Source organism: Pteropus medius, unplaced genomic scaffold, assembly GCF_902729225.1.
Source record: "Pteropus medius unplaced genomic scaffold, Ma_sr-lr_union100, whole genome shotgun sequence".
NCBI classification, from domain to species: domain Eukaryota; kingdom Metazoa; phylum Chordata; class Mammalia; order Chiroptera; family Pteropodidae; genus Pteropus; species Pteropus medius.
Genome location: NW_024344378.1, coordinates 46,630,090 through 46,774,268, shown reverse-complemented (window position 1 = coordinate 46,774,268; position 144,179 = coordinate 46,630,090). Strand labels below are relative to the sequence as shown.

The window sequence follows — 144,179 nt, the reverse complement described above, 5'->3', positions numbered from 1 at the left end:
TACTGTTGAATTTCCATGAAAGAAAAGTTAAATTAGTGTTTTTGGATCTTAGAGTATTCAGATGTGTTCCCTATTTCTATTTAAAGAAATTTATAGAAATATCTACTTTTTAAAGTAAAGTTTTCTTTTAATAAAAATACTGTATTACAATCATTTTTAAAAATCCAGAAAAGTATAAAGAAATAATAAAAATTACCAATGATTCTACCATTCAAAGATAATGATTGCTAATTTTATTATAGTTTGCTTGGTGCCATGCCAGCATTTTTTTTTAGAGCTTAAGGTAGATAATCCATCCTATATATATGTTACACTTGACAGTTTAGGTTATATCGTTGCCCTCTGTAATCTACCTTTTAGCAACAGCCAAAGGCATGGCTATAAAATATGAACCCGATCATGTTATCATGTTATCTGATTCTTTGCTTACACTCTACTTCATCTGAATTTATGCGCGCTTTTACATTCTGGTGTAAAAAAAGTTATACATTCTTTTAAAAATATGAGAAATATGTATTTTCACTTCAAGAATGAAAGTTAGCTTCTACCAAATAAAAAAAGGGCTTGCTAGGTAGATATGAAGGTTAACTGTAAAGACAACACAAATATATATTTTTAAATTTCTCATTATTTTCAAGCTCCTGGGATAGAGTGAAATGAGACTTTCCTAGTCTCAGTGAACTTTGTTATTCTTTCCTGTTAAATATTTATCTACTTACATTCTACTTACTTACATCAGCTTTCTTTTGCTGGTATTTGCCTGTTATAACTTTTCCCATCCCTTAATTTTCAACATTTGGATGTCTTTATGTTTTTGACATATTTCTTTAAATAGCATGTAGCTGGATTTTTAAAATCCAATTTTAGAGTCTCTATCTTGTATTAATATGTAAATTTTATCCACTTATAATTATTATAATGTGCAATATTTGGACTTATATTTACCAGTTATTTTGTTTTTATTTAACCTTTGTCTTCTCTTTTTATTCTCTTTTCCTTCTTTTACACTGAGTTTTCCTTATTCTCCCTATCAATTTGGAAGTCATTCATTATATTTATATTATTTTAGTAGTTATACTTAAAATCTTAGCATCCATAATCCCTTATTTTCATAAAAAAGTTTAAAGTTTTTCAATATTTCAGTCCTCCACTGAAACAGAGCAAGAACTCTGATCATTTTGTAATATATACATGTAGGAAATCATTATGTTGTATACCTGAAACTAATACAATGTTATATGTAAATTATATTTCTATTTAAAAAAAAAAAGAAAAGGAAAACAAAGATACAAGACACATTGTGAGGACAGAGTCCACAGAACTTGATTACTTATTAGATAAAAGAGGTGGCTGTGAATATAAATCCAAGCCTTCTATTCTGAGTGATAGAAAGGAAGATGCTAGTAATAATAAACATTTAGCAAATAAAATATTCTTAACCGAGATCTCAAAGGTCTTTTTACTTATTAACCAATTTCTATCATATCTTTTGTCGTTTAACTTGTTATTTTGACCCTAATTTTAGACTTAGTATCATATATCAATCATTAAAGCAGGAGAGGTAAACACTTAGGACTTCTCAGGAAACACTCTTACCAGTGTTTTTCAAACTTTAGGACCATGTGGATTATGAAATCAATTTAAAATGTTATGAAATAATGCCAAAAAAGTGAAATAAAGCAGAACAGAATGTAAAATATCATAGTGATCACTCATACAAAGGTTATTACTTTGTGGAAATTTGTCTTGTTTTATGTATGTACACTGGGTTGCACTGTCAACTACATGTCTTAGTGTGAGTGGCAGTTTAAAAAGTTTTAAAGCCACTGACCTAGATAGTGTCCAACAAGCCATATTTCTAGTCTAAACTCTCTCTTCTTCAGTTTATGGGATTAGAGTATTGATAGAAACAGGAAGGGAGATGTAGGGGTTTTAGGCCTTCTTAGTTGTCTTCCAATTCAGGAACATGGAATGCCTTGTATTTATTTATATTTCATTTTTCTCGGCAATGTTTTGAAATTATCCGCATACGAGTCTTGTTCTTCTTTTGCTAAATTTATCCCTAGAAAATTTTTTGTTCTATCGTAAATTGAATTTAGTTTTAATTTTCATTTTCAGATTGCTCATTGCTAATGTGTAGAAATACAATAGATTTTAAAACATATACAATTCACATACCATGAAATTCATTAAAATGTGCAGCTCAGTGGTTTTAAGTATATATTTCTAGTGGTATATAGTATATTCACAGTTGTGCAACAATCACCACCATCTAATTCCAGAACATTTCCATCACCCTATCTCTCTTAGCAATCACTCCATTCTTCTCTTCAACCAGCCCCTGGCCAACACTAGTCTGTTTTATGTCTCTATGGATTTGCTCTTCTGGACATTTTATATAAATGGAATCATATAATATGTGGCCTTTTATGTCTGGTTTCTTTCACTTAGCATGATTTCAAGGTTCGTCCATAGTGTAGCTCATATTAGTACTTCTTTTCTTTTTATGGCTGAATAATATTCCATTATATAAATATATCTCATTTACAACTGATTTTTGTAAATTGATCTGATACATTATGACTTTCCTGAACTCATTTCTTAGTTCTAGTAGATTTGGGAGAGGGGTAAGAGAAGTGTCAATTTTATAGGATTTTCTGCATCATGTCATCTGTGAACGAAGATAGTTTTAATTATTCCTTTCCAATGTGGATGCCTTTAATTTAATTTCATGCTATTGCAATGACTAGAACCTCCAGTGCAATGCAGAATAAAAGTGGCAAGAGTAGGCATCCTTACATTGTTCCTGATCTTAAGAGAAAAATATCCAGTCTTCCCATTACATACATCATTAGTTGAAAGTTTTTTTTTAGATACCCTTTGTCAAGTTGATGAAGTTACCCTTTATTTTCAGTTTTTTTCTGAGAGTTTTAATACATGGGTGTTGGATTTTGTCAAATGCTTTTTCTGTGTCTATTGAGATGATCATGTCATTTTGTCCTTTATTCCATTACTACGATGTATTAAATTAATTTTCTAACATTGAACCAGCTGTGCATTCACTAGGATAAATTTCACTTGGTCAGGGCAAATAATCCCTTTGGGTTGCTAGATTTGGTTTGCTAATGATTTAGTTTTGTGTCTAATTTCAGGAAGGATATTAACTTATAGTTTTCTCTTCTTGCAATATCTTCATCTGACTTCGGTATCAGGGTAATATTGGCCTCATAGAATGAGTTAGGAACTGTTCCCTATTTTCTGAAAAATTGGTATTGCGTCTTTAAAATATTTAAGTGTATATAGAAAGTTGATTTTTTTTTATATTTGCCTTCTTATGTCTTCGTAGTGAATTGTGTTATGTGTTATTGAATTGTATCATCCCCAAATTCATATGAATTCATATATTGAAGTTCTAATGCACAATGTGATTGTATTGGAGATAGAACCTTTATGGAGAAAATTATATTAAATGAGGTCATATGGGTGGGGCCCTAATCTGATAGGACTGCTGTTCTTTCTTATAAAAGGAAAGATGCCAGATCTCTCTCTACTTGAGCACGTGACCGGGGGAAAGGCCATATAAGAACACAGCCAGCCAGGAAGAAGGGCCTTACCAGAAGCTAAGCCTGACAGCTCCTAACTTAAAAAATCATGCAGAAGCTAACATTATCCTAGAACTCAGTTCTTTGAAAAAAATAGGTACTCTATATCTATATAGCAGCAACAACTAGATTAAAAATATAGTTTTTAACATTATACCATGCATGGTACCTAGGAATAAATCTTCAACAAATGTACATTACTTTTATGGATAAAATTAGAAAAAATTATTAAAAATATTAAAGAAATTGATATTAAATGGAAATATTTATATATCAAATCCATGAACAGAAGAACTCAACATCATAAAGATGGCAGTTCTCCCCAAATTGACCTAGGCGATTTAATAATTGAATTCTAACATATATGAAAAGGATTGGCCAAGTCAGTTATGAACAATACAATAAGACTTCCCTACCAGATATTATGGATTATTATTAAGCTATAATTGAATTGAAACCAGTTGTATTAGCATGATTTTAGGATAGAACAGTTTAGAGAGCCCAGGAACAGACTCTCTCATTTTTTAAAACAATCTAAAGCAGAGGGAGCATAGCAGATCAGTGGGGAAGGATGCAATAATTCTACTGGAAATTATAACACCTTCTATACCAGAAGCTGAAATGTGTGTGTGCATTTCTATAGTACCCCCTAGCCATCAAAATGGCTAGGGGGTACTATAGGTATTTAATAGGAAGGGATCATGAATACTAAACACCCTGCTACAATGAGACATTTCTGTACAATAGCCACACCCAAAATACCCAAAATGCCCCTGCTTGGAAATCCTGAACTAGTCAGTAAATAATGCTGAAACAATTCATTATCCATGTGGAAAATTAAAATTATGTTCCTGCTACATATTATGTACAAACAATAATTCCAGGTGGATTAAAGACTTAAATGTGAAATTGTGGAAGTATTAAAAGCCACATACCAAGAAAGATATTTGTGATGTATTTAACAAAGGGTGAGTGTATTAGAGATTAATTGTATTTGGTTACTACTAACAAAAACAATAACAGTGGCTTAAGTAGGATAAAAGTTTATTTTTCTCATAAAAATATTAGTCTAGGGGTAGGCATTAAAAAACTGATATGGTGGCTCCACTGATATCAAGGACTCAATATCTTCTATCTTTTCCATCCTCAGTGATGCTTGATGGTCCAAGATGGCTGCTGTACCTTTTGCTATAGTTCCATGTTCCAAGCAGTAATTAGGAGAAAAGGGTAAATGAAAAAAATGGCATTCGAGAAAGCCCCATCTCCTGACTTTTGTGTACAATTCTACCCTTACCTATAACAGAGGCTGGGAAATAAATTTTCAACTAGGTACAACATCCAAAATTCTATAGTTCTATAGGGAGAATGGATATAATGTAGGTATCTACAGTCTCTGTGTTAAGTATCTAGAACAGCAAACTGGCCAGTGAAACAAATCTGGCCCACAGCCTGTTTTGTAAATAAAGTTTTATTGAAATATGCCTATTTATTTACACATTGTCTATTGCTGTCTTCTCATTACAGTGACAGAGTTTTGAGGGTCCTGACAAAGCTGGCAAAGCCTAAAATGTTTACTATCTTGCCCTTTACAAAGACTGTATACCCACACCTAATCTAAAAGATAAAGAACTCCTACTAATTAATATGAGAACAATAAACAGATCAAAGAATAAATGAATATGAAATATAAACAGGCAATTTACAGACTATAAATATGTGTAACATCATGTATGAACTCTCTAAACATTGTTGAGCAAAAGAAACCAGATACAAAGATTACATACTATATGATTCTATTTATATGAAGAGCAAGAACAAGTGAAACTGATGATAGAGGTCAGAATAGCTTTTTTAAAAAAAAGTCTGGCAAAGATTAAAAACTTCAATAATTCACTGTTCTGGTCAAGAGTGTAGGAAAACAGCCCCTTCCATATGTTGTTGGTGAGACTGCAGATGGTAATAACTTCTACAGAGGTCAACTTGGTAACAGCTTTCAAAATTACAAAAGCACATATCTTTTGACCAGCAATTCCACCTCTAGAAATTTATCCTCTCATATATATTCATATTTATGTAGGATATTATATGTCCAGGGCATAAATGCAGCATTTTTTTGGTAATAGCAATGGCTGTGCAGCCAATTAAGAACAAAGAATTTTTTAATAATATGGATATTCTTCAAAATATATTTTTAAGTGAAAAAACAAATGGCACTGAACAGTATATAATGACAAACTATGTAAAAATAAAGATGATTAAAATGTACAAAGTTAGCAAAGAAATTAATTAAATTTGTTAAGGAATTTCTGTCTGGTTCCTTATTTTATTTTCAATTAAAATTTTATTTTCAATTAAAATAAGGAACCAGAGTTTTGCCATTTAAAGTGGTATTCACTATTTAACTGGCAAATAGTCATTATCAGGTTTTAGGGGTTTCTTTCTCCTATCTTACTGAGAATTTTTATAAGGAATGGCTTTTGAATTTTATCAAAAACTTTTTCAGCAGCTATTGGTTTGATCATATTTTTTTCCTTTGAATTACTGATGTTAAACATATTAAAATATTTGCAGATATTTATCCATCTTTGTTTTCCTAGAATAAACTTTACTTGATTTTTTTAAATCAAGCTAGAGCATATAAAACTAGAATAGAACAGAATTGGGTGAGCTATTTTTATGATCGTTGGCTATACAATTTTAAATAATAGACATAGAGTAAAAAAGTAGTCATCCTTCATATCATTATATTAATTCTGAATTTTAAAATACTATTTCAAAGGAATTAAACCTAAGAATACAAACACCAGAGTGATTATAAATAATAAATAAATTTAGCAAAGTAGTAGGCCATTAAGTTGGGATTAGAAAACCATATTCCTACAGACCAGTCATAGCTTAAAAACACTAAATTCAAAAGTAAATAAAATGTAGAATTCTATAGCAAATTCAACTTTAATATCACTTGTAAGTTATAAGAGATTTACTCAAAGTAAATAATAAAATGATAAACAGGACTAAAGGAAGATCTAAATAAAAGAATTATATTTCTGGCTAGGATACTAAGTTCAGTTAAGATGACAAATATAGTATAGAAAATCCTTAGCATAGTGCCTGGCATCTACTAATTGTAATATAGAGACAACTGATGGAAATACATAGTACACTAAAACCTCACAATAAGTCATTGAATTCATTCATTCATTCCCTTTGGATAAAATTTAAATTCTTTACCATGGCCTATACTGGCTATTATGATCTAGTTCTGCCAACCATTCCGACCTCATTTGTGCTTTGCTCCCTCTAGGACCCTATCCTCCAATAACCCTGACCTTTTTTAGTTCCAGTAATGTACCAAACACCTTCCTTGGAAACATAAGGCTCTTTTCTTCCTTAGGGCTTTTGCATCTGCTGCTGGTTACCTGTCTGGAAAGCTCTTTTCCTCACTCTTCACATGGTTAACTCTTGAATCTTCAAGTCCCAGATCTACCTGATAACTCTATCTAAAGTGAATCCCCTTTATAATGTTCTATTTCAGCACCTTTGTCATCTTCTTTGGAGCTCTTAAAACCTTACTTTGTTTATTTGTTTCTGTCATTCCTCCTTATTAGACTTTTGAATCATATCTCACTCACCCCATATTCCCCAAATACAGTGTCCGACAATAAATGTGCTCAATAATTTTTTGTTGAATGAATGAAGAAAAACTGAAAATCCAAGTATCGGATGATAAGGCAAAGCTCAATTATGATACATTAAAACAAGGAAATGTTATATAACTACATATAACTATTCAAACTGACAGGTATGGAAATAGTAAAAGATGTCTATATGAAATAACAGTGAATGAAAAATTGGACCACAAAACAGGAGGCACATATACCATACAACTATGTAAGGAAAGTATATATATATCCAAATTTAAATGACTGGAAAATAATTCATGACGTTGATAAGTTTTAACAATTAGCAGGGTTTTTGTAAAGAAAGCAGGTAGTTGCTAACAACAATATTGTATAAAGTCAGTGTTTTGGAAAAGTGCTTTCAAAATAATAAGTGGAAAAAAATAGAGCATAATACTGTATGTACACCACAACTATAGCTAGGCCAAATTAAATATATATTTAAAGAGGATACAGAAAAATATTTATTGCATCAAGATGATAGACATGCATAAAATTTGTCTTCTAAAATTTTCTTTTAAGGTTGTTGGTTTTTAAAAAATATTTTACAGTGGTGACAGGAAGAAATCTAACTATGGGCGGTGAACACACAATGCTATGTATATACATGCCTTACTGTTGAATTATACACCTGAAATGTACTGGATTTTGTTAACCAATGTCACCATAATAAAAAAATTTTTTTTTTTTACAATGGAAGATAGCCATAAACAAACAAATGAATGAAGAAATCAATCTATCTCAATATTCAATTAACAATGACTGAATAACATTTTGGGTAAATACTTTAGTCCCTTTTTCTAATATATATAAGCAAAAATATATGTAAAATAAAATTATAACCACACTATACATATTCTTTTTAGCTTGCTTATTTCCATTTAACAATACATTATAAACATTTTACCAGTGATAATGGCTTAATAAACTTTCAAAACATTTTAAACAAGGTAACATTAGTGTTACATTGGTAGAGAGATACTTCAGTGGACTGAGCACAGCAAAAGAAGTAAATCCAGGGCCCAGATCCAACCTAACCTGCAACTGTTAAAGTCAAACACTAAGTATCTCTAAAATAATCAACTACTATATCTATAAAACAAAGCAAATACAAAAAGAATGAAGATGGATGCTTCTTTATAACTGTTATAATATATGGTAAATTTAAGTATTAAAATGTCAAGAAATGATGTAGAAGAGAGAAAGAATGAAAAATATTGTCAAAATGGACAAATCCTAACTCCTAGAATAGTCTCCCAAGTGCTCCATCAGACCAATATCATACAACTCACACCATATCCCCAGGAGAAGTCCGAGCTGCCTTCAGTAGAGATCCCTGTGCCTGTATAACTTGGAAAAGCAGACCTTGAATTCCCAGTGTCAGCTGATGTAAAAGGTGATTCTTGTGTGATGTCAGACTCACTAAATGCACAATTTGGAAGGAGAGAAAAACAGAAAAATTCTTATGTTTCCTCAAGTTTCTATAGCATTAACTACTCAATAATTTAGTAGATGATAAGCATGTGTATAAATATATCTGCAGAAGCAAAAATAAATGAAGAACTTGAAATTTAAGCATCATGGAAAAGTCTTACCTTATTCCTATAGAATTGATGGCAGTCATTGTACATAATTCTAGTCGCAGTTTATAATGAATACTTTAACATTCCACCTATAATATATACCCTTGACAACTAAAGACATTTCAGAAATATTGGTAGTATCTGAACTTGTATGGCATTTGCACAGTTTACCAAGCACTTTTACAAATATTAATCCCACTTTATCCTCACAACAACCTAGTGATACAGAACTTAATTAACCCCGTTTAAAGACAAAGAATCTAAGATTTAGTTCTAGGTTTTGAAACTAAGTTTTCTGGCTCTAATTTTTCCTAGGATACCACATTGTTTCTCAGAACCCTCTTTGAAATTATAGTCGCCTGTGTTCTATTTCTTAAAATAATATATGCAATTAATATTTATTCAGCATTTATTATATGCCAAGCATCGTGCCAAATTTTGCATATTTTATCTCATTTATAGTCACAACACCCTCTAAGAGATACTATTCTCAGGTAAATAACTTGTGTAATTTTACTCTGCTAATAAATGGCAGAACCAGGATTAAAAATCAGATCTGTTGGATTCTTTCCAAGTATGCTTTTAACTACTTTATAATACTACTTTTCAAAGGTTATAAAAATAAGTATGATGTTATTTCCATTAGTTGTTCTAGACTAAAGCTGAATGGTACCGAAAATGATAAAAATTTTTGTTTCATTAGTACAAGGCTTGATACAAATCCTAAGCCAAAAAACAAAACTTTTGCCATTATCAGGTATAATAAGCAAACAAGTACATTTTGTGTTATTACCTTTGGGAACTTGTGTCTTTTTCATGGCTGTCATTGGTAGAGGAAATTTCATCCAGCTGCTCTGGAAGGGGATGATGATTAAGAGCATCTTTTGTTATTCCTTTCCTGTGGAAAATAAAAAAGAAAGTTAACAAAAAGATGTATACTTTTCAGAAACTTTGTCTCAGAGTTAGTCACCTACTTTTTGCTGCTCTGGAAATGCACTGTCCAGTACCCTAGCCACTAGCAGTTAAAATGTGGTTACTCAGAAATGAGATGCACAAATGCACTTTGGGTAAAACACACAAGATTTTGAAATCTTAGTAGAATAAAAATGTACAGGTATCTCATTAATTATTTTATCTTGATTATATATTACAGTGATATTTTAGACATATTGACTTAAAAATATTCTTAAAATTAATTTCACTGCAAATTGAAAATATAATGAGGTATAACCATATACTTATTAGAAGAGCTTAAATAAAATACAGTGATAACACAAAATACAGGCGAAGATATGGAGAAACTGAATGTCTCAGATGTTGCTGGTGGGAATATAAAATGGTACAGTGACTGGAGTAGTATCAGTTTCTTATAAAACTAAACACATGCATTTACCATAAGACATAGCCATTGCATCTTGGGCATTGATCCTAGAGAAATAAAAACACATGTTCACATTAAAAATCAAATGTGTACAGCATCTTTATCTATAATTAAAAAAAAAAAAAACTGGAAACAACTGAAACGTCCTTTGACAGGTGAATGGTTAAAGTCTGGTATAGCCGCACAATGGAATATGATCCAGCAATAAAAAGGAGTGAACTATTGATATATGCAACAAGTTAGATGGATTTCAAGGATATCATGCTTTGTTTAAAAGAAACAATTTCAAAAGGTTACCTAATATATGATTCCATTTATATAGCCTTTACAAATGACAAAACTTTTTTTTTGGAAATGGCTATCAGGAGATGGAGAAAGTCACGGATGTGACTGGAAAGGGGTATACAAGAACGTTTCTTGATGGTGATGAAACAGCTCTTTATATTGATTGTAGTGGTGTTTATGCAAATCTGCAAATGCGACCAAATTGTATAGAACTGTGTACACACACACACACACACACACACACAAGAAGTGGATATAAAAACTGAATAAGGTCTATGGTCTAGTTAACAGTATTGTACCAATGTCACTTTCCTGGCTTTGAAATGATACTACAGTTACATAAGATATCTTTGGGGGAAGCTATGTAAAGGGTTCATGGGTCTCTATGTTCTATTTTTGTAACTTCCTGTTAGTCTATAATTATTTCAAAATAAAAAGGTAAAAAATTTAATTTCACCTGTTTTAATTTTTTAAATGTGACTAAAATTTAAAATTACATGTGGCTTGTATTACATTTTTGTTGCACAGTGCTGCTGTAGAGAGTTCAACATGTTCATGAGAACAAACTATGGGGTCCATTATTAAATGTTCCAGTCCTAATCACCTACAGATTTTCCTTCTCCACAAAATTCTGTAGTCAAATAAATTTAGAAAATGTGATAGGTTAAACAAAGTTACAAAGGTTTCTTTATAAGAGGCCTTCCCAGGGCCTTTAATATGCAAATGTGTATTATAAATCTTTAATCCTCTTATTTCACAGGAAAGGAAACTGAGGCACAGAGGCATTAAGTTCATATGGCTAGTAATTAATGGAGCCAAGATTCAAACCTAAGTAGTCTGGTTCTCAGGCCTCTTGGAGCAAATGGATAGTTTGAGATTTTAGTGAACTGTACCATTTTTGTATGTAATACAAAGCTAGGGGCCCAGTCAGTGGAATTTGTACTTTAAACTATTTCTCAAATGGTGGGGATGGGCTTGTGTGGAGCTACCTGTATTTCCCTCATTTAGTGATCCTACAAACAAAAGCTTGTCTTTGAGACAGTGTAGGGTCAGAAATGTGGATTCCAGCTACAAAATAGAAACTTAATTAAGGCACTTTTTAGTCTGTCAAAGAAATAGGATTATGAAGTGACAATTAGATAATACCAAAGAAATATTAAATTTGATAACAGCACACTGAAGTATATAGGGGTAAAATGACAGCGTCTGTGGTTTTGCTTCCCTATTTCACAGATGAACAGAGAGGCTGAAAAAAAGATAGATGAAGCAAATATATTAAAATTTCATAAACAATTGAATGTGGGTGATTCATTAGATTACTATATATTTATATTTGAAATTTATCATTAAAAATGTTAAGCTGTATGTTGAAAATCCAAAAACTTCAACATGTATAATTTGGAAGTGTTAGGAAGAAAACTAAAGTTACTGCTTCAAAGCAAATTATTATAACACTTAAAGAAAAATTGCTTTTAATTTATGGTCATTTAGATGCATGACTATATGGTTTTCATTATCTTCATTATTCAGATCACCCTGACTCCTCTAGAGAATTATCTTTTGGGAGAGTTATCTTTAGGGAGTATCAAATTAACATTAACATCAAGTTTTTTCCATTAAAGATTAATTTTTACTCTTAGAATGATCATAATTTATTATAAAAGCAGATTTTTAGCTAAGCTTTGTTTGCTTTTTAGGAAATGACTTTCCTGTTCTTAGTTTCTAAAAAGCTTATCTGAATTGCTATTGTGTAGATATCCTATTACTTAGTAGATAATAAGCTTCTGAAAGGCAAGACGAGATCACAGACCTATCTTTATATGGCTATTGTACCAAGTAAAGGTAGGAAGGAACAAGGAAATTACTATTTTCTGAGGACCAACTATGTGTCAAACTCTGCCATCATTATAAATATGCTTATAAATAAATTCTTATTCCTATATTACAGAACTGAAGGATCAAAAATTTAGTAATTTGCCTAAAAGTCACATAAATAAAAAAGACCCTAGCCAAAAACCAAGATGTGACTGAAAAATAACAAGCTTGCTATTATCATGTATAGTTAATGCTAACAAACATATGGTTTCTAAAATTACATAGCTCAGTGGAGAAAATAAGGGAGGCTGTGGGAGACTCAGAGTTAAAAGCCCAATATTGGTTATATTGGTTATATAATCTTAAGATGTGTAACTTTTTCTGATATTTCATCTTCTGAAAAGCTGAAGATAATTATACCCATCTTACTGAGTTGTTACAAGGATCACGATGTGAAAGTCTTTTTGAAAATGTAAAGCATTAATAAATGTGAGATATTATCATTACCTGCTAAATTATCATTACTGCACTAGGGTTGGAAGGTGCGTCTTTTAGCTAGAAAAATTTGCTCTCTAAAGTCTCAAAATTGATCCTTAAGGATGATGCTTAATTGCAGAGAAGGAGAGGCAGTTTGTGTAATGGTTATGATTACAGGCTTCAGAATCAGATTGACACCAGGTTTGTACCTCAGCTCCACCACTTTGTGTGTTAATCTTTGGCATGCTAAAATCTTTAAAACTGGGATCTTTATCTGTAGAATGTGCAAAATAGTCCCCATCTACTATCCTTGTTGATAGGATAAAATGAGTTAATTAATACACGTAAGCAGCTTTGCACGGTGCCTGGCACTACATATATTCAACTTCATTGTAGCACTCAGCTATTAATAACTTCTTGAGTCGTCAATGACCATTGACAGTGGGGCCTAAAGCACTGCGGAAACTACAAATGACTCTGGAGAGCCAGTCCCTCAGTTCGGTAAATGCAGCCTAAAAGGACCAAGTCCTGGGATAGCACTGGTCACACACCCTGGAGATGCAAGTAGAAGGGGCAGCGTCCGGCAAGGCTGGGAGGAGAAAATTCCGAAGAAAATTTTCTTCCTCCTGCCCTGGAAAAGGAAAGGAGCGAGGGACTGGTCATGGAGGGTCCCCAGAGCACCCGCGCCCCACCTCGGCCTCCCCTGTACGCGGCCGGGATGGTTGAGCAGTGCACTCACAGCTCCAAGCTCTGTGGCACCGCCTTCCGAGTGTATCTGGAAATCATCCTCCTCTTTCTCCTCAATTGCGGCCGGGGAGGGCACGCCAGGGTGGGGGCCTCCAGGCCTGGCCCTACCGCCGGCTCCTGCCCGGCTCCCTCACTCCCGGTCGCCTAGACTCCGGACCGCCACCTCCCCAGGTCCCCCACCTCTCCAGGTCTCCACCCTCCCTGCTTCCCCGCGGGGCCGGAAGTGACGAAGGCATCGGAGCACCAGCCTAATGCTCCCGCCGACGCACAGCAGTGAAGACGTTGCGGGTTTCTGGAGCAGAATGGGCTTCTGCCTTTCTCTCAGAGGTTCGGCTGGCCTCAGGTTCTAGGCACGCGTCTGGACGGAGTCTGGGACAGACTTTGGCGACTGCTGGCAATTCCCGACAAGCTCGCGCGGTGGGAAGGGGCGGCCGAGGAAAGGTGCAGCAGCGGAGACGGGTCGGTGATGCCCTAGAACCGTAGAGGAATTGGCTTGATTTTGTCAGATGGAAGGAGGGAGCCTATCTTGAGTGAAGAACACTAGACACCCAAATTAGGCCTCTGGGCCTACGTCGATTCTTTCCGTGCCCCTGGTTTTCTCATCTGTACAGTGAAGAGTAAGCTTGAGTGACCTCAAAGTCACTAAATTTAGTTCTGACGCTAGATTCTTCATAACATGTGCTTGGCATTATGGGATGGGTAGATCGGTAGAATTATTGTCTGTCTATATTGAAAGGCCAAATCGTGATTCGGACAACCTGTGGTGAATGGGTGTCTGGATAGAAGATGCAGATTCCTCTCGACTTTCTCTTAGTCCGTTAGAAGGCCGAGTAAACATAAAAATCGAACCGCTGCCTTAGAGTGGGCTATCCAGTGCAGTGCCTTTCTTTACCGCGCATCACCTGGCAGCAATAATAAACTAGTACTTTTGTTTGTAAGAGAAACCATTGGAAAATAAAGAGGTATCTGCCACCTCTTAGTATATCAGAGCTGTGTCCCCCTGAGATCTGTAAAAGGGTTAGGTTTAGGACAAATAGCTGTAGGATCGAGAACCATGAGCAAATTGTTTTGGGATGAGATGATAAGACATGAAATTTTTTTCAGTATTAAATTCCTTTATGTCATATACTGTTTATAAAAGTGAGAGACTAAAATTCTACATAGTAAGGGAGATTGCTCTAAAGAGTGTTTAAATAATAAAAATTTAAACCAGGGAAGGATTCTAGAGACGGTAGAATAACATTCTAATTCTTCAATTAAAGAAAAAGCCCCAGAAAGAGAAAATGAAGTGTCCCAAATGGCACAACTAATTAGTGACAGAACTAGGACTTCTGATAGTATTTAAACAGAATATGTTGGTGCAGTGTTCTCAAAGTGTGTTACACACACCAATGCAACTACAAGGGCAATTCTTTATTTTTTTTTAACATAATTATTAGTTAATTTGGGAATGCGATGCTAGATTTCCATTTGTTGAATTAAATCAAAAGTTTCTTTAACATAATTTTAAAGTATAAAGAACATAATTTAAAGTACAAAAATGTCATTGAAAGAACATTAAATATTACTATAGTTGGTACGTGATCAAAGTAAAAATCATATGTGCATAAATGAATTTTGAAAAACAATGTTAATGGAATCACCTAGAATAGTTCAGGGAATGGGATATATGTCTACATTGTTCTATATAGTTTATGTTATTGAAACTTTAAATGTAGTTTTCAAAGAAGAATGGAGGAAAATATGAAGCTTGCTACAGTGGAAGACACTGTGGAATACCACCTGTACCTGATACCAAATGAACCAAGGGACTCAGAAAAACACAAAGAGATTCTTCAAAAATATATTGAGAGAATAATGACCCACTTTGCACCTATGCTAGTCCCTTATATCTGGCAGAATCAGCCTTTCAATCTCAAATATAAACCTGGAAAAGGTAAGGAAGACTCTTTTACTTATTTTAATTTGATATATGTGGCTTTTAATGTCATTCTGACAACAGTGATGTATAACAAATAGTCCATAGCTTATTCAATGTTGTCAGGTTTATATTCTGAACTTTTAAATGATGTTTGCCTATATTCAGTTAAGCCCTTAAATTTTTTTTCATTCACATTGATGAAAACTTTCTAATAGTCATTACCTTAGGAGCTAACGTATATCAACATTATGAAACTCATGACTATTCTTTTGAATTTTACTTTTCTATGCTGTAATGTTTCTAGGTTCCTGTATTAAACAGGTTCAGGCATCTGTAGCTATTACTCCTCATTTCTCTCTGTTGATAATGTGTACAGTAGGCTGCCTTGTTTTACGTAGTTGATTTGGTGGGGATCTAAGAGAGGATCTCCCTGGTTCATAACAAGAAATAATTGGGCTTTATGACCATTATTTGCCATTCAGAATCATTTTGAGGTTCCTTTACTGTCTTACCTGTATCATTGGTTGTTGAGATCTGACCAAATATGTCACTTTGTCCTATGATTTCTTTAGCTTTACTAAAGAAATAAACATGGATAGGTGACCAAGGCTCTACTCATGTAGTGACTTATGTGAGGTCTTATTTTGGATAAGGAGCCTGGCATCTTGTGATACCATCCGTCTGGCTTTCAATCTAGTGCTTATCTGTTATCTTTTGGCTAACAGTTGCCAAATGTCTTCTCTACTGTTAATTTTATTGAACACCTGTACACTGAAATACATGTGATAGTTATTGGCAAGAACACTGTCACATTAGTGCAGGATATCCAAAACCAACTCTTATCTTTTTCCTAGAAAATAATTTTTACTCCTTGTTTTCTCATCTTGCTAAATGTCATTGCCATCTACCCAGTTATGTCCAAGCCAGTAATTCAGAATCATGCTCAACTTCTCACTTTACCATGTTCATTCAGGCACTAAATCCTGGTGTGATATACTTCTAAAATGTGACTCCTTCTCTACATCTGTTTGGCTGCAATTTAGGCCCTCTATATTTCTTTATCTGGAAGATTATAATAGTCACATAACTAACCTCTCTGGTGTTAATGTCTCCAGTTCCTCACACTATTAAATTTACCTTTGAAAAACACAAATTTGATCATAGCACTCTCTTGCCTAACATCCTTGAACAGTTCCCCATTACTTCTGGATGAAGTTCAAATTGAAGTTTAATATATAAGGTAGATAGAAATAGATACTCTAATGGGAGCTTCTCTAGTTTCAGAAACTTGGGAGATCTGGGATGGGAAGAAGAGTTGATTGGGCTCTTCCCCTTCACCCCTGTTTTTTGTTTGTTTGGTTGGTTGGTTGGTTTTTGCCATGGCACCTCTTGAGACGCTCCATAATGCATTTATTTGCCTTTCATTCTGTTAATGTGATATATTGCATTGATTGATTTTCATATGTTGTCCTATCCTTGCATTTCAGAAATAAATCCTACATGGTCATGGTGTACAATCCTTTTAATGTGTTATTGAATTCAGTTTGCTAGTTTTTTTTTTTTTACTAAATACGCAGGCTTTTATTTTTCTTCTTCAGAGTTTTTGCGTTTTAGTATATAAAGACAAGAAGTCAGTTTTGTAACCTAAAATATTTACTTCTTAAAACTATATTAATATTTTGATAAACTATGCAAAAAGATGAGACAAACATGTTCATTTATAGAACTGAATGTCAGTCTTGCCAGATCCCTGTGAGAGAATTCCCAGCATGACCTCATTTGTCTGTGAGGGCACAGAGCAGTCTTTGTTTAGATGTACACATTCATCTACTGGTCCAGTCTGGTCAGCCCTCCATCACTTGATGGTTTCCTTCTGCTATGAATGTACAAGTCCAGTCGTCTGCTTCTTTCATCAGACATTTACCTTCCTCATTTACTAGCCATTGGAGGAGGATTAGGACCACACAGATGATTAATTTGACCCATACTTCTAGGGGGTGGGTTCCTGGGGGCCTTCTTCCATTATCATATCTGGAATCAGATGAGTTTCTGTAGCCTCTTTTTCACATCTTGCTGAAACAGTTTTGAAAAACAAAACCATGAACTCAGCTATTCCCCAGAAGAAATCTGTTACTGAAGACAATCTCCATGGGGAGTGATGCCAGCTATCCAACACTTGTCCATTTAAGGTGTAAACCATCTTGCTGCTTATTCCCCACTTCTGGAGCCTCAATTTGCTAACATTGGATTTCTGCATCAATATTCATCAGGGATATTGGTCCTAGTTTTCTTGTATTGACTTTGTCTGGCTTTTGTATTAGGGTAATGCTGGCCTCATAAAATGAGTTTGGGAGTGTTCCTTCCTCTTCAGTTTTTTTTGTATGAGTTTGAGGAGTGTTAAGTTAGTTCTCTTTAAATGGTTGGTAGAATTCTCCAGTGGAATCATCTGGTTCTGGGCTTTTTTTTGTTGTTGAGAAATTTTGATTACTGATTGAATTTCCTTACTAGTTATAGGTTTGTTCAAATTTTCTATTCTCAGTCCAGTCTTGATAGGTTGTATGTTTCTAGGAATTTTCCCATTTCTTCTAGGTTATCCAATTTGTTGGTGTACAATTGTTCACAGTATGCTCTTATAGTTTTTTCTGTTTCTGTAGGCTAGAAATAATAGTCTAAAATCATTTCTGATTTTAGTTGAGTTTTCTCTCTTTTTTCTTAGTTATTCCAGTGTTTTTTCAATTTTATTGATCTTCTAAACAAACCAATTCAATTTAGTTAATTTTGTTCTGTTTTTCTGTTTTCTACTTCTTTTATCTCTGCTTAAATCTTCATTATTTTTTTCTTTCTGCTAGCTTTGCATTTAGTTTATTCTTTTTCTAGGTTCTTCAGATGTAAAGTTAGGTGGTTGGTAAGAGATCTTTTGTAACTATAAAGTTTCCTTTTAGCACTGCTTTCACTGTATCACATAAGTTTTGGTATGTTTTGTTTTTGTTTTTATTTTTCTCAAGATATTTTCTAATTTCTCTTGTGACTTCTTCTTTGATCTATTGGTTGTTTAAGAGTATATTGTTTAATTTCTACATATTTTTGGATAATGTACCTGTTTGAATTCTACTCCTTCCAGATTTCTCTTCTTGATATTCTTAGAAAACTCTATTGACTGTCATGTCTCTTTGCACATACTATTCTCTCTTTCTAGAAAGCCGATTTCTGGTCAATCCTCCAGATGAATATAGCTCAGCTATCACATCCTTGATGTTCACATAGTCCTCAGTGCATAGCTCTGTATATCATCTTGTTTTGAGATGGCCTAGTTGTCTATCTCCTGTTGTATAGATTCTCAGCTACTCAAGAGTAGGCTTCTTGTATCTTTTTTAGGATTGTAACCCCAGTTCCTAGTATAATACTTAGAACATAGTCACTGAATGTTTATTTAATTGAATTATTACTTGTATTTTTATTTACACTGACAAATTTATTTGTATATGTGATTGCCTTTCTCTTATTTTTAGATGATGTTCCTGCTCATATATTTGGCATGACAAAGTTTGGGGATAACATTGAGGATGAATGGTTTATTGTTTATGTAGTAAAGCAAATTACGAAAGAATTTCCAGAATTGGTAGCAAGGTATTATATTTATTTTAATAATTCTAAAGGAATTCTATTCTTGACATTTTTATCTATTAAATAATTTTTTTCTGCAGTCTGGTGGAAATTGTACAAATTTGGGACATAGACTTTAAGTGAATTCTGTGTTTTCTTTTTCTTGTGACTTCTTTTTCTTGAGGAAAAATGAAAGTATTGGAGAGTTCAATTTCCAAAAAATTTCAAACAAAAGCAGCTTGTTTTAGCTTTTCTTTTTTTAAATTCTCATTATGAAAAAACAAATACACATGGTAAACAAAATTCAGACAATACAGAGTGTACTGCCCTGACTTTGATTATGAAGTAATCATAATCAAATTTCTTGTGGAGTAAAAGGAAACTCCATACACACACATATTTCACAGATTTCTTTACTGTGTTTTACTCTATTTCACCACTGCTGTATTTGTTTTTGAAGAATAATATACAGAAGAAATTTAAAGTGAAATCAGTGAACAGTTATTTAGAAGCAAAATAAATTCTAATTCAGTTTTAAAAATGGGACTAATAGTTCTCTGTAATTACTAAATTTTGCCAGCAGAGGGCATTTCACCCATTTACCATATGTTGTCCTAGTTTCCCTAGTTAGCCCCCAAATTCTGATCTTTTTCTACACACCCAGCCTCTTCCCCAGCAGAAAAAAAAGAAAAACAACAGCTTTGAAAACTTATATCGGAATTTCAAACATATATAAAAGTAGAGAAAATGAAACCATGTATACCTATCACCCAGCTTCAACAATGATCAACTCATGGTCATTCTTATTTATCTATACCCACCCCCTACTTCCCCTTCACATAGCAAGATTATTTCAAAGTACATCTCCAATACTTTGCCATTTAATCTTTAAATACTTTAGGATGTAAATCTAAGTGGTAAGAACTCTTATTTTAAAGACTTTTGGTGTTACCACACCTAAAAATAATTAGCAATAATTTCTTAATAAATGATAGAATTTTAAATGAACAAACACAAAAATATTAGTTTGTGTCTTAACAAGTATAATAAGGAGAGGGCAATACCTTTTGTATGCTGATTCTGATGTTTATATAGTGATGGTTCATACCTACACACCAGCCCTATAAAAGCTCTTAAAAATAATAGGCATCTACTGTCTTGTAAATTTTAAAAAATTAGAAAAAGAAAGAAGGTCTTCCTCTTTGTCTCTGAGTTAATATTCCTAAGGTAGAGCTCTAACCGTTTAACTACCCTACTCTAAAACCTTTCATTCTTTTTGTGTATAAAACTAAGCTCATTCACATTGATTCTGCCAACATTTAAAGCTTGTCACAAAATTATATAACTGTGCTTCTCTAGTCTTGTTCTTTACTAGTTGTCATTCTCCAAATATCCACTTTAAGTTGCCACCTCCATGGTTTTGCTTGTTTTTCCCTCTCCCAAGAACATCTTTCCTTTTCTCCCTACATTTCTACCCATTGAAAGTGAAAAAAAGCAGTATATATAATATGTTACCTTTTGTGTGACAAGAGGAGAAAATAAGAATTTATATTCCCATTAGCCAGATGGGGTAGGAGCTGGGCACATAGGGACAAAAGTAGGAAGAACATTTTTCATTGTGTAACTTTTTATGTATTTAAATTTTTTTTTAACTATTTGACTTTATTATCTATTCAGAAATTTAAATTTAAGAAAAATAATGCAAAACGAAATTCTCCTTCAAGGCCCAAATAACTCCTCTTCCATAAAGACTTTACTAATTTTTGCTATATGTGATTTTTTTCTTTTGAAACTCTATAGTACTATGTATATTTTTCATGTTTTTGTTTACTGTTATTTGTGTACTTTTCTCTCTAACTCCTTCATACAATCTTATAGTCTCCTTAAGTACTTACGGTATCATAAACATTTGCTTTATTATAGCAATCTATACATGGTACATACGCAGGTATTTACTAAGATGAATGGAAGAAAATATTACAATAAATCTGTTTTTGCTATGTGCTATTTGAATGTAAAACTAGAACTTCTTTTGCATTAGGATTGAAGACAATGATGGGGAATTCTTGTTAATAGAAGCTGCTGATTTTCTCCCTAAATGGTTGGATCCTGATAATAGTGCCAATAGGGTAAGTATACCCAAGTTTGGAAAATTTACAGAGATTAAATCATATTGCAACATTTTTCATATGTACCTAGAATTTATCAGTGCCTAATATGAAAATTAAAACGTATCATTTTGACACACAATAGACTATACAGATGTCAAATTATAATGTACACCTGAAAATTATATAATTGTATTAACCAGTGTTACCCCAATAAAAGTAATAAAAAAAAACCTGTGGGGATTTTGATTGCATTGATTTTATGATGTTACCTATAGGTTGTAAATAAGTAAGTAAGTAAATAAATAAATAAAAGCTTCTGAAAGCCAAAAATAAAAAATAAATAAAATGTATCATTTTGTAGGTGTTTTTCTACCAGGGGAAGTTGTGCATTATTCCTGCACCAAGAAAATCTGAAGCAGTATCCTGGTTACCCACCATACCCCCAACAATCCCACAAGCATTGAATATAATCTCAACACACCCTGAAAAAATTTTTGCTTCAGAATCTATCCAAGCCGCTGTGAATAGGCGCATCAGAGGGTAAAAAACAAATACTACTTTCATTGCTAATTGAGGAGCCTTTTGCTTTAGTGCAGCTCAAGTCTTCCATTGAATGTAGAATTTCTTTCACCTATATTAATGCTAATTTTCATTCTGTCTTCATCCATCATGAAATTGACTAACAAATTATGTATTTTAAAATCAAAAAACAGATATGTCTTTTAATTCTCATTTAAAAGTGTTATAATCCAATCTCAATATTTTTGCATTTATTTACCTTAGATATTGTGGTTATTAGATATTATCTATATCCATAGATAAAAATTTTGAAACCTTTATAAATGAAAACTTAAGGGAGCACAATGTGCTCAGGTTTTTCCTATGGTCCTTGGGTTATATATGGGCTTCTTTGGCCTATGTGGAGCACTTTAGCATCTATTCAGAAGAGAAGGCCTTAGCCTGATAACATATTATTAGCTCAAGCATTCAAATTTGAGTACCTATTAAATATTTAGCACTATTCAGATCTTAACAATATTCAAAATCTTTTAGCTTTGTTTCAGTATACTTTGTACCGTTTTTTTAGAAGAATAAACTCAGACTTTATCCTATTCCAAAGTATAGTAAATTTTTGTTTTGTTTTTTGTTGAACCACCTTAATCCCTTTTTTAAATTTCCCATTTCTTCTCGCTTTTTCTTTTACTGTTTTCTTTCCTGCAGTCTTTTAGTACATACAGTACCTTTATCTTCACCTCTCTTGTCACTCTCTACATCTCTCCTTTAATGAACCAAGATAGGATAAAATGTTAAGGGGGAAGTAAATGATATAAGAATTCTAGGTTTTTACATATTATAAAGTAAAAGTAATTATTTTACCTGCCACAGATACCCAGAAAAAATTCAAGCCTCCCTTCATCGAGCACACTGCTTCCTTCCAGCTGGCATTGTAGCAGTGCTAAAGCAGCGCCCCAGATTGGTGGCTGCAGGAGTCCAGGCATTTTACCTACGGGACCCCATTGACCTGCGAGCCTGTCGTGTTTTCAAGACATTCTTGCCTGAAACACGAATAATGACATTGGTAAGATATCTCCCTTGGTCATTTAGTTTCCCTGACTGGAGAGTTGTAGGTTATTTTAATTGTCCACTAGAAAAAATTGGAAATATTCTGTTTCCTCATAGCAAGTTGATATACATTTTTCTCTTTTCTTCCAGTGAAGGAAGATTTCAAGAGACCTGACTCCCTATTTTATAACTCCATGTTTCCTAGCTATTTCTGGTCATATTCTTTCCTGTTTGAATAAAAAATTTCTTCTTAACATAAAACATTTCCCTTCTTTCAGAGAATTAAGAATTACTTTTTATCTTCATTCATCAAAATTATCATGATGTAACTAACGATAAGAATTCCATTAATGATAACTAAAAAGTAGATGATGCAGTTAAATTTTATGGTATGTGAATTATATTGCAATAAAGCTGGTACTAAGAAATATAGATAGTGAATTGTTTGGAACTTCTTTGCTTTTCACATGGATATGAAGATCATAAATGAAATTATTGTTATTAACTATGAAATGATAATCAGATTTTTATTTCAAGAAAAGACTCATGTCTTTTGTGTTCCAATGTCCAGATTACCTTCACTAAATGTCTGTATGCACAGTTGATGCAACAAAGGTTTATGCCAGATCGGCGAAGTGGATACAAGCTACCTCCTCCATCTCATCCTCAGTACCGAGCCCATGAATTGGGCATGAAGTTGGTAATGTTGAACCAGAAAATTTTATGTTCTTCTTTTACATAAAAGGGCTCTTAACAATAATGGCACAGCATAGAAAGTCTAGAAATACCCTCTATTTATGTGAAAATATAGTAAAATGTGAGATTTCAAATAAGGTAAAATGGATTATTCAAGAAATGGCGATAGAACAACTGTGAAGCCATCTGAAGATTAAAGTTAATCCCCTCACACTTATTCCAAAATAAATTCCAGTTGGACCAAATATTTAAGTGAAAAAATTAAAATCATAAAATTTGAAAGAAAACACAGAACTTTTGATAATCAGAGTAGGAAAGCCCTTTCTAAGCATGACTTAAAACCAGAAGCTCTAAAAGAAAAGATTGATAAATTTGATTATGTGAAAATTAAATATTTTTGTATAGGAAAGAAGAACCCCATAAATAAAGTCAAAAGAAAGTAAACATGCAGAAAGCATTGTATTTTCAATTTAAATGACAAAGAGCTGTTTTCTCTAGTATATAGAGTTCCTATAAATTAATATGAAAAAAAATACTAACGATTTAGTAACAAATGTTCATAAACCATGAAAAGTAGTCTACAGAAAAGAAAATACAGCTGATTTTTAATCTAAACATATGGAATATGTTGACCCTTGCTCATATAATAAAATAAATATAGTTTAAAGCTACAAAATAGTATTTTCAATTGTATTGGCAAGTATCAATTTAATAATGTATAGTGGTTTGGCAAAAATATGTAGAGAAAGAAATAGTAGTCTCAAACATTAGTGGAATATAAATTGATTCGGTCTCTTAGAACAATTGTCAACATCCATCAACATTTAAAATGCACAAACCTTTCTGCTCAGCATCTTTACTTCTAGAAACTTATCCTTTATATGTTTTACATGTATACAAAGACATACTAGGATACTCATGACAGCATTGTTTTTAGTAGTAAAAGATTGAAAACCACCTAAATGTCTATTTGTAGGGAAATAGATAAATTATAGTCTATATATGAAGCGAGATAGATAAACTTGTGTGTGCTTATATAAAATGATCTCCAAGGCATATGACTAAGTTAAAAAGGTTCAGAACATTGTGTATGTTGCTATTTAGTGACAAAAGGGATGGAGTAGATAGAATATACATTCACAGACACAAAGGTATCTGCTTGAGTGCATAGACTACTTCTGAAGAGATGTGCAAGAAATTGGTAACAGTAGTTTCCTCTGAAAAGATCAGGGAAGCTCTCTGTTTGAATTATTTTACCATGTGCATTTATTATATTTTTTAATCAAAGAACTCTTAGAATGAAGTGATTTCCTCTCTTTACTATGTCTGAGACCATGCTCAGTTCATTTGTAATTTCTGTTATACAAGAAACCTTCTGCAAGCCTTGTTTAAGCAATAAGAAGTAAGTATAAATTTGTTTGTATAATTAGCAAGAAAAGAAATCTCTTTGAATAGAACAGCAATCCTTGTTTTGTATTATTTGTTCTCCCTTTATAATTTTTAGTAATCTACAGAAATTAAGAAACTTAGAAATAAAGTCAGATTTTTCACAAAATTCTAAGTGTTATAAATGTCCACATGCCCATATGTCTGGTCACCTAACTCTGGAGTGTGGCTAAATAGAAAGAAAGTAACCTAATAATAAAAATTTTATCTATTTCATTTAGGCTCATGGATTTGAGATTCTATGCTCCAAATGTAGCCCACATTTTTCTGACTCCCAAAAATCCCCTGTGATTGCCTCACCACTTTGGGCTGGCTTCCTTGAAAGTCTGAAAAATAAAGATTACTTTAAGGTAAGACTTGCAATGCATGTTTTAAATTGTACTATCTAGGGAAAACAAGCTAGTGATTTAAAGTCCTATGGTCCATATTTAATGAGTAACATAATTATAGGAGCCAGAATTTAAAAGAACCATTCTAGTTCAGTGGTAATGAGGGGATGTCCAGTATTATGAACTGTTTCCAGTATTGGGAAAATTAATAACATTTACATAAAGTGATATAAAAGTTATTTGTATCAGATGAACAACTTTCATCAATCTATAAAGCAAACATGAAGATACCAAATAGCAAAATTAGAAAAGACAGGGATTTAGAAAATTATAAAAAGATAGTATTTCTCTTAAAATATTCACTCTCACAAGTAGTAAAGATATGCATATGAACACAATTATAGACTGTTTTTCATGTATGTAAAAAAAGGATGCAAATGATATTCAGTGCTGTTGAGAGTATAGTGAAATTAATACCCTATATATTGCTGATTACATTGTAAATTGGTAGAACCTTAACTGGAAAGCAATTTAGTAGTATGTCCCAAGAGCTATAGAAGTATTCAAACTTGGAACCTTCACTTTGAATAGTCTATTTTAAGGAAGTAGAAGAGTTCATAAGACTGTGATGATTATAACACTCTTACAATATGAAAAAGTACTAGTATATTTTTTATTTAAAGAGTGTAAAATATTAAGTATGAATGCCACTATAAACATGCATGTGAAAGACAGAAATGATAGTTACGTTGGGATTATGCTATTTCTTTTGTTCTATTTGTACTTTGCTTTATAAATTAATTACTAATCAATTATTCGTTAATTATTTAAACAATAGAAAATGGTAGAAAACATTTCAAATCAGAAATAAGCCCTTAATGGTGAAAAGGATTAGGAACCACTACATCTAACCTAGTCCCCTTGTTTGAAGAAACCAGAGCCCAAACAGGTACATTAATGACAAAACTGGGACTAGGACTCAGGCATCATGGTTCTAGAGCAGTATATCATATACTGTCTCTCTGAAAATTATTTGTGAGCAGGTTATTTTAATAACACTATGTAAATAATGTTCTGATAGGCCATTATTATTTTTTTAGGGACTGATAGAAGGTTCTGCACAGTACCAGGAAAGACTAGAAATGGCAAAGAACTACTTCCAACTCTCAGTAAACCGGCCAGAAAGGTGAGTTTATCACTGCTAAATTATAACAGCAGAGTGGTAACTTGCCAGACGTTAAGGAGTTATTTTTTCTTAAAGATAGTTGCAGAAATTGGAGTTTACATATTTAAACAGCTAATGGCAAGGACCATGACTACTAAAGGGGCTGGGATTGAAGGAGAGGTGTTGTGACAGAAGATCTCTGGCACTGGTAGCTATCCTTATCATCATATAATGGCTAACATTTATTGCGTACTTACAAAGTGTCGGCCACTTTAAACTTTTAATCCCCCTTACAGCCCTGTGAAATAAATACGATTGTTATTGTTCCATATTTACAGTTAAAAAGCTGAGGCCAAGAGATGTTAAGTAATTTGCCAGAGGTCACACAGCTCATAAATGACAGACCTAGGGTTCAAACTCAGGTAGTCTGGTATTGAGCCATGTGCTTAATTTCTATAGGAATTCTGAGCTGTGTTTAGCTATGTTATGTGGGTCTGAAACATAGAATGAAGCAGGCATTCAGCTTCCAAATCGAATCTCATTCTAACCTCCTATATATTTCCTGGTGGAAGAAAGAAATGGACACAGGGTTGGAATGAAATGGTACCCCTTAAAATTTAATAAAGTTGAGTTTCAGTTCCGATAATGGTGGAGTAACATATCCGATGAACCCCCTGCCAGTTACAATTATAAACCTGAACAGAATTTTAAAAACAATTATTTGAAGATGCTGGAGAACAACAACAGCAGGCAAAAATTGGAGAGAATTGTACCCTTGGAAGAAAATCACAGTTGGCGAGGTCCACATTTATCTGATTTGTCCACTGAGGTTACTTCCTATTCAGTGTGGCACAAGGAAAATACAGCTCAGACACAAAGTCTTATTGGGCTGAGGAATCAAAGGTCAGAATTTGAGTAGTGGCAAAAGTTTAACTTCTGTTTACAAAATTGAATTTGTGGTACTTAAAGCTATTAAATAACATGAAAGAAATAGCTTCGTGTGTGTTATGGTTAAGTCAAACTGATTGGTTTTGAACCCCAGGCATTTTGTCAGCATTTCAAACACAAAATATTTGTGTAATAGAATATTCTTTGAAGATAGCATGAAGCAAAGTTGATACTGAGAGAACTCTAATCTCAATTTTCTGTGAGATGGTAATGACTTTACAGCAGTCCTTCCTCTTCTGTAAATGTGTAGGGGCACCTTTGCCCCATTCGTATCAGTTTTAGGGCAATAATTGGTGGAAAAGAGAATGCCTTCTTAGGGTATCATTTAAGAAAACTTAGGAAATAGAGTAGGAGAGTAAAGGAGGTAGCCTTCATAGTTAGGGGACTCTCCCCCGGATGATTCCTCTCTGCCTCTAGGAGGCCACTCCTCTGCTGAGAGCTGTTACCTTACGGTCTTGAAGAGAAGTTAAGAAATTCTATTCACATTTGGAGAATTAGGGCTCCTCTCAGAAAACATAATAGATTAGTGGTTGGGTAGTTCTTTTTAAATAATAAAGTTTGTCATTATAAAATTAACATTCATTTATTATAGCAAATACAAAAAGATGTAAGGAAAAAATTTATGCCATAGAGTCAACTGCTATTATCATTTTGATCTGCTGCCTTCCAGGATTTTTTTTCCACCATACCCAGTTAATATTTTTTAAAATTTTATACTGTATAGAAATTTTGTGTCATGTACATAATTTTTATTCATTACAAACTTATATTTTCCCATGACATTAAAAAGTCTTTATAAACATAATTTTAAATAGCTGCATAACATTTCAGCAAATGGATGTACCATAATTTACTCAACATTTTTACTACTGGCAAAAAATCGCGAATAGCTTAAATGTCCAACATTTTAATTAGTGTTGCAGGAGAGACTTTCATTCCCCAAACTAGGATAATTTTTAAACAGTTTAAAACCAAACTCACATCTCCCTCCAGACCTATCCTTAAATTCCCAATTTTTTTGAATAGCCGAGTTAATATCACAGACTATTTTCCAATCTCTTTTAATAGTACCACTATCCTCCTTATCACCCAGACCTCCTGGCTCTCCTTGGCTCTAGTTCCTAGATCCTGTTAATTATTTTTTGTGTCTTGCATTCTTTTTTCTTACTACCCAGCTACTCTAATTACTTATTTAATTTCTTTTCTTTTTCTTTTTTTTTTTTTAGGTGAGGTGACCCTTGGTTGACCTCACAGATTGGAAGGATCTTGTCAGCTTACAATCCCTTATTTTTTATTTTTTACACCTACAGCATCTGGTCTTCCTAGGTGATCTCTTAGGAATCCAAATACTAATAAGGCCTGACCCTGCTTAGCTTCCAAGATCAGACGAGATTGGGCTTGTTCAGGGTGGCATGGCCGTAGATCTTATTTCTTGAACTATAGCAATACTTACTTGTTTCTCGACCTCTAGTGACTTTTCTCTCCCAATTCAACTGTTATAGCCAGGAGAATTTGCTTGAAATAAATATTTAATCAAATCACTCGTTTCTCCTAAAAATTATTTGAGATTATGATAGTGAAAAATTACACACAATCTAGGTATCCATCAGTAGTACGTATGTGAATTACAATGTATGTATATGACAGACTGCTATCCATTAGTTAACTAGAGGTTAGCTAAATATATATAAATTTAATTCAGGATTTACCAACCTCGGTGCTATTGACATTTTGGACCAGATAATTCTTTGTTGTGGGTGACTGTGCATTGAGGATGTTTAGCAACATCCCTGGCCTCTGTCCTGTAAATAACCAGTAGTACTCCCCCCATCCCCAGTTGTGACAACCAAAAGTGTCACCAGACATTGCCAAATGCCCTTGGGGGACAAAAATTGTTCCCAGTTGAGAAACATATATATTCATTCATTCAACAGATATTTATTGAATATCTCCTATGTGCCAGGCCCTATTCCAGATACTGGCATCCAAGTTAACCCAATATCTCCCTGTCCTTACAGTGCTTATGTAATAGTATAGGAAAAAGACAATAAACCATTATATGATGTTAGGTAGTGGTAAGTGCTTTGAAGAAAAAGCAGTCTGTAGGAGAGAGAGAGGTAGAGGTTGCTATTTTCACTAGGTTGGTCAGTGTGGCCTTTCCAATGAGAAGAGATCTGGATAAAGTGAGAGAATGAGGCATACAGGTGTTTGTGGGAATAACATTCTAAGTAAAGAGAACAAACAGCAATACAACATAGAAACACACACACATGTGTATGTGCACACTCGTGCCCAGCATTCACCTCTGAGCAGCAGGGCTGGTAGTGCTGGTCATCATGAGAAACATTAACTTTATCTATAATACATTTTAAAAGTACATGCACATGTTACTGGTTTTAATTTTTTATATATATTTTTCTGGCTTTATTGAAATGAAATAGACAGTTGCTTGTATTTACATTGTACAATTCAATGAGTTTTTTTCAGTTATTGTTGGCATACAATGAAATATTTGTTTTGGTTGTACAGCGTACTGATTAGAGATATATATAACTCACAAAGTAATCACCCCACTCAATCTACTACCCCTCTTCTACCTTACAGGTAGACTAATTTCCTTATGCTACATTTTATATCTCCATGTCTGTTTTGTAACTATTCATTTGTGCTTCTTAATCCCTTTTCCCTTTTTTGCCATCCTCCAACCCCCCTCCCATCTAGTAGCCCTCAAAATAGTCTCTATTTTTTTATTTCCATTTTTATTTCCATTTTTGTTGTTGTTTCTTTTGTTCTTTAAAATCAATATGTATGCGAAATCATGTGGTATTTGTCTTTTTTTATCTTACTTATTTCATTCAGCACAATACCCTGTAGGTCCATCAAGGCAATATTTTCCCATTCCCATCCTTTTAGTCTATGTCTTTCAATCTGAATTGAGTCTTTTTTAGGCAGCATATGTAGGGGTCTTGTTTTCTTATCTATTCAGCCACTCTATCTTTCGGTTAGAGCACTTCACTCTTTTTCATTTGAGGTACTTCTTGATAAATACATAGTTATTAACATTCTTTATTCTTGTTTTTGATAGGTATTTTTTCTTCTTAAAGAAGTCACTCCAACATTTCCTGTAATACTGGCTTGATGTTGATGAATTCCTTTAGCTTGTTTTTGTCTGGGAAGCTCTTTATCTGTCCTTCAACTCTAAATGATAGCTTTGCTGGATCAAGAATTCTGTAGATCCTGGGTTTTCATCACATTGAATATTTTGTGCCAAGCCTTTCTGTCCTGCATAGTTTCTTTTGAGAAATCAGCTGCCAGTCTTATGGGTGCTCCCTTGTAGGTAACTAACCGCTTTTCTCTTGCTGCTTTTAAGATTCTCTCTTTGTATTTAACTTTTGACATTTTAATTATAATGTGTCTTGGTGTGGGCTTCTTTGAGTTCATCTTTGGGATTCTGAGCTTCCTGGGGTTGTATGTCTATTTCCTTCACCAGGTTAGGGAAGTTTTCCATCATTATTTCTTCAAATAGCTCTTCGACATCATGTTTTCCTTCAGGTACCCCTATGACATGGATATTTTTACATTTAATTGTGTCCCATAAGCTCCTTAAATTATTATTATAGTCTTGGCTTCTTTTTTCTTGCCGTTCTGATTGAGTGTTCTTGGCTTCTTCATCCTCTATATTGGTGGTTTGATCCTCTTCTTTATCCACTGTTTATTCCCTCTAATATACTCTTAGTCTCAGATAATGTGTTCTTCATTTCTGCATGGTTTGCTTTTATAATTTCCATTTCTGTTTTCATGGCTTTTTTCTCTCTGTTAAAGTTCTCACTGAATTCATCTACATTTCTCCTAAGTTCATTGTGCATCTTTATTTTTTTAATTTTTATTAGCTAATTATTTTTTAATTGAAGAAATGATTTAAATGTTTTTCCCCCTTCCACCTTCCCCCTCTCCCCGCTGCCCTCTGGTAACCACTAGTCCATTGTCCATGTCCATGTCCATGAGTCTTCGTTTGTCCTGTTTATTTGTTGCTTTTAGGTTTATAGCCCACATATAAGTGATATCATGTGATTTTCAACTTTTTCTGTCTGCCTTATTTTGCTTAGTATGATTATTTCAAGGTCCATCCATGTTGTTGCAAATGGCAGTATTTCATCTCTTTTTATGGCTGAGTAATATTCTATTGTATATATGTACCACAGCTTCTTTACACAATCGTCTATCATAGAACATTTCGGATGCTTTCATGTCCTGGCCACTGTGAATAATGCTGCTATGAACATCAGTGTGCAAATATCTTTTCGGATATGAGTTTTCAGGTCTTTGGGGTAAATACCCAGTAGAGAGATTGCTGGATCATCTGGTAGATCAATTCTTAGTTTAAAAAAAATTTTTTTATTATGTTTATTGGGGTAACATTGGTTAATACAATTATATAATTTTCAGGTGTGTATTATAATTAGACATTTATATATTCTATGTGTGATTACCACCCAAAGTCTAGTTTCCTTCAGCTACCATATATTTGATCCCCTTTACCCACTTCACCCTCCCCTTACACCCTTATATTTGACTCCCTTTAACCCATCTACCTCTTCTATCCTCCTCCACCCCCTTTGGTAATCTCTAGTCCATTGTCCATGTCCCTGGGTCTCTGTTTGTTCTGTTCATTTGTTGCTCTTAGGTTTATATCCCACATATAAGTGATATAATGTGATTTTCAACTTTTTCTGTCTGCCTTATTTCGCTTAGCATGATTATCTCGAGGTTCAACCATGTTGTCGCAAATGGCAGTATTTCATCTCTTCTTATGGCTGAGTAATGTTCCATTGTATATATGTACCACAGCTTCTTTAGCCAATCATTTATCATAGGACACTTAGGTGGCTTCCATGTCCCGACTGTTGTGAATAATGCTGCTGTGAACATCGGTGTGCAGACATCTTTTCAGATAAGAGTTTTCAAGCCTTTGGGGTAAATACCCAGTAGAAAGAGTGCCGGATCATATGGTAGATCAATTCTTAGTTTTTTGAGGAACCTCCATACTGTTTTTCATAGTGGTTGTACCAATTTGCAGTCCCACCAGCAGCGTATGAGGGTTCCTTTTTCTCCGCATCCTCTCCAGCATTTGTTATTACTTGTCCTGTTGATCATAGCTATTTAACAGGTGTGAGATGGTATCTCATTGTGGTTTTGATTTGCATTTCTCTAATAGCTAGTGATGTTGAGCATCTTTTCATATATTTGTTGGCCATTTGTATATCCTCTAGGAAAAAGTATCTGTTCAGGTCCTCTGCCCATTTTTGATTGGGTTGTTTGTTTTTTTGTTGTTATTGAGTCGTATGAGTTCTTTGTTTATTTTGGATATTAGGTCCTTATCAGAGGCGTTGCTTGAAAATATATTTTCCCATTCGGATGGTTGTCTCTTTACCTTGGTGACGATTTCTTTTACTGAGCAGAAGCTTTTAGTTTGATGTAGTCCCATTTAATTATTTTAGCTTTTACTTCCCTTGCTTTGAGATCAAATTCATAAAATCCTCTTTAAGTCCAAGGTCCTTGAGTTTAGTTCCTATGTTTTCTTGTGTGCATTTTATTGTTTCAGGTCTTATATTCAGGTCCTTAATCCATTTTGAGTTAATTTTGGTATGTGGTGATAGACAACAGTCTAGTTTCATTCTTTTGCAGGTGGCCTTCCAGTTTTCTCAGCACCATTTATTGAAGAGGCTTTCCTTTCTCCACTGTATGTTTTTGGCTTTTTTTGTCAAAAATTATTTGCCCATATAAATATGGGTTAACTTCTGGACTCTTGATTCTGTTCCACTGGTCCACGTGTCTGTTTTTCTGCCAATACCATGCCATTTTGATTAGTATCACTTTGTAGTATAATTTGAAGTCTGGCAGAGTGAAGCCTCCAGCCTCACTCTTTTTTCTCAGGATGACTTTGGCAATTCAGGGTGTTTTGTGCTTCCATACAAATCTGATGGTTTTTTGTTCTATTTCTTTAAAAAAATGCCGATGAGATTTTTATGAGGAGTGCATTAAATCTGTATAATGCTTTAGGTAATATGGTCATTTTAACTATGTGGATTCTTCCAATCCATGAACATGGAATATCTTTCCATTTCTTTGTATCTTCTTCGATTTATTTTAATAGGGTCTTGTAGTTTTCATTATATAGGTTCTTCTCATGTTTTGTTAAATTTATTCCTAGGTATTTTATTCTTTTGTTGCAATTGCAGAAGGAATTATTTTTTCCACTACTTTTTCTGACACTTCGTTATTAGAGTATAGGAGCGCTATGGATTTTTGAACGTTGAATTTGTATCCAAAAACTTTACTGTATTTGCTTATTGTTTCTAGTAGTGTTCTCGTGGAGTCTTTAGGGTTTTCTATATAGAGAATCATGTCATCTGCAAATAGTGACAGTTTGACTTCTTCATTTCCTATTTGGATGCCTTTTATATCTTTCTCTTGCCTGATTGCACTTGCTAGGACCTCAAATGTTATATTGAATAACAGTGGTGATATTAGACAGCCTTGCCTTGTTCCTGATCTTAGAGAGAAGGTTTTTAGTTTTTCACCATTAAGTATAATGTTGGCCGAGAGTTTGTCATAGATGGCCTTTATTATGTTGAGGTACTTTCCTTCTATACCAATTTAGTTAAGTGCTTCGATCATAAATGGATGCTGTATCTGGTTCATTTCTTCTAAGTTATTAAATTTGTTATTATATACTTTTTCATATTATTCTTGTATGATCCTTTGTATTTCTAGTCAGTCATAATTTCCCCTTTCATCCCTGATTTTGTTTATTTGTGTCCTTTCTCTTTTTTCTTTAGTGAGCAATTAGTTTTTTGAGGAATCTCCATACTCTTTTCCAATTTGCTGTACCAATTTGCAGTCCTACCAGCAGTGTGTGCGGGGATCCTATTTTCATATTTATAACCAATGTTTTGAACTCTGTATGTTAGATTGCTTGACTCCATTATTCCTGGATCTCTGTTCTGTTCTCTCATGTGGTTTCTGCCTTTTTGTCTTCCCATTTTGGCTGCCTTTCTGTGTCTGTTTCTATGTACTAAGGAAAGCTCTAAGTCTCCCAGTCTTATTAGTGCAGCTTTGTGTGGTAGGTGTCTAGTGGCACAGTCCTGAGAGGGGTCACTTGCCAGCCAAATTTAGTACCCACCTGTGCCCCTCCGGGACCACCTGTTAAGATTCAGTAAGCAATCCACAGATGTTATGCTTATAGTTGCCTCAAGAAGCCACGCCAGAAACTGCAGACAGCTGCCACGAGGGTGGGTCTTGGAGTTAGCTCAGCAAGGAGCACGGAGGACACAACTGGATGTGGCTTGGGTGGGGCCACGAGTTGGGGAAGGCGGAGTTTCAGGGAATCCTCTGGGCAGAGGGACCTCTGTTATCCATTTATGATGACTCAGGTATGGCGGGCCTGAGTCCACATGCTGGGAATGGAGAGGGCTAAACAGAGGAACAGTGGATACCACTAGCACTTCTACTTCTGTACAGAGTGAATCTCCCCTCAGCCCTCACTCTGATAACTCAGTGTTCCCCTGTAAGTCCCTGGTGCCCGCTGCACAGCTGAACCGATGCTGGTGCTCAGAGTGAGCAGATCCGTTACTGTGAAAGTCCGCTCACAGTCACGGCCCCTTTAAGAGGCATCTGCAGCTGCCAGCTGCCAGCTGCCGCTGCTATGGCCTCTGTCCTACTCAGCCTCTGGCGACCGGGCAGCCTCAGATGTTCGCCCCTCCTACCTTCTACTGTTGCAGGGTGATTTCTTATTTCTCTCCCTAGTTGTAGTGCTTCTGTTCATCTAGATCCCAGGCAACTTTGTTCTCTATTTGCTCTGTGTTTCTGTCACAACTTTGAATTGGTCTCAAGAGGGATGAACAAAGCCTCTAACATCTCTGCCAAATCTTTCCCAATTCTAATTGTTTATATTAATGTATAAATGTTATATATTTAGACAATTCTAATTGTTTATATTAATGTATAAACGTTATATATTTAGACTAGAAGTAAATGTAACAATTTTATAATTCTGGTTGGTAGGGATATGGTGTTCTATTATCTTTTGGACTTGTCTGTATTGTTTAAATCTCAATACAGAGATTTAAACAAAAATTAAAAATAGAAAAGAAGTCATCAGTGATTACCCACTACTTATTTCATCGAGCCCAAACTTTCTAGCCATTTTAAGCCCACTGTGGTCTCATCCCAGTCCATCTGTTCAGCCTCATCTTCCATGCTTAAGCCACAATGAACGCTATTTGCTCTCTGCACATGGTCCTTGCTTCCCTGCCTCTATACAAATGCTCATTTTTCCCCTTGCCTAACATTTCTCTACCCTGTCTTACCTGTCGGAAATCTCCTTCTTATTCTTTAAGGCCTTACATAACTACTTCCATTGTCTCTCTTTCTTTTTTTTAACTACTCTACTCCAACCACATGAATGTAATTACCCTTTCCTATGATTCTCTGTAGCATTTTGGTATTCTTGTATGACTTTATATATATTTTGTAATTTATTATGATTATTTGTATATTTCTCTTCTTCCTCCTACTAATATTTATATAATATGAGTAGAGATCAATTTTTTTATCACCCACTTGATTTAGCAAGGTATGCAAATGTTTATTAAATGAATGCAAATGCATTATATAACTTTATTTGCTTCTTTCTAGTTTAGATAGGATTCCATTAATTTATATAACAAGTCACATCACCATCAAAATAACTCGCTTATCATATAAATGATCATTGTGCATATTTCCTCATCAGTTTATAATAGAAGGAACACAACGTAGTATCAGAAGACTTGATTTCAAACCTTTACACAGTCCAACCAAATGACCTTGCAAAAGTTAAAGAATTTTTTGGGCTCTGGGTTTCTCATCTTTAAAACAGGATTTTATACATACATACTTACACACACACACACACACACACACACACACACACACACACACACACACACCCCTCCTCATAATAATGATTAGAGAACTAAATAAGAAAATATATTAAAGTGCTAGCCCAGCATGTAATATGGTTTAGATTAATTTTTGTTTATACTTTCCTCTGGGTTTTTTTTCCCTCAAATATAATATATACAAATTGAAAGAGTTGTTGAACTAGATCAGCAGCCTCATAATGCTGTTCCATGGAGCCTACTACAGAGCTAAAGGAGAAGACAGAATGGGTAGGTCTCTGAGCCAATAGTCTCCATTTCAAGAAAAGCCAGTGGGTTTTTTTTTTGTTTTTTTTTTAGCCTTATTGAGATATAATTAGCAAATAAAATTGTAAGGTATTTAAAGTGTACATTGTGGTGATTTGAATGTATACATTGTGAAAAGATTCCTATTATTTAGTTAATTAACACATCTATCACCTCACATGTTTATCTTTTTGTTGTTGAGAACATGTAAGTTCTACTATCTTAGCAGATTTCAATTATATAATACAGTGTTATCAGCTATAGTCACCATGTTTTACATTAGATCCTCAGACTGTATTTATCTTATAGCTGGAAGTTTTTACCCCATTACCAATCTCTCCCTCACCCCTTACTCCCTGGCAACCACTTTTCCAATTTCAGTTTATATGAGTTTGACTTTTAAGATTCCATATATATATATATATATAATACCAGGCAGTAGTTTTCTTTCTCTGTCCGGCTTATTTCACTTAGCATAACGCCCTCAAGATCCATCATATTGTTGCAAATGGCAGGATTTCATTCTTTTTCGTGGCCGAATAATATTCCATCGTCTATCTATACCACATCTTTATTCATTCATCTATTTACGGACACTTATGTTGTTTCCATATCTTAGCAATTGTGAATAGTGCTGCAGTAAACATGGGAGTGCAGATATCTCTTCGATATCCTATTTCAGTTTTCTTTGGATATATACCCAGAAATGAGATTGCTGGGTCATATGGTAGCTCCATTTTTAATTTTTGAGGAACCTCTATACTGTTTTTCACAGTGGCTGCACCAGTTTATAGTTCTGCCAGCAATGCACAGGTGTTCCCTTTTCTCTACAACCTCACCAACACTTGTTCTCTCTCTTTGATAGTAGTCATTCTAACAGGTGTAATGTGATATCTCATTGTAGTTTTGATTTGCATTTCCCTGATGATTAGTGATGTCGAGCACCTTTTCATATACCTGTTGGCTATTTGTATCTCTTCTTTGGAAGAATGTCTGTTCAGTTCCTCTGCCTATTTTTTAATTGGATTGTTTGTTTTTTTGCTTTTGAGTGGTATGAGTTCTTTATACATTTTGGATATTAACTCCTGACCAGACATATGGTTTGCAAATATTTTCTCCCATTCAGTACATTGCTTTTTTATTTCGTTGATGGTTTTCTTTGCTGTGCAAAGCAGTTTTTCTTTGAGCTCTTTTATATTTCAGTGTTCCTGGTAAAATTTTATTTGAGGAAAAAGTTTCTGTATCCTAAAACAAATGTTAAAAAGAAATTAGATAATTTCTTTCAACTTTAAAATACTATGTTTTTGTGATTATTGTTATGAACACTCTTATAAAAAATACTTATGTCTTTTATTTTTTTATAGCTCTCTTGCGATGAGCTCAGGTGAAGAAATCTTAACCTTATTACAAACAGTACCATTTGATATTGAAGAGCTTAAGAAAGAAGCCGCTAATCTTCCCCCAGAAGATGGTAAGTGATGGACCAGGATAGAGCAGAAAAGAGTTAGAAAAAATTAAAACATTTCATTAAGTCTCACAGGGGCCATCCCCAAGGGTACCTGTCATGTGAGTATAGTATTGCAGTATCATGGTTTCTCCTTTTTCAGATGACCGGTGGTTAGATCTCTCACCAGAGCAGCTGGACCAGTTACTGCAGGAAGCTGCTGGCAAAAAAGAACCAGAACCCATTTCTAAAGAGGAAAATTATGACTTAACTCAAGTCTCAAAGAGCATGAAAGCTTTCATATCCAAAGTCTCAACCCACAAAGGAGCAGAGCTGCCTCGGTAATTTGTGATAAAGTGTAAATAACTAAATAGTTGTAACCCAGATGTTGAAGTCATCCATCGTTGTCAGTTCCATACTTTTTTTTAGTAAATGATTTGTACTGTTTTATTTGTACTACTTTGTTTCCCTCTTTTGGTGCCTAGTACCATGATAATTTATCTAGTATCAGATTTCTAGTGACCTTATCTTTTGCTATCCTTAAGTAAGCTACAGAGACCACTCAGCAGATCTAAAAGCCACCACCCTAGAGCTATGCAGGGCAACTCTACACTGTACTCTTCAGACTTTTACTCAGAGCCTTATGGGCTCTTAACACCTAGCTCTCAGCAAACTCAGACTTCTGATCTCCCATCCACAAGCAGATTGGAAGCGTCAAACTCAAAAGAGTGGGATAAAAAAGGGTTCGTCAGAGGAAGAAATAATAACAAGAAATGGGAAATTACATTTGGCAAGTAATGGGAAAAAAGGTTGATGGAATTGTTATTTGCACAGCAAATTTGCCTTTATTAGTATTGATGCTCTTGAGCTCCTAAGATTAAAATTTATGTTCATATTTTCTCTTTAAGAAAGCGGGGATAAGGGAAGTTTTGTTCTTAATTTTTAAAGATTTAATTCTTAAAGAGATAGACTTTATTTAAATTAACTTAGATAAATAACTTTTTTTTTGCTAATGTTAGCTACATCTGTGGGAGGTGGAGAGTGGGTAGATCTCTAAATCAGCAAAAGTTAAATAAGCATAAGCAAAGTACAATTTTTACTTTTATTTTATCAGTGTTTCCCATTTCTGTTGCCCTGCAAGACCAGTAAGTATAAGGATTTTTAAAATTTAAACTGCAGTTTTCGATGCTGCACTTCTTTTGAGATATTTCTGGTAGTGTTCCTAACAATGGCACCACTTCAGAAAAAGTTCGAAGAGTCTCGTGTTTGGGATGAATTGTCTTTTTCCTTTACTCTTGCAGAGAACCTTCTGAGGCTCCAATCACTTTTGATGCAGATTCTTTTCTTAATTATTTTGATAAGATTTTAGGTAAGTTACAGTGTGATATTTGTTTTCATTTTGAAGCAGTAAGGAGTATGGCTGTGGCTAGAGCATTGACACATTGGATCTCTCAGAAGACAAAAATTAGCTTTCAAGCTTGAATTATTTTCAACCTTGAATTATTGCTGTATTGAATGATTTTGCAAGACAATGGTTAGCTCAGTGCCTGACATAGTAGCTGCTCATTAAATATTTGTCGAATGAGTGAATGGTGTGTGTTCAAATAGGGTTTACCTTGGCTCCCGTGTTATTACTGTTTTAGACTTACTGTACTTATACAGTAATAATAAAAAAAACAAATAGCCCAATAAAAAAAATCAACAAAGGATATAAACAGGCAGTATCTCGAGGAACAAATATAGTCAATAAATATTTGAAAATAGTTGACTTTCTAGTAAGTAAATCACAATAAAAGTAAACTTCTTTTGCCCATCATATTGGCAAAAGTTTAAAAGACTGATAATCAGTTTTCTCAAGGGTTGGAGAAATTATTAGTGTTCAAACTGTAGGGGTAGACGTGTAAGTCATCTTTTCGCAGGACAGTTTGGTACTCTACAATGTTTATAACATTTGACTTAGCAATTTTACTTCCAGGAATTTACTCTCTGAAAAAGATATATATGCTAAGATGGGGATTGAAGCATTGTAGTAATGAAAAACTGGAATATCTTAAATGTCTACCAAGAGAGAAATGGTTAAATAAATCTTAGCACAATTGACCCTGTAACAACATAGGTTTGAACTGTATGGGTCCACTCATATATGGATTTTTTTCAGTAAATACTATCAATATATTTTCTCTTCCCTATGATTTTTTTAATAATTGTTCTTTTCTCTAGCTTACTTTATTATAAGAATACATATAATACATATACAAAATATGTATTAATCAACTATGTTATCAGTAAGGCTTCTAATCAACAGTAGGCTATTAGTAATGTTTTCGGGGAGTCAAGTTATAAGCAGATTTTTGACTGCAGGGGGTCACATCCCAGCCTCTGCATTATTCAAGGGTCAACTGTACATCCATATTATGAAATACTTAATAAATAATGCCTTAATAAAGAATGAGGTTCATTTACATGTTTTGACAGAGAAGGACTTCCAAGACATAAAATAAGCAGAAAAGCAACTATAGTTCAACATTTTTATCTATGTAAAAAATATATATCTAAACTATATGTTTATATATATGCAGAACTGCATAGATAAAGGTCTAGGTATCCACCAAACTGTTAAAAGATGTGTAACTCTGGGAAGAGAGTGAAATGCGAGACAATAATTCTGTATGACTTGAATGTTTGCATCGAAATATATTCATGTATTATGTAGTTTTTTAACTTTTTAAGTAAAATGTTCTAATTAATTGAATTCACATTTTTTTTAAAAAAGCCGAATCTTTCAGTTTGGCCTGTGTACTTTTCTACAAATATCTGCCAGCAGTACTGTTTTCTAGAAGTGATTTTTGTGAAGTAGTTTGCTATTAGATATTTGTCTTTTGCTGCTGATAATATTCTAATTCTTTCTAGAGATTTAATCACTCAAAAAAATTTATTAAGTTGCCTTTTGTGTGTTGGGGTGTAGGGCCAAGGCCTCATGAATCAGACTCTGATGACTTGGATGAGGAAGACTTTGATTCTTTAGATAGTGACGATAACTTGGATCTTGAAACACAGGAGCCTGGGGAAGCATCTGTAGAAGGAACTCTTGATGATCTCAAGTCTTACATGGCCCAGATGGACCAGGAACTGGCACATACCAGCATTGGCAAAAGTTTCACCACCCAAAAGCAAATGGTATGTGTGTATTTAATCTCTTTCCCTTTCTGAGTCTATTATGAGGGATGGCTAACACCATATTTTATCTTAGTTTTTTTTTTTTTTGATTTGTGATAATTTTTTTGTGATGAATTTGATTTTTTGATTTGAAATAAATAAGAATGTTAATTTTTCCTAACTCTGGTAAAATGAAGGATTATTAACTTTTCTTAAACATAAGCTTAGTTATATTATGTATTCTATGTCATCTACTAGAATTTAAAATAAAAAGTCACGTGATGTATTGAAATTAGTATGTAGTTGAATACTACTACTAACAGCTTATATCGATTTTTTTTAAAGAAAAAGGATCTTAAATATCTAAATAATTTTCAGGTTTTAATAGTGTTTGTTTTCTATGTTTCTCTAATTTAGAGCCAAATTTAGAATTCATCTTTCACTCATGTTTTCAATCCTAGTTTTTATACCAGCACTGTCTAATGCTAGACAAATTATGGAAGGAGAATGGACTCTGAAGTTTCATGGATTAGGGTTTGAAATCTCATCTCAGCCATCCACTGTGAATGTATCCATTAACCAGTAATCCTCATGTCATAGAAGTAACATGAGAACCAAGAGAGACAACAGTAAAACCCATAATGGGCCCTTAATTAATGTTATTTCCTTGCTTTGATTGTCTAAACCACATTTAAAACTGTAGTCACTTCCAGTATTACCAAAACCTAATCAAAACCATATAGTAGATGTTTCTAAAGCAGTGTTTCTTAAATTTTAATGTATGAACCACCTAAAGATCTTGTAAAAATATATATACTGGTTAAGTATATCTGGGGTGTGGCCTGAGATTTTATATTTCTAACGAGCCCCTAAGTGACTGACATGCTTCTGATCCACGGACCACACTTTTAGGAGCAAAAATATAAAGCTCTATAGATCAAGCTGTAATCTTTCAGATCCTTTCCCAAACCTATGAAATCAGAGGCTCAAGTAACAATTCAGAGTCTTTGTGACTCAACCCCCAAAAGCTTCAGGTTTTTACTTTAAGTCTTTTCAATAGGGGAGAAGAGGAGGAAATTTAGCTTCTTTCATTTAGAGAATAATTTAGATTATTTTTTTAAGTTCATTTTTATGTTTATTTCTTTAAAGTTTATTTCTGTATAAAGTTTATTTCTTTATAAGTTTACCTCCTTAACCCTCATTATCTCCCTTGGGCTATTATTTCACAATAGGGAAGAAATCCATTCAATTTGTAGAAATGTTGCCTAGAAAGAAGTATATTATAATCTTTGGAATTTTTATGTGTGTTAAAGAGTTTATTAGACTCCATTTTTACTTTCTGTCAAGGATAAATTTCCTTTTTAATTTGGAACTCAGTTTTACCTTGTTGCTTAGTTTTTTATTGTAACTACTATCCAACCTAATGGCATATTATCCCACGATTTTCTTTTTCCCTACATGAATAAGGAACCTCTATCCCAGACTACCAATAGCAATTCAGATGAGGAAGATTCTGGTGCAGGAGGATCTGTCATGACACCAGTAGATGTAGACCTGAACCTGGTTTCAAATATATTGGAATCATATAGTTCCCAAGCTGGACTGGCAGGACCTGCTTCCAATCTTTTACAAAGCATGGGAGTGCAGCTGCCTGACAACACCGATCACAGACCCGCAAGTAAGCCAGCTAAAGATTAATCAGCAAACCTGGCCTCCCTTTTCTCGTTCTTAAATAAATATTGAGTCTGATTGTGCTCATTTCTGATTTAGAGTACTCATTAGTAAAAATGTTTCTTCGTTACAAGTTTCACAGATTGCTTTCTCTATGACATGCAAATGCTGCCCTTTCTGCAAAAATCTTTGTGATCTCCAAGGGGTACATACAAGGATTTGAAGTCAGCAAGAGAGGATCAAGCTCCCAAAATGAGATTTACACACTCTATGTTTGGAGCATTAAGGTTTTTTTTTTTTTTTTTTTTAATTGAGGATTAAATGTTGGGTAGAGAAAAAGAAGGTAGTCAAAAATAAGGAATGAATGAGTTGTTTTTTTATTCCAGTTACCAGGAATGACCTTGAGCCAGGCTTACTCTAGTGACAAATATATTTGTTTTCACACTTTACCTGTTTTTACTATTCTACTTCATGGACCCAGTGGCTTCTTTTTATTTTTAGCACCTTCATAATTCATTGCCACATAAATATTCTGTAGCCAGGTAAGCCATGTACCAATGTTTCTTTTATTTATCTGCCATTTTCATTACCCCAATCCTGTCCTCTTTTGCCTCAACTTTCAGATAGCCTTGCAGTTCTAAAAAGCAAAGCCTTCTTCCCACTCACTGCTGGGAAACAAAGTTCAATGTTGTAGCTCCTCCTATTAGCCACTCTCATCTTTTCTTTTCCAAAACAACACATTAATCCAAAAGCAAACAGTTAGTCCATGGTAAATTGGAGAAACTCATAACCAGGTATCCCGCACACTCCCCTTTCTATCTGTATTTTCAGATTGGGGATGTGTACACATGTACTCACAAACACACCCACATAGAGATAGAAAAGATTGGGAGACGGTAATACACATGGACCCTGAACTGTTTTCTTCTAACTGCAAGATATGAAGAAATCTCAGGACTTCTCTTTTGAGAGTGCTTTTCCCTTCTACATGCTGGGTTCAGCTCAGGTCAGGGCAAACTGCCAGTGTAACATGACAATCAAGTCCCATCACATATCCCTCAACATTTCCTAATGAAGGCACTTTGACATCCCTCAAAGCAATGATGGTTTACTGGCAATAGTGAGAACAATGACCTTTTGGAATCAAAAGGAAATTCGGTGCTTCAACTTTTTTAGTTCTAGAATCTCTTTTTCTTAGTCTAATGGGACCATGATATGTGAGTAATCTTAGGGTCTCTGGCACTTGTGTCTTTAATCACAAGTTAGTTCCTAAAATCACCCGAGGATACAACTCTTTCCTCGGCCATTCCTCTTTTCAAACTGACCTCTAACAGTATTTCTTCTGCACATTGCTTCAGTTGTTCCACAGACTTGGAACCTAGACTTAAACATTTGTCACACTAATAGATTCTTTTTCTCCCCTCCCTCCTTCAAATTCTCACTTTCTGCAATTTCCTCACTTCATAAGACAGAAAAATACATCTGAACAAAGGTATACAAATTTTTTTTATTTCTTCCTTGTCTTCCTGTGACAAGGTATAGAATGGCATCTATGAATGATGAAAACTCCTAAATTTAGTTTATCAGCTAAAACTCAAGAAATGGTTCATCCTCACTAATCTCTTAGTTGAAGTTACAGCACTTACTGATGTGCAGATAGCAGCAACCATTTTACATCTAGGAAAACAGGAATGGCAAAGTGATAATCTTTTCTTTGGGTTACAAATTGAGTAAGTAACAGCAAAAAAAGACTTACCATCTTGGGCCCCACTGGGTTGCAATTACCTCAATAGAACACCATTGCATCTGATACAGAGTACTCTGAGGAAGACCTTAGCTCCCACTTTCCTCATCCCTTCAGATGACTTAAAGAAATATGACTTTTATTTACCTACCAGGTACAATTTAATTACCTGTACATGAATTCAAAAATGTTATGTCATGCTATTTTTCTTAATTCTGCGAGAATAAAAAGTAACTCAGTGAGTTGAGATTTGCTATATATATTTTCAATACTAAGATAAAAGTTTTAACCAAACTATACCAGGCACATTTTGGTAGTTTATTATAAACACACTATTAACAAGCCATATGCCAAAATATGTTTGCTTCCAAGGCCTAGAAGAAAATGGGTGAACAAGGGCCTACATCCAAATTAACAATTCAGCTTTTCTTCTGATTTTGACAGTTGTCATCTCATCAGTTTTTCTTCTCACACTGGCACTTTTGATTGTCTATGAGTAAGAACTTCTTTCCTTAACACTGCTTGTTGAGGTTTGCTGTAGGCTTATCTTCTGCCTTATTATGAGGTTAGCCTGGAGATGGCCTTTTGTCACTTCCCCGTTATCAACTGATTTCTGATATGCCTCTCCAGGATACTGAGAAGGGAATCTATATGGCCTGATCTGAGCTAAGCAGGCAGAGAAGAATAGGTCGATTTTTCCACCCACTCTTTAATCAGTTGGTTGGCGATGGCTAACTTGGGGGGCACCCAGAATGGGAAAGCCTCATTCTGTTGCTGAGTATATGGATCATTTCTCTTCAGGGCTGTGATCACCTCATCATGACTGAACCAGGCAGCTGCTTCTAGTTCTCTCACGTTCACCTGGATCTGAAAGAAAAGGAAAAACAGAATGGAAGGTTAGGAGCTACAAAATTTAGATACTATGGCCAAAGGTGAGAAAATGGCTCCAGAACTGAACAATTTTAGAAGATAATACCCAGGATCCACAGTATTGGGAGATAATCAGTTCTATATGTTGTCCAGAAACAAAAGAGGCATAATTAAGAGATGAGAGTTAAGTATATAAATTTTTAAAATAGTTTTAAACCCCATTTAAAAAATTCTGGAAGTACAAATACTATTTTATTAAGTATTACTTAACAAATACTACAAATATTAAGAGTGGTTAAAATTGAGGGGTAAATAATGAATAATTCTTGTTTTTCTTTGTGCCTCTATTGGTTGTATAACTTTCAATTTAAAAAGAACATACAAATGTTACTCCAAAGGATAAAAGTTAATGATAAAATTATAGTAACTGCTTTGTAAGAAGCAAAGTAATACAAACTGGGAAGCTGAGACAGATTAGATAGTCAGTAGAAACCAAAACACACAATAGACAGACTGGCAGATAGGGACCACATCATCTGTCAGGGATGCTACAGACGAGGAAGATAAGGTTAGATAATACAATATCCAAGTCCCTTTCAAGCAGAAGTTCCTGTAATTATTATATAATTCATAATTATTAAGCATAATTACTAATCCACAACATCCTAACTGACTTGAGCAATAAGTTTAATCCTGAAATCAATCATTAAATTTAATATATTTATTGTGTGCGTACTCTACACAAGATGCTCTGTTAAGTCCTGATGATGAAAGATAAATTCTCATGACTGAAATATATGAAGGATGAATGGTGATCATGTTGGCACTCCCAGTTTTTATGGTGATTGTTTGTTTCCTTTATGAGATTGCAAATTCCTTAAGGGTTTAAATCATAGTTTATACATCGTTTTATAATCTAGACAATGCTGTACCAGACAGGGGCTTAATAAGCACCTACTGACAAGCTTGGATGAGGCAAAGGAAATATCAAAGCATAAGAGAAGCATCAGAACTTACCTCTGTTTGCCCTGGTTTCACAGTTGCATGACAAGCAATCATGAGGGAGCTATTGGGAAAAGGCCAATGCTGGGATGCAGAGAATTTCAGTCTTTCTATCTCCAATCCCACCTCTTCTGCAACTTCTCGTCGGACAGCCTCTTCCAGACTTTCACCTACAAGCACTTAGATTAATTCAGGACAGCCCTGTAGTAGGAAGGGTGATACAGATGCCCATTTGTGAAAGAAGCACAGAACTGGCTCCAAAGTGTCAATGAAATACTTGGGGGAGCCTTAAATCTCTGAGTCTACAACAGTAGGAATCAAGTCTGGAGTTGGGTGCTGAACTATAGTTCTTAAACCTACAAAGTCAGTTATAATGCAAAATAAAGAGTGTCAGTAGAGAGGTTACTGCTGCTCTCAGCTTTAATAAAATTCTAATGCCACATTTCACCATTTGCAAATTTTAGCCCAATAAATAGGAAAAAACCCCTTTAAGTAAATATTAAATTCTAGTTAATATTATGCATGCTGAACTATTTAGGGAGAAATATACTAACTTCTGCAATCTGCGCATCAAAAAAGACTGAGGAATGGATAGATAGGTATGTGATAAAGTAAATGTAAAAAAATTACAGAATCTAGGTACTGAGTGTATAGGTTTTCACTGTATAGTTCTTTCAACTATGCCGTATGTTTGAAAGTTTACCTGTAAAATATTGGAAAATTATAATGCCATTTTCTTGTCGGAATGGAAGAATGTGCTTGAGACTCCAAGACAAATAACTACTGTTGATAAGCTTTTGTGTCTTCCAGTGTCATCTGTACATGCCTTAAACTCCTTACCTATATCACAAAAACCTGCCAAGGCAGAATACATTCCCTTGGGAAAGGAACTCTGGCGGGCAAGCAGGCATCGAGTCCCATCTGACACCAGAGTGATCACCACAGGAGCCATCTAGGAAAAGGGGATGGAAACTTAGACGCTAGGGCTTTGGGGGTCTGTTAATGGGATGAAGGAATGAATAATTAAGGAAAGCCTTTTAATTACAGGCTTCCATCCTTCTTGGATTACTGTCCTTTTAAAGCAATACTTACCTGTGGATAATAGATGATCTTATTGGAAGGGCACACACGCTTGCTGCCTGCCATGTTCTTCTTGGTGGGCTGCCCACTTCTGCTGCAGAACTGATGAGCATCGTGCCAACGGAGGAGCGCCTGAGCCTAGAAATACAAGGATGGGCATGGTTTCATTTGGAGAGAATGTAGGGCTCATCTATAAGAGTGCTGGACCTAGTATTTAGAGAAACTCAAAAGGAAATGCTAATTCCTTTCCAGCTCATCTACTTTAAATGGTTATTAATTGTTTAAACATCCAAATAAGGAAACTATCTGAACATATTCCTCCAGCACCTGACATATGAATAAAAGAAAGCATATTTTTAAATTTATTACAAATTATTTGAAATATATATATAATATGTAAAGTATTAACACCTATATACTTAAGACCCAGCTTAAAAAGAAAACATTTCCAATATAGTTGAACACCCCAACATGTATTCCTCCCCAATAAAGCTGGATATATTTTTTTTGCAAATAAAAAATGTTTAGAGATATTTCTTTAAGTAGACAATCGAAAGCAATTTAGCAAGTGAAATGTAAGGCTGTGAAGACGAGTCATTAAAGCAATAAAAAATAATTTTTCATAAGAAAAATACGATGCTGTATATGTCCTGCTATGGGTCATTAAAAATATTTATAAAGCTGATAGATCTCATTGCCATTTCCTTAGGAGAAAAAGGTCCTGACAGCGATCCAGTCAAAAACAAGGGCAAAAGAAAGAACAAGCAATCTCCCTACAGCACATTGTCGTTCTGCCAAGGTTTGTAGGAAGGACTTTAGTCTGCCAAAGAAGAAATCAGATGTAGCTCTACCCTTGTTATGCATGCATGTATTTGCCCTTATGTACTGCTTTACTAAATTTCCTACAAAACTGAGAAATCAGAATCTACCGTGGATAGCAAGGAGGCATCCTTCACATTCAGCCAAAAGAGAGCCTTTCTCAAGTCAATGAAAGATCCCTTGAGCTCCGTCTCCATTTCAGGTTTCTGTAAGGAAGCTAGAAAATTAGAAGAAAAAAAAAAAAGATATAAAACAAATGTCAAACTTTGCTCTGGGACCTCTCTCAAGTATATCCTGTTAGAACAGTGTTTCCCAAATCACCTAATAATACTCAACTAGGGAAAATAAAAAATACATAAGTTCCCAAGCCTCTACCTGGAGACTGTGAACAGCAGGTGGGTGAGGCCCAGAAATCATTTTTTAATAAGCACCAGGTGATTCTTCAGGCAAATTTGGGAAACATTACAGCATAGTACTGTATCACAAGATCCTCTTCAGGGCAATAAGAAAATTTGCACTAGCCATACACTATCCCTGGAAAAGGGATGAAATGGCACCTCTAAGCTATCCGAACCTCATTCCAGCATTAAGTTTGCACCCACGTCCTGAAAGAGAAGAAAAGCCTAATAGGAGCCATGAGGCTATAGCAAACTGGTTCTCAAATGCAGGTCTGAAGACCCAGAGCTACTCCAAGGTAAAATGTTTATTCACTTGTTTGATAAGAGAACTAAGAATGATGTCATGAATTTTAAAATGTTTCTTATGAAATAGTTAAGACAGATAAAATGTATAAGGGTACAGAGAATAATACAATAAGCATCTTTGTACCCACCACCTAGCTTAGAAAGAAAACTTTAAAATGTCCTTTATTTTCTTTTAAGTGATGATAATATTAGATGGTAGTATTTTTTTTTTATGTCCTAACTTTAAAAAAACTAGAAAGTTGATAACCTTTCTGTATTCATAAACTTTTCTTTGAAATTTTACCATCATGTGAAATCCTTAAGTCAGAACCACTGGAAAGTACTCATTAGGAATAATGCTATGTACCATTTATGGAAGAGGAGCTATTTAGACATAGATCCAGAGCAAACCATGCTTCATGCTGTTCAGAGCATCCAATCAGCACAGAATCTTCTACTCTTTGTGTGTCCTGTCCAAACTTACGCAGGAGCCTTTCCAACTCTAAGAACAGAAAATGAGAACAGAGAAAAACATGGGCTTTAATTAAACCACCAAATCTATATTAAACTTATAGGAAATCATCTACTTCAGCTTAAAGTAGGTATACCGGCTTCCAGTCATTGCCCTGCAGCTAATTAGCTACATAATCTTGGTCTAACCACTTAACCTTTCTAGGCCTCCATTTCCTCATCAGCAATCTGAGGAGTTTAAAGAAGCAATTCTATGTAAAACTGTATTACTCTATGATTGTATCACTAGTTCAAAAGATACATGATAGTTAACTTATTATGGCACTGGGGGGAAAAAGTGTCACAATTAAAACGGTAGAGACCAAATCAGTACTATAATTTAGTCTCCAGATTATGCTGTTTTGGGGGGCAAAGTAGAATATTCATCTGAGTGAGATCCCAATCTATATAAAACAAGTGCTATATAGAGTGAAAACCTATCCTCCTGTGCATGAAAGACTTACATTTATTTGCTCATAATACAACATAACATTGCTAAATCTCAAAATGTTTAGTGCCTACTGTGGGCATGCTTATATTCTGCACTGCCAGAAACCACTTATCCAATATCTGACTCACGGAAGAAATTCATTGTCAATGTATTTAGAAATCAGTGTATAGTGACATCACATAAAACTAAGGTTAGAATCTTGAAAGCCAAATCCCAATGGCTTAGGTATCTCTAGTTATTTACCCTAAAAGAGTTCTTGAGTCAAATTAGTTTTAATTCCCTTTTAATTTTGACCTTTCTAGAAGAAATGAAATCATGATGTACATCTTGGCCAGTTTAACAGTGTTCGACTCCACAGAGGCTGGAAATCACTGGACTAAGGCCAGGGTTGGCAAAATCTTTTAGGCTTTTGAGCCATATAGGCTCTGTCACAACTACTCTGCTCTGCCATTATAGTAAAAGCAGCTATAGACAATCTGTAAATGAATGAGTGTGGCTGTGTTCCAATAAAAATTTATTTACAGAACACAGCGAGTTCCAATTTGGACAGCAGTTTTGCCCACCCCTGGTTTAAGGCAGTAGTGGTTCATACCATCACCAAACAATGTTTAGATTTATACACTAAATAATCCGCAGAAGCAGTTTGAAAAATCTGGACTCTAAAGTTGAAGGATCCTTCTCAGAGATTCAATATGGACTGAATTCTGCTGAGTGGCCACAGGCTGGTCTACTCTACTGGTCCACTTTGGACTTACCTAATAGGCTATGCTGGGGGGGCAGATATTGATGTTCTGATTTCTGAAGCAAAGGAGCCAGGCTATGAAAGAGGTAAAATGCTCCTGTCTGCTGGGCTTTCTTACATGCATCATCATCTTCCTTCAGTTCAAATAAATATCTGTATTTTGGGAAATAAAACATTACAAAACCATATTTAGTTATTTGTATAACATTCATCTTTGAGAATTCTGTTCCTGCATCCCTCTCCTCTCACAGTTATTTCCTTTTATTTAATTATTTCCTAAATTGCTCTATAAAGGATTTGAGGTGGCTACAGGCAATCATTCTCTCCTTTGTCCTACAGTATACCTTGCCAATACTTCTGTGGGTGCACATGTACTATCTTCATTTGTCTGTCTCCTCTGAAAGACTATGATCTCCTTAAGGGCAGGGTCTGCCTTAGTTCTGTATCTCCAGTAATTGGCATATTGAATGGCTCAATTCCATAAATATTTATTGAATTGAACCTTAAGGGTAATAAATATTTACTCAATTGAACCTCAAGGTACTTTGCCAACATGACACTGTGAGGCAAGAATTTATGTGCAGTGGATTGAAAGGAAAACAAGTACAGTGATGAAACATCAACCACAGAATACCTAGAGATGGGAGCAGATTTCATTACTGCTGACAAAGAGCAAACTATATCTTCAGTAACTCTCATTCAATCTAGGGAATATAAAGAGCAAATTTTGTCTTCAATCTACCCTTGTTTCAAACATCTAGTCCCCCAGGTGGACACCATTTGCTCCTCATCCTTACCAAAGGGACCACTGATGAGAAAGTGAAGGCATTACTTGAAGCCATGATTTAATAAGTAATATTTTCAGTAGCCAAAATAAAAATGTAGAAAAGAGAACATTATATAATTAGCTTATCTAAAAGAAATAGTACTGGGGCAGATTATAGGCTTTCCTGGTACCTTCATTAAGGATGGCCCAAGTCTATCATTTCAAGAGCCTTGGGAATCAGGTCAGGGTCCACATGATTCAGTGGGGACTGGCTGTGGATTCTCCTTCTGGGGCCTTAGGGATAACCATTTTTGCCTGTTGAAAGCCTTGAAACACTCTTGGGTATATGGCATATTTTGTCACTTAGATAGGAAACACAGTTTACAGATATTTTCTGTAGGACTAGGGACCTTTTTTCGTAACACCAGTAGGTAGAACTAACAACATAATATTACAAAGCAAAATAATAAATACACCACAGCAGCATCTTTAGGAACCTATTTTTGACTGTGACAATGATCTCTCTATAAACACAAAAGAAACCTGACATATTCATACTTGTGATATTTTTAAACTTATGAGTGACTACAGCCTCCTGGGGCAAAGACTCAGTGTATGTCAAAGGAGAGACATGTGCCACTCAGAAGCTACCAAAAATAAACAATAGAACAAACACAGTTGCCTTCGTAAAAGAACAAAAAGAGTGGTACAACCTGTACTTTGCCCTAATGACCCTAAAAAGCAAAACACCCAGGTTAAGGTCTTAAACCTGGGGACTCTCTGGAACTGGAACTGAGATCCAAACAATTTCTTATATTCTTCTTGATCAGAAACACATTTTTAAAAAATTCACTTTCCCCTTTAGTTGTAATAGCATGGAAACCATAAAACTAAGATCAAACTTAAACTTTTTTTTTATTATTATAAAAGTAAAAAATAAGTCTATAAAAATCAAAAAATACAGCAATCAATTTTTCAAAAAAGGAAAACCAAGAATCTCACAGCTCAGAGATGATCACTGTTTACACCTTGGAATTCTCCAAACTATCAGTATTATGCATCTATACATTTATAGGTCTACTCAGAATCATATCTACTAATTTGTAGCCTTTTTTTCTTAAACGGATTAACATTTTTTCACACCATATTTCTTATTGATAGAATTTTATTCGTTTCTCATGATTTTGATTCATTTTTAAATATATTTAATCATTTCAACATACTCATCTTTTAGACTAATAATTCTGTTATTATTCTCAGAGTCTCAGCCCAAGAACTGCAAATAACCTAAATGCCCAACAATATCTAAAACAAGTACTGCAATTGTGTTGTGTTCTCACTCTTTCTCATATTAGATTATACACTTATGTGCCTTTAAAGTTTGAACTAGGCACTCATGTTTGGCAGAGCTTTCCACATGGGAAGCCCTAGTTGTGAATGTATCCCTCCAGAGGAATTTTACATTTGCTTCTCCAAGGGGCCCCAGGAGTATTATAAGTCTAGGACTACTACTTAAATTATTTTCTTAGGTAGGGGGTTTTGGGGCCATACCATATAGATAGTACAAATATAAACCCCAAAACTGCGTGATTTCAAATTCACATATTTCAAATATGCCCAGACTGAGACAAAGAAGTCCTTTATTAACAATACTTTGGCGCCTACTATGTCCAGGTACTGTTTTTTGCACTAAGAGTACCGTAGTGCAAAAAATAAAGTTCCTATCTTCATAGAAATTATATTTAAGTATGTCAGATATTTTAGATATTGGAGATTTAGTTTGTTTAGAATTTTTCCAATTATAATATTCAATGAATATCCTTATATGTAATCATACAACCTTAATCCTCAATATAGGATTTTGAGATTTTTATAATTTAATGGGCCAAAGATAGAATAATCAGAGTTCAGTTTGGTTAAAACTCACCGGGTCTTAGCGACGTAGGTTGACAGCAGCCTATAGCACCAAAAAGATTTTCTCCTGCAAGCAATTCCACAATACAGAGACATTCTCAGTTCCTTAGAAGAAAAAGGAGTTAAAATAAATTATAGTAGCCAATTTAAAGTAATGAATCACCAAGAGAGTTATCCTTTAAGCCAGAAAAAGATTACTTTTAAGGAAAGACAAATTGAATGGGAATCAGATGATCTGGCTTCTAAATTGTATTTCTTCCACTAACCAGCAGTGGGATTTTAACTTTTCTTTCCTAATCTACAAAATTAAAAGCTGTTCTGCCTACTTAATGTGTTTTGAGAATCAGCTAACGATCCCCAAGAAATATGTGTTTGTCCTTCCATTTTGTGGAATTGTTGCTGGGAGGTAGTTGCCAAGCCAAGACCTACATTTCTCTCTTCCTTTGTGTCTAAGTAGGGCCAAAACTAAATCTTAGCAATGGAATGTAAGTGGAGTGATGTGTACCTCTTCTAGGTTGAAGCAGTTAAGAAGTGGATAAACATTTTCCATCCTCTTTTCCCCTTCTGCTTGGAAGACTCTGGAATGGCAGAGCCGTTAGATGGAGAAGCCCGGATCCTTAAACCATTACATGTAGAAATGCTACCCGCCAACCAAAGATAATTTGTGAATGAGAAACTTCTACCATATGAAGCCACTGAAATTTCAAAGTTTGTTACAGCAGCTAGCATTACTCTAACAGACCAAGTAACCCTGGGAGTATCTCCAGAGTAATGCAGCCAAGTTTCTCAGAATACATGAAACCAAAGTCCTTCTGAATGTGAAGTAGGAGGAATCTTGTAGATAAGAAAAATATAAAATCATGGCTATTTGGAAAATATTTCAAAAGGTAGCTCTGTAAATCTACATGGATCTAAGATATTTTCTATTTTTTGCATCTCATTGTGAGAGGAAAAAATTGCTCTATCTTAAGAATACATTCTGCAGACAGATTCCTTTTAAATTATATATCAATATTTTATTTCCTATGAAAATTATATTTCATATTAATAAAAAAGTCAAGAGGTTCTACTGAAACAAAAAAAATCAATACAGTTAAATAACTAACCACCCTTTTAACTGAGCCCAAGGATAGCAAGCTTTGATACTAAAACACTGAGGAACATCTAAAGTTTAGGCCTACTTCTTGGTTGCATAATTTTGAAACACCAGTGACTAATCCTTGGACAGTTTTTGCTACCTTTGTCCTAGCCAAGGGTAAATTATATTTAGCAAATGACGTTCAACAAAGTATTTACTGAGTACTAACTTTATTCAAGGGCCCTTAAGGAATACAAAAATGTACAGGATGAAAATCCTGCCCACAAGGGACTCCAGCAGGAGAGAGAAAATAAATAAACAACTTTCACGGAAGGCGATATGTGATACGTGGGTTACAAAGCATTCCAGGAGGGTATTAAAAGTATAATCACTATTTTAATAACACAAAGACTTGTGTGATAGGCAGAAAGAAATGTATTTAAAGTCAATGTTTATGTCTCATATACAGCTCTGAGAACGTAAATCAGTACAATACTTTTGGACGGCAATTTGGGAACATCTATCAAAATGTTAAATAAACATTTCTTTTCACCTAGAAATTCCACTTCTGAGAATTTATCCTAAGAAGGAAAGGATATGTACAGGAATGTTAACTGAAAATTATGATAAAAGGGAATAATACATAGCTGTTAAAAATAAATATAAGTAACAGTAGAAAAATATATATGTAGTAAGAGGGAAAGATATTCAGAATATATTACATAAGAAAAGCAAGTAACATTTGGTTAGTTTAGCATGATCTAATTAATTTATAAAGAAAAGGAGATATACATATATATACATACACACGCGCACACACACACACACACACACACAGACACACACCAGAATATATAAATTAGATAGGTATTTATGTTTTTAAAGTGACTAGAAGTACACATGCCAAACTGTTAACAGGGACTATTTGGGAGAGTGGGATAGAGACAGTGGTTAAAAAAGGCACCTGTAATTTTTAGTTTATACATTTCTGCACTTTAAAAAAAATTTAACCATGTATACATACTCCTTTTACAATAAAATAAACTATAATAGTAGTTCCTGGGACTAATTGTACAATGAGGCTATTTCCAGGCCATTGTTCCCAGTAACACCTTGTTACCTTTCCTGGGAGCCAAAGGAATTGCTTTGGTGAGCTCCTTGAATCCTAAGAACTGTAAGGGCTATCTGGTTATAGGTATGACTACCAACTAACCTGTGTGGCCCACTGCACTTAGCTGCCCGATGTTTGGCCTGGTTTTTGCTACTAAATTAACCTCACCCATTGTGGAGTATCATGAGCTGCCAACCTATGGGATGGTCTCAGAGTTTGTAGAAAACATAGTAAATTTCTCAATGTAGCTTTGAAAAAATATCAGTAATTAAGAGGAAACTCAGACTTATTTTAACTGAGAATTGCACCTTTATTGGTACAGTCATAGCCTGGTAAATAATGAGTAAGTCTAATTCCTTTTCTAAGTAGTCCCTTATATATTTTTATATACCTCTTATATAAAAACAATATAGAGACTTTTTTAAAGTCGAAGAAGAGAAAATGATTTCCTTAAAATTCAGCTTTAACTGTATTTTTCCTCAAATAGATCATTTAAATTATAAAATTAACTACATTACAGGACATTTGGAAAACAGAATTGTGAGGATACTCATAATATCACCATATAAATATATCTTATAATTTAGTATGTATTTCCTAGTCTTTTTACAGATACAACTTTTACATAATTATAATCAGAGGACACAATTTTTCAGCTTGCTTTTATGAAAAATATTATAAGCAATTTTCTGTTTTTATAGAATCTTTGTAATTTTGGGGGGTACATAATATTACATTCAAGCAGACTCATCCTGATTTTGCTAAACATTCTCTTGATTTTAGACATTTAGTTTGCTCTGATTTTACCAGAAATAAAATACCACCTAAATACCTGTGCTGATATTTTCAAGTTACTTCTTTAAGATGAGTTACCCAAAGTAGAATTGTCAGGACAAAATTTATTTTAAAATCATATGGCTCTTTCCACACATTACTGCACTTACAAGATTATAAACCAAAACCATAGTATTTAGTTTAAAAAAAAACTTTTATATTTCTTTGATCACTATAGAGATTGAAAGCATTTTCAGATTTAATAGTCCTTGTTCTTTTTGTAAAATGTCTGCTGTCCCGTGCTGACTTATTGTAATTTTACTCTACTTTTGACCATTCTAATTTTTAAAATATTATAGTACATTTACAGTATTCTCCACAATGTGATCACCACAACACATTATACAAACCAACTGCTATATTTATTGCTTTTCTCTTTAAAGCAGTCATTCAGATTGAACCTCAGTACAAAAAAGAGGTTCTTTTAAGTCATTAGGATGTGTGGGATTACTTTTAGAATGAAAATATAATTTCTTACTTATACTATTTAGAAATTTGTGCAGGAAAAATCTGCTACTTTTTTTCTGAAATGGTTTGTGATTTTTCAGTCTTTGGGGGGTCTTCAGTATGATGCATTATTCAAAATGTATTGGCCCAAAGGTTCAGATTTCATAAACATGCTGGTAAACAACTAGTAAAACATGCTACTATACTCACATTCAGCTAGCCACTCAAATGCCACATTACAAACAGAATAGTTTTTTTTGTTTGAATTGGCAACTATTATTGTATTTTATGCCTGATAGCACACTGAGGATAAAAGTTCGCTATTCATAAAGTAAATCTGGCAGAAAATACTAGCACCATTATTTTACTTTATATGACAAGCTCAGGCAGGCCTTTTATTTTGTTTACAGTGCAAGGAAGGGTCAGAGAAGTAAGCATTGGAGAGACTCAGGTACTTTTATTCTCGTCTCTCCCACTGACTGAATTTGATCTGGGGCTGTCACCTAACTTGTCAGAACTTGGTTTCTGTCTCACTTCTCATAAGGAAAGGAAAGAGAGAATATGGATCTAAAGAGTATTACAACTATGTCAGGATCTAACTACCTAATTCTCAGATCTGTTAGACTGTAAAATCCTTAAAGGTTAGGATAGCATCTTTCCTATCTACAGCGTCTAGCACAGTCCCTATCACAGTGTAAAACACAATATGCATGCATGAATGAATGAATGAATTTATCCCATTTTACAGAACGATAAAGCTTTGAGAAGTTAATCAATCTGAGGTCACAATATAGGGAGCAACAGAGTCAAACCCAGGGATATCTGGCTCCAAAGCTTATGTTTTGATAAGAAATACATGGGAAAGTATTTTGCAACATTCATTTATTATTTATGTTTTTAAAAAGTACAATGACTGATAGAGATTAAAGGTAATGTTATTTTTACTGAAAACTATTAAATGATGAGGCAAGTCCTTTATGATTAACAATTTCTCTCAACCCCCCGTAATGAATGATTCACACATTTCTCATCCTGTTCATCTTAATAGAAGAAAGATTAATTTATAAAGCACTACAGCATGGCAAAAAGGCCCATCTTGAATCCCTGTGGTTACTTTCACCAAGAGGCCAGCTTCGATAGTGTTTGAGAGAGCCCTTTTCAGAGTCTTTTCATTACTGTGGACCAGAATGGGATGGGAAATACGCAAAACTGAGGGACCATTGGGATATAGGTTTGAAGGTCTCACTGACCAGCTTTATGGTTTACTTTCTAAAAACTAATTTTTCCTCTCTAATTAAAAAATAATTCAGACACAATGCCGAGAAGTTAGCAAATTCCGTTTTTAAATGACTCTTCAAAAAGTATCAGAAAATTATTAGCTGTAGTTAATAAGATAGTTCCACAAGTTATGATGCAAAACTGGCCATTCTTTGGTTTCTGCAAGAAGGAAGGGGGACAAAGCTAAAATCGCAAAATGCTGTAACAGAGTTGGGTTTTTTTTAAGTTCTGATTATGCGTCCCTGCAAAACACTCCTGCACTTAGAACCTGAACAGGTTTCTGTCCTGCTGTACTCACTCTGAATTCTGTTGGGAGTGCTGTCACAAGCCTCAATAATCAGCAGAAACCAGAAAACTTCAAACTTCCCTGGGAAGTTGGGCCTTCCTTCCTCCGAGGGACCATTGCTGCTAATGCCACACTTCCCAGAATCTTCCCAGAGATGCACTCTGGGAAATGTAGTTTAAACTTTATGTCATCTACCAGGCCCTTTAAAGTTAACCACAATTGTCAAAAGCATGCTTCTGCCACACTTCCCAGAATCCTCTTAGAGAAGTACTCTGGGAATTATAGTTCAATCTCTAGGCATGCTGCTATGTCCTCCAACTGCAAAATTAACCATGATTGTCAGAAGCATGATCTTCAAAGATCTTCTGAATCCATTACCAGAAGAACTATTGTGTCTTTGGAGAAGGCAGAGTAGCTTTAGATACATTTTTTTTTTTTTTTTTTATGGTGACATTGGTTAAAGAAATCCCAGTAAGTTTCATCTGTACACTTTAACAGTAAGGCATATATATATTTACACTGTGTGTTTCACCTCCCATAGTTAAATTTCTTTCTGTCACCACATATTTGACCCCTTTTACCCCGTCTACCTCCCCCATCCTCCCCCACCTCCTGCTGTCTGGTAGGACATATAGTCCATGTCCATGAGTTTCTGTTTGTTTTTCTGTTCATTTGTTGCTTTTAGGTTTGTATCCCACATATGAGTGATCTCATGTGATTTTCAACTTTTTCTGTCTCCCTTATTTTGCTTAGCATGATTATCTTGAGGTCCATCCATGTTGTCGCAAACGGCAGTATTTCATCTCTTCTTATGACTGAGTAATATTTCATTGTATGTATGGACCACAGCTTCTTTAGCCAATCATCTATCGTAGGATACATTGGTTGCTTCCATGTCCTGGCTTCCGTGAGTACTGCTGCTATGAACATTGGAGTGCAAATATCTTTTCAGATATGAGTTTTCAAGTCTTTGGGGTAAATACCCAGTAGAGGGATTGTTGGATCATATGGTAGATCAATTCTTAGTTTTTTGAAGAACCTCCATACTGTTTTCTATAGTGGCTGTACCAATTTGCAGTCCCACCAGCAGTGTATGAGGGTTCCTTTTTCTCCACATCCTCTCCAACATTTGTTATTACTTGCTTTAGATTCATTTTTGAATAACAAGAACCTATCATACACAGAATGTCTATCATACACAGGTATTTGTGGGGAAAGGGGAGGAGTTTGGGGCAGGAAATCAGATAACTTTCAGCCTTTCTGTATCTCTAATTTTCTGTCTGCCCACTATAGAATTAGTTCTAACATTTCATGAAATTCGGCCAATTAAAACGGACAAGACTGTGTCTAGATGTGTTTGAACTTATGATAGATTACATCCCTCGATCAACCAGGGCAAGAGGATTCCATTTGAATGAAAGCAGTTTCCCAGTAAAACTACTTTGGTACTGTTCTCTTTTTACTACTAAAGTTACTTGCTTATACAAGAAGACAGTTTTAAGGCCATTCAGTCAACATATATTTAATGAATACCAAACATGCCTGGATTGTTACAGGCACAGGATATAGCAGAAAACAAAACATGAAAATTTCTGTCCTTGTGTAATATACATTCTAGAAGAGGAAACAAATAAGAAAACAAGTACAATGTGTCAGGTGGTTATAAGTGTTATGGAGAAAAATTAAGCAAGATAAGAGCAGGGAGGATTTTGCTATGTATCTAGTCAACATCATTGATAAGGTGATATTTGAGTGAAGACCATGAAGGAACTGAGGAAAGAAACTGAGTGGATATCTATGGAAAGAGATTTGTAGGCAGAAAAATCAGCAAATGCAAAGGCCCTGGGGCAGAAATGTGCCTGGCAGTTTTGAGGAAAGGCTAGGGACAAAGCATGACTGTTAAAGAGGAGTTCAAAAAGTAGCCAACACCAGATTATGTACAGCTTTACAAGTCTTAGAATTCTTACAGAGCCATTGTAATGCTTTTGGTTTTTACTCTGAGAGGGATAGGATGTTACAGAAGAGTTTGAACAGGAAAGTGAGATGATTTGACTTACATTTTAAAAAAATCACTCCGGATGTGGAGATAAGACTGTAGGAGAAAAGAGTTATTAAAACCTGAATGTCATTGTTAAGATATACCTAGGTTATACAGAAAGGAAGAGTAATAATTGCTCTGATTAGTTGACCAGTCGGTTTTTTTTGGTGGCAGGGGGGAACCTCTCCATTAGCACTTAAGCTTTTTATCAAAGTCTGTCTCTAGAAGGATTCTGGGAAGTATGACAGAAGCATGCTTTGACAATCTTTAAGGAAGGCAGAAAAAGTTTGAGGGAAACAAGATATAAAGCCAATGAATTCCAAAGAGATGGGGAAGCATGCTTAGAGAAAGTTGTGCTCTAATAATTTTTTAAAATCAAAATAACTATATTTTTGAGCAACTAAGTGTTAAGTGCTATAATAATAATAAAAAAAAATAGTGGTATAGTCTGAATGTTTGCATCCTCCCAAAATTCATATATTGATATCCTAATGCCCAGTATAATACTGTAAGGAGGTGAGGCCTTTGGGGTAGGGTGATTAGGTCATGTGGGCTGAGCCCTGGTTAATGAGATTAATGTCCTTATAAAAGAAGCCTGAGACAGCTCCTTTGGCCCTTTTCCAAGTGAGAATACAGGGGGAAGTCTATAGTCCGCAACCTGAGAGAGGGCCTTCACTGAAACCCAACCATGCTGGCACCATGATCTTGGACTTCCAGCTTCCAGAACTGTGAATTTCTATTGTTTATAAGCCACTCAATCTGTGGGATTGTTATAGCAGCCCAAATAGATTAAGACAGCTAAGATTAACTGAGCATTTACTGTGTTCTAGGCACTATGCAAAGTGTACCACATATTGATCATTAATCCTTACATCCTACAAGATATGTATTATTATTTTCACTTTACAGATGAGAAAACAGAGGCTTAGAAAAGTAAAATAATTTGTCCATATTACACAGCTAGTCCATACTGGGATTTTAACCCAAGCCTGTCTGACTCCAGACAGAACCTATAGCCTCGACTACCATAATGTACTATAAACCTGAGTTTTATCTCTGACTGAGTGTGTGGGGCAGGGGAACTGAACATAAATATTGGAAAATATTGGAATGATAGAAATAATCTCATGTTCATAAATTAAAATAATATCACGAAGGGGACAATATTCCCTAAATTGATCTACAAATTAGTTCATCCTGGTCAAAATCTCAGTTACCTTTTTTTGCACAAGTAATAAAAGAAAAAATTGGACTTTAGCAAAATCAAAAAAGTTTTGTGCTACCAACAATAGCATCAAGAACTTGAAAAGACAATCCACAGAATGGGAAAAATTATTACCATGTATTTGATAAGGGATTTGTATTTAGAAATAGAAAGAACACTTATGAGTCAGTAATAAAAAGATAAATAATTTTAAAATGAGCAAAGGATCTGCATAGACTTTTTCCAAAGAAGATAGAAAAATGACCAATAAGTACATGAAAAGATGCTCAACATTATTATTAGCCATCAAAGAAATGCGAATCAAAATCACAATGAGATACCACTTCATACCCACTAGGACGGCCACATCAGAAAGGCAGATAATGACAAGGAGTAGTGAGGATGTGGAGAAAATGGAATCCTCATATACTGCCTGTGGGATTGTAAATGGTGTAGCTGCTTTGGAAAACGGTTTGGCAGTTCCTCAAAAAGTTAAACATAGATTTACCAAATGACCCAGCAATTCTACTCCTGCATCTATATCTATATATATATATCTCCAAGAGAAATGAAAACATGTCCACATAAAAACTTGTACACAAATTTTCAGAGCAGCATCATTCAAGATAGCCAAAAAGTAGAAACAATTCAAATGTCCATCAACTGATGAATGGACACACAAAATATGGTGCATTCATACAATAGTATTTTATTTGCAATATAAAAGAATGAAGTACTGATATGTGCTACAACATAGATGAAGCATGAAAACATTATGCTAAGTGAAAGAATTAATTCGCAAAGATCACATATTGTATTTATATAAAATGTTCATTTTGTTTTTTTTAAATGATGAAAATGTATAATTGGTTGTGGTGATGATTGCATAATTCTGTGAACCTACTAAGGAATATTGAATTGCACACTTTAATGGGTAAGTGGTATATTATTTGAATTACAGCTGAGTAAAGCTGTTAAAAATATTTAACCAAATCATGAACTGTGTTAAACAGTTATAATGCATGGTTAGTAAATATAACAAATATGGTATAAATAACTATAATCCTCATAGGTAAAAATTGTCTTTCCTCAGACATGCTTAAGTTCAAAGCAATGGCATGTGCTAATCATGTTACAAATCAATACTGTATACTCTTTTAAGGATACAAATAGACCCTCAAATCATTGAATCCCAGCCTAGCTTTAGTTGGTGAAAGTAATAATGTATTTAAAGATATGTGTTTATTAATTTATTGAACAGATACTGCAAGCCTATCATGTGGCATGCATCATGCTAGAATTGGGGATTCAATGGTGAATAACATATTGTTTCTGCCATAAAAAATTAATAATGCAGCACATGTGTGTATGTTGTGTGTGTATATGTATGCGTACATGAGAATGCATGCATGTGAGACAACAGCCCATTTACTCTGCCTTTGACCAATTACAGGAATGGTCATTAGGATGTAGGGCATACCTGAGCAAACTTGGAGAGAAATTACAAGTTTATTCTGAAAGCAGGCTTATTGTTGGATATTGACTCACTTTACGTGGAACAAGAAACAGATCTTAGTAGACAGAGTTGGGGAGGGGTTTACATGAGGGCCCATTAAATAATAAGCCACAGGCAAAGAGCCCTGTCTGATTGCATAGTCAGTGGTACCATAAACACGGGGAGTTCCTTATGCTTCTCTTTAAGAGCAAGGACAACTGGGTTCCTTCTCCATCTTCTCAAACATGGAATAATACCTAACACACAGCAGTGAATAGAACCAAGACTAAAGGCCGTACTTAGCTGGAAGACAAGATGAAACAGAACAATCAGGGTATTCCAAGGTCAAAATTAATTTTAATACATGATTTTGTTAGTATACTGCAGTCACTAGAATGAGTATGATTTCTGTGTCCTAGTAATTGAATTATTTGCTTTTCCTCTTCTCTACTTTTTAAAAAAATGATTACCCATGGGCCATTTCATTGTAGTCACTAGTAATTCCATCAGAAATTTGGCAGAAGATAAAAAAGAAAAAGATATAAAATTGTCAGTTTAATTATCAGTAAAAAGTTTGGCAAAAGGCTTTCAATAATGGGTTATAACGATAGCTAACTTTCACTTCTCAGTGTCTTGTATAATTTCATCCATACCCCGATATCCAGAGGGATTATGAGTATTAGAGAAAGCATATACTGTGTGTAGTTATATTCCCAGAGCAAATGTAATTTTTTTCTGTTACCTAATCTGGTGATTATTTTACTGCTCAAGGCCTCAGTTGGAGATATTCCCAAATTTCTAATATTTTATAATGTAAGGATTATAAAAATACATGATCATTAAGTTTTCAATGTTGGATGAAAAGAATCTGGAGATTTTCCCCTGATTTACATTATCCATACTCTCCTCATTCCTCCATTACAATGGAAGCTTAGGTGGTAGCTGTTCTCTGTTATCTATTGTCACAATAATGCTTCATAAACAACCACAAAATCACAGAGACATACCAGGGTTTATTACTCACATACCTGGAGTGATTGGCTAGATGATTCTGCTGCTCTTGATCAGGCTCATTTATATATCTCAGAGTGGTACACTGTTGGATTATCTAAAATGGTCTTGGCTGGAATGATGGAGGTGAGCAGGCTCTGTGCCACGTGTCTCTCATTTTCTAGTAAGCTAGCATGTGCACATTCTTTTGATGATGATGACAAAGGGAAAAAGCACAAGTGCAAATATGCAAGTCTCTGCTTGCATCACAGTCAAAGATAGCAGATGATCAGGCCCAGAGTTAAAATGGGAAGGTTTTACAAGGTTACATGGCAAAGGGTGTTGTGAGGGGTTTAGGCTGACTGCAAAGTTAGAGGGAACAGTCTCCACCAGAGATAACCTTCATTTCTGATACCAACTGCAAGTTCAAGGGGTTCCCCAAACCACTCTTAATAGGAGGACTCATGTAACTCACTGAAAGCTATTATACTCATGGTTATGGCTTATTACAGGGAAAGCATACAGATTAAAATCAGCCAAGGGGAATACATAGATGAAGTCTAGGGAAATACTAAATGTGGAGCTTCTATTGTTCTCTCCCCATAGCCAGGATGCATTACTGTCCCAGTATCAATGTATGACAATACATATAGGATGTTGCCAGCCAGAGAAACTCACCTGAGTACTGATGTCCAGAGTTTTTACTGAGGATCCATCATCCAAAGCCCCTACCCTAAATCACACTGTTAGTCTTTCTGGTGTGACCAACCCCTGCTCTTAGTCTATTGGGTGTGGTCAACACCCACCCTAAATCACATTATTAGACTATCCAGTGTGACGCATGGCTCCCTGGCAAATAAAATCACATCTATCAGGCATGAGATTACCTCCCAGAAACTGAGGGCAAAAGCCACACTTCATTTTGGGCAAGGTAAATTTTTTTTACTACACTGGAGTGGATACAGGAAGTAGAGAAAAATCGGGACTATTAGTGCAACCAATCTAGCACAGTAGTTCTATTAAAAATCTTCCTTAAATTGATATAGAATTTGAAACAGTGTTCTTTAAATTCAGGGTTGACTTACAAATTAACATTAACCATAGACTAATTAATTATGGCTGCTGTAAGTAAGCATCCTTCTCTTTACACCCGTATTCATTAAGGTTAAGACTACTAATTTCATTTCATAGTTTTTCCCAAAGTTATTGAAACAGATGTTAAAACTCATCAACTCTGGCTCTATGATTAAAAAACAACAAAAGAAAACCTCACACAATTCTATACTATACAGCATCCAATGATGATTACTCATATAAACATAGTAAGTACTTCATACTTTTCCAAGAACTTTAAAAACAAGTATCTCAATTGATTCTCAATATGAATTTTTTTTTTAAATTTGGAGAATGACAAAATTTATCATAAAAATTAAAGGAATTCACTTAGGGACACCCTGCTTTACTGTTAATTGTGGACTAGAATCTGGGCTCACTGATTCTACCAATGCTTCTTCCTGACCAAAATATTTCTTCCCACCAAATACTATAATTCTATGACTGAATGAATTCCAGGTCCTAAACTCTTGAGTCTTGCTTCACTAAGTAAAGTTGAGATTTCTGGCATTCTCGCCTGGTTTGTTTGAGCTCTTGGCAAGTTCATTTGGATGGAAGAATGCACAGACTGGCCAAGCTCTACAAATCTTTCAGACAGCCAAGTCAAATGCTATTTGTTTATAAACAGAAACATTCTTCTGAAATATAACATTGTTTTTAGTAAAAATATTTCTTATATTTGTAAACATTTCCTATGCTTGACAGAAGAGCTGTTGGATATTCTCCTGCAAGCTATAGCACTTGAAAATATTTGATACTTAGGAGTCAAGCTATTTACATTCAAAGAGTGATACATTGCTAAGGCAAGATACCAGAAAATAGAGAACTAAATAGTCTGAAAGAGCTGAACAATTCATAAATAGCTGTCATACTATTTATGAATTGTTTACAACCAAAATTAATAAGTAACTGTGTCTTATTCACCAATATATTTCCAATGCCTGATACAATGCTTGGCATATTATAGGTGCTCAATAAATATTCGAATGAATGAATAAATGAATAACTAAAATAGGCTTTCTTATTACAACAGTTGCTTGGTAAATGTAGTATTCTCCTGGCACCATTGTTTTCCTTTTGGAAAACAAGTACATTTCCTTTGGGAATTAGAAATTTGTTTTAAAACAAGAGAACAGTTAAGAGCTGAGTTGGAGCCCATTCTAAAATGACTAGAGCTCAGGTACTATATCAGTTCAGATGTGTTCAGTAACTTGCAACTAAAATTTGAGAAAACTCTAATTTGCTTAAATAATAAGGGAATTTATTAGCTCGCATAGCTAAAACATTCAACTGTTGATCAGGCCTCCGATACCATTGGATTAAGATATTACTCAGTTTCTCTTAGCTCTGCTCTATTTCATACGCTGGCTTTGTTTTCAAGTTGGCCTCTATTATGGTAGGAAAATGGCTACCAGAAGATCTTAGGGTTATTTACTTTCTTGTTTCTATCCACAGAGTATGTCTACCTTTAGCCATGAATAAAAGTATTGGTCTTCACTTTATATGGATCAATTTAGGCTACAATTTCCACTTTCTGAGCCCCTATCCAAATAATTCCTGAGATCAAAGAAATGTCATGAATTTTTTAGGGCCTGGGTTAAGTGCCCATCCCTAAACCAAGCACTGTGGCAAGATAGGCTGTCACATAAGTGTTGTGAATCAGGCTTGTTGGGCCAAGGGGCCTCCCCTGATTTGGGAGTAAGGTAAATTTATTGGATCTGCGGTTTGATGAATTTTTAATTTTTGGAATGTTTTCTGTCATTATCTCTGAACATATTTCTAAAACTCCATTTTCTCTCCCTCCTTCTGGGATTCCAACTACACATATGTAGGATTATTTGATATTATTACACAGCTTTTGGATGTTCTATTTGTTTTACATTTCTTTTTCTCTGTATATTGGTTTGGATGATTTGATCTTCTTTTCTCAGCTGTGTTGAATACACTGATGAGTCCATCAAAAGAAATATTCATCTCTGAATATCATGGAATTTCCCCCCGCTAGTGTTTTAATTTGACTCTTAAAATTTTCATCTCTCCACCAAAATTTCTCATTTGTTTATGCATGTTGTTCACTTTTTTCCCACTAGTTAGTTTGAAGTCCTTATCTGATAATTCCAATATCTGGATCATCTCTGACTCCATTCTGTTGACTACTTTATATCTCTCTCTTTTTTAATTTTCTTTTTTTTCAATTTTTATTTTTCAATTAGAGTTGGCATTTAATATTTATATCAGTTTCGGGTGTACAGCATAGTGGTTGGAGACTACTTTATCTCTTGACGATGGATTTTTTGTTTTGCTTTGTATGTCTCATGGTTTTCTAATGAATGCTAAACATCGTGTGTAGAACAGTGCTATTTTCTGTAAGTAGTGTCTACACCTGGCAATGAACACACTTCTGTCAGGTTGTTATGTGGGGGGTAGGGTTGGGTGGATCAATCTAATTAGAAGTTGGGTTGGGCTGGGGCTTTATTGTTGCTATAGTTACCTTCATTATATCATATACTTCAAATTTCTTTAGCAGGAAGGCACTGTTTCTTTGTGCTTAGTGTGGAAGTTGGGGTTTGAGAGAATCTTGCTCAGTGTTCCTACTTCCCCCTTGGCTTTCAATTGTCCCTACATTCTTAAGCCACAGAGGAGTTCTCTCTCCACACTCAGCATTAGACTGGGTTTGTGATGGGGATTCTCTATTATCCTGGTCCAATCTTAGGCAGGCCCTGTGTGCCTGGGCCTTGGGAAGTGGGACTTTTTCAGTCTCTCCATGCTGTGGCAGCCATCTCAGGCTTTTATTTTCAGTTTGTCTTGGGCAAGAGTATAATGCTCCTCCCTTAGCAGTAGTGGACCTCAGCTTGCCATCAGCATAGGATCCAGGGTCCAAAAGGGTTTTCTTAGGGAGACTCTAAGGATAGAAGCCTTTTCCTTTATATTTCCCTCATTTACAAGAGATCCTTACCTGTGCCCTGGGAGCCAGAGGATTTGCTTTCCCTTCTCTAGTGGCTTAGGGGTTTTGCTTCACTGGTTAAAAGAGCAGGAGGAAAAAGGGTAGGGTGAGGCTTTATGTCCAAATCCTAGCAGCTGCCAACTCTCTCCCTTATGCCTGCACTATTCAGGAGTTCTCTATGGTCTTCTGCTCTGCCCCTAATCTTTCCTCTGAGTACCACTAAACTCGTGGGAAGAATTTAAGAGTGCAATCTCCTCTTGTGTATGAGGCTCCCAACTGACATCCCAACCTACAGTTAGCCTTAAACATTTTGTTAAATTTTTTGCTGAGTTTTCTTAGTCTGCTAATGATCTAAACTGTGTGTTCCACATCTCCTTGGAACTTGCATTACTTGTCTTTCAACTGCAGCTATCTGATATGCTCAAGAAATCATATGATTTTGTAGATTATCTGGCTTTTTTTCTTATTGTAAATTAGGAGCAAAATTCTTTGTAATTTTCTACATCCTAAAAAGAAGCAGAAGTCATATCTAAACTGAAAGGCTAGGCAATTTGGAAAGTCTTACTAAGGTTGGAGAACGGGAGAATGAATACTAGGTAGACAATCCACAGTGTCCATTCCAGGTACAAAATATAATCAACAAATACAGTTCTGGTAATAGGTTTCATAAAGGAAAAGTTTGACTTTTTTGTTTAGGTAGTATATAAATTGATATATAGATTAGGCGATGCTGCAGTTATAAACAAACCTAAGTTTTTATAAGTTGGCATAATAAAAGTTTATTTTTTTACTTAAGCTACATATCCAGAGGAGATTGTCAAGGCAGTGGAGAGTTTGGGGTACTGTTCATTGTAGAAACCCAGAGACCTAGAATCGTAGAGGCTTTATCTTGATATGGGTCTTCCATGGTAACAACAACAGTGGGAAGGGACACATGCTGAAATATTCTGATTTTCAAACATGTCACCTTCATTGGCCAAAGCAAATTAGTTGGCTATATGTCATTTCAAAGAAGGTGGAGAAGAGCAGGCTTTTCTGTCTCGGAAGAGAAAAGCCCTAGACATATTTGGTGAACAACACAAATGCAATAGGAAGTAGCCTTGCCTTGCCTTGCCAACGAACAACAGAAGGACATATATCAACCAGTTAACTGTAGTTGACTCAAGTTGAGCAGAATTAAATCCAAAGAAATCATGGATTAATTTTAAATTAGAATTGTAGGTAAATATAAAGTCAGAATTTTAGCTTTTATATAAGTTTTGTCGGGATATGGAAATCCACTTAATATTGACAAACTAATTATTCGTTGTTAGAGTAAATTTGAAGCCTATGATAACCCCTGTCATTTCACATCCAATAAGATTCAGATTCTTCAGCTTCTCTATACATTTGACTCATTTCCCAACTTCTTTATTTGGTTGTCGATACTACTCTTCTGCCAGTTTTCCAAGCTAGAAACCATGGTGCAATTTTTATTTACCAGCTGAGGATACAACATGAGGTCATATACCTTTTAATATTAAAATTAAAGGTTTTAATACTTCTGTCCTGCTTATTGAGAGGTCTTTCTCTCTGGAGTCCTCTTCCTCAGATAATTCCCATGATATCAAGAATGCTTATCTGCTGTAAGGGGTCGGTCCTAATTACTACATTCACCTCTAGGAGAGAACATTAGGAAATTTACTCAGACCCTTCAGAAATGTCATTGTTTTCCGCCATTGTTTCAGTCATGGTCACACAAGTATTATTTTTTTACTGCTACTATGTCAAATTACCGCAAACTTGGTGGCTTAAACAATGCAAATTTATTATCTTACAGCTCAGAACTCTGACATTGGTCTCACTGAGCGAAAATCAAAAGTATTGGCAAGGGTACCTTCCTTTTTGGGAGCTCTAAGGGAAAATCTGTTTCCTTGCCTTTTCCAGTTTCTAGAGGCCTCCCATATTCCTTCATGCCATCTCCATCTTCAAATCAGCAATGTAGCAAATATCTGACTTTGCCTCCATCCTTAGTTCTCTTTCTCTGATCATAGCCAGGATAGGTTCTCAGCTTGAAAGTACTCATTTAATCAGACTGGCCCAATTTAGAGGATTCAGGCTAATCTCCCCATGTAACAGTCCTTAATTTAATTACATCCACAAAGTTGTTTTACTATGGAAGGTAATATACTCACGGTTTCAGGGATTAGGATGTGGCTATCTTTCAGGGGCTATGATTCTGCCTGCCACAGGGAGCATCCCTATTGAGGCCACATGATGTAGGTGGTCTGGCTACCCCACTGCAGCCACTTTCCTTAGTGCCACAGTGACAGGATGTTAGTGACTGGAATGGTTTTCAGTTTCAGCTACATTCTAGAATCCCTCATTTCTTGACCTTCATGTCCCTGCTCATGATTAAGGAGAAGTCCCTATCAGCCTCAGTGCCAAGGAATGGTCCTATGTCCAATGATATGTCGTTCGTAAGAAAACTCATATTCTTATATTGCACTTTTCCTTCGTTAAAGTTAAATTACATACTGTTACTCCACTGTTTAAAATACTTCAATGCCTACCCAATGTACTTGTCACAGCACTAACCAGCCCCTGCACAATCTAGCCTTTGCATACCTATCATACCAGTTGCTCCCTTGCTTACTTAGCATTACAATCACACTGAATTTTTTTTAGCTTCTCAAATGCACCAAGCTTTTTCCTGCCACATGGTCCTCACACATGTTATTTTCTTTCTTTAGAATTTATTCACACATTTCACCTGGATAACTCAAGTTTCAGTTTATATGTCACTTCTTCAGCGGCACTTTCCCTAGATTATCAATCTAAATTATGTCCTTTCTATTATTCTTTTCCATAGCATTTTGTTATTTTCCTTTATTACAGTTATCAATATTTATTGATTTATTTACTCAGTGTATTGTTAGTTTCCTTTAAAGGACTTTAAATTCTATGACAGCAAGAATCATAAACCTAGCTCTTAGCATAGTCTGGCTCATATAGGTATGCAAATATTTCTTGGATGAATGAATTCCCATTGCCACAGTGCAGGTTTTAACTCTATCCAACAAGATTATAAACCCCTTCAGAGCAGAGACTAATTAAAGTTTGATCTTCCACAGCCCTGTAGGCAGTGTCTTGGACACAGTAGGTAGGTGTTCCAATAAATATATATTTCATGAATCTTGGATTACCAGCTTAGGCTCTACTTTCCTTCTCCTCTAATTCACATAGCAAAAATTTCTAAAATATTGCTTCCATCATCTTAATTCCCAGCTAAAAAATCTACCCACTATTACCAAATTCAACTTTATTCATTCTCCTCTTAAGAAAAGGTATGCAATATTTTATACTCTTCACGGTTCAATACTTCTCCACTCTCTCAAATGATTTTTAATTGTTTCATATGTCTGAATGCAATTTGGTTAAAACCACCTTCAATAACAGTCTACGTCTTCTATTTTGGCTTTTCTTTTTGTTAAGCATGCAGGTGCTCAATGTCAAAGGAAGAAGCCATCATTCATAATGTGAAATAAAAAGCTAGTTATGTTATTTTCTATATGTAGAAGCACTATTTATTTGACACAGTCTCTTTGCTGATCTTATATAGTATTTTATGAAAGGTAGAGTTCAGAGATTGGCTGACTTTCAAAGATGGGAGTGAGTTGATATCAACTGTCGAAACATGATTACTTTGGTGGAGAGACTGTTGACAATTGGCTGATTTTCAGAGATGTGTTCATTCCAACAAGGCTTTTGCTGTTTGGGTAACTTTAAAAAGTGGAAGGCTGTCACTAATTGGTTGGTTTTTCAGAGGATTGTTCACAAGGTTTAGTAGCCATTGATCTATTAATTGAGTTTAAAATCACTTTTGCTCATTAGTTGTTGCCATAGCTACTTAATAGTTTTTTTTTCCCTTAAGAATATAGGACTTATAATACTTTTTTCAAGAAACATTCACTAATTGATGAACACGTTCAACTTTTTCAGATACAAGAAGAGATTTATTGGAGGTTTGCGGTATTAAAGTTAGAGCAGTTCTGCTCTAATGTTTGACCATTTAGAAGGAGAGTCATATCATTTTCTATTCTCCAAGGTATCTCTCATCTTCACTATAACCAAGCAGGAATGATCAGGTTGAGAAGTCATATGTAGATTTGATATGAAGTGTCCTTTTTGGGCAACCAAATGATATTAATAGGGATAGGTTAGAAATTTCTCTCAGCTTCACAACTCATTATTGATATGACGTGTAAATTTTTAAGATCGTTGTCATATTTTGGAAAATCTCAAATAAGGCTATTTAATATGTGACTTTAAAGGGTTCAAGGCACATTAGTTTTCTTTGAACTGATGACATCCTAGTTTACTGCGTATATCTTCATTATATTCTGACAAAAAATACTTCCTTTTATTGGCTAAGCATTGATAAGAACTAAATCTTTAAAACTTTACACAACCAATAACTGGAAGAATTTCCTATAGATTAGCTTCAGGCTCCCTACCATTTCAACTTTGCTTCTCCTCCACTATCCATGTATTTTTGATGCTAGAACATAGGACACATTTAAATACCTATAAAACGTCTGGCCCTGCATCTTCGTTTTACAGTGCTAGGTGGGTGGGCACAATGAGTGGTAGGAATATTCTTGGATTCCACTCCTACACTGGGACAGCTGGCAATGTCTTAACTTTACATGGAAGTGCCTGTAAATTACAAATAATATATCCCACTAAACTCATACCAAATGTGTTCTAACTCAACTTCCCTTCAGCTAAAATTTTTAAATGCCTGCTAGTCACTCCAAAACCACTAGACAAGGGGAAGAGTGACAGAGGGGAAATCAGTGAGGAAAGAATTAGCAATCTAAAGATGGCAGTTAAAATTTTTACTTTTACAAATTTTACAAAAGCATATGATTGTGTGAACATAGTGCCAGGGCCTCTTCCAGGGCCTTGGAAAGGGCTAGTGCAGATGAAGTCTTCTGAAGCTGAAGCTTTCTTAGCTTCATGGTAAACCTGCCTCAAGATTTGGAGCTATTTTATTTATAGTGTAAATTGTCAGTTTTCACAGTCAGCTCTTATATAGCGTGAGTGAATAAATTGATTACAGCTCCATTTGCGGCAAAGGTTTTTCTAGCAGATCTTTGCCTCTTGTGTCAAAAGGCTGGCTCCCTGCTATTTGTTTGGACCATGAAGTTTAGACTCATGATCATTTCACACTCTTAAAAAGTATTGAGTATTCCAAAAGGCTTTTATATGGATCATATCTATCAACATTTACTGTATCAGGAGATAAATCAAACATGTAAAATATTTTTTATTACTTCATTCAAAAACAATAATAAATGTTACATGTTAACATACATAACATTTTTAAATGAAAAATATTTTCCAAAGCAAAAAGAATTTAGTGAAAGGGAGGCATTATTTTACATTTCTGCAAATCTCTTTAACGTCTGGCCTAATAGAAGATTCTCATATCTGCTTCTTCATTCAATCTGTTGCACAGGACATGTAAACTCTGGAAAACCCCATTGTACTTTCATTAGAGTGAAAAAGGCAAATAAAGTCTTCGTATAAAATAATTTTGATCCTGTGGACCCCCAACCACACTTTGGGAATTGCTGATTTAGATATCACTATACAGTAGTCACCACTTATCAACAAAGAATATGTTAGAAGATCCTCAGTGGATACCTGAAAACACAGATAGTGCCATACCCTCTGTAGTCTATGTTTTTTCCAATACATACATACCTGTGATAAAGTTCAATTTATAAATTAGGTACAGTAAGAGATTAACATAATAACTAATAATAAAATAGAATGATTATAACAATATACTGTAATAAAAGTTATATTAATATGGTCACTCATTTCAGGGGATCCCTTGCTGAAGACTTCATATAAGCTCAATGCTTTCTGCTGCATTATGTTGCTGTTAATTGAAACAATGTTTTCTGCTCATGTCTTCCATCCACAAATTTAATGCCTTTTTCATTTTAACTAAGCACCTGTCACACACTATGGCCTTAACTTTTGTAGTTCAAGGTGCAACAGCAAAATTAGCATTAATTTGTTTTTCATTTTTCATAATTTCATAGATAGAAGATTCACTCTTACCACAGATCTTAGCAACCTCAAAATGTGGTTTTTCTTCTTTCCTTATTAAGTCAAGAACTTTCACCTTTTCACTTAAAGGCAGCACTTTATGGCTTCTTTTTGGCATATCTGGATTTCCAGCATCACTACTCTTGCACTTTGGGGTCATGAAGTAAAAAAAAGCTTACTTAAACACAAGCACTGTGATACTGTGACAGTGGATCTGATAACCCAGAGTAACTAACAGGCAGGGAGCATATACAGCATGGATATATACACAAAGGGATGTTTCATGACCTGGACTTGGGCAGGATGGCATGAGATTTCATCACACCATCTAGAGGCATGCAATTTTAAACTTATAACTTGTTTATTGTTTATTTCTGAAATTTTCCATTTAATATTTTCAGACTACAGTTGACCACAGGTAACTGAAACCACCGAAATCACAGAAAAGCGAAACCCTAGCTAAGGAGGGACTACTGTATCTACTTTCTGGTTGCCTAGGGCTCCCAAAGTACCCTCTATTTCTATATCTGTGCTATCAGCTCCATCTCCTAGGTAAGAGTCAAATGTTATTACTGTGCTTTTTAGCATACATGGAAAACTTGTGAAAACATTTTCAATGAATAACAAATCTTAGAAAAGTCATTCTTCCCTTTCACTGAAAAAGAGAAGAGTATCTCCTTCATTATATGCTCCCTGATAGTAAGGCTTTCTTCTTTTAGGAATATAATGACTAAGGCAAATGTTAGACTAAGACCAAAACAACTGGGTGTCTTACTACAACAGCACAATCTAATATTTACCAAGTCCTTTCTATGTGCTAGATTTGGCTACTGCTTTACATACATTATCTCGTTTAATTTTCACAGTAATCCCCAGGTGCATACTGGTATTACCATTTTATAGATGAGGAAATCGATATAAAGAGGTTAATGCCCAACTGTTATATGGGACTGGGCCAGGAATTGAACCCAGAAAAATCTGTCTCTGGAGCACAGAGTCCATTACCTACTGATAAAGTAAAAGGGTAGGAGATAAAGCGAGATTAGCACGACAGTCGAGTAGAGCGGGAAAAGTTAGTAACGCAAGTCTCAGGGTCAAGACAGCTGAGATACCAAGACAGGACGCACTTATTTTTCACCAGAGCCTTCTTTTCTGCTTTATTTTCTACGCTACCATACTTCTCGTCTCATATTTAACATATTTCATTGTTGGTGGCTTCACCGCTCACGCCTGAGGCTGATCCTGAAACTAAGGCGCTAAAAAACCTGATAGATAAATAGGAGCTGGGCAAATCTGAGGTAACTACGGCGCAGGCGCATCACATCCCAGGCCCGCCTGCCAGCCCCTCCTCCCGCCTTGGACTCCACCAGCTCGTGGGGCGTACGGGTGTGGGCCGCGGGTGTGGGCGGGGGGTGGGACAGGAGGGAGGCCCGAGCCTGCGCCTGCGCAGTCGGCGGGCGCTGGTGTGATCGAGCTCACGTAGCGAGGTCTGCAGTCGCCTCCTACCCGGCGTTGCCGTCGCGGCCTAGAGGTTATAAAAGGGCTGACTGGCTCCCTCTGCTGCCCAGTTGCGCCGCCAGCGGGCTGAGGGAAGGGAGTAGATAACCTGCCCGTGTGCAGGCAACGGAGGACCGAAGCGCGCGCTCCCGTCCCAGTTCCCAGGTGAGACGCTTCCCAGATCTTGGGGACTGAGGCTGAGGCCCTTGGGCAGCCATGGTCCTTTTCGGACGGCTCTGGTGTCCGGTGCTTGCCCCCTGTGGTGGGATGGCTTGGGGGCGGGGGTTCTCCAGTTTACCACCGCAGTCTCGGTGTCTTCTTTAGACTCTCGGCCCCTCGCCCTGCGCCGCCTGACCCCAGGCTCCACAGGCCCCTCTGCCCCTCTCCATGCTCCCCTTCTCACCTCCTCCGTGGTGGGCGCCCCCAGCTGTTGGGGCTGCGGCAGCCTTAGTCCCCGCCCTAGGGACTAGGACTTTCTTGAATATTCCTTCTCGGGGAGGAATCACCCTGTTGATTTTTCCGAGCTCCTCTCACGCAATACCTGCACAGCTGACGGGAACGCGAGTGCGGGGTGTGGGTTTTTGGCTTCCGCGGAGCGGATGGTTAGTATATGGTAATGGAGAGAGGATTTTAAAGCTCAGCTGAAGCTCTCTAGGCAGTTTTACCTTATCAAAAGTCGTCAGGTCTGGGAAGTGGACCTACCTAGAGAAGTTCAGGCTTAACTCAACTGTTGCGCGCAGCGGTGCTGCTTGAGCTGCTAGATATAGCCTCGGGCGGCGAGTTTCAGGCTGTTTGGTTGAGGAACTCGGCTGTCAGATCACCCAGTCACTGGGCAAGATAGTCTTCTTCCTTCCCTCTTCCACATAAATTTTTTTAAAGGCACATGAGCTTCTCTCCCTCCCCCCACTTTCTCTCAGCAGTTTGCTGCTTTTAAAGCCCACGTCAGTAAAACGAATTTCGTGGTTGTGTGAGAACTTTGAGTTGGAGTACGTGAATGGCCCTCAGATCTATCTACGTCTTAAGGGGGAGAATGGTACCATAAATACGAGACTGTTTTCTTAAATAATTGAATGTATTAAATACAATTCGGTTTTTACACACTAAACATACGTTCCGGATAAAGTGGAGAAGACTCTGGAATTTTTGCACTGTTTGCTTTAAGAAAGGGATGGAAAAGAAGCTAGATCTCCTTTTAGGAATTGATCTAAAAGGCCAAAGAGGCTTGCCAATTTCAACTTAACTGTTTCTGGTTTCTCCGAGAGCTGTGGCTCTTGGACTTTCCCTTGGAATGCACTCTAAAGGGATGAAGTAGCCACTACGTGAGTGGGGGAGGGGAAAAGACGTGGCAGCAGTGTTCTTTCATGAACTTTTTTGCTCATCTTTTTTTTTTTTAAGGTTCTGAGAAGAAACATTTCCCCTTTTAGGTTTAGACGTAGCTTATGAATGAGGCTAGTCTTTTCCTAAAATAATCAAATGAAATATTCAGTCCGCATAGCAGGAACACTGGAATTTAATTTATAAAACATTTCAAAGGGATTTTTCTGTCAGTTTCTATGGAGAAAATGGATACCTTAAGCAGAAAATATTCAAGAAGCAGAAACTGAACAACCTTGAATATGTTTGGCCTCGATTCGTAGCTTAACTGGACTTTCTTTGATTTTTCATTGACTTTGGCTTTTAACATAAGTGTAATTTCAGAATCTTAAATGTGAACATCAAATTTTAGTTTTTTCTTTTTGTGGGAAGCATAGGTTTCGCATTTAAAAGTTATGTCAATTTTGGTTTCAGGACATCATTCCTTAAAGCCCTGCTTATTTTAGATAGCTTATGGCAAATGCTTCTTATAGAGTTAACATAGACTAACTAGGAAAAGAACGACTTTATTTTTCTTTAGGTAGATAATGCTGTTTCCTTTGATATCTTACAATGATTTTTATTTCGAAGTACTGAAAACTAGGACTTTCGTAAGCAGATAGTTAATAGGCTATTTTGTGTCTTGATAACTAAGGTAGTAAAATAGGTGAAAAATTGTACACACCTTTTAATTATTGCAGAAAAATATAGACAGTGCAAATGATTATTGAAAAAAGATAGTTTATATGACCTAAGTAGTCTAGGTTGTTGGAGGCAAATCTTGGCTTTTTGGTAAGGAGATGTTAATTTTTTCTAATGCTATAGAGTGGATTGTATACTGACAAGCAGTATCTTTCCTAGGGTAATTAAGTTCAAACTTCTGCTTTTATTCTATGGATGCAGCCATAAAGCTTATGAGCCTTCATTTTTTTTGTGGAAAGCCTTATTTTACTTAGCAATTAATAATCAACTGAGATATAATTACTGCTCTTAGATTTGGAAAGTGGACCCTGTGAAATACATTGTAGCAATTCTCAGCCTCTTTTGAGGTCATGAAATCCATTGAGAATATGATAGAAGGTGTGGACACTGAGTCAGAAATTGCAAATACCTACACACATCTACATGGAATTTTACATACCATTTACAGATACTCTCCTCTCTCCCCGAAGCACATCTATAAACTTTATTATAAGAACTAAAAAATAAAAGAGATACAAAGTTATTCTTTAAGGATATCTAGGTATCTTGATGTAGTATTTCTTGAATATTTCTGAAATTTGGCCTGGGCTTGTCTTATTGAACTTGAGTATATAGATGACCCTAATAAACTTTTGTTGAAAGGGTTTTAACAAAAGTTTATAGTTTGGAAGTAGAATTGTTGAATTGCTAAATTGTCTAGGCAATCATGTCATATTGGCCTTCTCCCCATCGCCCCTTCCCCACTGTCACCCCCTACATATAACATGTTTTTGGTTCTACTCTAAATGCTTGAAGGTAAACAAAAATAAATTGCACAGACCCCATTGCTCTTATAGTGAGATCTCGAATCTTATAATTAAATCATAATGGGCTGCGTGTATATAAAAATATATGAGACAAGCCAAATGAAGTATATATGTGTATTTGTGAAACTAGTGAAAGCTTTGTGTTTCTATTCAGTGAAATTTATTTGTATAATTTGAAGCTATTCTCTCATTAGTTTTCCTTTAGCCAAATATTGTGCCTTAATAAAAACTAACGAAATTCAAAAGACTTCATTAAGATTACTCCTTAATGAACTTGATATAATGAAAAATATTCCTTTTCCTGATGGGAATATTTTAGGTGATCAGTATGGCTATTTTTATATTTGGTTTGATATTGGCAAAAATATAGTATAGATAAAGATTCATGCTTCTAACATAATTGTCATCAGTGAATATTATCTTGGACTTCTTTCTCTTCCTGTTTAGTGTCTCATATAAATATGTCCATGTTTTGGTCCTTTACATATTTTTAATTAAAATAGTAATATTATAACATCAGATTAATATACTCAGCCTTTCTTGTTGGGCATTTGAACTGCTTCTCCATTATAAGTAGTGCAAAGAGAAGGCTGTAGTTTAGTGGTTTATTTTGTTCACCCATATGGCTATAGTAAACTTTAACCAGTTTTCTTTTTATCTGAATTTTTTTTTAGGAAAATAGACACATGGCAATAAAATCTTATATCAGTAATTTTTTCTTCCCCCATAAGAATTTTTTAGGGAAATTGAGCTGGGCTCTAAAAAGATGTTTTAATTTACTTGATCACAACTAAAGGGCTTTATAATTTATAAGGTGGTGTTTTTTATATTGTATAAATTGACCCTTAAAATAATTTTCTGAGATAGTTTTATATTATCCTCATTTTACAAATGAAGAGTTAATAGGTTGGGGCTCAGAGAAGTCAAGTAATTAATTTGCCTAAGAATACAGTAAGTGGCAGAACTGGGACTTGGACCCAGGTTGTCTGTTTTCAGATTCATACTTCATACTTTATCTTTGATAATTGGTCAGGCTGACTCTGAGGTAATGGAAGGAAAAAAATCAGTAGCATATTAACAATGTATTAGAAAGGTTTTCATCATGTATAGTTGAAACAACATAGGATTCTTGATTAGTAGTAATTAACTTACTGATTCCACTCAATTAAATTTTGAAAGCATTTATAATATGCCCAGTAGACTATGGTAGAATCAAAAGACTGGTAGAAATGTTTCATAGGAGAAATAGGACATGCAAGTTACATGGTATGCAAGCATGTTACTAACATTTTACTTCATATTAAATCTGAATAAGAACTGAATGGAAACCGGTATCTAGATTCACATCCTCTGCAACCATGAATTCATTTTCCCCTAGTCTAGTATATGGGTTTTATTATGTATATATTTTTCTCAAATTGATGACTTTGAATCTGGCATTAGGAAAAAAGAGGATATTAAAGATTAGAAAGAGAAGGAAGGAGACTAGGGTTAAGAAAAATGGAATTTTTGCAAAAGAGCCTTGGGAAGGATCAAGTTGATGTATAGTATACCTGAGCCTCAGAGCTATAATTTATATTAGGAAGATGAGAAGGGCTGCTAAAGCCAGTTTCAGGTGTTCTACTCTGATCTAATGGGCCTTGCCCTGAATGAATTGTGGTCAGAGATTAAAAGTATATATAACTTCTTTTGTATTAGGAATGCTATTTAGGAAGTCCTGTAGGTACATATGGGAATTTGTCCCTCATCTGTGCAGAGTGTGTATTAAACAAAAGTTAGTTTCTCTAGATGTTTTTCATTCCAGGCATCAGAGTTAGTTTGATTTTGGAATTACAGTTAGACTCAAGAATTAGTGGTCAACACCTATAAAATAAAAAGGCATTGAACATTGTAATGAAGTATCAAATAGAAGAACAGTATCTCCTGCTATGCATGTCTGTAGCAACAACAGAAATAGACTCTATAAGCATATTGTTAAAATTTTGAGAGGTGTCTTTGTAAGGTTTCTGGAGAGTAATAGAAATGGGAAAATGTAAAATGTTAATCACAAATTTTCAGATGTCTATTTTAATCTGTTTTCTTAATATATATTTGTAAGAGTGTTCACCTCAGTACCTAATTCTGTTGCTCTCTTAATTTCTCAAGCTGTCAACCATGAATTGTTTTCTAAAATTTTAAAATAATTTTGGTTAAAAGATGCACTTGTATACAAAGTCTAGTGTTTAGTTTTAGAGAAATGAGAAAAATTATCCTGTAGGTATTTTCCTTGATTCTTTGTTATGATCATTAAGTATTTATTGAGCATCTGTTATTAAATACTGAACATTGTGCTGGAAGAAGCAATAATTTCGTGTTTGAAATAACATACAGAATAGAGGACAATTGCATAAATTTCTACGTTTTATTATAGAGCACTTAGTATATGTTGATTAACTGGTTTTAAGTAGGCTCAAGACTTATCTTACACTAATTATTTATTAACTGGTTTGCATATCTGATTCCTTCAAAAAATGATCAGTAGACAACAGAGGGGGAAAAATAGTGTAGATGATAGAGGCTTTGTTCAACCCTCTTGCGACCAAATCAGAGTTGTGACAGAAACATGGAGCAAACAGCAAGTAAAGTCGCCTGAGATCTAAATGAACAGAAGCACTACAACTAGGGAGCAAACACACGAGTCTGCCCGGTCCCGAGTGGCTGAGTGGGACAGAGGCTACAACAGTGTCAGCCGGCTGCTGCAGACACCTCTTAAGGGAGCTGTGTTTGTGAGCAGACTTTTGCGATGATAGACCTGCTCGCTCTGAGCACCAGTGCCTGGTCGGCTGCACAGTGGTGGTGGCGGAGGCGTGGAATGATACACTACGAACTTATGGGAAGACACCGAGTTGTTGAGTGAGGGCAGGGGCTGAGGCTCTTTCCCAGGCAGAAGTGTCAGAGGTATCCATTGTTCCTCTTTTGAGCCCTCCCTGCCTCCCAGGGTCCAGATGCAGCACCCTCATAGTTGAGATGTCATCAAACTGGATAACAGAAATTGCTCCACACAGAGGATTCCCTGAAACTCCGCCTCCTTCAACTTGTGGCCCCACCCAAGCCACATCCATCGTGTCCTTGGTGAATCCTGTGCCACTTGCCGAGTAGCGCCAAACTGGTGGCAGCTGGCCTCGGTTTCTAGTGTGGCCTTTGGAGGCAACTATAAGCACAGCATCTGTAGATTGCTTGCTGAATCTTAACAGGTAGGCCCAGAGGGGCACAGGATGGGGCTAAACTTAGCCTGTAGCTGAACTCCTCTCAGGACTCCTCTGTGCCACTGGACATCTACTACACAAAGCTATGCTAATAAGACTGGGATGATTAGGAGCTTTGCTTAGTACATAGAAACAGACATGGAAAGGCAGCCAAAATGGGAAGACAAGCAGAAACTGTATGAGAAAACAGAACAGAAATCCTGGAATAATGGAGTCAAGTAATCTAACAGATGCAGAGTTCAAAACACTGGTCATAAAGATGCTCAGTGAACTTAGGGGAAGTGTAGATGAATTCTGTGAGAACTTTAACTAGAAGATAAAAAAAATACATAAAAACGGAAATGGAAATTATAAAAGAGAACCAGTCAGAAATGAAGAACACATATTCTGAGATTAAGAGGATATTAGAAGGAATAAACAGAATGGATAAAGAGGATCGAACCACCAATGTAGAGGATGGGGAAACCAAGGACACTCAATTAGAATGACAAGAGAAAAGAAGCCAAGACTAAATTAAGGAGCTTATGGGATACAATTAAATGTAAAAATATCTGTGTCGTAGGGGTACCTGAAGGAAAACAAGACATTGAAGAGCTGTTTGAAGAAATAATGATGGACAATTTCCCTAACTGGTAAAGGAAATAGACATACAACCCCAGGAAGCTCAGAGAGTCCCCAAAAATATGAACCCAAAGAGGCCTACACCAAGACACATCATAATAAAATGCCAAAGGTTAAATACAAAGAGAGAATCTTAAAAGCAGCAAGAGAAAAGCAGTTAGTTACCTACAAGAGAACACCCTTAAGACTGGCAGCTGATTTCACAAAAGAAACTATGCAGGACAGAAGGGCTTGGGACAAAATATTCAACATGATGAAAACCCAGGATCTACAATCAAGAATACTTTATCCTGCAAAGCTATCATTTAGAGTAGAAGGACAGATAAAGAACTTCCCAGACAAAAACAAGCTAAAGGAATTTATCAATACCAAGCCAGTATTACAGGAAATGTTAGAGGGACTTCTTTAAGAAGAAAAAATACCTGTCAAAAACAGGAATAAAGAATGGTAATAACTACATTCCTATCAACAAGTACCTCAAATGGAAAAGAATTAAGTGCTCCAACCAAAAGATGGAGTGGGTGAATAGATAAGAAAACAAGACCCTTAACATATGCTGCTTATAAGAGAGTCACTTCAGAATAAAAGACACACATAGACTAAAAGAAAGGGGATGGAAAAAAGATATTGCCTTGATGGACCTAGAGTGTATTGCGCTGGATGAATAGAGGAAGACAAATATTGTATGATTTTACATACATGCGGAGTCTAAAGAACAAAATAACAACAACAAAACAAACTCTTAGATACAGAGAATATTTGGAGGGCTACTAGATGGGAGGGGATTTGGGAGGAATGGCAAAAAAGGGAAAAGGAATTAAGAAATACAAATGGATAGTTACAAAATAGACATGGAGATATAAAGATATAAGGAAAATAGTTAATGTAATAAACATTTAAGGGGGAAGAGGAGTACTAGATTTAGTGGGGTGATCACTTTGTGAGTAAATAGATCTCTAACCACTGTGCTGTACACTGAAACTATTATTGTATGCCAACTATAATTGAAAAAAAAACCCCAGCTCATTGAATTGTACAATGGGAACTTCAATTTCTTAGTTGAAGCAGAAACTTCAAACATTAAGTTTAACTTCAGTGTGTATCCAAATTCCAATTTAAATCTTTTAAAATGGATTAAAATCACATTTATTCTTAAACTGTATCTGTGATGTAGAAGTAGCTTTTATTGGCTAACAATTAAGCAAAAAAAAAAAAATTAAAATATTGAAGAATATTTCTGGCGATGGGGAAGAGAGGAATAACAACATAAGAATTCTTTATTATTTTGCCTACAGAAATGTTAACTACAGGCTTGATGAGAGAAAGTATATTAATTAGGACTCTGGGTTGAACAGACACCTAATTCATGCTAGCACATAGTGGAATTTATTTAAGTATTGTGGGAATAGGGTATTGCCTTAACAGCTTAGGTCAGGAGTGTGATTAGACTTAAGGAATAACTAGAACATCCAAATGTTTTCTTTAGTCTCTTGTCTTTTTAAAATCTTTCCAGATAAGCTTCATTCACTTTTTGACCAATATGTCAAAACTTGGTCCCTAACTTCTCCTAACCTTTATTTTATGTAGTTCAGGCATTCAAAGAGTACCTGTCATTTCTATCTCAGTTTCATTTTCAAAATTCCCAGTGAAGAACTTTGAATAGCCATTTGGTTAGGGAGAAATATCACACTATATAACCTGACTGTTGAAATTATGGGGATGAATTAAAGATAGAATGGGGCAGTAAAAAACAGAAGGGGACAGTTTCCAGAAGAAAGAGTAGGGGTGGTTGAGGTGCCATATGGGCAAAAACAGAGGTGTGTGTGTTTTTAAATGATCTTAATCTTCTGCTTTTTTCTGACAAGGAAGACTTTGAACTTTTGAAGAATCTCCCAAAGACAACCTGTGTAGCACTTTCAGTTAAGGGCAATATCTTGATTTAGAGCTTCTTTCCAACTGTATCTTGAAATGTCGTTCAGTTGGATTTATGCCAATTACTGGGTTCACTCCTCAGTACAGAAAGCTGAGAGAAAGGGGCTAGTTTTTGATAGTTTGATTTCTGAGTTTTTGATAGAAAAGTTGGCCATTGATTACTAGAGATGTAGCTCACTCTGGGAGCAGAAGTATGACTGGAATTCATGGAATTAAGTTAAAACATGGCAATTTGCAGAGTGATTATAGGGAAGAGCAGAAATATAACTAGTCTATTAGTCATCACTCTTAGTTGTCTTAGAATATCTATCTGCTTGTATGGAAGAAACATGCCAAGCCTTCATATATAGCAATTGTATTGGCCTGAATTAGAAGGCTGAATTTGTGTTGGTCTTTTGCTTTGACCATAAAAATTGTTAAACAGAGTAAAAGTCTAACACAGGTATCATCTGGGCCAACAGTTGAATATGGAATTTGTATGAGGAATAATAAAGCTAGAGCTTTCTCAAAGAAGATTTGGAATAGTTGTGAAAGGCATAGTGAGACTGTTAGAAGGAGCCCTGTGGAAAATTTTTAGTGTCAGAGAAAGTTTAGAATATCATGCATTCTTTAGTATGCCATATTAATTTTCGAATGATTTGTCTGAGAAAGACAAACTTTTAAAAATGTTGCAATTTTTTTCTTGGAAGAAAAATGTCATAATGAAAGGGTAATGGAATTATTTGCCAGATGCCCTGTTCTAGTAATTCACTGAATTCAATTCAATGAATTCTGATATCTCAAAGTTGTAAATATTTACAATGCAATAGAACTATTTTAAAATCTTTTCCCAGGTTTTATTGACCTGTGAATGTATGGGCTGGACTTTCCTAGAAGAAGAAAAGTTTTAGATAAATAATATGCTTTGCAATTTATTTTTATCCAGGCCTACCTGAGAATATGTTTCCCAGGAAGATGTCTTCCATACTGTTTTTTTTCCTTATAGTTTTTAAAAAATAATATTCATGCATATCAAACATCTATAATATACATGTATGTTATAAAAATTAGATAATAAACACAAACCTACTAGCCAACTAAGAACCAAATATTAATCAGTAATTTATCCATACTGTTTTAGCACTAAATTTTATTCCAATACAAATTAATCTCTGTATCTTTGACTCTGGCTTTCTTTTCTTTCCTCTTCTCTTTCCTCCCTCCCTCTCCTTTCCCCCTCTCTCCCTCTTTTCTCCCTTTCCCTCTTTCACATTTTCAGTCAAAAGTCTTCTCAGAGAGCTGAGATTTACTTTTAAAAGAGATTGCATCGTCTTAAACCCATTTAAATTCTATTTTAAGCTTGTTCGAGGATTTAGAACAGGAGACATTCATATCTTACTATTTTTGATAAAACCCTAATGTCTGGGATGCTTGACTCATAGATGCTTATAAATATGATTTGCTTTGAAAGCTGCTAATCAAACAAAGCTGGAAATAAGTGGAAGTGAGACTTTATTAGTAAGGAAACCATAATGCTTTAAAAACCTGTGATTGATATACTTGCCTCTTCTGTCATGTCATATATGTGTCCTTTAAGGTTTCTGAAAGAATGTAGATGAGACGTAGTATTCAAACAGATTAGAGGAACCATTCCCGAGAGTGATTAGAAATTCAATGATATTTTTCAAAAGATAAGTTGAAGTTAAATCTCTTTTAAAGGCAGAGAGCACCTTTTGTGTGATTTTCAGCGATGTTTTTATCCAGCGGTTCCCAAAGTTTGATCCCCAGACCAGCAGTATCAGCATCATCTGAGAACTTGGATGAATTACCTAGATACATCAGACCTTTAGATGATTCCAAAAGAGCTGAAGTTTGAGAATCACTGCTCTATACAGGGCTGTGTTTATTTTTATTAACTAGCTCAGCTTGGCATGGTAGTTTGGAGTAATGCTGTATGGGACTGAACTTTCTATTGCAAGTGACAGAAATCCAACTTGAACTAGCTTAAGAAAAAGAGAATTTACAGGTTCCCTTAGCTGGGTTGGAAATTAGTGGGTTAACTCACAGATTCAAAGCAATAATTAGAAGAATCAGGACTGAGGAGCCTTTAACTGCTTGTCTCCACATGACTTTCCTTTTTATAGATTGGGTACTTATGTATCCTTGACAAGTGGGAAGGATGGTCACAGGCAGTTCCCAATTCATATCCTCTGGACTAAGCAACTGTAGTAAGAGCTGCTTTTTACTGTTTCACAAGTCTTAACCCTTAAGCATCACGTTCATGGGAATGAGCGTCAATGACTAGATTAGCCTGGAACATGTGTCTCTCTGGGAGGAAGGAGAATAGAAAAGTGTGCTGTTTTGACAGTGTAGTTCACTACTTGATATCTGGGTTGCTTTCAGATAAGCTTAACTGTCTTTCAAGCAGAGAAAAATCTGGAGGCTTATAGAGTTAGAAAATGCAATATATTCAAACGTGTAGTATTTTAAACTACTTTTTGTGTCAGAGAGTAATTAACCACTTCATTAAAGGCTTGGGGTGCCAAATATGGGAGTTGATATTTTAGGTTTATTATTTTGTAGAGTTAATTTTTTGTCACTTTAAAAGTTAGTATAGCCTAGGACATTGGACAGTGCAGAGAAATAGAGAAAAATCACCTAGTGTTCTGCTGTCCACAGACAACTACATTTTGGTAAATTTCCTCTGCATATTTTCTTGCATAGTTATGATCGTATTATGTTAATTTTTAAAATTTGTTTTGATCAGTATTTATAACTTTCTGTCAGAGTAGTGGAAACGTAATCTCATTCAATACAGATTCCGCCAGGGTTGTATGATGTTTATTTTTTTGAAGACTTTATTTTTTTAGAGCAGTTTCAGGTTCACAGCAAAATGGAGAAGATGGTACAGAGATTTCCCATATACTCCCTGCCCCCTGCCACAACATACATAGCCTCAACATCCCCCACCAGAGTGGCACATTTGTTGCAACTGATGAATCTGCACTGAAACATCATAATCGTCCAGAGACCATAGTTTACATTACTGATTCACTCTAGGTTTGTGGGTTTGCACAAATGTATAATTACATGTATTTATCATTATAATATCATACAGAATATTTTCACTGCCCTAAAAATCCTCTCTGTTCCATCTGTGCACACCCTCCAACAGTGATCTTTACTGTCTTCATAGTTTTGTCTTTTCCAGAATGTCATATACTTGGACTCATACAGTGGATGGCCTTTCAGATTGGCTTCTTTCACCAAATATGTGTTTAAGATTCTTCCATGTCTTTTCATGGAGTTATAGCTCATTTCTTCTTAGCATTGAGTAGTATTCCATTGTCTGGGTGTACTACAGTTCAACCATTCACCTGCTGAAGGACATTTTGGTTGCTTCCAAGTTTTGGTTATTATGAATAAAGCTACTATAGATATCTGCCTGCAGGTTTTTGTGTGGACATAGTTTTCAACTCTTTTGGGTAAATACCAAGGACCATGATTGCTAGATCTTATGGTAATATCTTTAATTTTTTAGGTAACCTTCAAACTTTTCCAAATGTCTGTACCATTTTGCATTTCCACTAGCAATGAATGAGAGTTGATGTTAATTTTCAAACCTTGTTTTTTCATTTAAATTCACAAATTAAAAGATATGTTCCTTTTAAGTTTCTTGACATATAGCACCAGCATTAGATATTTTTAATTGTTAATTTGTTAAATTGTTCATTTGACGGACAAAAAGCTATCTCAGATTTTTTGAATTTTTTGTGTCCATGATTACTAATAAGTGAGCTTTTTTGGTTATCTGTTTTATAGTTCCTCTATTGTGACTTTCTGCATTCTTAATTCACTTATCTATTAACATCTTAGTGGTTTTCTTATTGATTTGTATGAGTTCTTTAAATGAGCTTTATTTTCTTTTTTTAAATTAATTTGTTATGGTGACATTGGTTAACTAAATCCAATAAGTTTCAAGTGTACAATTCAGTAATAAGTCATATATATTTCACATTGTGTGTTCACCACCCATAGAGCTTTATTTTCTTTAGTTTCCTAGTTCGTAGTTTGTTTTTTGATATGTATAAAGCTAAATTATTTTGTGTATTTAATTTCCATCTGGCTTTCAATAGGTTGTTTCATCATTTTTAAGCTTAGACATTCTGTCATTTGAGAGATCCAATAACTTTTCTTTTGCCATTTTTTGTTGATTATAACTCCTTAATTCATATAGAATTTATTTTGCAGCATGATGTAAGGTGAAGGTATATTCTTCATTTGATTAATGCTTTGAATTTTTATATAAGCTCTATCATTCTTAAAATGCAATTTTCAAGCTTTTTAGTAATTTCTGTAGGCTAATGATTCTTGATTCATTGTAAGGTTTAAGATGATTAAAGATGGCTAAGAAACTTTAGTGACAATATATTTAGCAATTTAAAAATGATAACCTCTTAACAATCTATAAACTTTCTCATCAGAGTTAAATATTTAGACAACATTTCTGGTTAGCCTTCTGTTAGAACAGCAGAGACATTTGTATTTTCTGAAGAAAATTATGGCAGAAACTCATTTAAACAGTGAGAAGATTCTAGACTATTCAGACAGTGCAGGATTTTGAAAAAGTCTTGTGCTTTGGCAGGAGCCCAGGAGAGGAAGTGTCTGCATCTGCTACATTCTAGAAGCCTTCCCAGAGTTACTGTAAAGCAGCCAAGAGAGCAGTGTATTTTACTACTGTGTGGTTCTGGAAGTATCTGGAAGTTTGCAGCAAACTTGAGGGAGGAGACTTAAAAGTACTTCCAGACTGTTAGTTTCTATGGTGATCTATTTTTATTGAGATTCAAGTTAGGAAAGTGGGGTTATTTTTTATTTTTATTTTTTTTGCAGAATAGGGAGCTTTCCAATGTGGACTTGAACCTGCTGGTTTAGGTGAAGTCATTTGAGAAGAGTCAGAGGTGCCTGCACAATGAGGAATAGGGTGACAAAACAGTAGCCAGTGAGAACCTGTCATTGGGGCAAATGGCACTTTAATGGTAACTTATTCTCCTGTAAGGTAATATGAAGGGCTTAAAAGTCCATGTATGCGATGGAGAAGGAGCAAGAGGAGTGCTAGAAGGGCATTTGGTAAAGCAAGGTAAAATCTTTCTGCTAGTTAGTTGATATCTGCATCTGCCATGAAGAATCTATTCTAGAAAAAGACAACACTACCAGAGACAAAGGAAAAAGAAGGGCTTTGCTGCCAGGTTAAAAAAAAAAAAATGCCACAGCAATGTAGTAGGCTAAGGATTTTTTTTTTTACATGGAACACAGTTTTTTTTTACAAAGAAACTTAATGCTAGGTGTTTTGTTTGTTTGTTTGTTTGTTTGTTTTGAGAGAAACTATCTTAAATCGACAGGACTGTTTATTCTTTTTGGATTCTATACAGCTTTTAAAAATAACAGTTTTATTGAGATATAATTCATGTACTATACAATTCACCCACTTAATGTTCATGATTCAGTGTTTTTAGCACTTTCAGTGTTCTTCAACCATCAGTCACCAATTTTAAAAATTTTCATCACCCCCAAATCTACAACTTTTAATTGAACTTGTTTTAAAATATAAAGGCATATAGGGATGGAGCAAGTAGGAATTTAAAAGATTAATCAGAAAGCTCTGAAACTTTTTATTCTTTTTAAAACATTCTAACATTTTAGAATGTATTTTGGTAATATTTAAGTTACTTTAATAAAGTGGTACATTTTTATGGGAAATCAATGGTTTAGATCTAGATCACAGAATATTTTTCAGGCTGTATGAAAGTGGTACTACTATCTAGTTACTCTAATTGTAGTAGTAATTAAGGAGAAAATAACCTCACATTGAATTTTTAATCATAAATTACTAGGTGATAACAAACATGTATTTTTTAAACATGTACCAAGCCGTACTTTAATTATATGAAAAATAAGATAGTAGCTCTTATTAAATTATTAAATCTATTTACAAGAATTAACAGCAGTCCCATGGGCAACCTTGGGGGTCTGCCTTTAAATTTTGTGTATAAGAAAAATAGATTAAGGAACTTTTTCTTTTTTTCTTTTTTTTGTAATGGCCATATTTCTCTTGTAGGTGTGTGAACCTGTAAAATTTAAGTCTTCCAAGATGATGCGGTGTATTTTAATTGTAGGGATTCTACTTCCCCATTCTTTGGCCCATCCAGGCTTTTTTACTTCAATTGGTAAGTCTTAACTCCTTTTCAGTTTATATCATTTTTACATTTAAAATTTTCCAGTTTTTAGTGTTTTAAATCAGTAAAAACAAATATACCGTATTCTCTAAAAGATGCTCTCTTTTTAAAATTCAATTTTGTTTTTCTTTAAATTGATTTTTTTTCTTATTACAAAAGCAAGACATTTACAGGTTAGAAACGTATGAAAATTTAGGAAAGCATATCAAAGAAAATTCTCTGTTAATGGCTCCACTCAGCAAAAAATTTAATGCTTACACTTTTTTTATGCACAGACGTACAAATAATATACTGTGTGTTATTTCAGATCTTCCTTTTTCCATTTAAGGATCTACTGTGAATACATTTTTTTCCTACATCATAATTTCTAAAAAATCTGTAAAATTGTTGCAAAAATAGCATATTATGTAAAGGGGGGAAAAAAACAGAAGTACATAGAATGTAAGACCTCCACTTGTCTTCTTTCTCCCTGAAATATTCCTCATGGTTCAATGTGTATCTCTTTATATTTTTCCACATGCATAGTGTCTTAAATGAGATGTTTTCCTTCATCTTATTGATCAGCTTTACCCTTGTGTGATTGTAGAGCCAATTAAAACAAATATATATTTGTGACACCTAATTTTGGAATAGAAAATAAGTCCTCTCATCCCATTATAAATAACTAAATATGAATTATTTTAATTTCAACTGTGAAAAATAACTTTTGTTACTGTGGTTTTTATTTGTGGAATAAAAATATAATTCTAATTAGCCTCAAAAGAAAAAAGGTGAGGGGAGTTGTGGAAGAAGAAATATTGATCCTTGGAAAGTAGTATTGTTTTATTCTTAGATGAAAAGGCAATTTGCCTATATGGTCCAAATTTGTGAAACTAAATAGCTTGAAAATTAGAATTGTAACACATGATTAGAAAAGTTTTTGATTTTATTTTTATTTATCTGGTTCAAAAAGAAAAAGGAAAAAGAAATGCTGTCTCCAACATACCTGATTCATGCCAGTTAAATCCTCTCATAGAATGAAGCATTCTTGATTATTCTTAGGTTATTTTAAAATATTTGTGTTGATGAATATGAGTATTTGATAACCTTCTTCCTTTCTCTTCCTTCTAGGTCAGATGACTGATTTGATCCATACAGAAAAAGATCTGGTGACTTCCCTGAAAGATTATATTAAGGCAGAAGAAGACAAATTAGAACAAATAAAAAAGTAAGCAAAGCGTTTTACTTATAATGACTCTGACTCTATCCACCTGGCTATTTTTTTCTAGAGCTAAAACATTGAATGAAAATGAAAGCCATCTGTTGATAATAGCCATTCTAATAGGTATGAGGTGGTATCTCATTGTGATTTTGATTTGCATTTCCCTAATAGCTAGTGAAATTATGCATCTTTTCATGTATCTATTGGCCATGTATATCTTCTTGGAAGAAGTGTCACTTCAGGCTTTTTGCTCAGATTTTAATTGGATTGTTTTTTTTTTTTTTGGTGTTGAGTTGTGTGAGCTATTTACATATTTTGGATATTAACCTCATTGAATTGTATAATGTAAAAACAAGCAACTAATTGTCTATTTCAATAAAGCTGGAAAAAAAAGAAACCTTTATAATTTTACTTTTAAAAAGAATTTTTAGATATAGTTTTAAATCAAAAATCTCTAAATGGTTATTTTTTTTTTAGCTGGTTTACTAAATTGTGTTTTTCATTATTAAGTGTATGTATACTCCATTTATATATGTATAGATGGGCAGAGAAGTTAGATCGGCTAACCAGCACAGCAACAAAAGATCCAGAAGGATTTGTTGGGCACCCTGTAAATGCATTCAAATTAATGAAACGTCTGAACACTGAGTGGAGTGAGTTGGAAAATCTGGTCCTTAAGGATATGTCAGATGGTAAGTCAGATGGTAAGGCTGATGAGCCAGAAAAAGTAAAGCAGTATTGCTACCACCTGTAGAAATGCCAGAAGTAGTCATAAATTCAGTTCCCAGAATATCAAATGAATTATTGCTGGGGTTTGTTTTGTTTGATCAGAATTCTTTTATTCTAGATTTCAAATTCCTTGATTTAAAAAGAAAGGTGAATAAAAACTGGAAACAAAAAAATAAAAATAAAACTGTCAAAAAATAATTTCTGCAATTGGTGACTAATACAGGTGTGTTTTGCTTTGAAGTCTACAAAAGAGACTTGATTATTTGGCATATAGCTTTATTGCTGAGGGTAGTCATTTTCATTTTAGGATTACCTTCAGACTTTAAAAATTTATGGATAAATTTTATCCTAATCAACACATGCATTCCACTGTAAGGAAACAGTGTTAGAGGTGTTATATATATAGTATTTTGAAACTTAGGATTGTTTTACTTAATGTAGACAATAAATTTTAAAACTGGGGTTGCAAACAGTGATAATGAATGTCTTTCTAATTGAAACAATAAGTTGTAGTTGGAGTATTTAAGTGTTTAAGATATTTTAGTAACACAGAGAACACTAAGTCTAGAGTAAAGGGATTGTGCTTAATACATAGAAGAGGCACATATTTGTTGAATTACTAAAGGTGGCAAAAAAAGAGAGAGAGCGAGAGGGAGAGAAGGAGAATTGAGCTAGCTGTGTAGATAAACTACTCCAAGGGTGCTTACAGTTTTTGTGAGCAGTAAACTATTTTCCGTAGGACAGGAAACCTAAAAAAGAAATTAAGGCAAGCACTATGAATATTTCTTCATGATGAGGGGGAAATAGAGATTATTTGCTTTCTTATATAACACTATGAGAGCAATTTTAAGGTCATGTATGTGTGGATTTACATACACACACACCCACACCCACACACACATCTATCTATCTGTCTATCTATTTATTTATTTATAAATTCTCAAGTAATGACCAAATGACCTAAGTTCTTCTACAGGTAAACCTTGAGACTTTGACATTTTAATTTGTGGTAGTCATCCAGAATGCTATATATTTTTTTCTTTTATTAGAGGAGACTTAAGCAATTTCTTGGACTTTTGTTTTGGGGCATAAAAAACAATATAATCTATAAAACTTGGAAAACTTGCTTGTAAAATTCCATGTGGATATTGAGACTGAGAGTTGGTATTATTAAAACTAAGAAAATATGCTTGATAGGAACTTTAGCCCTCTTCCAGCAAGTTTTCATTTGTACATTTTCATTAACATAAAAATGCCTGGCCTCTTTGCTGATCAAAATACAGATAGTTGATAAGAAAATGAGAGGGGAGGGAAGTCATCTCATACCTTTTATTTGCAAATGATGATACATATTAAAATTTTTTCAATCTTTTTTTTTGTTGTTTTGATTACTTAAGCTTTAAGGAGTATTTGGCATCTTTTCTCCTTAAGGGTAATATAGTTACCAATAATTAGTTTGTTAGTTTGATTTTTGCTATATTTTATATAAAAACTTAAAATTAAGATTAGGTTTTATGTAGAGCAAATCTTGATCAATGAAAACTATATTTAATAATAAGCAGATCTAAATATATTTCAATAAACTAGCTTATCTGATGATCTTAAATATATAATTAATATCTCTTTCTCCCCTTGAAGAATTCCACCAAACTTTATATGATTACATACTAATTAATGTGTGGCATGGAAGAAGAAAACAGAACTTTATTTAATAGCATACATTTTACATACCATCTGTTATCTGAAAGTATAATTGGTTGCCAGTGAATGTCATTTTCAAATCTATAAATCTGTTCATTTTTCATGCTTAGTGGAGGCTATGTTGTGTAACTAAAAACTCAATTATGTGAGTTTATCTATTAATACATACAGATATGTATGCAGTGATCTCAGGTTAAGCAAAGTTAGAGATATAAGTTTCATTCAGTGTATTTAATATTTTTCCACTGAACATGTGAAATGTGGTATGGGGGGAAATTAGGATAAAATCAATTTTGAATAGTCTTTGTAAAGACCGTATTGGAAATTGGAAGTCTGTGAGGTTCTAGAGTCTTCTTTTTTTTCTCCCTCCTATTTCAAGGCTTTATCTCTAACCTAACCATTCAGAGACAGTACTTCCCTAATGATGAAGATCAGGTTGGGGCAGCGAAAGCTCTGTTGCGTCTCCAGGACACCTATAATCTGGATACAGATACCATCTCAAAGGGTAATCTTCCAGGTAAGAATTCTTCTAGTCTATAAAACACCTATCCCCTGGCTTCTCAGTTCAGCCCGTTAGGACAATCAATGTTAATGTAAAAAAAGATTTTTGTATTTCATTTAAGATTTTTTTACTTTAGTTTGAGGACAAAACAGCCCTCCCTTTCTCTAGGGTTTAATAGTGTGGATAAGCTTCTAGCGTATTACAGTGAAAGCTTATACTTATAGGGACTAACCTTAAGTAGGAAATTTTAGCGTGTAAGAAAAAGAAACATTTTCTAAATTGTTTTTCTTTACGTTTTTCTTTAGAATACCCAATGTTTCTATGTGATGTTATAAGGAATAATCAAAGTTATATGTTCAGTAATTTAAAAACCAAGACCTGTTGTGTATGCACAGATTTTTAAAGTGTTTTGCAGTGTGGAACATCCTGCTTTCTGACCTATTTTTGACAGAACTTTTTTTTTTAAGTTACAGATAAGTGTTATGATAATTTGCTTTAAAATTGTTTTATTATACAAAAACATAAAATTTACCATCTTAACCAATTTTAAATGTGCGGTTTAGTGGCATTAAGTATATTCACATCGTTGAACAACCATCACACTATCCATCTCAATAGCTTTTTTATCTTGTGAAACAAACTTTATACCCATTAAACAGTAACTCCCATTTCCTACTTTCCCCAGCCTCTGGCAACCATCATTCTATTTTCTGTCTTTATGATTTTGACTACTCTAAGTACCTCATATAAGTGGAATCATACAGTATTTATCTTTTTGCGACTGTCTTATTTCACTTAGCATAATGTCCTCAAGAGTCATCCATGTTGTAGTGTGTGTCAGAATTTCCTTCCTTTTAAAATCTAAACTAGCATATGTATATACCACATTTTGCTTATCTATTCATCTATCAGTGGTCACTTGGGTTGTTTCCACATCTTGGCTATTGTGAATAATGCTGCGATGGTTATGGGTGTGCAAATACCTCTTCAGGACCCTGCCTTCGATTCTTTGAGTACATACCCAGAAGTAGAATTGCTGGATCATATGGTAATTCTATTTTTAAGTTTTTGAGGCACTGCCATACTATTTTCCATAGTAGATATACCACTTTACATTCCTGCCAACAGTGTACAAGGGTTCCAATTTCTCCACATCCTTGTCAACACTTACTTTCTCTTTTCTTTTTCATGGTAGCCATCATATTAGATGTGAGATATTATGTCATTATAGTTTTGCATTTCCCTAATTATCAGTGATGTTGAGCATCTTCTCATGTGCTTAGCACTCATCTGTACATCTTTGGAGAAATGTCTGTTCAAGCTCTTTGCCCATTTTTTAATTGTGTTGTTTGTTTTTTGTTGTTGAATTTTAGGTGTTCTCTACACATTCTGGATATTAATCCCTTAGGAGATATGTGATCTAGAAATATTTTCTCCCATTCTGTGGGTTGCCTTTTTACTCTGTTGATACTTTCTATGAACAAAATTATAAAATTTTCATGAAGCCCAATTTTATTTTTTATTGCCTTTGCCCTTAGGGTCATATACAAGGAATCATTGCCTAATCCAATGTCACGAAGCTTTTGTCCTGTGTTTTCTTCTAAAAGTTTTATAGTTTTAAATCTTATACTTTGGTCCTTGCTCCATTTTGAGTTAATTTTTATACATGGTGTTATGTAAGCATTCAGCTTCATTCTTTATGTATGTGGGACATTCAGTTTTCCCAGCACCATTTGTTGAAAAGACTGTCCTTTCCTCCATTGAGTGGTGTTAGCACCCTTGTCAAAATTCATTCGACCATATGTGAGAGGGTTTATTTCTGGACCCTTCTATTCCATTGGTCTGTATGTTTGTCTTTATGCTAGTACCACCTTGTTTTGATGACTGTAGCTTTGTATTAAGTTTTGAAGTCAGGAAGTATGAATTCTCCAGTTTTGTTTTTTTTCAAGATTGTTTTGGCTATTTGGGGTCCCTTGAAATTCCATATGAGTTTTAGGATGGGTTTTTCTGTTACTGCAAAAACTGTCATTGGGATTTTGATGGGGATTGATTGTATTGAATCTGTAGATTGCCTTAGGTAGTAGTATTGACATCTTAATAATATGAGTCTTCTAATCCATAAACATGGATGTGTTTCTATTTATGTCTTTAATTTCTTTCAGCAGTGTTTTGTATTTTTCATTGTACTTCTTTCATCTCGATTAGGTTAATTTTTGAAAATTTTGTTTTTGGAATTGTTTTAGTAATTTTCAGATTGTAAAGTGCTAATATACAGAAATGTAAGTGATTTATTTTTGTGTGTTGACTGTGTCCTACTGCTTTGCTGAATTTATTAACTCTTAACAGTTTTTTGGTGGAATATTTAGGGATTTCTACATTTAAGATAATATCATCTGTGAACGGAGATCATTTTACTTCTTCCTTTCCAGTTCGAATACCTTTAATTGCTTTTTCTTACCTAATTGCTCTGGTTAGAACTTCCAGTACTAAATTGAATACAAGTGGCAAAAGTGGGCATCCTTGTTCTTGATCTCAAGGAAAAGTTTTCAGTCTTTCACCATTGAGTATATTTGCTGTGGGTTTTTCATCTAGATATGTCTTATTATGTTAAAGTAATTTCCTTCTATTCCTAGTTTGTTGAGTTTTTTTTTTTTTTAATCCTGAAAGAGTGTTGAATTTTGTCAGATGCTTTTTCTACATTGATCCTGTAGTTTTTTTTCCCCTTTATTCTGTTAATGTGGTATTGCAATAATACGTTTTCCTATGTTGAAACATCCTTGCATCCCAGGAGTAAATCCCACTTGGTCATCCTTTTAATAGGCTGCTGAATTCTGTCAGCTAGTATTTTGTTGAGGATTTTTGCATCAATATTCATAAGACATATTGGTCTGTAGTTTTCTTGTAGTGTCTTTGCCTGACTTTGGTATAATGGTAATGCTGGCTTCATAGAATGAGATAGGAAGTATTCTCTTTTCAATTTTTTTGGAAAAGTTTGAGAAGGATTGGTGTGTGTTCTTTAAATGTTCAGTAGAGTTCTCCAGTGAAACCACCAGATCCAGGGCATTTCTTTGGACACTTTTAGTTACCAATTCAGTCTCCTTAGTGGTTATGGGTCTATTCAGATTTTCTCTGTCTTTCTCAGTCTTGATAGGTTTTGTGTTTCAAGAAATTTGTCCATTTTGTTAAGGTTATCCAGTTTGTTGGTGTACAATTTTTCATAGTACTGTCATATAATCTTTTTGTATTTTTGTAGAATTGGTAGTAATGTCCACACTTTGATTTCAGATTTTAGTAATTTGAATCTTTTTTCTTAGTTGATTAAGTAAAAGATTGCCAATTTTGTTGATATTTTCAAAGAACCAACTTTTGGTTTCATTAATTTTCTCTATTGTTTTTCTGTTCTCAACTTGATTTACCTCTGTTTTATTGTTATATTTCTTTTGCTAACTTTGGGTTTAGTTTGTTCCTGTTTTTCCAGTTTCTTAAGTTGTAAAGTTAGGTTATTGATTTGAGATCTTTCTTGTTTTTTAATGTAAGCATGTATAATTATAAATTAGTCTCTTAACACTGCTTTTATTGTATACTATAAGTTTTGATATGTTGCGTTTTCATTTTCTTTTGTCTTTAAGTATTTTCTAATTTCCCCTGGTATTTCTTCTTTGAGTCACTGGTTATTTAAGAATGTTTAATTTCTACAGATTGTTGGATTTCCCAGTTTTATTCATGTTACTAATTCCATGTGATAATTTACTGTTTGCCATCACTTCTTTTTTTTATAATCATTACTATCTCCTTGTCATTATCAACTGGAGGAATAAAATGTTACCTCTTTCTTCATATTGAAATCAATTTTCTCAGTAAGAAAATACAGTAAGATGAGTTATTTGTTAAGTTTTCGTGCTCATCTCTCTTCATTTGGTGTGAAATATCAAGAGGGAAAACTAACCATGACATAGTATTAAATACAATTTCTATTACATTAGAACAAAATTCCATTAAGTTGGATTTCCAAAAATGTACAAATTTGCAAATTTTATTTTCTGTTTGATACTAATATACATTATAAGACTTCTGATAAGATCATAATCTTATTTTAAAAATTGTCTCTGATTTAAAATATTGATTTATTTAATAACTTTAATATGCGCCAACCATTATGCTAGGTACTAAGGACACAATAATGAATAAGACTGACACTACTCTTGCCCTTAGGGCACTTACATTCTTATGTCTTATGATATAGTATGATGAATGCCTCGATGGGGATAATTTAGGATACTGTGGGAGCACATGGGAAGAAACTTAATTCTGGACTCTATAAGAGGCATAAAGGAAGACTTCCTGGAAGACAGGACATTTTTAAAAAATTGAGATTTAATGGACAAGGAATTAGCCAGGATAACAGGAGAGACAAGGGGAAAAAGTGGGCATGAGAAAAGTATTCTTAGCAGACAGAACATGGGTAAAGACCAGAGAGGAGGAGAGAACATTTTATATCAGATATCTAACAAATAGTTTGTTCAAGAACTTAGTATTATATGAGGTGGAGATTTAGTTTTAATGAGAGTAGTGAGAGATGAGGCTAGATAGGCCATCTCTTGAAGGGCTTCATAAGCCATGTGGAAGAGTTTGCACTGTTCTGAGTGCAATGAGGAGCCATTTAAAAGTTTTAAACAGGAAAGTTATGTGATTTTCATTTTAGAAATATTATTCTGGATGTAGAATGGAGATTGGATTGAGACCTGGGGATAGGGACAAAGAAATCAGGGAGGAGGCTATTGTAAAAATTTAAATTAGAGATGGTATTGGTAGCTAGTGGGTATGGAGAGAAGTGGTTATCAAGCAACTTAGGAGGTGGAATAGTAGAATTTAATGATGAACTTGATATGGGTTTCTGGCTTCAACAACTAAATGGATTCCATTCAGCAAAATAGAGCGCACAAAAGAAGCAGGTTTGGTGTATGTGGGGAAAATAAATTTCATTTAGTTTACTATATATATATATTTTTCATTTAAAACTTTATTATCCTTTTATCAAAATGACACTGAATGTTATTTAAATACCCCTATTTAGCTGTGTTTCATCTTGGGAAATTCACTGGGTTCTCCTGAGTACCTAACCTTTAATCTAGGGATCAGTTGGTAATACTTTCATAGAGAATGGATGAAAATAAAGTACTCTGAGAATATGTGTATTTGTTTTTCATTGGGGCAGTGTTCACCCTTTCTTACGCACTTTGTATCTCCTTCTTGACTTCTTCGAGTCACTGTTTTGGGCTAGTTCTTACTAAATTTTCCTTTCAGGCAAATTCCTTATAAGAACAGTGACTGAAATTTCCTAAGTATATTATATCCTGTAAGTGGTAAAAAATAACACTAAAGTGAACTAATAAACAGTTTTTAGGCTTTTTTCAGTTGTTGTTCGCCAAATCTTTCTCTGTTGTTAACAGTAAAAGATCACATGTATATTTGAAGGCCCCTTGTGCACCTTCTCTTCCTTTCTAGAAGTAGTGACTATTCTGAATTTGGTATGTATTCTTTCATCTTTTATACTTTACTGCATATTATATTGTTGTATTTTAAATATTAAACAATACATCATACTCTGTATCTTTCTGCAACCTTTTTCACTCAATAAAATACTAAGTTCATCCATGTTGATCAGATTCATCTAACTGACATGGTAGTTTATGGTGCAGTTGATTTATTCACTCTTCTATGGATGGACGGGCATTTAGGTTATTTCCAATTTTTTGCTATGTTAAACAAGATTTCAATAGACATCCTTGTTTATGTCTTGTGTCCATGTATACACATGCAAGAGTTTCTCTGGGGTATAAGTCAGGGTATATGGTTCTTCACCTTTACTAGATGTGACCAAATTGGTCTTCAGAGCAGATGCACCAATTTATATTTTCACCAGCAATGTATGACATACACATTTCTTCATATCCTTGCCATCCCTTGGTTTTGTCAGACTTAAAATTGTATCAGTTTAGGTGTGAAATGATGGTGAAGGTTGGGGGAAGCATGATTTATTTTTTAATTGCCCCAAAACAAAAAAATTAGAGAAATGCTTATTTTAGTGGATTTATATTGATGCCATGTTACTCCTTGATTCACTTTGTCTGTTTCGTCCTTCTTTTTGGGCCCTTCTTTTGAAATGCTTTGTTGATATTTTAATATAAAATCTGATAAGTCTGTGCACTGGCATCATGGTGTCTTTATAGTTCCTATAGACTGTTCCTTCAGTTGCAGATTGTTCCTAACCCTGATTCGTTTAATAGGTCTAGATCTTCCAAATGTATCATACTTTTTTTAGCTGTGATTTTTTGGGGTTTGGTATGAAAAATGTCTTATATATAAAATTTTATTTACTTCATGTGGAAGTTGAATGTTCATATTCTTGGTCACTTACATTACTAAGGTTATTACACTAAGTAGTAGATTCTTCACAGATTTCCAGAGCTCACTCAACTATGAGTGTACCATACTGCCTCAGATGTAAGACACCAGCTTCCCAAGTGTATGAATTTTAAACATACTTCTCCTTTACAAGTCAAGTTTTTATAAGGGCGTGGTCCTGCGAAGTATAAGAATTTTTAAGTAAAATTTCCCAGTTTATAGATGAGCCACAAAAATGTATTTCTAAGTAAATTTTTTTAAACTGTTATGTAATACTATAGTTTATATTGTGATAATAAATTAAAAAGACTCTTTTTGATGTTAGTTTACTTTAAATTTAGGTTACTATATTCAATTTGATATGCTAATGTCAATTGTCCATGCCACTTCCTTTGAACTAAAGGAATTTACAATTTAATTCTTATCAAATATTTTTTGCCCTTTGTATGAAAGTGTTTTTATAGTCTTTTTCTGCCAGCATCACTTTCCTTATCTCATTTGCTTCATCTTTTTGCCCAGTTTTTCTTCTTATGGTCTCTGTTTTGGAGATCGCCTTCCCTTTCAAATGCCGTATCACTTCTCTCTCATTTTTTTCTTTTAAGGATTTGATTTCCAGGCATTCTGCATTTAATAATTTTCAATAGATCAATAGGTAAGATGAGCAGAGTTACCGAAGCAAAATATGCTAAAGATCCCTTGCTATCTCCATCATGCTTTTAAATGATGTCATCAATATATTGGGTCACATAAAAAATATTACTGGTGCTACCCACGTGATAATGGCATACTGTTCTTAAGTCTTTTGCATAAGAGAAAAACATTCTTTTCCATGATAAAACATTTCTGCTTGTTGCATTGTAAGCTCATCTTAGAACTGTATATGAGTTCTCATATATGAAAAATAATAGGAGAATCAAAATGTAATATGTTTCTTTGGTTCCTGGAATTGCATCATGTTAAACTATTAATAAGTTAGTTTCTTGATATCCTTTCCTAGAGTGGAGTGTGAAATAGAGTTAAAGAAAAGTGTCAAAATATGGATTTTCATCTTCATTTATGGAGTACACTGGTAATTACTTACTATCCACAAGTGACTAATAGGAGGCAAAAAAAAAAGTGAAGAGAGGTAGTTGTTTGAATATTTGATTATATTAGTCAGTGATTATATTCCTCCAGTGCACACACCTCCTTGCTAGGACTCTGGTTGGTACTGGAATGTAATAGGTTATATCCTCAGACTAGAGCATACTCTCCCCTAGTCAGTGAATGTCTGATCACTAGCAAAATGTGCCCATGACTTTATTTCTTCTTAATTTATTTTTCATAAACTCCTTTTCTGCTAGCATTTAAAAAAAAAACCATGTTGACACCATTGGATAAGTTATAGCAAAGTCTGCTTATAGCCAATGTAGTGACTCTTGGAAGTGTATTCAGTTAAAATTTATTAATGAAAACACTGTTCTGTTCCTTTTTATACCAGTTTCCTTTATGATATTATCAGACACTTAAATAAGTATATAAAATCATATCTGTTTTATCAGAGAAAGTGTAGGTTAGTCTGCTTTTGACCAATAGTTCCTTTAAAAACTTCACCCTTCTAGAAGCATGACTTGTAGCACAATATTGATTTATTTTTGGAACTATATATTGAAAGAGAAATGTTTTCAGGTAAGATGTATTTACTTTTTATTATCTAATTTTTTTTTATCATAAACTGGTGATTTTCTTTTTTGTTAGTGTCAAAAAGGAAATTATGTGATTTTCTTTATAAGGCATAAAAGAGACCTATAGGACATGACTTTCTTTTTTGATGTTATTTATAAAACTCTTTATTATGGAAAATTAAATATAAAAAATAAAGATAGTGATGTAATGAGCCTCCAGTTATTCATCATTACCCAACTTCTAAAGTTTTTTTTAACACTTTGCTATTCTTATTTTCTCTGTTGCTTCCACTACTCCTATTTGTTATTGTTTTTACTAGACTATTTTAAAAGCAAATTTTAGATATTGTGTTATTTTATCCATTAGTAATTCACTATGCATATCTAACTGATCGATAAGGTCTTTTTAAAAAAATTAGTAACAGCCACTTACTATTATCCAACCTAACCAACTGACAATACTTTCTTAGTATAATTCAATATCTAGTCAATACTCAGTTTTTCTGGTGATCTCAAAGATGTCTTTTTACAGTTGCCTATTTTGGTTATGTCTTTTTAATCTTTTTTATTTTTCCCTCCTCTCTCCAACTCTCTTCCCCCATTTCATTGATAAGTTAGAAAAACCTGGTCATATGTCCTGTGGAATATATCACATACTGGAATTGCCTGATTTCTCTGTATTGTTTAACTTGTTCCTTTAATCGCTGTGTTTCTTACAAACTGGTTAGAGCTTGAGACTCCATTAGATTCTTTTTAAAATTAACTCCATAGGTGGCGCTCTGAACTTCTTGTTGAATTGCCTGACCAGACATCACACTTTTTGTGATGCTAATTGATGAGTAGCTTCAGTGGCAGGAGACGGATATCTCTGTATAAAGTTCTCCAGGTGTTTCATTTAATGGTTTTGATGATCATTACCCTAAAATACTTAATTTGGAATTACAAAATGGTGATTTTTCTCATTCCATCATTTCTTTTACTTCTATTAGCTGGCATTCTATAAATAAGAACTTTCAGGAACCATTTGGTGACCCGGAACTATAGTTTATATATGAAAGGCAAGATAAATCCTTAATTCTTTTTCTTATATCAGTTTTCAGAGTAATGGGTTGATATCATAATAACTTCCAGTAGTGATTAGTGATTTTTATCTGAAGTATCTTTATGAACTCATGGATTTTCATATATTTTTGCATTTTGATACATTACATTCATTATTTCATTTGATGTTCAGATTATCCCATTTTAGGCCACTGGGTGACTCTTTAGATTGGCTAATTTGTATTTCTGAAATGATCCTGTTATTCTTTGCTAGCAAGGAAGTGTCTTTGCTTTCTGGCACAATTTTTTCCAGGCTTACCTTATAAATTTCTATCCTCGAGCAGGAATTAGGCATTTCTGTAATGAATCTTGAGTCTTTTTAATGGAATGATGTTTAGGGAGCAGAGTCTAACTAGGTCCTAGGGATGTTTATCACTGTTGAGTTTGTCATTGATTCTAGGTATTTTCAGGGGACAGAATAGGATATGTGAGTTCATATTGTTAATGCCAATTCAAATTTAAGGTTACAGAAGTTTATACTTATATCTTTTTTGTGTTGAAACTCCTAGTTCCAGCGACATTAACATAATTCTTTTATTATCCTATAAAATGCCTAAAATAATTTAAAAATAACTATATTATAATATTAAGACTGTTGAATGCAGTTTCTTTTTGTACCTTTTATCCTTAAAATATATTATATATGATCAAAATTTTTTTTTAAAACACATGAAGTAATTTATTTTTTTGTGTAGTTATGCCTTCAACGTGTTACACAGTTAGGTTCATTCATTTCAGTATTTTTTCCTCCAATTTTTAGAGATTGTTGTTGTTGTTGTTATGTTTTATTTTTTCCTTTAGTTAAGTACCTAAGAGTGGCATGGCTGCGTTGCATGGTACATGTATATTTAACTTTTAAGAAACTGCTAAATTATTGTACCATTTTATGTTTTTATCATTGGTGTATAAGTTTCCAGTTCCTCCACATACTCGCAGACACTTATTATGTTCAGTCTTTTGAATCTTAGCCAAACTAATGAGTATATAGTGGTATCTCATTGTGGTTTTAATTTGCATTATTTATTATACATAGCTTATAACTGATGACTGATGTTTAATGTCTTTTTATGTGTTTAGTGGTCATTCATATCTCTTCTTGGTGAAGAATCTGTTCATATCCTTTTGAGTTCTAAGAATTCTCTATATATTTTGGATGCAAGTTCTTCATCAGATAAATGTGTTGTGAATATTTTTAACCAGTCTTTTGTCTTTTTGTTTTCATATTGGTATCTTTCAAAGAGCAAAAGTTTTAAATTTTGAAAATGTTTAATTATCAATTTTTTTTCATTTATGGGTAGTGTTTTGATGTTATCGAAGAAATTTTTGCCTCCCCTGAAGTCTGAAATATTTTTTTTTGTTTTTTTCCTAGAAATTTCTTAGTTTCAGATTTTACATTAAACTATTTGTAGGCAGTAAGGATTAATGTTTGTTTTTTAAAATATGAATACTTAGTTGGTTGAACAACATTATTGAAAATACTTTCCTTTCCCCATTGAATTGCCTAGGCATCTTTGTCAAAAATCACTTGATCTATTTCTCGATTTGATTCTGTTCCACTGATCTATATGTCTATCTTTACTCAACACCACAGTTGGAATTACTATAGTAAGAAATATATATTATATATATAAACATAAAGTAAACTTTATAGTAAGTTTTGAAGTTAAGTGGAATAAGTCCTCCAACTATGTTCTTTGTTTTGGCTATTCTAGATTCTTTGAATTTCCTAATAAATCAGCTTGTCAGTTTCTATAAAAATGCCTGTAAGAATTTTGATGGGGATTGTGTTAAATCTTGGGGAGAATTTGTGCAACGTTGCCATTTTAACAATGTAGAATTTTCTAATCCATGAAAATGCTATATCTCTCCATTTATTTATGTCAGAGAAGTTAGGGTAGGAGACCAGATATTTTTATGTTAACATTAAACCACTGCTAGTCTCACAATTATTGTTTGACTGTTGATGTCAAAAGTTGGGAAAAATTCTCCTCTTCCCCTTCCTCCTACTGTTTTCTTTTTCTTCTTCTACATCTTTATTATTGAAAGACAATTATCACAGGCTCAGTTTTCAATTCATAGCCTATCTTTGTCCTCTTCTGTTGTTCAAAATTTTTATTATATTTTGGTTTCTAAATATTATATTTAGAAATGTATTGACAATAAAGTGTGAGTACACATTATCCAATATAGAAACATGAAACTGTAACTGGCATAGTAGGCAATATCCCTTTTGCAGTCTGACCTACTACCTTTTTCATTGGATTGCCATGAAAATCAAATGAGCTGAAAGCATGTGAAAGTTAAATTGCAAAATGCTGTTATTGTTTTTTTTTATTAGAGGCAACCAAATAAACTTTTTTAAAAAAATTGAGATATAATTAACGTAACATTGTATTAGTTTTAGTTGTACAGCATAATGACTTGATGTATGTAAATACCGAGAAATGATTACCACAATAAGTTAACATCCATCACTACACATAGCTACAACATTTTTTGTGTGCGATGAGAACTTTTAAGGTCTACACTCTCAGCAACTTTCAAATACGCAATACAGTATTGTTAACTATAGTCACCATGCTGTACTGTGCATTATATCCCCAGGACTAATTTATCTTGTAACTAAAATCAGTCTTTTACCTTTTGACTACCTTCACCCATTTCTCCCATATCATTTTTAATTATGCAAAATTTTTAATATTCTTTTAAAGTTCAAACTGTACTACTAAGGTCCACTAACAGAAGTCTCATTTTCATTTCTCTGTTCCTCAACCTCTTCTTTTTACATGTAACTGCCATTTTATTAGTTTTTCTATTTCTTTGTTTCTTTTTGAAAATAAAAGCAAATGTATATATTTTCCTATTTCCTCTCAATATAAACACAGAAGGTAGGATGGTGTAAATACTTTCAGTATTTACCTTGGTATTTTATTGATATGCCCTACATATCACTTCATATCATGTATAGGAATTTTCCTCATTTCCTTTTACAGATACATATTACTCTATTTCATGGTGGTACCATATATTATTTAACCAGGCCCCTATTGATGAACATTTGTTTTTTTTGCAGTGTTTTGCATTCTAAAAATAATGCTACCAATAACCTTGTGCATATGTTATTTTGTATTTTTGCTAAGTGATCTTTGGGATATTTTTTCTAGAAGTGATGCCACTGAATCAAAGAGTAAATGCATAGGTAATTTTTGTAATATTGCCCCAGTTTCCTTCTATAGTGGTTGTATCATTTTACATTTCCATTAGAAATCTATGAGGGTGCCCATTTCCCCACGGCATCACCAAAAAATATTGTCAGACTTGAGATTTTTACCCATCTAATAGTTCACTTTTCTTTAACTTAGACTGTCTCATATGTATACTAGTTTCTTTCATTTATTTATTTTTATCATTCTTGTAACTCATACTTTCCTTCTAGAATTATTTTCTTCCTTGAAAACATCTGGAAGAAGCCTTTACATGGACTTTGTTTGGCTTGTGATTCTTTGTGCTTCCTGAACCTGAAATTTCATGTATTTTAATTTTGAAAAATTGTTCACCATTATTTATTTAAATAGTGCCTCTCCTACATTCTCTCTTTTATCTTCTTCTGGAACTCCCAAGTAGACATAATTAGGCCTTCTTATTTTTTCTTCCCTGCTTTTTAACTAGCACTTCATATTTATTCTTCCTCTCTGCTGCAACCTAGGTAGTTTATCCCATGGTAATTTATTCAGCTCACTCCTATAGGTTTATTCTTCTCTTTTTATATTGTATCTAACTTGGCTGTTTAATCTGACCAATAAGTTTTTATTTCATTGATTATATATGTCATTTCTGGAAGTTCCATTTTTTTTTTTCCTACTCAAATCTGCCTAGTTTTTTTTAGAGTATCTTATATGTTCATATTTTTTATTTTTAGTTTCTTTGAACATTTTTAATTAATAGGTATTTTGAATTCTTACTCTGATGACACAAATATCTGAAGAACTTGGGGGATATCTAATACTGTTTTTGAATAGTTTCTGCTTATTTTGTTCATAGTGGCTTGCTTTATCATGTGCTTTGTAATTTGGGAGTGTGCACTTATTTAGATTGTGTGGAAATATTACAAAACCTGAGGTGAGGGTGCTTTTTGCAGAGTGTCAAAGTTGCTTCTGACACATGTCCTATGACATCACTAACATAGAACCATTTTAAGTTAATTTCTTACCTGTAGTTTCTCATACAATGGAGATAGCATAAATTTGAAATCAAAACCTCCCTGAGGGCATGCCTGTGGAATGCTAAGGGATTTTTTTTTTTCCTGCCTACAATGCAGACTGAAAAAAAGTTATTTTGTTGTTTCTCTTTGCCAGCTGACAACTTTGTTTTTGTTTTTGTTTTCGTAGTTCATTCATTTAAGATGTAATTCTTCAAGGATTTGCTTTAAGTGGGGGTTCTCAAGGCCAACTTGCCTCTTTACATGGGCTTGAGGGCTTTATCTCTTGCTCTTTGGTAGTTAAAAATCAAGTTTCTAGGTTTTTGATCTGGTGTCCTCCTCCAAGGTAGATACAGCTTCATCCTTTGCTTACTTCTCTGGGTTTCAAGTTCCTTCTTGGTTTTGGCCTCAAGATATTTGCTTAATTCCTGTGAACTTGGCTATAGTATAAATGGATAATTGATATATTTTATCCAGCATATCTAGGTGTCAGAACATTCCCTTCCCAACCCCCACCACTATGTGGTCCAGAAATAATTCTCCATTACTTAGGTAATATACTATAAACCAAAAAAACAACATAAATTACTAAAGCCCTTAAAATCTCCAAGTAACTCATCTAATTTACTGTTTATAAAGTGGAGTGCTATATGGTTGCTATTATCTGTACATATCATTCAGAGTTATATATTTTATGTTTCTATACTTCTTTCTCTATTTATTGTTCTTAGGAAAGCAATGGTAATTGTACAGTATTTGAAAAGGTAGAAATCTAAAGATTTAAGAAACAGCTTATTTGTATTCTAACCCCCAGAGTAACAATTTAACATTTTGACATATTACCATCTAGATTTTCCGCCCAGTTTTATTGAAGTATAATAGACAATTAGTTGCTCATATTTACATTGTACAATTCTATGAGGTTTTTTTTTTCAGTTATAGTTGGCATACAATAATATATTAATTTTAGTTGTACAGCGTAGTGATTAGAGATCTTTATAACTCACAAAATGATCACTCCACTAAATCAAGTATCCCTCTTCCCCTTACATATTTTTTACAATATTGTCAACTATCTTCCTTATGCTACACTTTATATCTCCATGACTATTCTGTAACTATCCATTTGTACTTCTTAATCCCTTTGCCCTTTTTCACCATCTCGCCACCCCCTCCCATCTATTAGCCCTCAAAATATTCTCTATCTATGAGTTTGTTTCTATTTTTGTTGTTGTTTCGTTCTTTGAATTCCACATTTATGTGAAATCATGCGATATTTGTATTTCTCTGAGTTACTTCATTCAGTGCAATACCCTCTAGGTTCATCAAGGAAATATCTTTTTTCATCCCTTTCCTTTTAGTCTGTGTGTGTCTTTTATTCTGAAGTGAGTCTCTTGTATGCAGCATATGTAGGAGTTTTGTTTTCTTATCTATTTAGCCACCCTATCTTTTGGTTGGAGCACTTCATTCTTTTCCATTTGAGGTACTTGTCGATAGGAATGTAGTTATTACTGTTCTTTATTCTTGTTTTTGATATGTGTTTTTTTCTTTTTAAAGAAGTCCCTCCAACATTTTCTGTAATACTGGCTTGGTATTGATAAATTCCTTTAGCTTATTTTTGTCTGGGAAGCTCTTTATCTGTCCTTCAACTCTAAATGATAACTTTGCTGGATCAAGAATTCTGTAGATCCTGAGTTTTCATCATGTTGAATATTTTGTCCCAAGCCTTTCTGTCTTGCATAGTTTCTTTTGAGAAATCAGCTGCCAGTCTTAAGGGTGTTCTCTTGTAGGTAACTAACTGCTTTTCTCTTGCTGCTTTTAAGATTCTCTCTTTGTATTTAACCTTTGGCATTTTATTATGATGTGTCTTGGTGTGGGCCTCTTTGGGTTCATCTTTTTTGGGACTCTGAGCTTCCTGGGGTTATATTTCTATTTCTTTCACCAGGTTAGGGAAGTTTTCCATCATATTTCTTCAAATAGCGCTTCAATGTCTTGTTTTCCTTCAGGTACCCCTGTGACACAGATATTTTACATTTAATTGTGTCCCATAGGCTCCTTAAAGTATTATTATAATCTTGGCTTCTTTTTTCTTGCTGTTCCGATTGAGTGTCCTTGGCTTCCCCATCCTCTGTATTGGTGGTTCGATCCTCTTTATCCATTGTGTTTATTCCTTCTAATATACTCAATCTCAGAATATGTGTTCTTCATTTCTGACTGGTTCTCTTTTATAATTTTCATTTCCATTTTTATGTGTTTTTTTTTTTTTTTTTAATCAGGTTCTCACTGAATTTATCTACACTTCCCCTAAGTTCACGGAGCATCTTTATAACCAGTGTTTTGAACTCTGCATCTGTTAGATTGCTTGACTCCATTATTCCTGGATTTCTTTTCTGTTTTCTCATATGGTTTCTGCTTGTCTTCCCATTTTGGCTGCCTTTCCATGTCTGTTTCTATGCACTAGGCAAAGTTTCTAAGTCTCCCGGTCTTATTAGCATAGCTTTGTGTAGTAGATGTCCAGTGGCACAATCCTGAGAGGAGTTCAGCAGCAGGCCAAGTTTCGCCCCATCCTGTGCTCCTCTGGGGCCACCTGTTAAGATTCAGCAAGCAATCCAGAGATGCTGTACTTACAGAGGCCACGCCAGAAACTGAGGCCAGTTGATACCAGTGTGGGTCTTCAGGTTGCCTCAGTAAGGAGCACTGGACTCACTGAAGATACAACTGGATGTGTTTTGGGTGGAGTCGTGAGTTGGGGAGGCAAAGTTTCAGGGAATCTTTTGAGCGGAGTGACCTCTGTTACCCAGTTTGATAATGTCTCAGTTATGGCAGGGCTGGGTCCGCACACTGGTGGGGCAGAGGGCTCAACAGAGGAACAATGGATACCACAGGGACTTTTGTCCGGGAGAAAGCCTCACCTCTGGCCCTCGCTCTGACAACTCAGTGTTCCCCTGTAAGTCCCTTGTTTACCCCATGCAGCCATAAATAACAACTGGGTGTTGGTACTCGGAATGAACGGGTCCGTCACTGTGAAAGTCCATTTGCAGACAACGCCCCTTTAAGAGGCGTCTGCAGCTGCCGGCTGCCACTGCTGTCGCCTCTGTCCCACTCAGCCTCTCAGGACGAGGCAGCCTCGCGTCTTCGCCCCCTCCTACCTTCTATGGTTGCAGGTTGATTATTTCTCTTCTTAGTTGTAATGCTTCTCCTCATCTAGATCCTAGATGACTTTGCTTGCTGTTTGCTCTCCATTTCCATCCCAGCTTTGATGTGGTCGCAAGATGGATGAACAAAGCCTCTATCATCTACGGCATTTTTAGGTGCCTTTCCTTTCCATCTAGATTTTTTTGTGATTCCTATATGGCATTTGAAATTATCTTTCTTAATGAAAAACACTATTTAATTATATTGTCATATCTGCCTATAAACTTCCTTGCTTTTAGCTTATTATAATATTCAACTATAATATTTGGCTCAGCTACAAAAATTGTTTAAGAAGATACTTCTTTCCTATCCCCTAGTACTAAACTCAAGAAAATAATTGAAAAAATAGTAGTATCAGTTCATAGGGTGTAAAATCATTATTCTTGTCTCATATTGCTGAATGTCTTATCTTTAAAGTTACCAGTCTGTTACCTCCTCCTATTAAATTTTGTCATTTATGGCAGAGGTCTCCAACCTTTTTGGCACCAGGGATCAGTGCTCCTATGAGAATCTAATACCTGATGATCTGAGGTGGAGCTGAGGCAGTGATGCTAGCTCTGGGGAGCTGCTGCAAATACAGATGAAGCATCGCTAGCCTGCCACTCATCTCCTACTGTGTGATAAGTTCCTAACAGACCATAGACCAGTACTGGTCCATAGCCTGGGAGTAAGGGACCTCTGATTTATGGTATAATATTAGGAACACAAACTCCTGAAGTCATATTGTGCATATTCCAGTTCTGGCTCTTAGCTGTGTGACCTCTAGCACAATAGTTAACTTCTCTCTACTTTAGTCCCTTATCTAGATTGCTTTGAGGATTAAATGAGTGATAAATGCCTGACACATAGTAAGACCTCAATAAATGTAGACAACTGTTTAAAATATTTTTCTTTATGGTTATTTTAATTTCATATTTCTTAATAATAGGGCTACATATTTTCCCAAGTGTTTTTGGTTTTCTGTTTATATTTTACCTCATGTGAACTATCAGATATCTCTTCTTAATATAGAAATTTCAGTTTGGAAAGCAGTTGACATACCAACACCATAAACACAACTGATTAAAGATTAATAAGTTAGACTGCATCAAAATGAAAACTTCTGTACTTTAAAGTACATCACTAAGAAAGTAAAACAACCCACAGAGTGGGTAAAAAATATTTGAAAATCATATATCTGATAAGGAACTTGTATCCAGAATATATAAAGAACTCTAAGAATTAACAATAAAAAGACAAATAACCAAATTTTTTAATGGGCAAAGGATTTGAATGATATTTTTTCCCCAAAGATGATATAACGATAAGCATGTGAAAAGATGCATGCTTGACATTATCATTAGGGAAATACAAATCAAAACCACAATGAGATATAGTACTTCATACCCACCAAAATGGCTATTGTAAAAAAGATGGACAATAACAAGTATTAGCAAGAATGCGGAGGAACTGGAACCCTCATACATTGCTTTTGGGATAGTAAAATGGTGCAGCCATTTTGTAAAACCGTTTGGCAGTTCCTGAAAATGTTAAGCATAGAGTTGCCATAGGACCCAGCAGTTCCATTCAAGAGTAATGAAAACATTTATCCACACAAAAATTTGTACATGAATGTTCATAGTAGCATTATTCATAAAAGCAAAAAAGTTAAAACAAATGTCTATCAACTGATAAAATATAGTCTGTCCATACAGTAAACTATCATTTTGCAATCAAAAAGATGCTACAACATGTGTGAACCTTGAAAACATGCTGAGTGAAACAAAGAGGACAGTCACAACGACCATGTGTTGTATGATATTTATATGAAATAACCAGAAGAGGCAAATCTGTAGATATACAAAGTAGATTAGTAGTTGTTTAGGTAGTAGGTAGGGGAAGAAAATGGATAATGACTGCCAACGATTGCAGGGTTTCTTTTTTGGGGTTATGAAAGTCTTCTAAAATTAGATTATGGTGATGACTGCACAACTCTGTGAATATTCTAAAAACTATTGTATTTTTTAAATGGGTGAACTTTACAGTATATAAATTATATATCATTAGTGCTGTTGGAAAAGGAAGGGGAAGGGAAAGGGGAAGGAACCGGTTGACAGATTTGCCTTTCTTCCTGTCCATTCATCTCTTGCCTAGATTGTTAGGAAGACAGATATATCTTACATGGTGATGCCTGCTGTGCTAGAGAGTTACATGCTTCCACTTAATTAGTGTTCCATTTTGGTATGATGGCTGAGAATGGAAGTCTTGGAATATCTAGGTCCCATGTCCCCTATTAGCTGTGTGATTCTTGCCATGTTTCATTATTTTGTAATTGTTCATCTGTTTATAAACCTCAGATAATTTCTGCTTTTCCTACCTCAGGGTTGTTGTGAAGTTCAAATAAAAGTGAGATAGCCCTTTGAAACCTGTATTGTCATAGATAAATATAGTATTAATATTTCTAAAGTTCTCTGTGTTTTCTTTCTATAGGAGTAAAACACAAATCTTTTCTAACAGTTGAGGACTGTTTTGAGTTGGGCAAAGTGGCCTATACAGAAGCAGATTATTACCACACAGAACTGTGGATGGAACAGGCACTAAGGCAGCTGGATGAAGGCGAAGTTTCTACCACTGATAAAGTCTCTGTTCTAGATTATTTGAGCTATGCAGTGTACCAGCAGGGAGACCTCGATAAGGCACTTTTGCTAACAAAGAAGCTTCTTGAACTAGGTATGTAAACTTAGCTTAATTCAAGATTTTATATATATATATATCATATAGTCATATATATATCTCATCATATAGCTTTGGTACTTTTTATTTGTTAGACATCAAGTGCCTCATCTTTACCCTCTCTCTGATTATTTTCTAAACAAATGGCAACTGATTTTTATTACCTTATAATACTACAAAAGTGGCTGTGTTTCTCTGCTCTGTATTCTTCAGGATTTTTAAAATTGGACTTAACCTACCTAACTCGGTCAAAAATGTTTATTTACCATGTTGCTATATTAAATATTAACCAGTTTCTTTTGAAGAATGTTTTTGGTTTATTGCATTTCATGTCCAAAAATAGAGATCTGAAATAAATACATTGAAAAAATATTTGATTGTCATATTCAAATGTTAGAAAAATGTGATGTAAGGATTTTACCACTAGTTTTTTGAACGGAGATATATATAGCATTTTTCTAAGTATGATCTAGGGACCGTGTGCATCAGAATTACTAGGATACTTATTAGAAATGAAAATTCCGTGATCATCCCAGATCTACTAAATCAGAATCTCTGGAGGTACAAGTGTATGCTAATAAATTCAGACGACCTTGGGTATATATCAAAGCTTTAAACCTTTAAAAATTAATTAACTTTATGAATAGGTAAATATGTGTGTATGTCATAGGAGTTCAAAAGGATTGGTCATCTAAAAATGAACTTTTTATAATTAGTTTATTTCTTGGTTGAATGAATTAATAAATTGAAATATTCTAAGTACCCCCTTTTCAGTGTTTTTTAGTGATTTTTTTCTCTTGACCTAAAATATACTTAACTCATTGCAAAAAATTTTTTAAAATAGAAAATGGTATGGAAGAGTCATCCATAAGCCCGTCACCCTAAGATACCCACAAGTTTTTTGTTTCCTTGTAGTATATACTCCTTTCCTGCACACACACTTTTCCCTTTTACAAAATTAGGTTCACATTATATATCACAAAATATCTTGTAAGCAGTTTCTCAAAAACAAGAAATATTTTACAAATGAGACTAGATTTCCTAAACACTTCAGTTAATGTCATAGTGAAGTTTCTGCATACTGTTCTGACTGTGTGTGTCTGTGTGTATGTGTGCATTTGGGTTTTTTTCTCCCGGATGGGTGTAGTCCTCCTTTCCCCTACTAAAAGATAGCTAAAAATTATGACTAGCAATTCAGAGGCAATTAGTGGATTCTGGCTTATTTCAAAATTATATCTTTAGTTTCTCTTTTCTGTCTCACTTAGAATTTTGGGACTGAAATCCACTTAGCCTTCAGAAGTAGGCTGTGTTCTACATTTATAATCTATCTGTGGTAAAGTTTGCTTTTGAACTGTATACCATGTCTTCTCCATGGTGATTACATTCCCTTTTTAGAAAAAGCTTTTTTCTATTGCTTAAAATCAATAGAATGAGTAATATTTTTAAAAGTCATTTGACATTAAATTGATCATACATAGTTCCTTTGGTTAATTGGTTAAGTTCTCAAAGTAGGAGCAATAATTGCTTCTTTGAAATAAATGGCTGGTTCCATCTCCAGAACTCTTATCATATAGGGTGACTGTATGTCCTGATTTACTTGGGGCAGTACTAGTTTACACCTATTATTTTGGTATAATAATTTTTATTAGTGCCTCCTTTCACTCTCAAAAGCATCCTGGTTTGGAAGGTAAATGATGCAGTCCTCTATATTATTGTATTCTGATGTTTGAACAATGTAAACTTACTCATGGACACGCTCTCTTTCTCTTCTAATAGACCCCGAACATCAGAGAGCTAATGGTAACTTAAAGTATTTTGAGTATATAATGGCTAAAGAAAAAGATGCCAATAAGTCTACTTCAGATGACCAATCTGATCAGAAAACTACACCGAAGAAAAAAGGGGTTGCTGTGGATTACCTGCCAGAGAGACAGAAGTACGAAATGCTGTGCCGTGGGGAGGGTATCAAAATGGTAAAGTGGAAAAGCCAATTGTGTGTGTGTGTGAATGTGTGTGTGTGTATGTGTTTGTACATAGTTCTAGACAGAATCAAGTTTTTATATTTAAGCACATGTGATAAAAATAATAATTACTGCATAAAGTATTACAGTATATCACATCACCTTTTTGTAGGTGTCACACTTAATATGCTCCAACTGTTAGTGAAATAGCTTTAAAATAAAGCTTGTGAATTATATACCATTACATGCATTTTTGGTAATGTTACCCTTTTCATAGACTAAAAGAGGCTCATTTTTTTAAGGTGAAGGATTAGATCATTACAGGGAGATGATCAATTTTTTTTTCTTATATCTTAATGCAAAAGAGATTTCAGTACTCTTAAGTAGAAATGATATACCATTCTAATCCATTATGAAACAATGGATTCATCTATTCAGTAATCTCTTGTGGTTTTGCTGCTAGTCAACCCTGACAAGATTGCTTAGTGAAATGTTTTAGTGTATGTAAGAAATATTAAAAATGCAGAAAGACTTTCAACAGGTTTTGGCTTTAACATTTATTCTTTAAAATACTAAAATGTGTCTACAGATAATTTTTTGTTTATTGTATATCATTATTTATGTATTTATAACTTAGAGTACTAGTGCTTTAGGATGTTAATAGATAATAGGCCAAATACAAAAGAGTTCAAATCTGGAGAACATAGGTTTTTATTAAGCTGCAGGACTTTACAGAACCTTTTTATGATAATGTGTATTATGGATATGATATACATTGTTTCCCAACATTAACTGATCATTAACTGATTTTTAAGGAATATCATGTGGTACTAGTGTTCATTTGAGTTCGGGCATATGTAGAGGAAAATGAATTAGTGAATTTTTGAAGTAAGTACTTTTAACTGTAAACATTCGAATAGCATTTAACTTTTTCTCTACTATGAATAAACTCAACCTGGGCTTTATGTTTTGCTATTGATGACTTTTTGATATTTGATGATTTACTGTCAACAGCCTAACCTCTAACAGCAAATGTGTTGATACTTCTGATAGTTAAATTCATGGAGTCCTAGCAGAACATGCCTATTTTTGTTTTGAGAGTTAATGAACAAATATAAGGATAACACTTTGTTAGATTCATGAAACATTTTAAAAAATTTCACGTCTATTTTAGTATCTTTTGAAAAATAACCATAATATCATTATCACACCTAAAAAAATTCAGTGATTCTATAATATTATCAAAAATATAGTTGTGTTCCAATTTCCAATAGTAAGCACATATTTTTTATTGCTCTTAATAACTCTAAGGGAGAGTGCAAAATAGAACTATAGGTATAAAACTTTAGTCTGCTAATTTGCCAGTTTGTCGATGTGACACATACATGTCAACCCTGCCCAGGATCAAAGGAATATCCTTCTTCTCAGAATAAATTCATCTCATCATTATATAAAAGACTTATTTGATACAATGCCTTGGATTTGACTCTTGGTAAATTACATGGAGAATAAACATGAATCATTATTTGTTTTAGTATGTTAACTAATAACTAAAAACTAATATTCCTACTTCAGATATGACACACTTGTTTAATCAAGAGAAGAATCAGCAATAGAATTAACTTATTTAGTTAATAATAATACATAGATGATTAAAAGAACATTTATTTGTTTTGTTTTTAATACCCACTAATAAAAGCACCTGGCTTCTTTGTTTAATAACTTATTTTCTTTTTCAGAATTACCTATTTTCATGTTTGCTTTTTTTTTTAAACCGACCCCTTTTTTTTCCCATAAGCAATTAACTGGGAGTTATTTAGGTTAGGTTTTGTTTTGTTTTTTTCTTTTAGAAACTTTCTATTTCTGGGTGCTTCCCAGTTATTTTGTGAAGTTTAGGGCAATGCTGGTCATTCACTTTATATTTCCATAAACATTTCATTATTTCTTTCATATTGATAACACCTGAACTCTATTTCAATGAGAGAAAGGTTAAAAGAGAAATCCCACTTTTTTTTAACTTAAGCCTACCATCTCTCTCCCAGAAAAGAATCATTAATAAAAATTTTAAAACCCTGAAGGTACTGTTTAATGCGTAATTATTTGCAGAGAACTGTTGCTTTTGTGTGTTTGTCCACAGATACTCTGTGTATACACAGGCATGATTATTGTTTCTTATCTGTATAGCAACAAGCATTAAAAATATTATTACTCTCATATTTATCATTTTCTTAACTTTGTGTTTAGACTCCTCGGAGACAGAAAAAACTCTTTTGCCGCTACCATGATGGAAACAGGAATCCTAAATTTATTCTGGCTCCAGCCAAACAGGAGGATGAGTGGGACAAGCCTCGTATTATTCGCTTCCATGATATTATTTCCGATGCAGAAATCGAAATTGTCAAAGATCTAGCAAAACCAAGGGTAAATAACTTTTTAATTTTTTTTCCTCTCCTCTTACTATACCTGTGTATCAGTTTTTTCTTTGCAAGATTACAGAAATGATAATTGATATGGCAGTAACCCTACAGATAGTTTTATATATTGTTGCTGCAACATAATGGAGTTGTTAACTAAGCTCCACTGATATCAATTTTTCTTGGTTTGTTTTCAACACAAATAACATCTCGCAAATGGGTTTTAAGCTCTTAATTATGAAGATTATAGATGAGGTTTTCATTTTACACTTAACAAATTTGTGTTTCAGCATCTTCTCTGAAAAAGTTTTCTATGTACTTTGGAGCCCAGTAATCTCAGAGACTGATAATCAAAGACCAACTTTTCATATCTTTTATATTTTTATTTAAAAGAATACTTGAAGTATTTTTATTCCCTTTTAGGCACATTATTACTAGAAAGATATAATTGGTACAAGCATCATGTTAATTTGAAATAATAACCTTATAGTTTTCTGACTTTAACCTACATCATTTATCTTAATAAGAAAAACAAATTAATGTGAACACAGTCCTATAAACTTAGTGTTTAGTGTAGAAATTCTTCTTTTGTGAAAATGAAAAAGACTACCCTTTATGCTCTTGCCTTTTTTTCCCATCAGCTTGTTCTTAAAACTTGTTTGGTCTCATTGATGGTAAAAAACAAACTGATATAACCTTCATAAAGAGATTTTTAAATAAGCATATTTTTGCTTTCTTATTACACAGCAGTTGGTGATTTTTTTTTTCTGTAAGGTTCCAAATAGTAAATATTTTTTAGGCTTTGTAGGCCATACAGTCTGTTACAGCCACTCCAGTCTGTTGTTGTACAAAATCAGCCATAGAAAATATATAAATGAGTATGGCTATATTCCAATAAAACTTTATTTCCAAAAGCAGGAGGCAGACCAAATTTGGCCCATAGACCATAGTTTCATCCTTGTTATATCATAAAGGTTGAATTATCTGGATATCTGTATTGCAAAATAAAGTTAAAGTTAGAATTGCTGTTTTTAAGTTTTACTACTGTTCCAAATTGCTACTATTTGTTTTTTTACCAAAGATTACATTTTAAATGGAAAAGACAGGTCTAATGTAAATGGGTGCTGTCCAAGGGAATTCTTATAAATCTTTACTTATAATTACATCATATTCTGTTACTCTCTTTTGGGTTCCTATTTTAATCCATTATTTGTGGTCAGTAAACCCAATAAACCAAAATATCATGGTAGAATTTTTATTAAGAATTCATTTCAGGTTGGGGATCCTATATCTCTAGGTTTAGAGGCCAAAGTCTTCAAAGGGGATTCCTCAGTAGGATTATTTTGATCAAGAGATTCAATGGCAATAAAAATTTAATACTCTTTTGTTAACCTCAGAATCATCTTCCACTAAAAAAAAAAGTTTAAAATCATTATCTTAGCTGTCATCTCTTTCTTACTGTTTTTAACATTTATGAGTTCTCTTCATTTGTGCTCAGTCCAAGATTATTTCACTATAGATGTGAAACATGAGCAGACATCTTGAAGGAAGAAAAGACTGACCTGGAAACAAATTTTGAGCAACATTAACCTTTGCAGAACAGTTTCATTACTAAAAAAATTAAAATCAAAGTTTGGACTGGATCGTTAACTGCAAAAAGCCATTCTTATAACTATCAAATAGACTTAAAATTTTAGGAATTTTTCTTTTCCTCACTGTCACGTCCTCTAACCATTGACAAGAGTTTAATTTTCAATTTCTTTTCATTGTGTACCCTCCATTTATGCAAAACAAAAGCAAAAATTTTTAAATAACTAAAAAAATACAAAAGCCTGAAAAACTACTGGCTTTCAAAGCTCAACACAAGGTGACTGGAAGTCTTTGGAGTTGTTTTCTCTTTTCAGCTTCCATTATGAAAATCCCAGAATTCTGACTGGTTGGATAAATGTAATTCATTTTTTTGTTTTGTAATGCAAGTATTTTGATGGTTGGCTTCACAGCTGAGGCGAGCCACCATTTCAAACCCAATAACAGGAGACTTGGAGACGGTACATTACAGAATTAGCAAAAGGTAAGAGATGTGTATGCTGCATATTTTGATCCTAATGAGTGTTTTGTACATCCTCCAGGAATTATTCATTTAAAGGAAGTAGGTCATTTTCAGTCTCCAGCTCAAGTCACCGCCTATTTATATACGCATGGATAAACTGCTTTGTGTTTCACAGATCTTTCTATTTAACTAGAAGTTCTGTTTTTAATTTTTACTTGGTCTGTTATTTTTAGAGAATTAATAAGCTTTGCATCTCTGTGCAGGTCAGGAATTAAATATCCAGGAAATGGCTTGATAACTTGTTTTCTTTTTCTTTTTTCTGCCAAAGAGGGAGAAAAAGAAAAAGCAGCAGACTGGATTAACCTGGGAGTAGTCTTTGTTTATGTAGTTCTCTCACATTCATAAATGCTGCAGTAAATTCACATCATCCTTCATGGTGATTGTATTGGCATTTGTTCATACATCTTTTAAAATACCATTGTCATTTTGGAGTAATCTATATTCCTCCTCTTGGAGTTTTTATTTTTAAAAACTTGCTGACTTAAAAGTTGGCAATGGAAGGAAATGTTATGTTTCTGATCTGTCTTCCAACTGCTATTACTTATGAATTTTGTTGCCTTTTACTTTACCAGAGAGACTACAACAGTTTTCCTCTTGGTGAGAGTTTTTAAAAATGAATTTAAAGAGACTACAAAAATTCTTTTGTCAAAATATTTAAAGAATACTAAACTTCTAGATTTGAGAAAGCTCCTGTGAAACACAGTGCTATAAATCATTTACATTCAGCTTCAGATGGTTTTTTTAAAAAAAGTGAAAGGACAATAAATCTATAAAAAATTCGTCAACCGGTTTTCTCTTGATTTGGAAGTGGCTTTTCTAATGGCCACGTTTCTAAATGTTTTTGCTGATTTGAAACCATTACCTACCATCCAGACCAATCAGAACCCTCCAATCACCTGTGGCTTGGCAAAACAAAACAAAAAACAAAACAAACAAAAGTCCAAATTGCCTGCTACGTGAGTAAGTCCTTGTCCTTTCTCTTTTTTTTTTTTTGTAGCTGAGCCGAGCTACAGTACATGACCCTGAGACTGGAAAATTGACCACAGCACAGTACAGAGTATCTAAGAGGTAAGGGAGTAATGGAGAGAATTTTAGTCATATCTGGACCATTTTCTTTCTTGAGAATCTAGTTTTCATAAAACCCATGATATGGCCTCAGAGACCTAGGCTGTTAGGTATAGGTATTTGATGACAATTGTGCCTGAATTTTCTTGATAAATTAATAAATAGACATGGTTATGGGGCAGTTAATAGAGATTTTTCAGAGTAATTTGCTAGGTTTCAAAATCTCTGCTAAGACTCCCCAAACCCTACCAGCTAAGTGAAGTTGTATTCTCATATTTCAGTAAAAGAAATTCCCAAAGACACTTCACAGAACAAGGCCTAACTTGGTCTCTGTAGTAAAGCATGGGTTTAAAAATCTCTGGGTTACCCAGTACCTGTAGGTTTTAAGAACATAAATGAAATATTATATAACAAATACTTTGCAAGTCAATTGGTTTCAAATTTTTTGTTTTTAATAATGTTTAAAGAGAATCTAATTATGAGCTGATAGATCACCACCACCCCCAGGGACCCTACCTCTCCACCCCTGCTAAGAACTATTGTTCTGGGATAAGAATAGAATGAAAATGCAAGCTCAAGGGGAAAAGAAAAAGAATGCTATAATATTTCCAAGTTTTAAAAAACACTTTATCCATGTATATTTTTAAATGGATGATGATGGGCATCAAATCATTATGGTATTTAGAGTCCACTGGATACATTAAAAAAGTAATCATTTTCCAGAAATTACCACTATTTTCAGTATGACAGAATTAAATCTCTTGAAACTATTATTTTAAAAATTTTAATTGTCAACTAGAAAATTGTGCAAAAGAGTATATAGGTTTTTTAACAACTATATTAGGAAGTACTCGAACAAAAAAAATTTTGAATATTACTGTTCTAAGTCATAGCAAAAGTACAGATTGTGTTGATTTATTTCTTTATTCTTCTTGGGCAAAATTGAATGTCATTCATGTATTAACCTTGAACATTCTCACACACATATCCTGATTTCTTAACTACCCTATACCACTGCCTTCTCCCTTGATTTTCTCCAATATGATTTTAATTCAGGAGCACTATTCGATGGTAAAGGATTTGCAGAGACTAATTTGTATAGACATATTTGAGACATGATTTATAATGTTTCTGTGCATTGTAATTCTAATTTTAAGTTAAGCTTAAGCTAATTTTCTTTTTTATTACAGAACCTTATTCATGTCTAAAAAAATTAACTCCTTATCTATTTTTTTAAAAAAGATAACAGTCTATTATATATTTTATCAGAGATTATTGCATGATTTTAGGCATTTTTACTGTCATACGGCTTGTAAGTATCTAAATTCTCCAGATTTGGATGTTGTTAGGAACCATATAAAACAAAATGCATGAACTTAGTGTTTTGGAAGTCATTTTTGGAAATTTGCTTTATATACAATGGACCTTTTGAAGAAATAGCCAGCCCACAGTTATTGGACTCTTAGCAGCAAGTCAAAATAAATTACTCTTGGAAAGGTGACCTACAGACATTTTTTTTCCCTGAAAAAAATATTTCTAAACATTTTGAACTTTTTTCTAAATATTCTTATTTTATAGCTCTGAGAAGCATTTTATTAGCTTCTTAAGATAGCCACAACCATACTTTGTATTATATATAGCAGCAGAATACATTTAGTGAGTTAATATTAGAAATATCAGAAGACTGTGTAACACCAGAATAAATGCACCCAGTCTTGACAATGTATACAAAGTGTGTGTGTGTGTGTGTGTGTGCGTGTGTGTGTGTGTGTTTCTGTTCAAAACAACCTGGTAAAAAAAGATTCCATAGCACAGTGATTTTCATCTTTACTCTTAGGAAAAATTGTTCAGCAACCCTTTTAAAAATAAAATACATATGTTGAAAGAGAGGGTTAACTGTTAAAGAAGGAATCTGCTCCATAAAATATCCAATACATTTCCTATTTTAACAAAGAAAAAGTTTTTACTATTTTGGGAATTTAATAGCTATGTTTTATGTTTCCTTCATATATTATTCCTCTGAAAAAGGCATCTAAAATGCTAGATAGAAGAATTTGTTTATATTGATTTCAATTAATGTAATCCCTTTTGCTCTGGGACCATCTGTATTTTGAAAGTGTCAGAAGGGAATTTCAAATATCCGTATTTTGAGAAATTTCTAAGTGATTGCATCATCTCTGGAAACAAATATGTTTCAGTGTTCTAGCAAATAGAATTTTCTTTGGGCAAAATATGTGTGGGAATCCATTACTGTTTAAAAAATGCAAAGTTTTTGTTTACTTTATGACCGAGCTTTTGGCAAGTCATCTCTGTCTTTTCCAATATTAAAAAAAAACCTAAAAATTTACGATAGCTAATTAATGGAGGAGCTAATAATTTTGGCTAAATAAGAGAAATGGAATTTTAGTTTTTGAAAGATAAATATTCAGTTATGTGCACTGAAAATACAGGTGAGCTCATGAAGTCCAGTTAAAGTAATCTAAATGAGATATGCAAGTAAACAATTTAGTGTGATAGAAAAGCTTCTTTGATTCTGGTGGGTTATTTTTGGAAGTGGTTTTCATTTTTTCACTCTGAAGTACAAATTTCCTGCAATATAATATTTTATTATGCTTGAGATTTAATTTACCCATGCTAGTAAGGAGGAAATACTGTAAAAATATGTTAATATTTTTATAATATAGAAGCAAATACAAATGTATTTGATTTCAGATATCTTTTAAAATTGGAATAACTTTTAATAACAGCATTGCCCTCTACTGGGTTAATCAGTGGTTCTCAGATTGAGATAACTGAAATGGATAGATCTATAGTATTATTGCATAACTGTCCCACTAAGAACCAGAGGGATTAGATAAAGACCCAGATTAGCCTTTCTTTGTTAACCATCAAGCACCTAGAGAAAAAAATTTTGAAAGTTTTCCTCTCTGTAACTGGCACTTTGGGCCCTGACTTATTTTTTGCTTTTGCAAAAAAATAAATAAATAAATAAATAAAAATCACCTGGTAGTTTTATATTAGCTGATTATAAAATGTTAATTTTCATGTGTTTGATTAGAAGATAGTGATAGTATTCAAATTATATGACTCACATTGTCCTTTGGAGGTTTTGTAATAGTCTCCAAAACTTCTAAGATGGCGTTGTTCGTCTGTTTGCTTGAGCATACCTTCCTTAACTAATGTTTTAGAAACGCAGTCATGCAGTGTGAGACCGTTGCACCTTCTTCAAAGAAAGCATTCTAGTGGTACTTTAAAAAATCATATATTACAAGGATAATAAAGATTTTTTTAACAGCAGAAACTCATTAGAGAGGAAAAAAGTGTTAAAATGTTAACTCTGCATGTACAACTTAGCTCTCCGGTTCCTGTCATTAAGACCAAAAGGAAAATATTTTAGGTTATCTCCCAAAAAAGGGGACACATATGAAATTATCTGGTACAATCTCTGTGGAAAACAGTCTGGCACTTCCTCAAAAAGTCAAACATAGGATTATCATATGATCCAGAAATTCTACTTCTAGATATATACCCAAAAGAATTGAAAGGAGGGACACAGATAATTGTGCACCCATGTTCATAGCAGCATTATTCACAATAGCCAAAAGGTGGAAGCAACATAAGTGTCCATTGATGGATGAATGGTGGTTGCACAACTTTGTGAATGTGTTTAATGCCACTGAATTGTATACTTAAAAGTGGTTAAAATGGTAGATTTTGTCATATATATTTTGCCATATTTTTTAAATGATTAATTTTGTGTTATGTATTTTTTACTACAATAATTTTTTTTTTTAATGAGGTCATGCTATATGTATTGACTTGGAAAGATGTCAGAAGTATTTTCAGGGAAAAAAGTATATGTGTATATTGAGGTGGGAGGTTAGAAGGTGGGTAGATTTCTTTTTTTTTTTTTAAAAATCTTTGTTTGTTAATACCTAGGGAAAAGGTGTTGAGAGGATATTTAACTATTTGTTAATAGTGTTTACCTGGGAGGAGTGGGACTAGGTAAAGGACTTCATATACTTTTGTACTGTTTGAAATTTTTATAAGTATTTTTTTAAACACATACCATCCAATTCACTCATTTAAAGAGTGCAATTAAGTGGCTTTAGGTATATTCAGTGAGTTGTGCATCCATCACAACAATTCATTTTTATCTCAAAGAACATTTTCATTACCCCAAAGAAATTCTGCACTTCTGAACGATAACCACCCAATCCTCAACTCCCCTCTCCCACTCAGCCCTAGGCAACCACTAATCTCCTTTCTGCCTGTATGCATTTGCCTATTTTGGATATTTCATATAAATAGAATCATATATATGGCTTTTTGTATCTGGCTTCTTTCACTTAGCATAATGTTTTCAAGTTCATTCCTGTTGAAGTATCAATATTTCATTCCTTTTCATGGCTGAACAATATTCCATTGTATGCATATATTACATTTTATCTAATTCATCTGTTGATAGACATTTGATTGCTTTTAAAAAATAATCATTAAAATGATCATTAAAAATAATGCTGCTCTGAACATTCATGTACAAGTTTTTGTATGAACATAAATTTAAATTTCTCTTGCATGTATACAGGAGTAGAATTGCTAGGTAATATGCTATATGTTTAACCATTTTGAGACACTGCCAAATTTTTCCAAATTTTTCCATTTTACATACTCACTAGTAATGTATGGGCTGTTCTAATTTGTTTATCCTCGCCGAACCTTGTTATTGTATCTTTTTAATTACAGCCATCCTAGTGGGTGCCACATGGTAGTTCATTGTGGTTTTGATTTGCATTTCCTGGGTGGCTAATGATGTTGAGCCTCTTTTCATGTGCTTATTGGCCATTTGTATATTTTCTTTTGAAAACTGGGTGTTCAGATCCTGCGCCAATTTTTAAATTATTTTTCTTTTGAGTTATAATAGTTCTTAATATATTGTAGAAACAAGTCCTCAGACTTTTCATTTATAGAACTTTTATTCTATGAGTTGTCTTTTCACTGTCCTGATGGTGTCCTTTGAAGCATGTCTTTTTATTTTGATGATGTCCAGTTTATTTTGTTGTTGTTGTTGCTTATACTTTTGATGTCATAGCTAAACCACTGTTTAAGGTCAAAAAGGTACATGCTTATGTTGTTTTCTAAGGGTTCCATAATATTAGCTGTTAAATTTAGGTTTTTAATCTTTTCGAGTTAATTTTTTTCATATGGCGTGAGATATGGGTCCAATTTCTTTCTTTTGCATGTGGTTATCCAGTGTCCCAGGACCATTTGTTGACTATAATAAGCATTTCTTGTTTTTATGATTTTAAAAGTGTAAAGTAAAAGACTGCAATTGTAATTGCTAGGGAAGGCGTTCTTGGTAGCAGAAGACTTCAGGTGGAATAAACAAACATTGTCAAAGAAAAGATTAAATATAAAAAGAGAAGCAGTAACTGCTGGAATAAAGCCTAGGGAATTAGAAAGGATAGATTCAAACAAATACATAGACTATCCAGCCTCTGTAAGGCTGAAGAACAGTGCTTCTACCAAAGTATAAGAGAAAAAGGTAAGAATACAAGAGGAAAAGGTAAGAATAGATGCTTAAATTTTGGTGGTGGCAGGGAAGGAAGATGAAGATATCAGAAGTAGAAGACAGGTTCTCTATGGGTGTTAGGTTCCAGGATGAAATAGGAAGTCATCTTATCAAGATGTATTTAGTTTGAAACTTTATTAGAACACTTGCCAATCTTTTGTTGCAGTTATCTATAAAAATCAAGTCAGTAGTTGGTTGCTTATTAGAGTTCAAAAATCTATCAAATTGTGATAGGCAGAAAAGATAGGTATGTTGACATACTAGTTTAGTTCTATCAGGAACTCAGATCGAGAGAAATAAGTTCTTAGTATAATTATCAGCTACATCCTTTATAACACAATTCTTGGATCCTTAATTCTGCTACACTGAGAAATTTTACTCAGCCACTCTCTATAAATTTGCAAGAGATCACCAGATAAATAATTATGGTAAAATAGAATAAATCTTAGATTAGTTCTAAGAAGCCTTCAGGATTTATTTACTCAGCAAATATTTATTGAGTATCTATATGCCAGGCACTGTAATAGATTCTGCAAGTAAAGAGCAAAACCAGGCAGAATCTACATGTATTTGGAATTAGTAATTGAAGGAAGATATCTTACCTTAAATAACAAGTTATTGTGATAAATGCTACAAAGGAAGGATATATAGTATTATAAAAAACCTTAGAGCAGCTGCTTGCCCTACTTTCAGATGCATGGAGGTACCCTCTTCCGGATGTGCTTCCAGCTGCAAGCAGTTGCCAGCAGCTTACTGGAGGGCTGTGGGAAACCCAGGATGGTTCTGGGGGTACAGCTGCCATCACCCACTACCCTCTCAACCACTAAGGTGATTCCTATAGCAGCACCCAGCAGGTGCCCACCAAAGTCACTGTGATCCTGTTAGGTATCAAAGGTACCACAAGCTTGGTTGCTTTTGTGAAGAACATTTTATTTCATTATATCAAAGAAAATGTTAAGAGAATATGCAAACAAAGTTACTTCTTCCCTCTTGGAAAGAAGTGCCAGCAAGACCTCAATATTTTGAGGAACTAGGCTGAAGAGGATTCCCACTGGGTTGGGGTGTTCTGATCCCTGTAGCATCTGGCAATGGGTTGGATGGCCTGTAATAGACGATCTGGGCTGTGGTAGACAATGTGTTTTGGCAGATGTCTCTAGACTGAAAGACCATGGGACTGAAATAATGTCAAGGCTACACGTGGCGGGCAGCATTCACAGTTGGGTACATGAAAGCAACATTTTTTAAACATGTAGTTCCAGCAATTAGGAAATACAGAGGCTGGGACAAAGGTGTATATCTATTCTTCAGGGAGTGTAGAGGCACAGAAATTATTACTTGGATATTCTCCAGAAGAAGATGTTCTTGAGCTTGATAGTAACTTTGATACCAAGATTGGGCACCAAGTAGAGAGTGAGAGTTACTGAAAGATTACAAAGGCATTGGGTGCTCAGTCAACAACATCCTATTTCTCACAGACATTACTCTAGAGGTTAGTGTGGCTGAGGAAGCAGACATGCATGTGGTTGTGGTGGTAAGACATGGCGGTGTGGAACTAACCGATGATAAAAACACTATAGCCTCATGAAATCCTTCAGCAGATAGTACTTGCCTTCCTCAGCCTAGAAAAGGATTTCTAAGGGAGAATATTGTTCCTCATAGTTGGCCCTGTAGTCTAGTTTTAATTTATTTTACCTTAAAAGTAATTTACTTTAAAAACACATATATACACATATATGTATGAAGATATTGTGTTCTCAAATTACCTTCCACAGGTACATGAGTGAAAAAAATCTCAGTTCAGTGAAATGAAAACTTATTTTAAAATTTGTAATATGTAACAATTATTTGAAACCACAGCACTAATTCTCATTGAGGGCAAAGTGTAGTCAATAGAAGAAATGACTCAAATACAGATCAAATGTGTAATGTTATCAGGTCATGCACTAAAATGGCAAGCTAGTTTTGAGAAGTTATTCTGAACCCTTGCTGTTTTTAAAAACTAATGTTTCTAAGGCATATTCCTAATAATTAATTGCCCTTCTTTAATTGTGAAGAAGATTACAACAGCTGCATTTTATAATATTTGCCCACCTATACACAAAAGACACATATTTGCTTGTGATCCAAAAGAGGACAGAGTTAGAAGAAAAATTTACTTCAGTCTTGAACCATCGAGTGTCTGTTACTTAAGAAGAAATTTGCAGATCATGGCAGCACCCACAGCAAACGATTGTCCTACTCTATTGAAAAAGGTGTAGTGATGTAACAGCTAAAAAAGAGATATGATTCTTAATGTTTCACAAAACAGTCCTAATCTGTCAATTATTATCTTTACAGATTTTATAATTGCCTTTCTGACAACTTCTTAGCACAGTCTGAGAAAATATATTGTTACTATTTTAAAGATGATTTTTTTGAAATCAGTTCATGAAGATCCTAATATATTTTCCTCTGAAATGGATTTGAGAGATGTACATTTCATAACAATATTATTTATCCTGGTTCAGTCTAATAGCTGTCATGTCAGTTTCACATTATGCTTAGTAAAAACTTCCTCCTCCTCCTTCCTTCAAGAAGAAAAAAATTAGGAAGCTTTGACATAATCTGACGTGGAGAAGAGTCAAGGAAGACTTCTCTGAAAAAGAAATGACTAAAGTGATAATCTAAAACCTTAACTTTGCAAAATGTAAAAGAATATTCTGGACAAAGAGAAGAGCATGTGCACTAGCCTTAGGGCTAGAGAAAACGTGTTCTAGAATTGTTGCTGGGGCACTGGGAGAGAGGCTATAAGGGAGACAGACCAGCCCGAGAGACTGAAGGGAGTACCTGGAGAATGAGCGAGAGGAGTCTCAAGAAAGATGAACATTATGAAGTATTACTAAAAGAGCAGATACAATGAGAATTAGAAAGTCTTGTTTGACTTGGTAGCATGGTAGGGTTATGGGTGATATTAGCAATAAAAGTTTTGATGGAGTGATAGGAGACTAAAGCTATGTTGGAATGAATTGAGTAATGAGGAGTTTGAAAAAGCTGACTTGAACAGGGAGGAGAAAGGTTGGTAGCTGGAGGGAAATAGAGAGTTCGGGAAAGAATTTTAAATTTTTATTTAATGAGAGAGACTTAAGTCTAGTTAAAAACTGTGGGAGGATATATTCAGAAGGGAAGTTGGTTACATAATAAAAGGGCTAATCATTTTAGCCCTTTTGGTTCTTAAAATGTCAGGAGATAATAAAATCTAAGGCAGAGGATTGGCCTTAGATAATGGAGAGAAATCTCCTCTTGGAACTGGAATGAAGAATCTAGAATAAACGAAAAGGAATGGATAGATGCAAATGTAGGTAGATCAGATGGTTTCTCCAATAGGGTTTAGTGACAGGTACAGATTGTGGAAAAAAATTCATTCTGGATGGATTGTGTTTTTACCAGACAGTTGAATTGAGACTTTTAGCAAGCATGTTGAAATGATGGATCATGAAATCAAAACTTGATGAGAGGAGAGGTGAAGAAAGGAAAAGGCTGATAGACTGAGAGAAAAAGCATATGTAAAGGAGATAGGTGAATTTTGGGGTACCTTTTTATATTGAGCTATAGTTCTTTTATCATAAAATTCACTTTTGAAAGTGTGCAGTTAAATGGTTTTTAGTCTTTTTAGTTGTGCAACCATCACCATTATCTAATTCCAAAACATTTTTATCACTCCTTAAAAAGAAATCTATACCCATTCAGGGTCTTTCCTCATTCTCCCCTTTCTCTGGCACTGTTTCTATTTTATGTTTCGGTTTGCCCATTCTGGATATTTCATATAAATGGAATCATAATATGTGGCCTTTTGTATCTGGTTTATCTTACTTAACAATGTTTTTAAGGTTCATCCATATTGTGTCATGTATCAGTATGTCTTTTCATGGCACAATAATTCATAATCTGGATATATCACATTTTATATATCCATCAATTGAGGGACATTGGGATTATATTCACTTTGTGGCCATTATTAATAATGCTGCTATGAACATTTATGTACAAGTTTTTGTATATGTGTTTTAATTAATTTTGGGTATATACCTAGGACTGAAATTGCTGGGTCAGATGGTAACTCTAGGTTTAACAACTTGAGGAACTGCCCGACTGTTTTACAAAGTGGCTGCACCATTTACATTTCTACCAGCAGTATGTGAAGGTTCTAGTTTCTTTACATCCTCGCCAACACTTGTCATTGTCCATCTTTTTGATTATAGCTATTCTACTGGGCGTGTGTGGGTACCTTTTAAAAACTAATTTATTGAAGTAATACATGAATTTTTTTTGTATTAGCATTATATAAAACCAGGGTAAATTTTAGCATTATATAAATCAGGCTAAAACCCCTATGACTCCCACCCCAGTCAATTCCTATACCTTACCAAGAGGATCAGTTGTTTTCAGTTTGGTTTGTTTCCAGAATTTAAAAAAATTCTCAATATAGACAGCCCTATATAGTCTTCTTACATTAATCTATTTTCATAGAAACTCTATAATAAATTAGTTTTTTCCTTTTTAACCTCCAACTGTGGAATATAACACCTTTTAAAATCACAGCATTCATTAGTAAAATTCATATATAAGCAAATCAACTAAATGCCTATAGGTAAGGCTTATTGTCCTATATAATGGCTTTCTATATGACTCCTCTTGGTGTTCATGTGTTGAAACATTATCAGTAAAACTAATATTTTCTTCTTGTTTTTAGTGCCTGGCTCTCTGGCTATGAAAACCCCGTGGTGTCTCGAATTAACATGAGAATACAAGATCTGACAGGACTAGATGTTTCCACAGCAGAGGAGTTACAGGTGGGTAACCACATTATCCTGAAGTTATCTTTACACTTCTTCAAAAGATGCTTCAGATTAGATTTCCTGACACTGTATAGGCAGTACTCAATTTTCATGATAGTTTGGGACTGTAAAAGTGAATAATTAAGCTGAAATCTGCAAAGTGATCTTAATAAATCAATGGGAAAGTTATGATTGCTCTGTGACCTTTATCAAAACATTAAAAACTCTTTTGATATAAATTTACAGGGAAATGAAAACTATGTAACATTAACATTAAGTACACTGTAATTTTTTTATTCCTAGGCCTGACCAGTGTAGTTTTGTTTTGTTTTATTTTTTGATAGTTTATTTTTTCTCTTTTCTATTGAGATATAATTCACATACCGTAAAATTTACCCAGGTTTTATTATATTCAGATGGTTTTGCAACCATCAATGCTATCTAATTCCAGAACACTTTCATTACTTCAAAAAGAAACCCCATATGCTTTAAGTACAGGCACACCTCAAAGATACTGTGGGTTTGGTTCCAGACCATAGCAAGAAAGCGAATATCACAATAAAGTGAGTCACGTGAATTTTTTGGTTTCCCAGTGCCCTAAGTTATGTTTACACTCTTCTGTAGTCTATTAAGTGTGCAATAGCACTATATCTAAAAATGTACATTCCTTAATTTATAAACACTGTATTGCTAAAAAAAAAAAAAAAAAATGCTAACCTATTTTATCCTCCAGCAAGCTGTAATCTTTTTGCTGGTGGAGGAGAGGGTCTTGCCTCAGTGTTGATGGCTGCTGACTGAGCAGGGTGGTGGTTGCTGAAAGGCTGGGGCAGCATTTTCTTAAAGACAGTAATAAAGTTTGCCGCATCGACCGAATCTTCCTTTCATGAATGATTTCTCTGTAGCGTGCAATGCTTTTTGATAGCATTGGCCCCCAGTAGAACTTCTTTAATTATTAGTTTCCTCTCAAACCCTGTCACTGCTTTATCAACTAAGTTTATGTAATATTCTAAACTGTTTGTTGTTATTTCAACAATCTTCACAGTGTCTTCCCACAAGTAGATTCCATCTCAAGAAACCACTTTTTTCGCCATCCATAAGAAGCAGCCCCTCATGTTAAAATTTTATCATGAGATTGCAGCAATTCAGTAACATCTTTAGGCTCCATTTCCAATTCTAGTTCTCTTGCTGTTTCCACCCCATCTGCAGTTTCTTCTTCCACTGAAGCCTTGAACCCTCAAAATCATTTGAGAGATGGAATCAGCTTCTTCCAAATTCTTGTTAATGTTGCTATTTTGACCTCTTCCCATGAACCACGAATATTCTTAATGGCATCTAGAAAACATATTTTTCATAAGGGTTTCAATTTACTTTGCCCAGATTCATCAGAGGAATCACTACCTATGGCAGATATAGCCTTATGAAATGTATTTCTTAAAAAGACTTGAAAGTCAGAATTACTCCTTGATCCATAGGCTGCAGAATAGATGTTGTGTTAGCAGGAATGAAAACCTCATTGTATAGCTCCAGTCAGAGAGCTCTTGGGTGACCAGGTACATTGTCAATGAGCAGTCATATTTTGAAAGAAATCTTTTTTTCTGAGCAGTAGACTCAACAGGGGTTAAAACAGGGGTCTCTAACCCTTGGGCTGCAGACAGGTACTGGTCTGTGGCCTGTTAGCAACCGGGCTGCACAGCAGGAGGTGAACGGCAGGCAAACGAGTAAAGCTTCATCTGTGTTCGCAGCCGCTCCCCAGCACTAGCATCACTGCTTCAGCCCCACCTCAGATCATCAAGCATTAGATTCTCATAGGAGCACTGGTTCCTGGTGCCAAAAAGGTTGGGGACTGCTGGCAAAAATATTCGGTAAACCATGTTGTGAACAGATATGCTGTTGTTCCATTTATAGAGCACAGGCAGAGTAGATTTAGCATAATTCTTAAGGGCCCTAGGGTTTTCGGAATGGTAAATTAGCATTGACTTCAACTTAAAATTACCAGCTGCATTAGTCCCTAAAAAGAGAGTCACCCTATCCTTTGAAGCTCTGAATCCAGGCATTGACTTCTAACTATGAAAGTCCTAGATGGCATCTTCTTCCAATATAAGGTTGTTTAGTCTACACTGCAAATCTTGTTTAGTGTAGCCACCAACCTTAACCTTCATTAATTATTTTAGCTAGATCTTCTGGATCACTTGCTGCAGCTTCCATATCAGGACTTGCTGCTTTACCTTGTACCTTTATGTTATGGAGACAGCTTCTTTCCTTAAACCTTATGAAACAACCTCTGCTAGCATCAGTTTTTTCTTCTGTAGCTTTTTCACCTCTTTCAGCCTTCATAGAATTGGAGAGTTGGGGCCTTGCTCTGGAGTAGGCTTTGGCTTAATTCAGACAGCATTTTGAGCTTTGGAAGATATGTCTCGATTTAAATTCCAAAGGAAAGTGTTTAGTGAGAATTAATATAAATCTCAAAATTCTAGTTCTAGAAATTTTTAATTCTAATATTCTAGTTCAAATTTTAGTTTAAATTACATGTTAGGGAAAAACATTTCCCCCAAACATTTGCTAAAGAAAAGCATATTAATAGAAGTTCTAAAATAGCACATAGTAGCCATCCTTAGTTTTTCATCTTTGGTTCCTCAAGAACTCTCATTAATTTAAAATGCTCTTCTTCTCATTTCTGTAGAAGTACCTAATCATGATATATGAGGCCATAATGGGGATTATAGATTTTTTTTTAATAGTAATTTCGATAGTTCTTTCATTCATGCTTTGTTTCTCTTCTTCAGGTAGCAAATTATGGAGTTGGAGGACAGTATGAACCCCATTTTGATTTTGCACGGGTAAGTAAAAAAAGAGAATGTAGGAGTCTCACTGAAACTTAGGCATGACATGTTAATTCTCTTCTTTAGTATGGTGAAGCCTTTTTAGCAGGAAAAAAAAAAACACTAGCTATACAGTAAAAGAATTTAGGATATTTTTAAATGCATTGCCTCTTACCATTCTGGGTGGAGTGTGGTATGTATGGGAAGCTTCTTCTGGGACTTAGAAAGCACAGGCCTGCGCTTGCATGAATCTTGGATTTAAATTTTACTACACTGGAAAAGTAGAAATTAATTTAAAATTGTTCAACTTAGTGGTGCTCCTTGGTGCCTGGCAGAAACAAACTCATATCTCCCAGAGAGGCATCCTTATTCTAGCACCTTGGGAATTTTAAAGATTAAGTTCTGCTAAATATGAACTCATGTAAAAAAAATTACTAACTGGTAATAAAACACCATTGGTGAGACTGAAGCAACCATCAGATTTAGACACCTCTAGGGTGTTAGATACTTGAATTATCAGATACAGAATATAAAAATAACTATGTAACATTTAAAAAACAAAAGATAGGATAAAAATAACCTCTCAAATAACTTATTTGACAAATAAACAAGTTTTAGAAAAAAGTAATTGTTGAAATTTAAAATTTAGTGGATAAATTAAAACAGATTAGAGACCACTGAGGTGAATTCGTGAATTGGCCAAGAAATTGAAGAAATTACAAGGACACGTTTTGAGAGACAGGAAAATAAAAAATATAAAATAGATATAAAGAGGCCAGGAATAAATATCAAAGCAGTTTGCTGAAAAGCTGTCGCTGCCCAAGTACTCTTGCTTAAGATTAATAAGTATTGAACGTTTTTTCCTTCTTTAACCCACTGAACTACAAAGTATGGCATTACCAAATCTTAATTTAAGCTTTATCATAATTCCATGAATTCTAAAGAATGTGCCAGGTATTTTAATAAATTTCTTGGTCTGTTTCCATTTTTAAATAAGAGTATGTTCTTTTAAAAGAAAGTGCGGTTTATATATTATGTTACAGCCCTTGACTGGCTTAATCTGAGAATCCTAGACTTTTTTCTATGTAGGCTGGCAAGAAATATATTATTAGTCTCTTTTCCTCCTGTTTTCAATTATTGAAAAATGTCTGAAGGTCTTGGGTGATGTGAAAGACTACAGTTCAAGCCCTGACATTAGTATAACTATTTATTTTTATTTTTATTTTGAATTATAGATTCCTTCGAAGTTGCAAAGAAATGTATAGGGAATTCCCATGCATGCACTCTTCATTCAGCCAACTCAAGTGTTAACATCTTGCATAAATATAGTACACTGTCAGAACCAGGAAATTGGCATTGGCATAAGCCACAGAGCTTATTCATATTTCACTAGTTATATTTGCAGGTGTGTGTGTAGTTTTATTACATGTGTAGCTTTTGTAACTACCACTACAATCAAAATGTATAACCACACCATCACCACAAGACTCCCTTGCAGTACTATAGCTGCTGCACACACCCTTCTTCTTCTCATTCTTAACTGCTGGTAACCACTAATCTGTTCTTCACTATAATTGTTACTTCACAATATTATGTATAGTATGTATCCTTTTTAGAATGTCTCTTTTCACTCAGCATAATTCCCTTGAGGTTCATCTGAGTCTTGCAGAAAATATCGATAGTGTTTTCCTTTTTATTGCTGCTGTATTCCATAGTATGAATGTATCAGTTTTTTTGGTCATTCATCCTCTGATGGACATTAAGTTTCCGGTTTGGGGCTATTACAAGTAATGATGTGTGTAAATTTCTGTTTGAAAAAAACATTTTCATTTTTCTCTGAAAAATGCCGAGACTATATTATATTTTAATTTAGATTTAAATAGCCAGATGTGAATTCTCCAGCCAGATTAAAGTACTGACTGTCCAAAAGAAAGTCATAGTAGCAGTAAACATTTGAATGGATCATGAGTTCAAAGAAAATCTCAAGGTAAATTTTTTACCCACAGAGGTTAGACTTTACAAATGTAGCTAAGAGGCTCTCATGTCTTGTTTTCTTTAGAAGCAAAACTATAGGTATTAATTTTTTAATCCGTGGGTAGTAGCTATTTGTTCTCCTGATTTTGGCAAATAAATCTGGGGTGTTTTCTTCCAGTGGTCTTATCAAAAGTATTCATTGTACCAGCTGAATAGCTGAATCAGCAACCAACAAGTATTTGAATGCCTGATGCATATAGTGTGCTGGAAAGAGTAAAGGACCCTTTTTGGATTGTTGTTGGCATACCCTTCAGCATATTACTGATTAGTTGCCACTGGAAATTTGAATTACTGGATTTTACGCCATTGATTTAGTTGTGTTTTATTCACAGAAAGACGAGCCAGATGCTTTCAAAGAGCTGGGGACAGGAAATAGAATTGCTACATGGCTATTTTATGTAAGTTACAGCTTAAATTTTTATTTCAAGTTGGGATTTGATCACATGGCTCATTTATTTTGATGTGTTCAGATGTTTGCTCTTATTTAACATCCCAGTTTAAAGTTTTCGCAACTTAGTAAAGAGAGTTAAGAATTTTTTTTTTCAATTTTAACTTTTTCAGATTGCAGCATTACAACCTGAACAAGAAAATTAAAATTACAGATAGTCTCACTACTTAATCATCATTTATATTTTGGAGTATGGACTGTTTAGTCATCGTAATATGTATATATAAGCATCTCTATGTTTACGTAAATGTATATATACACATTAATACTATTGAATTTTTATTGATATATATCACAAATTTTACAAATTGTTAAGCATATAACAATAAATTTTGACAAAATGAACACATCTGGTAAAATCTGCACCCAGATCAAGAAGTAGCCTGTTACAGCACTCTGGAAGCCCCATCAAGGGTAGCCATTCTCACATTGTTAAAGTTTCAAAATAGTGTAAGTTTGGCTGGGCTTTACTCATGGTTCTTGCTCTGGATCTCATGCATTTGCAGTCAGATGATGACGAGCACTGGGGTCATCTTAAAGGCTGACACTGAGCCTGCTGTTGGCCAGAATACCTACCTGTGACTTGGGCTTCCTCACACATGGTGACTAGATTGTAAGAGCAAGTCCCCCCGCCCCACCGAAAAAAAGAATAGGGGAGCAGAAATGTGTGGCATTTTTATTACCTATCCTCAGAAGTTAAATGGTGTTGCTTCTGCTGTATTTTATTAATTGAGGCAATTACAAAGGTCTGCCAAGTTTCAAGGGGAAGGGACATAGATCGTACCACTCAAGAATAATATCACTGTCATATAAAAAGAACACATAGGACAGGACATTTGGAATATATTATCTCCTGCAATGTTGTAACCTTTGTTAACTTAAAATGTTTTATATCTAGACTTAATTTTGCTTATTTCATTGCTCTTTCCACCTTCTACCCCCATTTGAGTTATATAAAATGGCATCTCTTTTTGGCTTTCTGCAACCTTCCCTATTTGATTTGTCTTTTACCCTATTTTCTCCATTCCTCTTTCCCTCCTTTGCTATTTCCATCCCTTTCACCACTCCATCTTATTTCCAAAAAGATGTAAGATACCATAAAAAAAAGACAATTTAAGGTATCATAAAAAAAGGATTTAGGATTTAAAAAGGATTTAAGATGTATATGAAATTTAAAATAAGAGCAGATTATCAGAAAGGGTAAACCAGGAGAGAAGTCGACACATTTCACAAAATTTGTGCTGTGAAGTCTTATATACTTTCTAGAGATGAACTTTTCATAGATTTATGCCAGTTTATATCCCACCATTAAGTGTGTTGTGTTTGTCAAACTTTTTCATCTCTACGTGTTTTCCTTATCAGATTGGCAGTTATTGTGGTTTTAATCTACATTTCTGTTTACAGAAATTGAGTATCCTTCAGATATTTAAGAGCCATTAAACATTTAGTTTTGGCCTTATCTTTTTCTTGTATTTCTTTGCTTTTGTGCATGTTGATACTATATTATTTGGTCTAATATCCATAAATATTAGATTAAATCTAATATTATTTGACTATTAGATTATATGATTATTATGTCTCCCCCCCCAATTACATAGCATTTTGATTAGATTAAGATTAATGTTCATTTCTCTCATTATTTAAATACTATTTCTAGGTGGGCCACATAGCACAACTTTTTAATTTCTCCAAAGTTAGTTTTTTCATTGCTTAAGAGTTAGGTCTTTGTTATTGATTGTATATGTTTCATGGTGAAATACCTTCTTTTAATCTTACCTAATGCTTTTTACCTTGGTTTAGATTGTCCGGATACTAAGATTAAACTCTTGGGTTTTTTTTTGGTACAGCATTTGCCTGGCAAATCTTATTTTTCTGTTTTCAGTGTTTTTAAGTCACTTATTTTAGATGTGACTCTTGAATATAAGCATATAGTTGGGTTTTGTTTTGGGATACAATCTTAGACTGTCTATACATTCTATTTAAGTTGCTTTTGAAAAAAATCTTCACTATATCTTTTTCCTTTGCCTTATTTTATGCATGTGCTTCTTTAGTTAATTTGGAAGGTTTGTATCTTTATTCTAGGTTACCTTTAAGACTATATGTAATCCTTTAATCTTCTGCTTTTCAGTTAATATGTGTTGATTTTCTACCATGAAAAATGACAAAACTGGTTTTAGTTTATTATTTTTGTTTATTTCCATTTTGTTTAAATTCATTTATGGAACACCTATCTCAGGAATACTTGAGATACTGTTTGAGTCACTAAAGCCTAGTAAAGAACAAAACATGAAAAATTCCTGTTCTCCACAGGGAACTGCTGTTTTCTGGTATAATCTGTTTGCTAGTGGAGATTATATTCTGTGCAATAAAATACGTATTTATACCCCTATAACTTGATGTCAGTTTTAAATCATCCTTTTTACCTCTGGCTATAAATGAAGTGCCTATTTCAAATTATATTCTCATCTTTCTTACTGACTTTATCATTCCTTTGCTTTTTATACATATTTTTTACCTAAGTTTGTAAACCTAAACAGCATCTTATTTTGTTTTTTTAAGAACTGAATAACATGCACTATGTAAGTAGAAGTCCAGATGTTCTCACCATCTAATATTCAGTATCGTAGCCTCCTCAAAGGGCATGTTTAACTTTATTCTACCAGTATTTTTGATAATACTCTCTCATCTCATAGATGAGTGATGTGTCTGCAGGAGGAGCCACTGTTTTTCCTGAAGTAGGAGCTAGTGTTTGGCCCAAAAAGGTAAACTTGGTTTGTTTGTTATTTTAATTTTGAGGGTTTCTATTTTTTTCCCTAAGGAAGAGATATACCTTTATTTCATGGTCTAATTAATAAATTATGTTTTTAAAGGTAGTATACTTAAGGACTATATTATCTCTAGGCAAAACTTTGGATATTTTTATGGCATAATTTACCATGAGTATCTACTAGAGGTAATGAACAACCAGGCATTACATTGTAAAGTATAAAAATGTCAAATCACTATATTGTACACCAACTATATACTTAAATAAAAATTTAAGAAAAAAATGAGTTCCATATGATGCTTGCCCTCCATCTTTCTATTATAAGATTTGTTAGCTTTGCTTTGGCAAATACCTTTTTTTGTCAAGCAACTTTGTGGTATTAACGTTTTCATGTGATCATGAAAATTTTGTAAATGATATAATCATTTCCGGAATTATATTAGAGGAAGACATAGTGCTCCCTTGGAGTACTTTTGCAGGAACAGAGGAAAATTTTATTACTACAAAAAATGATAACCTGTTATTTTATTGGGGAATAATTTTGTATTGTTCTCCACAGGGAACTGCTGTTTTCTGGTATAATCTGTTTGCTAGTGGAGAAGGAGATTATAGTACACGGCATGCAGCTTGTCCAGTACTAGTTGGAAACAAATGGGGTAAATATTTCCTATATTCTCTTTGTAATAATTTCAAAATATGAAACAAAAATCATAGTCTACATCTCAAAAGAAATTGAAAACAAAAGTCCTGACAGATTGGCTTGCCATGACTCTAACATTGAATGGGGTTCAACCACACAAGTTTCTGATCTTTATATAAATTTAGTTTCATCAGATCAGAATTTTGATGACGGATTTTTAACAGTATTTCCACTTGCTAGTCTGAGAAACATTAACTGACTCAGAGTCAAATGAGATGATATTGTCCCTTCAAGGAGTTCATAATTGTCTCTGACTGAGGCATCCTACTGGATAAATTATAGTGCGGTACATACAAATACAAAGATGTAAATAGAAGGTGGCAACTCCTTACATATGAGGAGGCTTCTTCAAAGCTTAATTTTTAAATTTGGTCTTAGAGTAGTTTTCCAGGCTTGTTAGGGACCAGATCTGGGACTGTTGTGAGGTGAGAAAGGCACTCACTGTCAGGGTCATGCAGGTACAGGATTTGCTACATTAAAAAAATAAAAAATAAAAATAGGTGAAGTTATTTTAATATATTTTTAACTCCAATATGTCCATTTCAGTATGTCACTAGCCACATTTCAAGTGTCTAGTGGCTACTACATCATTGGACATAGTAGTAACATCTGATCATCAGGATTTTAAAAATCTTCCCTGCTAATTATAATATTTGAGAATCACTGGACTAGAATGAAGAGAGGTTAGTGGAGGACAGATCTGTTTGGAAAGGTGTTTTCCATTGTTTACACAATGATGAAAGCCTGGACTAAGGCAGCAGCAAATGGGTTATAGAGCAAAGAATGATTCAAGAGCTGTAAAGAAAATTGACAAGGTTTGATGAATAAAAGATTGGATACAGGAGTTGAGAAAGGTAAAAGGGTAGTTAATTATCATGGATCCTAGTTCAGATACTTTGTACATGTTGATGCCGTTAATGGGGCTCTATGATGTAGGAGAATAGAAAATTCTTTTTGGGTTACCTTAAAAAACAGTGTCTTGGAACCAAGGAAACTTAATGAACACATAATAATAATGACTGATCTAGAGTTGCTCCTTCAGAGTGAAGATTGTGTTCATTTAAAAAATGTCTTTGTATTAGAAGTTGTATTTTGTAAACAGGTAAAAAACAATATTCTGTTCTGTCTGTACCTACATTTTAATTTCATTTTTCAAATCTTATATTCAACATTAAAAACATAAGGAAATGCATGTACACAGACTTTCAAATGTACATATGTACATATATAAAACCTTCTGTTTCCAGCATTTAGTGAAGTTTGTAAAAGACTGCCTAAGTAGCATCTACCTTTATCTAGTTTTGGTCTTAAACTTTTAGCCCATGTACAGACTTTGTTACAGACCCGGTTCTTATAAGTTAATTAAATACTAATTAGATAGTGGCGGGAATTAATATATTTTGTTCTCTCACAGTATCCAATAAATGGCTCCATGAACGTGGACAAGAATTTCGAAGACCATGCACCTTGTCAGAATTGGAATGACAAATAGGCTTCTTTTCCTCTTCTGTTATATTCTAATGTGTTTGATACACACATTTCCCAATCTTAACTTTCAAGAGTTTACAATTGACTAACACTCCAGGATTGATTGAGTTATGCACCTCATCCCATGTTTCATCTGTGGACAATCACTAACTTTGTGGGGGATTTTTTTCTTTTAAAAGTAACACTAAATCACCACATTGTACATATAAAACCTTAATTTCATTTGGAAACAGAGGACAAAATGAGGCAGAGTTAAAAATGAGGAATTTTTACATTTGTTATATTTTAAAAAACTTTTTTTGGTTAGATAAAGATTACTCTGTAAGTATCTGATTATAGTACTTCACTACATCTCACTTGGTGGTCAGTAGGCGGGAATGGGCCATGTGATTAAGGAAGAGATGTATGTACCTAGGTAGTCTCTTTTTCTGGATCTGCCTGAAGACTAAGAATAAACTAGGCATTTAATCTGAGTTCCATACAATGTTTGCCCCTCCATATGCTTTCTACATTGATTTTTTTTCTCCCAAGTCCTTTTTAAAGAAAGTATCCTATATTTTACCAATCCCCTTTTTCTCTGAGCTTCTTTGTGGTGAAGTAAATCTGTTTGAGGCAAAAAATACTTTGATTTAAAAAAAAAAAATTTGTTAACAGAAAGTCCTACATAACAACACTTGGCCTTCTTAACTAAAATGATCATTGCTTAGTCCGTTTGTTCATCCTTTTTCTTAAATGACTAATGATTTTGTCCATAAAATTTGCTGTTTTTCTTAGTGCTAATACCTTGCCTCTTATTTCTGCCACACTGGGGTGGTGATACTGGCATTCTGATTAAATAAATATCGTGCCTTAGGTGACTGGAAATTTAAAAAATACAAGTCCTTTCAATGATGAGGGAATTTTTTTAAAGGAATTTTTTTCCTAAAAAGCCAAAATGTTTGTTTTTTTCAATTCTGAAATGTATTGTGACAACAATGACCTATTTATGATCTTAAATCTTTTTTTAAAAATGTTTCTGTTTTCTGTGTGGTATTTTTCATATTTGAATGTGAATGCATGCTATCGCAAGAACAGGTTATTTCTATTCTTTAGTATACAGGAGTTAGGTTTATCCTCTTGATTTTTGTTCACTTGAGGTCTCATTGTTATGGAAGAAAAATTCAAGTTCTCTGAACTTTCAACTGTGTAATCAAAATGTTTCCTTCAAAGGGAACTCTACAACTTTACTATTACAATAATGTACTTAAGACTTTCTCTTATTCAAAAATATGGTGTGGTAGTATAAAGCTGTGAGCCTAATGAAGTAAGTTAAGGACCCATTAGACCAACGTTTTACATTTCTTAAAGGTGAGTCCTACTTCATACAAGGGCTCTTTATCCTTCGTGCAGTATTTAAGGAAGAATTTGATTAGTTCTCTGGGAGAGAAGGTATTACTTTTACCAATCAAAAAAAAAAAATCAACTGTTAAGTTCCTTTTCCCAACTACCTTTTGTTCCACAACTATTTTAGTACATGTTGAGAATTAAGTTCAGTAGTTTACTCAAATTTTCGTGATCATAGATGATCAAAAAAATTTTGGGGGGGAAGAAGCAACATAAATTCAAAATATAGAAATAAAATGGGGGTTCAAAGGATGGAAACTAACCATTATTGCCATATGTGTTTTAGCAAGTAGAATAAAAATACCTATTTCAGAAGGAAATGGTGCATTCCACAATCGTACAAATTTCCTTATTATATTCAACTCCAAACACCATATGGGATTGGTAAACTCTTTTCAGTGTTAGATCTTACATAATTTGCTTAAGTTTTATAATTATCAACTATTTTTCTTTCTAAATGAAATGGGAAAAAAA

General features: G+C 34.2%; 4 protein-coding genes and 1 pseudogene across 12 annotated transcripts in view; 2 read left to right on the top strand and 3 right to left on the bottom strand.

The window, feature by feature from the left end:
- FAM149B1 (family with sequence similarity 149 member B1) overlaps positions 1 to 13,761 on the bottom strand; it is a 60,287-nt gene extending 46,526 nt beyond the window's left edge. For both annotated transcript variants that reach the window (XM_039872101.1, XM_039872102.1), the window contains exons 1-3: positions 13,563 to 13,761; positions 9,659 to 9,763; positions 8,575 to 8,704 (exon numbers count right to left, since the gene is read on the bottom strand). In XM_039872101.1, the coding sequence (XP_039728035.1) occupies positions 8,575 to 8,704; positions 9,659 to 9,763; positions 13,563 to 13,609 (282 nt within the window). In that variant the 5' untranslated portion in view covers positions 13,610 to 13,761. The remainder of the gene's footprint in view (positions 1 to 8,574; positions 8,705 to 9,658; positions 9,764 to 13,562) is intronic.
- A 63-nt stretch (positions 13,762 to 13,824) lies between these two features.
- Positions 13,825 to 47,261, top strand: ECD (ecdysoneless cell cycle regulator). 6 transcript variants are annotated; one of them, XR_005654790.1, is made up of 15 exons: positions 13,835 to 14,049; positions 15,289 to 15,506; positions 19,001 to 19,118; positions 21,136 to 21,223; positions 21,567 to 21,745; positions 22,592 to 22,784; positions 23,340 to 23,468; positions 25,132 to 25,260; positions 26,340 to 26,425; positions 37,944 to 38,050; positions 38,187 to 38,364; positions 39,325 to 39,392; positions 40,989 to 41,200; positions 41,641 to 41,811; positions 41,862 to 42,261. XR_005654790.1 is itself a non-coding variant. In XM_039872099.1 (15 exons), exons 2-15 carry the CDS (start codon positions 15,302 to 15,304, stop codon positions 45,401 to 45,403), a joined length of 1,911 nt encoding a protein of 636 aa, XP_039728033.1. In that variant the 5' UTR covers positions 13,838 to 14,049; positions 15,289 to 15,301; the 3' UTR covers positions 45,404 to 47,261. The 6 variants fall into 6 exon arrangements, 5 of the variants coding, with proteins under 5 accessions (XP_039728030.1, XP_039728034.1, XP_039728033.1 ...); XM_039872099.1 differs by lacking the exons at positions 41,641 to 41,811; positions 41,862 to 42,261 and adding exons at positions 42,647 to 42,857; positions 45,396 to 47,261 and having other exon boundaries at positions 13,838 to 14,049; XM_039872096.1 differs by lacking the exons at positions 41,641 to 41,811; positions 41,862 to 42,261 and adding an exon at positions 42,647 to 42,953 and having other exon boundaries at positions 13,825 to 14,029.
- LOC120609670 (selenoprotein K-like) lies at positions 17,421 to 17,691 on the bottom strand (annotated as a pseudogene).
- On the bottom strand, positions 44,808 to 58,629 carry NUDT13 (nudix hydrolase 13). 2 transcript variants are annotated; one of them, XM_039872103.1, is made up of 9 exons: positions 58,478 to 58,629; positions 53,445 to 53,536; positions 50,765 to 50,904; positions 49,416 to 49,550; positions 48,476 to 48,582; positions 47,559 to 47,684; positions 47,307 to 47,418; positions 46,482 to 46,645; positions 44,808 to 45,461 (listed from the first exon to the last, which is right to left on the bottom strand). In XM_039872103.1, the coding sequence occupies exons 2-9, from the start codon at positions 53,525 to 53,527 to the stop codon at positions 45,261 to 45,263; spliced, it is 1,068 nt and encodes a 355-aa protein (XP_039728037.1). In that variant the 5' UTR covers positions 53,528 to 53,536; positions 58,478 to 58,629; the 3' UTR covers positions 44,808 to 45,260. The 2 variants fall into 2 exon arrangements, with proteins under 2 accessions (XP_039728037.1, XP_039728038.1); XM_039872104.1 differs by having other exon boundaries at positions 46,482 to 46,636.
- A 17,231-nt stretch (positions 58,630 to 75,860) lies between these two features.
- P4HA1 (prolyl 4-hydroxylase subunit alpha 1) lies at positions 75,861 to 143,811 on the top strand. Of its 2 annotated transcripts, none has more exons than XM_039872092.1 (15): positions 75,861 to 76,016; positions 90,605 to 90,713; positions 91,833 to 91,929; positions 92,464 to 92,615; positions 94,733 to 94,870; positions 113,888 to 114,127; positions 115,907 to 116,103; positions 118,336 to 118,512; positions 121,613 to 121,683; positions 131,982 to 132,081; positions 134,850 to 134,903; positions 137,252 to 137,317; positions 140,061 to 140,129; positions 140,694 to 140,790; positions 142,249 to 143,811. In XM_039872092.1, the coding sequence occupies exons 2-15, from the start codon at positions 90,638 to 90,640 to the stop codon at positions 142,317 to 142,319; spliced, it is 1,605 nt and encodes a 534-aa protein (XP_039728026.1). In that variant the 5' UTR covers positions 75,861 to 76,016; positions 90,605 to 90,637; the 3' UTR covers positions 142,320 to 143,811. The 2 variants fall into 2 exon arrangements, with proteins under 2 accessions (XP_039728026.1, XP_039728027.1); XM_039872093.1 differs by lacking the exon at positions 121,613 to 121,683 and adding an exon at positions 120,506 to 120,576.
- The last annotated feature ends 368 nt before the right edge of the window (positions 143,812 to 144,179 follow it).

Excerpts from the sequence above, each read along its gene's own strand:
- NUDT13 (XM_039872103.1), bottom strand. The coding sequence starts at position 53,527 with ATGTCTCTGTATTGTGGAATTGCTTGCAGGAGAAAATCTTTTTGGTGC. Across the intron at positions 50,905-53,444 it reads ACCTACGTCGCTAAGACCCG|ATATTTATTTGAACTGAAGG; the intron begins GTGAGTTTTAAC and ends CCCAAAATACAG. Across the intron at positions 49,551-50,764 it reads CCCCCAGCATAGCCTATTAG|AGTTGGAAAGGCTCCTGCGT; the intron begins GTAAGTCCAAAG and ends TTCTGTTCTTAG.
- P4HA1 (XM_039872092.1), top strand. The coding sequence starts at position 90,638 with ATGATGCGGTGTATTTTAATTGTAGGGATTCTACTTCCCCATTCTTTG. Across the intron at positions 90,714-91,832 it reads AGGCTTTTTTACTTCAATTG|GTCAGATGACTGATTTGATC; the intron begins GTAAGTCTTAAC and ends TCTTCCTTCTAG. Across the intron at positions 140,130-140,693 it reads CTAGTGTTTGGCCCAAAAAG|GGAACTGCTGTTTTCTGGTA; the intron begins GTAAACTTGGTT and ends TGTTCTCCACAG.
- ECD (XM_039872096.1), top strand. The coding sequence starts at position 15,302 with ATGGAGGAAAATATGAAGCTTGCTACAGTGGAAGACACTGTGGAATAC. Across the intron at positions 38,051-38,186 it reads TAATCTTCCCCCAGAAGATG|ATGACCGGTGGTTAGATCTC; the intron begins GTAAGTGATGGA and ends CTCCTTTTTCAG. Across the intron at positions 41,201-42,646 it reads TCACCACCCAAAAGCAAATG|GAACCTCTATCCCAGACTAC; the intron begins GTATGTGTGTAT and ends TACATGAATAAG.